This window comes from Ptychodera flava, chromosome 18 (assembly GCF_041260155.1).
Source record: "Ptychodera flava strain L36383 chromosome 18, AS_Pfla_20210202, whole genome shotgun sequence".
Taxonomy (NCBI): Eukaryota; Metazoa; Hemichordata; class Enteropneusta; family Ptychoderidae; genus Ptychodera; species Ptychodera flava.
Window position 1 is genome coordinate 24352878 of NC_091945.1, and position 144179 is coordinate 24497056.

Consider the following 144179-nt stretch of genomic DNA (forward strand, 5'->3'; position numbering starts at 1 on the left):
TACCAAAGGATTAGTGATCGCAGTTCAATTTTAAGCGCACTCTGCATCAGCCCATGAGCACTAACGAACTCCCCTCTTGGCAACGCGTCGTCGACGGCATCCAAGCAGTTTTCCATTTTTGCAGAATCTGCCTGAAGAACGAGACGAAAACTCATACTGTACTTTCGACCAATGAGCGTCGTGTAATCAGAGAATGTAAAACCAGCAATGACCAATCAGTGATCGTCGATACAATGCGGAACGTCATCACAAAAGAACACATGAAAACAATACATTAGTGTCTATGATTTCATGTACAGGCACTCTCTGTTTTGTTCACAACTGTTCTTTATGGTATATTTTATAATCTGTTGAGCAATTTCTGAATATTCGAAATGTTGGGTCTTTTGACTATCTCTGTGATCTGCAGCTTTTTCTTGCCAAGTATATTAAAAGTGGATAAGTATGGTGCTGACGAGGTATGTAAATTTTAGCCAATCTTATCTTCCCTGAGACTCCTATGCGCGGCATGCAGTGCTATCGTTATCTTGGTTACTATTAACATTCAACTTGGAATTCTCGAAGCCTTTTAAAGTTATCCCTTAATTATTCATGTCAATTGAAAACAAATTGCCATATCAAAATCTGTAAAAGTGAAATACGTTGTAGGAATTTGAATCTATGTAGAAAACAATTCTATTGACTATTATCGCTGATAAATCCTTAGTTTGTGTCAGCTAATGAACTCTGAATATTTACTTTATCTGCAGAATGAGGCGATACCCGAGGAGTAGCACAGAGTCGAAATAATTTTGTAGGAATTGCCGATATAACGAGCCTTCTCACAGGAATCATGTTCACAAAGAGATTCAAACACAGGCTGAGTGGCTGCAACAGATGCAGCGTGTAATCTCATTGTAATGATAATGATAACCTGTCCCGTTTGCAATGTTTTTATGTACTTTTAAGGGTTTTTTCCGATGAAATTATGTTTCTCCTATTTTTTCTTAGCAGGAAGATGTTCTTTTCCTAATGATAACCACTAATGGTCTGATGTGCCGAACCCGTTGCTGACACATATAAAACATATACTCAACGTAAGTCGCGCTCAGGGATTGAACCGTATGCATCGATCTACAAACATCTCGGCATCATTCGTTTTCATTCATGATGTTGGTGTCAACTTAAACATATTTTATCAGTTTGCTTTCCCTGATTTTTTGATATTTTAACCGACTGTTGTCAGTTTCCAAAATTAATATAAATTTGTTTCTTGTATCATTAAATAGAGAATTCTAAAGTCGAAAGTTTGTCTTTAGTGGACCGTAAAATGACATTGACGAATATCAAATTACATGGCAGTTTGTAGAGCCCCCCGCCCCCCTATCCGGGGGCCTTAAGTCAGTCAGTCATTCGTTCTCAGGAACCACTTTCGTTCGTTTTCTAGAAATTCTGCCAGTACTAAGTTAAACGTAAAACTCGACTCGGTAACAGGTTAAAAATACTTGGTTTGTTCTCCCTTTTATCGTTATATTGCTCTGTGATGACTCTATAGTCGGCCAAATACGGCCGTTACCTGTTCCGGAAGTTAGCGTTTGTTATTAGTAAATTTGTTGTAAATAGACCAGGCTCGTCGAACTCTTTAGACAATCCATTCAACACGTTCAGTGAAATGACGATGCTTTTTTCGATGACTATCCTCCGATGCGAAGTCGCAGTGTAAAATTCAAAGATCGGCAATTCTCTGTACTTCTTGATTTGTCTCTGTTGTTTTTGTTTTTGTTTTCTCGTTGGCCTCGGTGCATGTATATACATCAAAAGGCCTGCAAATTTGCATTACATACGTCTACTCCTGAATTCCATCTCAAAGTCATCTATGTGAAGTTCTGTGCCAGGGCGATATAAAGAATATAATGCAGGAAATATCCTTTCTAATGCACGAAAAATCGTAAAAAATTCAAGCTGCAAAGGTGGATGGATATTTGAGAGGGAAGTAATGGCGAACTCGGAAAACAATTGAAATACGAAAAAAATGTTGCCCCGTGCAAACGTCTCGAAATTCTGTCCCAGACTTGTAAAATAACACTTTTTTCAAGTCAGACATATTGACACTGTTGACGTAAAAATTGAAACATCAATTGGCAAAATTTTATCTCCATACTCTTAACTTGTGGGAACAAAATGGAATGAAGTCTCAAGGGACATCTTGGTCTTCAGTGGAATAAGAATCTTCTTACGTAAGTGACAACATCTTCACTATTCGAGTATTTCATTCGGTAAAACATTAAAACTTCGAATGGTTTTGCAAATTACTATAGTATCAAAATACCGGTCACAGCTGGGGAGTATGGTCCACCAGAAAACTTGCGATTTGTTTGATTGGATATTGTCATATTTGTGGTCAAGATGAAACCCATAGGCTACAAACCGTTCTTGAATGTAAACGAGAAAAAGTGCAGGAAAATGCATGTTTTGCTTTGTGACAATGTGAAAAAACAAAATCGCTCTGTAGCCTAATTTGTAAAGGCAACAACGCGCCGGCAGTTGACAATGATTATGGAAGACCGGTCACGACATGCGACATGCGAGCTTTTAAACTGCGATCTGCGGTTAGGGTTACCTGCGTCTTTAAACTGTGATCTGCGACCTAACCCTAACCCTAACCCTACCCTAACCCTAACCCTAACACTAACCCTAACCTAAACCTAACCTAACCCTAACCCTAACCGCAGATCGCAGTTTAAAACTCGTATGTCGCATGTCGTGACCGGTCTTCCATACCGATATGACACACGCAGTATAAGCTTACAGTAGCCTTGAATATCACAATATTTACAAAGTGACTTTTAAAAAATAGTGTGGTTTCATATGTCTATACATGAAATCTTCGACTAAATTAAGAATTCATCTCAAATGGAAATTAAAGAAAGCTGGAAAAGCGGGCAGCGTTACAATTTACTGGTATCGATATTGATCTGAACTGAAATGACCTTCGAGTGGTAAACACTCCCTGGTAAACACTGCATATGCTCCATACGAACGTCAAGTAACAGGACTTTCTTGTGTCATTTTAGCTGTAACGATTGATCAGTGTCTCAGAATGGAGTCGATGACACCTTTCCACTTTTGAATATGATAGGGTGACAGTAGCTACGAACAAACGGTGAAAATAGTATTTTCGTTTCTACGCCAATTTACTGAATATAAACCCAAGGCGAATTCCAGACACAAAAAGATCTCGCGAGAACTTGCAATCTCGCAGATAACGGTAGCACGTTCCACTCTTTGAAAATGGCGGCCGCTATGCCAGGTAAGGTCACTCCTTGATGTTATCTGGTTAATGGTAGCAACGCTCCGAGTTTGAAATTCTTGGTGTGTGTTGGTAATTTACTCGGCACTGTTAATTCAGTTTGGTGTATCTCCGCAAGTTATTTCCGTAGTCGCCTTTAATCTCCATAAAACTAACACCATTGCGAGAAACAGGTTTGTCACCACTCGCCAGTGCTAAACGGCATGTAGCAGCATAACATAACATTGACAAACGCTTCTGTTGTTACTGAGTGCGATGACAGTACACTGGCGTCAGTGTTTAATTTTGCGTTTCCTGGATATGTAAATATATGTCAATGCGGCAATTCAAATCCTACGATTAGATTTTCGTACACTTTAAAACTGGTCTTGACTCAATGTGTCTTCAAATATTTGCACTAGTTTACAAACAATCGGTCTGGTACATGTACAGTGGTGGCCCCATCTCGTATAAATCCATGTCGCGAGTCAGTGATATTTTAAACTGATCACAGTCCCTCTACAGAGGGACTGTGACTTGATAAACATTGTGTATGTGTGCCATTTTAGATGTACTATGTGTTTTCACCTCGCAAAACAGTCCGGACCGAAGTTATCAGAACGAACACGAAGATCGTTAGTTATTTGTGCCGTGAAATTGGGTAGTTTTGGGTCATCAGTTAGCAGTGACCTACTACACCTAGGTATTTTGAATGATAAAATTGTCAGTCTTTCAGTTTTATGTGATACTGCAGTTTAAAAAGTAAAATCTTTGAGGATACCGCTGTTACAATATTTTATGATTTTTAGCTTAGGCTACAATATGAGCTAATTCAGCACGGTAGACGGAGCTATTTGAAAACAGAGTCCCCCAGCTGGTGAAAATCACAGAGACATATATGTATACATGTATATCCCTGTGATTTTCACCAGCTGGGGGCTGCATATGTGTACTTTATGTCAGCGTTACTCGTAAAAGTGTTATTTCAGGTTTACCTGGGTAATGTCACCAGGGTTCCTTCATGATATATCAATGGAATCATACAGGTGACACAAAAGGTACATGTAGTACCCAGGCTCCCAAACTGCATACATATGTTTCAAAACCTCATGTTATAACAAGCGTTTCTGTTCTATCCATTGCAATCTGATAAGCATCCTTCAGCTCCCAGTACCACTCACTGTAGCATATTTTGTTGCTCATATCTTTGCTAAGGTAGTATGTACCTGGAAAGTGAATGACTTAAGCTTTTGCTCAAGGAATCTTACAACCATTCTCAGCTCTCAGTCAAGAATAATAATCAGGGGTCACCATGCAAATTTTGGTACATGTACTAGGGAAACAAAGTATCCAACATTTACCGATATTTCAAAGTCAAACCGTCACCATCCCAGTGAATGTTTATTCTATGGAGAAACATAGAATTTTTGACTCCAAGAAACTTGAACAGTGAATATTTTTCTTATACAAAGAGCTTTAAAATGAGCCCCAACAAGTGGTAGAGCAGAAAAGAACAGCTGAGAGTTTGAATATCTGTCCCCGAGGCGCATTCTAGCTTGCAGAAATTTAATCATACTGTATGATACATTAGTTTCAACTGTGAGACACAAGAGGATGCTTCAAAAGAAAACCTACACGGCTGCGACACAAAGCGACTCACAGTCCCTCCATTATTCATTATCTGTGATGGAGGGACTCAGCTTGCCCTTGTTCAGGTTACAGATAAATGATTACACACAGGAGACTCATGTGAACAATTGTAAGATAATTCAAAGCATTATATCCAAGCATTTTTCTATGGCACCAGAACTAAAACAAAAACGTCAGCCTAGCAGAACAATAAATGCAGTGTTTGTGCTAAGGTTTGGCAATATTGGTAAATGATTTGGGAACCCCGGTAGCATTTCTGCTGTTCCCTAATCTGATTGCATAGATATACCAAGGGGAGCCTCAATAAATGACTTGGGAAACCCGGTAACATTTACTGGGGTACTGGCCCTGACAAAAACACTGAAATGTGTATGTTTGTTGTGCAGGACGTAAAATAGACATGTATTTTATATATGTCAAAGGTTGCATCTATCTTTAAAAGAAGCCCTTTATTTGTCAAGGATTACGAAAGCTGTGATCTGTTGCTATGCAAATGACATATAACTTTTGGAGTGTTTATTGATAGTACACAAAAACATTGACTTAGGCTAACTTAGCATAATAGACATTATACTCAAAGCTAAACTTCTTCGCTACAGTAGCTAAGCAGTATTCACAACCTGAAATTCAGTTTCATATTGTTTTAAATTGTGTTGTTTGAGCTACACGGACACAGAATTCATGGGTGAAAGTGAAAATAGGGCAGCTGGTGAAGATGTTTATTGATATATATATGTTTTATTGCTTGGAGCTTCATGACTGTAGTAAAGTAATCTGTAGTGATTGTTTTCATCCATGTGTACTGTGCTGTGTGAACGATCACATTTTTATATTTTATTCATACTTTTTAAAAAGCATCCACCAATCAGTTTGTCAATCTAGCCATTCCTCATACAATACACTTGTGCAGGGTAGGAAGTAACTTTATGACCAGATGTAAAAAGTCAGGTGACACACTGACACTAATATCTTGCAGTCATTTGGAGAAAATTTTCATCCTTCACAGTTAACAGTACATGTATATCATCAAATCACTTTGATTCTATCACTATGGAAGTTAGGTATTTATTTTCCTTTGTGTTTCACAGGAGACGATGAAATTGAAGAAATGGATTTTCAAGAAGAAGATTTAGCAACTTCCAGGTACCTGTGTTAGCAGCTAATTTGTTTCTTTATTTTACACCAATTATTTCACCCAGTGATGGTATACCAAGAGATTTTGACCTGTTCGCGAGTGCATATATGGAGTGAACTGGAACAAAATCGAGTGGTATACCATCACTGGGTGTGATTTATTGCTATTATATCATAACACTATATTGAAATTCTGGCATGGAATATCAAAAACAAATTTTTGATCAAGCTGAAAGCTCGCGTGCATGCCAGCCGTGGTATATCGCCAATATACCACGGTTCTGACCAATCAGATCGCTGTATTTTGCGCCATCAATATACTGGTATGATATAATTTCTAATGACGTATAACCAAGTCCCAAGCTTCAACTCATGGAATGTGATGATGTAATATCAACGTGTGATCGGCTGTTTGGTTTATAACTGACTGCTTGACCTAAACGAAACACACACAGTTCAAAGACTGAGATGGGGATTAAAAATATCAGTAAAAATTTACTGTATCTCAGAGCAAGTTACACCTGTGGCCACTTTAGTGTTGATCAAGCCTACTTGACACAGACAGAAATTCTGCTTGTATAAAGACAAAACAGACCCTGCCAAGGGTTGTAAACGAGAACTAACGATTGGCACTCTGTGTTAAAAATTGAGACATGAGATAACACTTCCATTCATTAAAGCCTCTTCGCAGCACACTTTTATTAGCTCACTACTATAGCATCAAGTAAAATTGTATGTCCCATGCAGACAGTGTGTCTGGGGAAATTGAAATAAACAAGACTTGTACATGGACCAGTGCATGATAATGTTACATTGTATCTCAATCTTGAACACTGGGTGCCATCGGTAAACTCTCATTTACAACCCCAGACAGAGCTAGTTTTGCCTTAGCTCTGCATGGCAAGGCTGTGTGTTACCGGCGTTATACGGCCTCCCACCACAGCCCTGCAGACTGCTATTGATAAAACCGCTGGTGGCTCCTTGGAAATACTGCACGCAGTTTCTCCACCAAAAACAGCCAACTTTGAATCCAAAACTAGCATCGATCTTCGTTTTCGAGCACACCCACCTCGCCCAGGTACACGATGTGCTCAGCCCCGCTTGTAAACTTACGGTATGCAAAACCTACTTTTCTCTCACAGTGCGAGGGAAGCGTTCTTATCGGCGGCAATTATTGATCTCATTCAACCCATGAGTAATCGGGCGAAAACCGGCCTTGCAATAAAAAAGAGCATAATGCGATATCAAACTCTGAAAGTTGACGTTCTGAGTGGAGTGGAACAATAGAAAATTGTGAAATATGTAAAACTTCTGAAGAGAACAAAAGAAAATTACTTTGTAAACAGAAAATGATCATCGCAGATTGTACATAGCTGAATGGTGGTTAGAAATAATGTTAATTACAGAGTGCTACATCACGATGTTCTTTTGTTTGCAAGGCTGGTTTTCGCCTGAGTGCTCATGGGTTGAATAAGATTAACAATGGCGGCAGATACAAATGCTTCCCTCGCATAGAGAGAGAAAAGTAGGCTTTGCATGTACCTTGGCAGGTGGATGTGCTTGAAAACGAGGATCAATGTAAGTTTTGGATTCAAAACGGCTGTTTTGGCGGAGAAACTGCGCGCTGTATTTCCGAGGAGCTACCAAGGGTTTTATCTATAGCAGTCTGCAGGGCTGTGGTGGGAGGCCGTATAACACCGGTAACACACAGCCCTGCCATGCAGAGCTATCTGCAGGGCTGTGGTGGGAGGCCTTATAACGCCGGTAACACACAGCCCTGCCATGCAGAGCTAGTTTTGCCTCTGTACAAGTAGAATTTCTGTCTGTATCAAGTAGGCTTGATCAACAATAAAGTGGCCAAGGGTGTACATGTTCTGTATCCATATTCAACGCAAGAGGGTGTGTAAACTTCAGTGATTTTCTAAGAGTGCTGTGTTGAGCAACCATGCTATTGAATGTTTGCCTCTGCCATTGGAATTATCATCACGTATCATTGATACTTCCGGACAAACATCTTAATTTAGAGAGCAGTATCATTATGTATGTCAAATAAGTTTCAGAAAATCTAAAACATTGGAAGACAGTTACTGCCATTATATAATAAGAACATTGTCAATGGTTTTTGATTAGAAGTGCATTTCCTATACCATATAAGTGCTTGACTTTTCAGAATTCCGTTCATTTGTGGTGTTAGAAATTGGAGATGGTTGACAATGTTTTGTGTCAGTTCATCAAGCTGAGCTGATGACAAGTGGGGTTCTAAAATGTCAAACCAGTAAAAATGTATTACATACGTGTACTTGTACTTTAAGTTTAATTGGACCGTTGAAGACAAAGTTATGAATTGAATAATTTACACATGTGTTATCCCTTACATACTGTTGTGTTGAAAATCCTAGGTAACTTAAGATTATTAAAGTCCATCAATTAGTTTGATCCAGTCTGTATAGTCAGCAGTTGATTTGTCAAGTTGATGGACATAAGGTGTGATTGTGTTTATCACTGCACCTCTAAAACTGTATGTATGCTTGTATTTCAACAGTTCTAGTATATCAGACACCAAGTTTGACATAACAATAGGACATATAGAAGACATCATCATGGGTAAGTTATATATCTGTACATCTCTTTGCAACTGGTTATGTACAAGGGCACCTCTGACATGGTGAAGATCTGACTTTGTTGAATAGCCATTCCATAAATTGGTGAGCAAAGGGTCTGTGCTGGCTTTGAAAAATTATTGGACCTGTTCTCATGCATAATGGAAGACATCAAAACTGATTGTCATTGTTGCATTCTGTGAGCCTAGAATAGTAAGAAATACCGGGTATGGCATCATCTATATGTACAACTACTATTTTTCGTCTGTGTGGTTAAGTTTCCTCAAATATGCTTGGTGTTATCACAAAATTATCTGACTTGGCACACTGAGTCTTACACCAAGGTGTCACTCTTTTGCTTTACTCTCCATTTGGTTTGTTCTGATTTTTAAGGTAGAATAGACTTCAAAAGTGAAAGTTCTGAAGTTTCTTCTTTCAAATTTTCCACCGTTCTCTTTCAAAGTCGAGAATAAAAATCAGTGGTCACTGTGCAAATTTTTGCACATCAGAAACAAATTATATTTACTGATTTTTGAAAGTCAGAATGGCGGCCATCCCTTTGTTAACTTTACAGGAAAAAATTCAATATTTAATTTTCCTAAAAACTAAACTAAATTTTTGTTCTCTCCAAAAGCTTCAAAATTAGCTCACACAAGTGAATAAATCTGAAAAATATTGTAAAATTTACAGTTTGAATATCTGTGTCTGGGGCACATTCTATCTACATGCCAAAAAACTTACTCTGAAATGAAATTAATTTGAAAATTTGTTTGAACAGATATTCAAAGTAGTTCAGATAACAAATGTATGATAAAGGACTAATGCTGCATTCGACGAGTAGTCGCAGAACTTCTCAAATAATCTCTAGCTACATTCAAATTCAACAGTGTGTCCACTGGTTTTTGGACATTTGCTTCAGATTCAGTGAACACACTCAGATTCAGTTACGCCTGAACAATTTGGTTGACTCAACTGTAGGAGAATTTAAGTAGTAATAGACGGACGGTTGCAATTGCTATTCATACCAGGGGGCATGCATTGCCTGTTTTCTGCCCTACATGTAATTTCACTTCAATCACTTTGACTATGTTGTATCGAGCAGATGATGAATTCCAGGAGCTACAAGCTGACTTCATGGACAAACACTACGAGCACTTTGAAGACACAGAAGAAAATAAGTTCATATATACAGATATTTTTAAAGAATATGTAAGTTTATTTCTTGTAAGTGTATCATGTTGGGGAAACCTCAAGGGATAGATCATCAACACCCATGAACTTGCAATTGTGGTTAAGTGTATGTTGTCATGCGCCTCTCACAATATGTATGGCACTGCAACATTAAAACCTTGATATATTGTCCTAGAATTGCAATCGACAAATGTTATTGACATCAGCTGTTTCTTACTTGGCAAGTCATGTAGAAGAAGACACATACTTTGTTTTTGAAGAAATGTCATGGCTGTTGCTGAGAGAGCGCCACCAGTGTTCTGTTTGGAGTGTTATTTCTTTAAAACACAGGCAAAATTTCAAGTACTCTTTCTTGTGCATATTCTTCATGCACTGGATCTGAGGCATGTTTTCCACAGTTGATAACTATTAACAATCCAAAACAAAAGGATCTTGTAAGTCCTTGCCCCCTTTCATCCCCATTTCCCTATGTAGAGATCCAAATTTATCTTAGAAAACAATAGGACTGGATCAAACCATTGGGTGAAAGGGCAAAATGAAACATTCCTCCATTTTGAAGCCAATGGTGATAACTGTTTGCCTGTGGGATACCTGTTTAATTTCACTCTGTAATGACTCATGTAGAAATAATCTTTTCTATTCTGTCTAAATTTATGTGATTGGCACATGTCTTCAGCACAGGCATGACTTTAATATCAAATCCTAAATTGTTTCTGTCCTTGTATCTTCAAATATAGACAGATCTTATAGAAAAATATTTAGAAGATCAACTAATGGCAAGAATGCCAGGCTTTTCAATGGCAGAGTTTACCAACCAACTTGAGTAAGTACCAGGGTACATGTTGAAAGTGAACTTTCTCTGTTTAACAAGTGTGTAGTAGTATGTGTTTGTGTACATACATAATAAATACATACATACATGCACATGTACCGGTACGTACAACCATGAATTCATGTTTAAGAAGGAAACAGTTTTTCATCTCAGTCATGACTTTCCCCGATTGAACAACTTTGTCATCACATATAAATGTACTAGATTTTCTTACAGCCCCTTGACGGCTACACCTCAGACCTGCACCTGCAACAGGTGAGCCGAGCGCAGCTTGGCTTAGTAAGCTGGCAACCGCAATAACCCAGCTTGCTCAGTGAGCCTCGCTTGCTGGGATGACCATGAGGGCATGTCACTATGATAGATAGAGCTACATAGCAAAGGGGCTGTGAGATAATTTGCATATGTACTTGCCATTGTCTGCAGTAAGAAATTTAACTCCAATGTTCGTCTAAACAATGTCCCAATGGGAAGAGCACTCCTGATGCTTGTCAGTGATGCATGTTACATCTGTGTACAGTATACAGTTGTAAACATAACATGTTTGGACAACGGTTAAACTAGCATTTAGTATCCAAATTCATGGAAATGAATACCTATACAGGGTTTACAAGTCTGCCCATTTAAACTATATTATATTATATCATGCTATCATGCGCCATTCTGATTGGACGAGAGCTCATTCCACCGATGCTAAAATACTGTTTTAGCACTGGTAGCAGTGCTAAAACGGGCCCCTAAACCAGCATTTTCGAAACTTGCCCGGTCGGTGCATTTGAACGTACCTACCTAAACCACAGACCCTCGAGAAAGACGGTGACCGAAGACCGAATTTCGATACACAGATAAAGTGTGGGTCTGTAACTCACCCCTTGGTGTTAATAAGTTGGGATCGATGATGAAAGACATCTCTGAAGCAGCACGTTTGGGGTATGATGTACACAAATATTAGGGCGACAGCGCACCGTGCACTTTGCGGGAGTCGAGACGCGATATATCCTCGTACCGCTCTTTAAAATGTAGATAGTATTCGTTCATACACAAATAAATTGACACTTCCTCACAGTAACGGTATGTCAGATATTATTTACCAAAGTTTGGGCTATAACAGATCAGGATGTCCTAACGATGTAGACCAAGAAGTTCAAAATAACAATGGGATGACTCCTGGCGACTGCGACGATATTTGACATCAAATGCAACGAGCAGTGTCAGCGTCCAGCTCTCCCTGCATCGGGCAACACACTCAGAATCTGCACAACTGTTCATCACAGTTGCAGTCATCGCAAGTCTGGATTATTTTAAAACTGCTTGTTTTCTGGTACAATTAACGTCCAAATTATCCATCAAAAATAGATCCTGTAACTTCACTGTGCCACCACTGAATGTCGCGACGGTATGCGGTACAGAATGAGACAAATCTATTTTTAGTATGCCAAAAAAGCCAAGACTATTGTTCTTATGTAAATTTATGAAAAAAATTGTTACTTTTTTCTTTTGATTTGAACTCTTGACCCATTTTCTGTGTGAGTGCAGCAGGTATTTTTTGACAAGTATCGTTCGTGTTGCATGCGAATAAAATGCAATGCCGATGGACGTAATGCGTATTTATCGTAGGATACTGTGTGCCTGTACGGAATCCCAACTTATAAAAATGCTCGGTCTCGGGCGCAGACTTTCCGACGTTCGATCTCTCAGACGTCCGTTTTCTGCATTTCGCGCTTAGAGTGATGAAAATACCCAAGTAAGACAACAAATACACGCAAGTTGATATAATATAATAGCAATAACCCCCTTCGCAGTCGGGTATACACTCGATTTTGGTACAATTCGCTCCATATAGCACTCGCCTATCGGCTCGTGCTATATGTCGCGCATTGTACCAAAATCTCGTGTATACCCTCCTGCGGCGGGGGTTATTGCTTAAATGTACTCGTGTCTTTTGTGGAAGGGTACCATGTAATGTGCACTTTTTGAAAATGTCTGCTTCCTTTCACCGGAGAAAAAAGGATAAAAAAGATCATGTACACAATATTTTGATTTTCTTATGCAGCAGGACCTTTGCCAATTAATAACCAATGTGAAACATCACAAGTCTTCACATTTGCCGTGTGTGATGCTGGTGACTTGGTTGCTTGGCAGCAGCTGATGAGTAATTTGTCTTTTTCTGATCAAACCCCAGTCTTACTCCATCCTCATTCTTTCCAACAACGAGTCTCGTCCTTTTTTCTTTCCAGACGGAGGAAAAATGAATTAAACGGTGAAATATTTGAAATGTTACTTACCTTTAGTGATTTCCTAGCTTTCAAAGAAATGTTCCTAGATTACAAAGCGGTAAGTGTGAGCCTGCATCCTTGTAGTCTCAGGTAGAGAGTGCAGATGCATTCTAAACCTTAAAGCCCCATTGGCTGTATCTTATGCATGTTTTGATAAGATGATTTGAAATCAAATCCAACTTATGTGCAAATGCTTACTCGGCATTGAAACTCTGACATTGTCAAAGATGACTTGGTTAATAATTGGATTCTAAAACATCTTTCTGAAAATTGGATTGTATTTTTTTGTGAGAAAAATTCAAAAATATACAGCTATTAACAGGGGCTTTTAACATACGGTGTGTCACAATGTAGTGGTGATATGGCTGCGGGCTTGTTGTAGACTCCCAGAATAGTGTTCATCAAAGAGAAAACATGCTTTCAAAGTGTGTTCACTATGATGAAATGTCACCCTGAAACCATCCTTTTTGTCTCATTGCCATAAGATCTACCCGCAATTTTAGAGTGAATTATTGGCTGTGGACATGTAAAGAAGACCATGTCACTTTAATCTTTTGAGAACTGTAATTTTGCCGGCCAAAATTTTAGTGCAACATTTTACCAATTTTTATGATTTTTTCTTAATTTTAAAAAAATAACTTTTGACTAATTGAACATCACATTTCATCAGCTACAGTTTGTTATCACTTTTTTGGCAAAAATCCAAAAAAAATTGACCAAGCTACATTTTATAAGGGCAGCAAAAATTGACCTGCTGTTCAAGGGGTTAAATTGTCAGATGAAACCATGATTGCATCACTCTCAAATTTGGGCCAATCACATTTATTTTACATAATAGCTTGATCTTTGAAAATCAAGTTCAGAACAATGATATGCATCATGAAGGTAAACTTCTGCCACCATTTCTTTCGCTCATTTCACAGGACAAAGAAGGTAGAACAGTGGATTTCAGTGCAGGATTCGTCATAACGCCATGTGTACAACAGCTGGACCTATCAGTGCAACCAATGCAGCCGCCATCTCCGTCAAGCTAGTAACAGCACCCTCAGTAGTTTCTTAAAGCTAGGGTTTTTTTGTACATGTATATATATATTTGATATTTACCAGTTACATAACCCTTTCTCACCTGGTTCCCTGAGCCCAGATTCAATCACACTATCCAGGACAATTGAGGTAGACTTTGTCAGCAGAAGGGTTCATTTTCAGTTTTTTTATTGAATAATTTCCCTATATCAGGGCATGGCTTGCTCTAAAATGATATTGTCATTATCATTGTCTTGCATCCTTGGCAAAATTGTAGGTTGTAATCAGTTAATCACTCAAAGTTGAACTAAAATCTTAATTTGACTCTGTAAATTTCAGCATGCACAGATGATTATCAAGTGAAGTTATATCTCGAGTCTAGGTCGTGTACATAACATGTTTGCTCAGTTCAAAATATATCAAAGATGCTTCATTTATTGCAAGATTGCAGATTCTCAAAGAAAGACTCTAAAATCTTTCGTCAAAATGTCTTCATAAAGTAACTTGCGTGAATCTCTGTAAATGCCTGCAAGGGTGCCTTGTCATCAGCACAGATTGCAAGTACTTTTATCTTATCCAGGGCAACTGTCGAGATGGCAGGCACAGAAAATGTACATACAATTGAGCTGTCTAACTCGGAAACTCTGTGACTCAATGCATGAATGTCTGAAACAAATCTTTGCAGCAGTACCTATACTGCACCTGAACGTGTAATATTAAACATTTCTTGTGCCAAGTAGAACATCAGTTCGTATTCCATCAACTAAACCACAAGGGCAGATTGGTACCTACCAGAGGGGAGATTTTATGCTACTCATGTCTTTGAGGACCTGGTAGGGGACAGGCAGTAACTGAAGCAACTTCAAAATGCCTAATGTAAATCAGTGATATCGTAAAGCATGTATGAGATACTGCTGAAAGATAGGTCACCGTGCATTTTGTAAGAAGTAGTCTGTACACATTTCAATTGTACTTTGCTCATCTTCATGACAGGATTTTCCAAAAAGACCCAGCAGAAAATGTAGTCAAATAATACTTTTAATTTCATTAATCATATTTGTGTTTACCTTCAATGTGAAAAGAAGGCACACCAAAATGATCAGGTCACATGACCAACAAATCTCTTAAAATAGCTTAGATGCTCAGAAAGGTAAAGTGCCTAACATGTTTTTATACATGTATATACAAACTCTCAAAGTCATGGCAGATGTAAGTGTCACACTTTTCATTAAGCCTTTGAACCCGGATCGGACATAAGTGTCCGATGACGTCATAGAGTACCAGGGGGTCAGGGTGCAAAGGGTTAAACTGTATCTATTGATGACTGTCACAGTTTCTTTCCGTCCCGTTTTTCGAGCATTATTTCACTTCCCACAGTACTGGAATATGGAAGCCCAAGGTATCTATCATTTCAATGAGGGATACATAGATTGATATAGATGTCAAGTCTATAGGCCTAAACACAGTGTTCAAAATGTACCGGTAGTCAGTACCCTCATAAACACAATTCTGTACATCTGTCAGCAGCCTGAGTAGGGTATCACGTGTTAGCCGATATGAATCACCGTCAATCATTTTTCACTTCATATTCCTTAAATTCAGAGGGATGTAATATTGAGAGGATCAACACGCAGTATAAAAAAAGAAAAACCAGTATCCGAACTGGAAGGATCTCATCCTGTTACACAATGCATGTTTTTATAACCTGGCAAAATGATTGTTTACAAATAAATGTTTGAGCACTTTCTCCATAGCTTTGAACCCAAGGCTAATTTAGATGTATGAGAAATAAGTTTATAACTTGTCACAAAATCTTGAAAGATACAGGTTTTTTAATGGATCTTTATTACACTGAAGTTTGGTTGTAGAGAAACAAATCAACCAAAATTTACTGATATTTGAAAACCAAATGGAGCCCAGATGATAGTTTAGTCTGACAGGAAAAATCCTTTTCTCAATCTTCACAGGAACATGACCTTGAAAACTTCATGTACTTCTAATGGTTCAAAATGAGTCTTCACAGTCAGCTGACTAAACAAGTGCAAACTTTTGGCTCTGAAAATCTGTCCTCTAGTTGCATACTCTCTGGAAAAGTAGTCAAGAGTTCTGTTATTTGTGACTTTAATCCATTCACCTTCATGTCGCATTCCAAATTCTAACCTAATGTAAATATGAAAAAACAGGTCTAGACCACTTGTAGAGAAGAATACTCGGTAAACATAGACCACTTGTAGAGAAGAATACTCGGTAAACATATCGCAGGCTAACACAACTCACATTTGGTCATATAAATCAAGGTTCTATCAGTCAAGGTTTTGCCAATATTGCCAAAGTATTGTCCAAGATTTGTTTTCGTGATTTGAATCGGTTGATGTAATTGTAGGTAGTACAATAATGACAAATACAATATGGCTGTTCACAGTTTACGTCACTGTTCTCTCATTAATATTAAAAAATAAATATTTGTCTGCTTTTTTAGATTACGCTTTTAAAAATTACGCATGCAAGAACGACGAAAACATCTTGTAGGCGACTACTAATGTAACAATGAATACTAAAAAACATATTCACGACTCCAACTACAAGCTGCAAAAACAGCCACGCGTGCAACATTGATAAGATTTGTCTGTATTTCAAGCTGGGTGTCCAAAGTCGGGCATGTACAACTATATTTAATAGCAAAGCTGTAACCGTGAACAGCTCTATTGTATATGCCACTGCTTTGTTGAAATGGAAGCATGTTTTTAGATATTACCACATTGCAGGGAGTATGCAAATCTATTTCATGTTTTGTGGTTTCTAAGACCAGTATATTGTGAAGTACAATAATCCTTGTGCCCATTCAGACTCTCTTGTCTACTTAACCAGTGGAATAGCAAATACCAAGCCCAAGGTAAAAATACCAACACTCTCAGACCACAGTGCCCACCATAGACTATTGACTTGCTTACTCCTGCCAGATAATCTATACAATGTAACTATTAGGTTATTTTGTAAGCATGTGAATGTAAGAAATTTGGATAGGAGAATTTTGTTTTTTAAGTATTTTAGTCTACTCTTGAATAAAAGTATCTAGAAAATTTGTATCATGTCAAAACCATTTCAATTCATTACATACCAATGGATTATACGTTTCTGGGAATGCAAGGTAATCATGGGTTCATATAGGTATGATTGTGTATGTGTATGTGACCAGACCCGTTTCTATAACATGTGGAGACCAAATTCTTTTAAAAGCGGCATAAGGATTGTGCACTATGATGTAGATATGCATGCCTCTTTGAATTGTGATGGAATCCAATATGGCCACATGGCAGCCATTTTGTTACAATTTTTCCACATCTACAGCCGTTACACAGACATGCCTGCATGGATCTCATTCAAAGTTGGTAAAGGACATGTTGTGTATAAGTATGTCAATTTTGGTTGTTCCAGCCTCTTTGAATCGCGATGAAACCCTATATGACCACCCAGCAGCCGTTTTGTTACAATTTTTTCACACCCAAAGCCATTACACAGACATGCCTGAGTGGATCTCATTCAAAGTTTGTACATAAGCATGTCAATTTTAGTTGAGATACCATAAAATATGGCCACAAGCGGAACATTTTATTAATAAATTTTCATATCCAGTAACTGAGACATGTCTGCATCAGTTACATTCAAAGTCACTGAGAGGTCAATGTGCCATGATGTACACATGCACTTCAATTTGGAATACAAAACTGTCCAATGTGTCACTGTTTTTTAGTCTTTTGGACCAATGGTCTGAAGTACTAATGTGATGATGGCTTGGCATATGCCATGGACAGAGATATCTCAGAAACCCTTCAGTAACTTTTTTGTTAAAATTTAGATGGATGCTCACTTTGACAAAATATCACAAACAATGTGCTTTTTGTGATTAAATCATTTTGAAGTAACTTTTTAGCTTTTTTTGTGAAAATCAGTATTTACCATTTGTCCTCAAAACCACTGATTTGATCGTTTTGATGAAGTTTGGCATGGGTGCTCGTTTAGTTGAAATGTCATCAGAAATGTTTGTTTTGTGGTGATGCCTGCCTTCTATTATTTTTTAATAATACGTTTATCCATTTTAGTTGATTTTTCGTTAATTCTGAAGGAATACTTGACAGCCTTCAGATCTTCCACAAAATTGAGTTTTCCTCGGGTAAATTGTGAAGTTCTCGTGCATATTAATATGCATTTTTACACAATCAAAAATCTCAAGGTTTCAGGTTTTTCTGTCAAAAATACAGTTACCATTATATTTTTAACGTTTTCTAGATGTTTACCACAACCCAACAATGCTAATATCTTTTATATAACCAGGGGAAGGGAAATTATCAAAGGGTTATTATGTTTGACTTTAAACATTTCCAAAAATATCCTGCATCTAACTAAAGAAGTCAAATGAGTGGCCTTGAGAAAGCCTTGTAAGGGTATTAGCCTCTCAGACCAGTTTTTCTGCTGACAGCGGAGCTAAAATTGGCGACTTTAACGATCCTGCACGTCCTTGTGAAATACACAATCCAATCAGAAATTAAATACAAATGTATCTCCCATTATATTTAAATCTCAATAGATTCGTAATCACCTACTTCTTGAAGTACCCTCCTTAATGTCAGATTCTATCGTTAGTTGATGTGAAGATGATCTTTAACTGTAAAGTATGTAAATGTTATGTAGCATTCAGTAACACCTTGGGGGTGGGAGATTGAAATATCCTACACAATTCCAAAAAGTTACTTGAGAATATACTGTGATCTTGGGGGGGGGGGGGGGGGGGGGGGGGGGGGGGACTTGAAAGTAAATGTTCAAAAACCGAGTGCTTTGTTGTTCAACGTATGCAAATCAAAAAACAATAATATATTCAAATATTCACTACTAGTTAATGTACATATACCAAATGGGGCAAAAAACAACACTCATGGCCACAAATTCATCCAATCAACATCTACATGAAATTTATTCAAATTGAACATTCACAGGAGAAAAAATCTAGGTCAAAAGATACAAGCTAAACCAAGTTTTAAGAAGTCATTACATTGTAATGATTCATAAAAGAATGTCTGTATAAAGGTATCATGTCATAGAATATGCCATCATTAAAGGCATAGGCCTACTGTCACCTGTTTGAATTTTGCCACAGTTACCATGGAAAGAGAAAATCTAACCAATCACAGGTTTTAAGCGGGTGGCCGCTTTTTAAAAACAGCGCCCTCACATGGGCATTTTGAATACCAAGGAACGTCCCTTTGACCATATATGGGCATATTTAGATTACAGGTGACTGTATACCTTTAAGCTACCTTTGTAATGGGTAGGTTTATATTGTCTCCACATCACACTGCCATCCATTAATTAATGAAATGAACATGTATACTGAAGGCTGTGTTCAGATTGCAAGCACCGACTTGGAGGCATGCTATATTTTCTAGGGTCATTGTGAAACTTGAACTTCTGACTATTTGTGATTTTTATTCAGATAATTTTATCACTACTCTTTACTGCGAAAAGATCTAAGAAAGTTAGCCATGCTTTTCATGTTTCTGAGAATTCAACTAAAACAACATGGTAAATAGAACAATATACTGATAAGTTTTTCTCTTGCTCACCCCTCTCTCAATGACAAACATAGGGCCAAAGTCCTGAAGCTACTATAGACATGGATACAAAATTAAGTATTTCCTTACTGTATGAAATTATCTCACTAAGGTCATCCTACGGACAAGTAAACTAAATATTAAAGCTGTCAGACCAGCGGTTTTGAAGAACAAGCAACTCAACAGTTGACAGAGCTCTGTTGAGTTATGTAGAGAATAACCTTTTGTGACACATGTATTGATGAAGAAGGTGGATATCTTTGATTAACATTGTGAGTTCTGTTTAATAAGTTGAGACTGTACATACTCAGAGAAAGCACACTGAAGAGACAAAGGTTTGAAACTTAAGAAGTTCAAGGTCATCAAAAGCATTATAAGGAATCATGTTACACTTTCATTGCACTGTTTACACAGATTGCATAATTGCTATAAATAGCACATGAGGAATCTTTATACAGCCCAGCTTTACCATAAAAACCCTATCACTTTGACCACTCTTTTAACTGACCACTCTATTTTTTTCCTCAAAAAGTAATTTTATTTTATCCTTACCAAGTCAACCATAAATGGAAATTAGAACTTTCTCTATCTCTATCTCTATCTCTACTGACTATTTTGAGCAATTTCTTTTAGATAACATACAGGGCACAATAAATGACAGTTCAGAATATGTCAAAGTTGGGATTCAGGAAAGTTGCCTTTACATGTTTTAATCCTCCAAGATGGTAAGCATTTCACTATGAACTGTCAAAAAAAGTTGAACTTTCTGATAATTCTACACTAAAATTATTTTGGCTTTGATGATTTCCTAATTAATTCAATTATTTAAAATCATATTAATTATTTTTTTTTGGGTGAATTGATAGGGTTTATACAGTACAAGAATTACATACAATGTAAGTCAAATTTTGACCAAAAATGACAAAAAAATTCCTTAAAAATACAGATTTGCATATTTCATCACAATTTGAACAAGTCTAAGTTGGGTTACCCCTAGGGACCTGTATACCAAATAACAAAGCTGTCTGGCCAGCGGTTATGAAGAAGAAGATTTTTTTACCAAAAACACCTTTTTGGCATTAATTTGCCTATTTTCAACAATATCAAAAAATTAAAAAAAATAGTTTCTCAAAATCGTATTTTTCATCTACACAACAAATATCAAATCAGTAAGTACTGCGGTTCTCAAGATATTTGAGTGGACGGACGCCTCACAAACGGACATACATACATACATACATACATACATACATACATACAGACTGACAACGGACGCCGGACGGATACCCATCCCAATAGCTTCTATAGACTATAGTCTATAGTAGCTAAAAATCACAGACAGTACCTGACATTTTAATCAATTACACTTATCCTACAGAAACTGAAAATGAAAAAAAAACATAGTTTTTTTTTTTTAATAATATTTTTATTTTATTTATCAATAACAAAGACAAAGACTGGCAAAGACTGTTACAAAAGTCTAAACCAAAGGCAAAAAAGAAATACTACAGATACTGCAAGGACAATATTGAAACTGGATACATTCATTGTACAGAGCTGGTTTCATTTTCAGAGAGATAGGAGGAACTATGCGGCAAATTCCTTCCATTTGTCTTTATAAATAGACACTGTGTTCTTTCTTTTTGAAATAAAAAATTCTAGTCTTTGAATATGTCTGACTTTAATTCTCGAAAAAAAAAAAAACAAAAAAAAAACAAAAAAAAAAACATAGTTACATATTGTCTGCTGCAAAGTTGTTAAGGTATAATGTGCGTCAGGAATAGATTCTGACCTCGCATTTACACAATTCTTTTCTTGTCTATCACTTGTACATGTAGGGGCTCAGTTTAACGCTCTTTGAGTAAAATACTCACAATATTTGTTTCTCGAAAATCAGAACTTTCATTCCCTGTTAACACAGGGATGGTGACCACTTTCAATTCCAAATATCTGTAAATGCAATGCACTTTGTTTCTCTGGAACCAAATTTTGCACGGTGACCCATCATTGCTATTCTTGATTCGAGTCTCAATATCGTTTGAGCAAAGTGTAAGTCTTTCAATTTCATGGCGCATATTACCCTAATGGTACAATCTATCAACTAAAATCTATCAACTTAACAAGAGAAAATACAGTGTTCGGATTTACTGAAGTGCTACTGCATTGTGAATTTGCCACAACTTTAAGCTATCTTTACAACTGTCATAGGGCTATTGGTCTATGCAATGTCCTCTGAATTAAGTAAAGCAATGTCCTGATATAAAGTTTCAGATTTCTATTTTGTGTGAAAGCTTTGCCACACACTTTGCAGACAAAAGGTTTCTCATCTGTATGTGTTCTACTATGAACTTTCAGGTGTCTATTTTGTGTGAAAGCTTTGCCACACACTTTGCAGACAAAAGGTTTCTCATCTGTATGAGTCCACATATGAACTTCCAGATATCCATTGGTGTCAAACCCTTGCAACACACTTTGCAGACAAGCGGCTTCTCGTCTGTATGTGTCCATATATGAATCTTCAGATTTCTATTATCTGTGTAACCCTGCTTTGAAGACATAAGGCTTCTCACCTGTATGTCTCTTTATATGAACTTTCATATGTTTATTCCATGTGAATACCTTGCCACACATTTCACAGATGAAAGGTCTTTCATTTTTATGTATCCTATAATGATCTTTGAGTTTTCTGTTACGTGTGAAACCTTTGCCACACACTTTGCAGACGAAAAGCTTCTCATCTGTATGTGTCCGCATACGAAGTTTCGGATTTCAATTCTGTGTTAAACCCTTGCCACACACTTTGAAGACAAAAGGCTTCTCATCTGTATGTGTCCTCATATGACGTTTCAGATCTCCATTTTGTGTGAAACCCTTGCCACACACTTTGCAGACAAAAGGCTTCTCATCTGTATGTGTTCTACTATGAAGTTTCAGGTGTCCATTTTGTGTGAAACACTTGCCACACACTTTGCAGACAAAAGGCTTCTCACCTGTATGTGTTCTACTATGAACTTTCAGGTGTTCATTACGTGTGAAACCCTTGCCACACACTTTGCAGACAAAAGGCTTCTCATCTGTATGTGTCCTCATATGACGTTTCAGATCTCCATTTTGTGTGAAACCCTTGCCACACACTTTGCAGACAAAAGGCTTCTCATCTGTATGTGTCCTACTATGAACTTTCAGATGTTCATTTTGTGTGAAACACTTGCCACACACTTTGCAGACAAAAGGCTTCTCACCTGTATGTGTTCTACTATGAACTTTCAGGTGTTCATTATGTGTGAAACCCTTGCCACACACTTTGCAGACAAAAGGCTTCTCACCTGTATGTGTCCTCATATGACGTTTCAGATCTCCATTTTGTATGAAACCCTTGCCACACACTTTGCACACAAAAGGCGTCTCACCTGTATGTGTCCTCATATGAACTTTCAGGTGTTCATTTTGTGTGAAACACTTGCCACACACTTTGCAGACAAAAGGCTTCTCACCTGTATGTGTCCTCATATGACGTTTCAGATCTCCATTTTGTGTGAAACCCTTGCCACACACTTTGCAGACAAACGGCTTCTCATCTGTATGTGTCCTCATATGACGTTTCAGATCTCCATTTTGTGTGACACCCTTGCCACACACTTTGCAGACAGAAGGCTTCTCATCTGTATGTGTTCTACTATGAACTTTAAGGTATCCATTATGTGTGAAACACTTGCCACACACTTTGCAGACAAAAGGCTTCTCACCTGTATGTGTTCTACTATGAACTTTCAGGTGTCCATTACGTGTGAAACCCTTGCCACATACTTTGCAGACAAAAGGCTTCTCATCTGTATGTGTCCTGATATGACCTTTCAGATCTCCATTTTGTGTGAAACCCTTGCCACACACTTTGCAGACAAAAGGCTTCTCATCTGTATGTGTCCACATATGAACTTTCAGATATCTTTTACATGTTAAACCAATGCCACAAGGCTCCACATTTTTATGAGTGTTGATGTGGCATTGCAGACTTTCATCTTCTGTAAAACTCTTACTGCACACTTTACAAGAAAATGATGTTTCCTCTTTGTGAAGCCCTAGATGCCTTTGTAGACAAGTACTCCTTATGAACGTCTTTCCACACACTTTGCAAGTGAATGGCATCATCTTTATACGTTGTTGCAACACATACAATGCATAGTCTCTCTCAGTTTCTTCGCCAAAATTACATTAACTTCTTAGACCTGAAAGGAAACAAACAAAGTTTCAGAGAAGTTTGTCTAAAGAAAAATAGTGACAACATCACTGTTCGCTCCCATATAGTTATCAAAACAAGTCAACAATTGTATGAAACATGGACATACATATACAGACAGACTGACATACACAGACTGGCACAGAGTGATGACATTGACCCCAAGTGCGCCTTGGCCCATGGAGAGTGATAAAGATATAACAAACAGCTGAATGTAATGATAAAATAGTTAAGTACCGGTATAGGCCTATACAGGAACTGAGAGTGAATAAGTTACAGCAATTTGATTAGTTTCTTTTCCTTATCTACTTCTGTGACAATCTTTAAGACAATCAGTCTGCAAGGCAGTTTATGTATTGACAAATATGTTATCTTTTACAAGCACACAGCAAACTGTTCTTGATTTTTCATTTACAATATTTGACATAGACTGAAATACATAACATGCAACCAATGTTTACACTTTGCCCATACACCAGATAAATGGAGAAATTTCAACATACAATCATCAACTCAGAAACCCTACACGGAAAAGTAAACATTGTTTTCTTCCAGAACAGCTGGTGCATCCACATCTGGAACAACTTACAAACTTAACCAATTAAACAAGGATGATGACACAAGAGATGAAGTTAAACTGTGGTGAACTTGACTATTCCTTTCAAATCCTTACCTCACTTGACATCTTAAACTAAAATACACTGCATGGTTAATTGCGTGCAAAAATACATCAGGGTGGACCATTTGATAAGGGATGGTGTCTGGAAGATCGATGAGGTACATTATCTTTTTTATTCAATCCATTGTACATTCTTTTTTCCCCATTTTCCCACCTTTTTTTTGTCAAACCTTCTCTGGCTGAATTTTTTATTGGCATTTGTTTGGAAATTTTCAAAATCTGCCAGGATTTTTTTGCCGTATTTCAACACCAAATACAGTTTAACACATCAAATGCTTACTAAATCACCACATTATATTCTCATAGTTCCAGTAGGTATAAAATTACCAAAAAAATCTTAAAAATACAGAATGAAAGATATCCCAGTAAAACTGAGAGTTTCACAAAGTTGCCCCAAAAATTCAAAATTCCGGATTTCAACTTAATTTCAATATATCTTATTAACAAAAACCCTAAGAACCAGTTTACTAAATATCAAAGCAATCAGACTGGTAAATTTTGAGAAACAAAGTTTTTGACCAAAAATGAGAAAAATTGCCCCCAAATTACAAAATTGCAGATTTCATCCTAATTTTAAATATATCTAATTAACATAAACCCTAGGAACCTGTACACTAGATATCAAAGCTACCAGAGCAGAAGTTTTAGGAGAAAAAAATTTTGACCAAAAAAGGCAAAAATTGCCCCAAAATAAAAAAAAAATTGCCAGTTTCAACATACCTTCAATAAATTATATTGAGATTAATCTTAAATACCTGTATACCAAATATCAAAGCTATCAAATCAGTAGTTTTTGGATAAAAATTTTTTTATCAAAAATTGGGAAAATTGCCCTAAAATTACAAATATGACAATATCAATACAATTTGTACAAGCATGACTGAGTTCATGCTGAGGAACATGAATATCAAGTTTCATAGCAATCAGACAAGTGATTTCAGAGAACAGGAGTTGTTGACTAAAAAAACGGAAAAAATACCCTAAAAATACAAACATGCAAATTTCATCCCAATTTTTGCACACATAATATAGAATACCTAAAGAAATCTGCATACCAAGTTTCAACCAAATCTGATCAATGCTTACTGAGTTTTAGCCATTTGCAGGATTATTCCTTTTTTCCCCTCATTTGCATATTTTTGGCACTGACATCTTCATTTGAACAAATCCATATCTCCACCCCTAGGTGCACCTGTACACCAAATACTAAGACAGCAGGTGCTACGGTTTAAGAGTTTTTGACGTGGACGGACATACATACATACATACATGTACATACGTACATACATACAGACGACATTTTTCCACCTTATAAGAATACCTCCCATTTGCATATATACATATGCATATATGGGAGCTAAAATTTGGAAATATTGCCCCCAAAACACAAATATACAACTTCACACAAGTTGAATAAATCACCTTATAATTACAATGCTTGATGCGGAGAGCAGAGCGTTATAAATAATATATACCACAAATTATTTCAAGTACAGGGGTGATAGGAGTAATAGTATATGTTACCGGATTTTTCTGAGAGTACGCCCAGGGCCGTTAAACAGAAAATGGCTACATTGTCTGCTTCACACCTGTAGCTAAATAACGGCCCAGGGCCGTAATTCGGTAAAAATTTACCGCCAATTTACTAAAAATACGGGATTTATTCTCTGGTCGTTCTACGTCACGACAACCCGCGTCTATGTCATCAATTTTGGTACGTCGGACCTTTTTTTGTCGATCTTCGGTGTGCTCGTAAATATGTAAACAAACAACATGGCGGCCGATGTTTCTCCCACGATCAAAAGTCATGTAATGAAATCGATATTTTCACAGACTACGACATTACTCATTCGAACAATGTAAACACAAGAGTGTACCGCCTGTATATTCCGAAGGAATTACGTGAATAATTTGCGGAAACAACGAACTCGAAGCTGGTCGCGTATACCATGGGTTCCGTACACATTGCAAACAGGGTCAGGCGCGACGTTTACAGTGTTCGCGCCGTCGAGATTCAGTCGATATTTGTTCCCGAAAAATAGCGTATCTTCGTCTGTGATAAATTTCTAGGACTATACTACATTTGAAATAGAGTATAACTTTGCCGAAGGTAGCCTACGTGTATACCGAGAGCTGTCATTTGCTCCACACACGAACGAACGTGAGCACTAACGCACACGACGGATGACTGGAAATGATTGACAACTTGTGCACGGCGTACTGATATTTATTCCTAAAGTAGTTCAAAAGTTTAAACGCGGAATCGTCATGGAAAACTTATTTTATTTTGCAAAAAATAACGAATTCTTGGCTTGTGCATGTGATAAGTATATTATTCCCTAATATTTTTCTTCGTTTAGCGAAGGAAAATACGAGTGACGTAATGACCGTGTCACCACGAGTCGAAGACGAGTGGTGACACGGTCATTACGTCACGAGTATTTTCCTTCGCTGAACGAAGAAAAATATTAGGGAATAATATCTAATTATCACATGCCTCCATGGTTTGTCGAACGCATTCAAATACGGCTAGTTTTCAATCGGATTCGAACCCACAACATACGGCATCAGTCGCCTAGCTGAGAGGCCATAGACAGAACTGCTCGGCGAAAAAGCGAAGAAAATCATCGATCAGATTTTGACGTGTGCACGTGTTCTGAGGTTGACCTAGTTTGTAAGTGTGACAAGTTAATCAAAGTAGTCGAACGTGTGAAAATAGATACAGTGTTTCACATTCGTTGCACGCAAAGAGGTCAATAATCGTAAACAATTGTGGATCATACCATTTCTACTAGGGATTACTACTACTGTTACGTTTGTCAATGCAACAAATTTACGCGAAGAAAATCATCAGATTTTTGTATCAAAGCGAAAAAAACCTGAAAAGTAATGATGTACATTAAATAAAAAAATAATGAAACAGAGTTATTTTTTATGATAGTCATTTTATTTATTTCATGATCCCCATCGTGCAGAATGGAAAATTCCTGGCTCCTGCTTCATCTGTCAATCATTGTCGGCATTGTGTGGCAAACTCTAACGTTGACTTTTCGTTCTTCTGGATCATTCCACCTGCATTTTAGTAGCATAAATAGGGGGATCCGGACATATATCGCCGAAGTAATTATCTTAGAAGTGTAACTTACTTTATTTTGTACGCTATATAAAACTTTTTGACCTTTGCGTAGGTAATTTTTTTCAAGGGGAGTCAAGTTGAAATGCCGTAGACAAAGGTTGAGATGAAATTTAAAATTCTAAATAACGGCCCACCCCCCAAATAACCGCCCATGGGCGGTTTTTCGAGTGGGCGTACTCTCAGAAAAATCCGGTATTTAAGTTTCATGCATCCTGCAATCTTCAGATAGCAGTGAAAAGGATTCTTAGCTCTACACTCTCATTTATATGTTTTGAACATACAAAGCTAAGAAATCGAAAAAAGTTCATGATCAGAGTAGCAAAGTCAACCTGGAAAGGAAAGTAGTGGCATTGTCAAAAGCATCTGCATGACTTTTTAGAACATAGTCAGAGCAAGGAACGTAATCCTGGACAGTTAAAATGTTTGTGGTGCACTGCTGCCAACAAGAAAGATATATAACTGATGGTAAGGGTTAGAAACTTGTGCGAATTGGCCTCCTGAAATTTAAATTTGCAAGAATTTTCAGTGTATTGTGACGTGACATCATCAACAGACACAAAAAAGGTGCTTGTTCGATCAAGTCCGCATACTTTTATATTGTGCAAATACACAACCCTTGTCGCCATATCTCGAACTATGAGCATTTAAAGCCCCAATAGCAGCGAATTTCATGCATTATTTTCTTGATTTTCTTATCAAACCAAAGTTTGTTTGTGTAAATGTGCTAACTGAAGGACATATATAGAAGTATAACAGCTTGCTGATTTGGACCATGCCTATACTTTTAACAAGTTAAAAAATAAACGGGTGCTGCACTCACAAAATGGCACCTTCATGGAAAAGTACAAAAATGCAGCATTTCCTCCACATACACATCATGATCATTAGAGTAAATGGCATGCTCCAGTATTTCTAGACAAATAACCCTAATTACAAAAATTCATCAAATAAGCAAATTGGCAAATAATAGACAACAATACTGACACATGCAATCAGAGCTCTGTGTCACCAACATCTGTACAAAGTTTTATCAAATGTGGCGTAGTCACTTCAGAAACAGTGCTTTTTCAAAAATATCTAATATACGCTAACTATGCACGCCACTACCAAATAAATGGATGTGCATATGTAATCGACAGTGTATTATCATTGTACTAAGTTTGAAAGAAATTGGTTCAGGCATGTCTCAAATATCTGTTAGCTGAATACTGTTACAGAACCATCTTCCATCGTTGAGAATTTTAACGACTTCTTTTTGTAATATTGGTAAAACACTAGCAGAAAACATAGACTCAGGAATTAGTCACAAGAAGTACATTACTTTCTCTCAGCCAACAAATATTTTTCTTCATCCTGTTGCAGAGCAAGATGTTGTTAAAGAATTATTGTCACTTAACCCATCTAAATCAACTGGTTATGATAATATCCCAGCTCGTTTGCTACTTGATGGGGCTCACATTATTGCCAAACCATTGTGTAATATCATTAATTTATCTTTTCAACATGGTGTTTTTCCTGATCCTCTTAAAATTGCTAAGATTGCTCCAATATTCAAAAAAGGCTCCCCCTACTACCTCAGTAACTACCGCCCAATTTCCATCCTACCCCAACTCAGTAAAGTTTTTGAATGCATAATTTGTAAACAGCTTGTTGCCTTCTTGATAAACATTCTCTGATCTACCCTCAACAGTATGGTTTCAGAAAAACCTATAGTACAAAATTGGTTCTTATAAATCTTATTGATGATGTTTTACACAAGGTTGACAAGGGAAATATTCTCCGGGTTCTGTCTTGATTTGACTAAAACGGAGCTGTTTTGATTCGACAAAAGCCTTTGATACCGTCGACCATAGTATTTTCTTGGACAAATTGCCATGTTATGGAGTTAGAGGTATCCCTCTGAAGTGGTTTGAAAGCTATCTGACTTCAAGGAAACAATATGTTCGCACAGGAAATTATACTTCAAACACTAAAATCCATAACACACGGAGTACCTCAAGGTTCAATGCTAGGTCCCATTCTTTTTCTTATTTACATAACGACTTACCTGAATGCTCTCATTACTTTTCATCAAAACTTTTTGCTGACGACTCTAACTTTCTTCATGCTTTCCCTGACAATATAGTAGATATAACTGAAGCAAATGACGAGTTCTCACATGTTGTAAAATGGTGTGAAGCCGACAAACTTACAGTAAATCAGGATAAAACAAACTATGTTCTCATTGCCCCTCATCAACGTCACTTTAGTAAAGCTGGTTTTATTAGATCAGAGAGGAAGATTATGTACCTTACCTTGGAGTTCATATAGACCATCACCTTTCCTGGAAATCACACATTAAGAAAGTTTGCAACCAGATTTGTCCTAAAATTGGTCTCTTTTCCAACTCAGGTATTTTGTCCCAAAACATATTCTTACCTCTTGTACAACTCCCTTATTCTATCACATACCGTTTCTTACTGTCTCGAGGTTTGGGGTAGTAAAGACCCTTCCAAACGAGCTATTAAAAAACCTGGTTAGAATTATCACGTTCAATCCCCTGCAAGCCTCAAGTGCACCCCTTTTCAGCGAATTAAATATGAACAATTTTGTTTCCAGACAGGAATTTTTATTCATGATCTTTTGTATGGCAGACTCCCCCGCAATATCTCAGACTATGTTTCCCACATCAGTCATCAGTATTATACCAGATCTCTAGCCAGTTCCGAATTAATTGTTCCCAAATAACTCTGCGTCTGGGTCAATTTTCATTTAGTTACCACAGAGCCAAATTTTGGAACAGTTTACCAGCTACTATAAAAACATAAATAATAGACATCAGTTTAAACAGGCTCTTAAATCTTGGATTTTAAACCACGACTAGTTGTCTAGTTGTCTTTTTCTCATTTTCCCCTCCGTCCTCACAAATTCATAAAATATTTGTGTTTCAAAACTTGTATTTCATATCATGCTGACCAGTATGAAGGTCTCTGTACCATGTTTAACTTACCAACTTTGGAGCAACGTCCCTCTTATCTTGATGTGATGTTCAGTTTTTACACGAGTGTGCAACTGGGTTTTTTAATTTACTGGATGTTTTATCAAAGCTATGCTTTAATGCACCTGGCAAACTTTTGCGCACCTGTCCTACATTCAGACCACCTCGTAGCCGTATCAATGTTTTTAAATTTTCTCCACTCAACAGATGTACGAGCAATTTTAATCAATTGGTTCGTAATAATCATAATACTGATATTTTTAGTGATTCATTTAAGTCTGACATTAGACATGTTATATTTTAATGGCTGTTCTTGTTGATTTGTTTGCTTTGTTTGTATTGTGTGTGTGTGTCCTACACTTGATTTTAGTTTTGTAAATACTTTTTGTTTGGTGCTAGCTTGTTCAGTATTTTTTTAACCGCTTTCTTTTGAGCTTTTGAGGAACCTGTAAATGGGACTTGATCCCGTAGGATTTCCGCATAAATAAATACATAAATAAATGAATAAATACATAAATAAATAAATAAATAAATAAATTTAAACTTTTTGTTCATTAAATTCTCAGTTACAACCCACCAGGAGCTAGACACTCATTAGCTTTGCATTAGCTATTTTCTAGCTCCTATTCACATTCATTCCTCTTTCAAAAAGAGAACATATTCCTCATAATAATTGTTTGGTTTTTCATGTAACAGCATTTCTTTATTGACTTATTTAATTATATGTGAGTTTTTGTTTCTATTTATTTATACACTGAGATATTTTCTGTTGTATGTACTTTAGTAATACTCAGTGAGAGTTTATAACGTGAGGTCTTCATACCTCATAAGAATAGCAGCCTTTGTACCGTATCTTGCAACCATAGATTGTGATGCAATTACAGTTCTTGTAATTATGGAAATGAATGAATGAATAAATAAATCAATCAAATCTGTGTGAATGGAAAAACACATACATGCGTGGACATGACCAAACCTATGGGTCCCTGGACATTGTCCATGGGCACTAAAAAGCTTGGGCACTAAAACGCTTATGTATTTGAAGACAAAATGCGAGCCAAGAAGTTAAACCCCTTCAAGATGGCAGCAACTATGCTTTCACTGAACCCTCTGGTTAAAGTCCATATTTTGGTCGATTCTAGTGTTGTGAAGCATTACACAAAAAACAAGTCATCGTTGATGACACAGTCCCCACTTGTTAACCCTTTGCACCCTGATCCCCTGGTACTCTATGACGTCATCGGACATTTCTGTCCGAGCCGGGTTCAAAGGGTTAATGGGGTACTTTAATTAGAAGTCCTCTGAGAGGATAGAGTCCTCTTCATTAATTAGGTCTGTGATTAAAAATAATGTGATACAGATGGGGCTTAATGGCTGAGAATGAGTTCCATGGTGATGAAATCATAAAACCAATGTAGGCCACCATTCTCATTGCAAAAGGTCATTAAATGAGTCAATTAGTAACTAATTCACAGGATGTTGCCAAACATTTTTGTATCCTGTCATAACACTGACAGATTATCACTGGTGCCATATTTCATAAAGTTTGATACAGTGCTTCTGGACATTCACCCTAAACAACAAAAATTCATCATGTAAATGCAAATTAGCAATTAATTTAAACAATAACGCTATGTGTCATTGAATTGTACTTACAACACTATGAGATCAACATCTGTACCAAGTTTCATCAAATTTGATGCGGTATTTAAGGACATATCACTCTAATTAGGAAAGTTCATTACATATGCAATTAAAAATTCATTGACATGACACTGATAAATGTCTTCATTCACTGTTAAAGCAATATGAGCTTAACATCTGTACCAAGTTTCATGAAATTTGATGCAGCATTTTTTTGACATATCACCTTAATTATGAAAATTCAATAACTGACATGATACTGCTACATGACGTGAAACAAATTGATGAATGATGTGCATGTGTATGACATAGGTCAACGAACTTGTAACAACTTTGAATAATATTGGTGCAAATATGTCTGAGTTCAGGGTCTGTACATGAAAAAATCACATCAAAATGGCCACCAGGCAGCTATTTTGCATTGGATTGTGAAACTAATTGTCATACATATATGATATAGGTCAATGTCCTTGTACCAACTTTGAATAAAATCGGTTGTTGCCTACAAGAAAGATCACGAAAAAATCATAACAAAATGGCCACCAGGCAGCCATATTGTATCAGATTGTGAAACCAATTGACATGCATATATATTACATAAGTCAATGACCTTTTACCAACCTTGAATAAAATCGGTTGCTGCGGACATGAAAAATCATAACATGATAACAGCCAATATATTTGATCTTACCGTAATAAAATCAAAGTGCATATGTATCACATTAAGTCCATGTCCTTGTACCAACTTTGAATAAAATCGGTGGAGACGTGCCTGAGTTATGGCTCTGGATATGAAATAAAAAAATGAAACAAAATGGTCACCACACGGCCGTATTGAATCATCTCGTGAAACAAAACCACATGCATATGTATGACATAGGTCAATGTCCTTTTACAAACTTTGAATAAAATCGGTTTAGACATGCCAGAGTTATGGCTCTGGACATGAAAAAATTGTAACAAAACGGCCACCATGCGGCCATATTGGATCATATCATGAAACAAATCATCATTCATATGTATGACATAGGTCAATGTCCTTGCACAAACACTGAATAAAATCAGTTGATGTATGCCTAAGTTATGGCTCCGGACATGAAAAAATTGAAACAAAGTGGCCACCAAGCAGCCATATTGGATCATATCATGACACAAATCATCATTCATATGTATGACATAGGTCAATGTCCTTGTACCAACTTTGAATAAAATCTGCCGAAACATGCCTGAGTTATGGCTCAGGACATGAAAAAATTGTAACAAAATGGCTGCCATGTGGTCATATTGATCATATTGCAAAACACTTTGACGTGCACATGTATGACATAGGTTGATGTCCTTGTACCAACTTTCAATAAAATCGGTTGAGATGTACCTGAGTTATGGCTCTGTACAAGAAAAAATCGTAACAACAGTGGCCATATTGGATCGTATCACCATACAAATCAACGTGCATATGTACTGGCATAAGGGGTAATCCTTGTACCAAGTTTGAATGAAATCACTCCAGGCATCTCTGAGATATCAACGTGAATGGATGGATGGATGCACCCCACAGACATGACCAAACCTATAAGTCCCCCCCCCCCTTGGACAGAATAATGAGAAGAATAACCCCTTTTCCGCAGAGATAGCAATTTTGTAATTTTGTCATCATAGATTTTCGACAGCCATACTCAATATTTTCAAGGGAACTAAGGGAATAAGTTGCATCTGTTTGGCAAAAGAAAGGAAGGAAATTTGAATGCCTGACAGGTGGTATGAGATCATCTTAGTTGCTGATAACTTTACCTTGACAAGTGTACAATTTTTAGCACCTAGTACCTCCAAACATCGACTTCTTATTCAATTTACTCTTGTATTTTAATAAACATAATCAATAATTTGAACATAGTTCTAACAAATAATCTTTAAATTAAATTCTAAGTTCCAAATTGTTCAGAAACTGATAAAGTTGAAGAAGCCTTTAGCAAAAATATTGTCCGAGTGCACAAATCAAGTTCCAATGGCAATGCCTGTCACACTCCCCACCCCCCGGTTTGAGCAGCTTCTGTCACAATCTCTAAAGCTTCAACTAGTTGCACATTGGCACTCTGTTGTACAACATGAACAGTTGCATGCACAGGTGCCTGGAGTTGCCAGTGTGGTATGCACCTTCTCTCTATGCACACTTTAACTCCAGGCACATGTGGTCCCATGTGGTTCGATTCACGGTACTGTGACCAAGTAATGTAACTAGGCTTGCGTACGATTCTGTGTGCCGCTACAGCAAATCGCCCCGCTCACCACAGCCCTGCAAAGACCCGTACGTAGGGTCGGTGACTTCAAATCCATTTTGGGACTTGACGTAAAAAGCCAATTACTGCCGAAATTCAGCGTTCTTGGCCCCAAGTCGTATCCCTGCCTACCTCAGCTACTCGATCGCTTCCAAAAATGCCAGTCGTTGCAGGGCTGTGGTGGGGCAGTATTACGCCGGAACACACAGACCTGTACGCAGGGCTATGGCCGCTACAGCTAACAGTAACACACAGCATCGTACGCAGGGCTAGCGAGAGAGTTGCCGACATCGACGGTTATTTGCCATAAGTATTCGATTCAATGCAAGCACACCGTCACTGATGCAACAGTTGCATAAGTGACGGTTTACCAGTTCGCTTGCATCAGACAGTAGAGGGGACCTTCTACTGTCTATGCTTGCATATCTGTGGTTGTCATGTTCTCACCTCCTCGATCACATTCATGATCACATCGACTACTGCTGCTACGACTACGCTCGGTTAGACTGTCGACAGTCCCTCTCTTGGGCCTTTTCTTCCCTATTTTTGGTGCAGCCCCTCGCATATACGGGGTGAGAGTTAGAGGGCGGAGCATGCACCAGTCCGAAAGCGAAGCGGCGAAGGCGGCCACTTGGAATGCTCGATTTCATGGTCACCCATAATGCAATGCGCGTTGGCGTAGTTCCGGTTTCGTCACTCTTCAAGCAGACGACTGAATAAACAATAACAAAAGTAATGGAGAACGAATCGCCGCACACGCCAAAAAATTTTTAGAAAAAGGGGCAGGGGCGGTGATTTTTGCTGTATACCTGGCTGTTTTAACACGAGAAAATCTGACAAGGTCAAGAGATCGTACTTCAGATTTCCTCCCGAGAAAACTGGACAGTTTTCGCTGTGGACGAAGTCCATAAGGTTAAGACGTGCCGGCTGGTATCCGCGACATTGGGATCGCGTTTGTTCCGATCACTTTATAAATGGTGAGATTTACTTTAATTGGTTCAAGATTTCATACGAATTTTGATAAGTCTTGGTTGATATTTTCTAAGTTCATGAAAAATTCAGTCTCGGGAAGAATGTTTACCTTCCCTAGCAGTGCTGTGATCCGCGTGAAACTGAAAGTATGGGTTGCACTCACAGTCGCATGAGGGCTGTTACACAGCCGGTGACATAGGCTCAGTCACCGGCCGTGTAATAGCCCTCAACCGACTGTGAGTGCACTGATACTATGATGTATTCGGTCGAGAGGGATACTAAAGTCCCCCTTACCCCATGACTTTGTACATTTCATCAACCCATGGGAAAATTTTAGCACAAACTGAGCGCTGGAAAGTATTGAAGACCTAGTCTTCTATTTGTTCATGATATGTTTGTGTGGGCACATAAAAAAATTGGCGATTGTTAAAAAATCAGAGATAATGTTAAGGCACAGTACTGTGGTTAAGGGCTTCTTATGAAAAAAAAGCACAGAAAAAATGCTGAGTCAGCACTTTTTCTCCAATGGCTATTTATGGTAGGAAAACTTGAAGATTTCTGCAAAAAACAAGCATGGTGACCAAGTGTTTATCGTACATATTTTGAATTAGTTCCCCATTCTGAATAATTTCTGAAAATTTCAATAAATTGACAATATTCTATAAATGGTTTCTAGCTTTATGACATACAATACTGTGGTAAATGACAATAGTGTATTGATAATGGGTAGTCCCCTACCTTAAGTGACTTTAATTTTATCAGTTAGTGTAATTTTTGATTATTTTATGTAGGAGTCAAAAGCAGAAACCCAGACCATCCAGGGTATGTTCCAAGGATATTTAAAAGAAATGAGGTGACACCAAGGAAAACTTTGACATCAAGTAAATTATTAAAATCACCATTAAAGGAAAAACACGCTATAGGTCAACATCAAGCTTCTAGACGAGTAAGGAGGTCATTGTTTAGGACTAAAGATGCAACAAAAGGAAGACCAATCAATAACATAGCGCAAGTAGTAACAACAGCACAACCATTAAACCATGACTACCTCCAGACAGAAGTTGATTTGAGATGTGAGGAAGAGTTAGGAAAGTATATGCCAGAAATTAAAACTAAAATTGAAGAGTTAGAAGAACAGGTGAAACTTAATAGTACCAGGGAATTACAGCTTTTAAGTCTTGAGAATATTAAGGACAATCCAAAAGAAATGCAGTTCTATACTGGTTTTCCAAATTTTCACACATTCCATGCAGTATTCATTTTTCTTCAACCCAGAGCTAAAAATATGCAATATTGGAGAGGTCAAGCAACTATTGACACTCAACATTTCCTAGATACAGGTAGATACATAAATAAGCCAGGGCCAGAAAGAAAACTTTCGCTCTTAGAGGAATTTTTTTTAACAATAGTTAGATTAAAAGTTGGATTACTAACAGAAGATATTGCCCGTAGATTTAACATTTCAGTTGGTACTGTGTCTTCTGTTGTCACATCTTGGATAAACCTTATGTATTCTGATTTGAAGATGTTATGTGAGCTACCATCTAAATCAGTGATTGATCAAAATCAGTCTTCTGTCATGAGCACATTTTCTGATGTTAGAGTCATTCTAGATTGCACAGAGCTTTTCGTTCAAAATCCCAGCAAATTAGATGCAAAGAAGCAGCTCTTTTCAAACTTATAAACATCATAATACCTACAAGTTCCTGGTTGGAATCAGCCCACAAATGGGGGTGACATATGTAAGTAGAATGTATGGTGGACGGGCCTCAGATCAATTTATCACAGAATCATCATCAAATTTACTTGAAAATCTAGACATGATTAAAGGTTCTGTTATGACGGATAGGGGGTTTCTCATCCAGGGTATAATGAATGACATGGGAGTACATATCTACATGCCAGCATTCAAAGGTTCTGAAAGATGTCAGTTCAGTGCAGATGAAGCTGCCTATTCAGAAAAAAATTTCAAAAGTGAGGATACATATTGAGCGGGCAATACAGCGAATAAAAACATATCACATTCTTGATGGAGATCAGAAATTATCCATGAAAGATATTGAAGAGCAAGTTTTCACTGTTTGCGCATATCTTGTAAATTTCCAAAATCCAATAGTAAGGTGAGAAGTGAATATTTTTGTCCCTTCTGGTCAACTAGGTAGCTTTTGAGAGTTAAGATTGCCATCAGTCTCAGATGCCATCAGTCTCAGATGAAGAACAGTATTTTATCTGGAAGAATTAGTACTACTGACAAACTATTATGATTTCATGTACAGGCTGTGATATGAAATATACAATCAATGAAAAAAAAACTCATATTAATATAATTCTATTAAACAGCCAGATGCCTTCTGAAGTTGAGTCTGCAGGTTGGAAATTTTTTTCTTTTTTTTGTAGGCTCAAAAATCAGTGTGTGCCCATATTCCAGGCTGTGTGAGTCAAAGTTCTGGTCAAGCTACAGCTCAGATAACCAAATAACATACAGATTGTTGGGATAGATCATATTGTACTTTGCTGTGTATCCTTGAAGTACTTCAGTATAAAACCAAAGCTTGTCATATTTCAACTATTTATGGTAGATTCACATGTAACGGACACAATGTCAATCATTATACTTATTTATTTACTTTATATACTAGCTCTGAAGAATATGTACACAACAAGGACAAGTAGTCTATGCGCATTGCATGCATAGACTAATTAACTGTGCTACAATGTACAGCAATAATATATATCCAGCTTGCCACAAGCACATTTTGTGGGTTCTTATTTCAAAGTGATGCATGTATTCACAGATGAAAGTTGACTGGATGATCTATAATAAAATATCTTTGAAGATCTTATAGTTTGTGTTATTGTGAATAAATTGATATATTTCAATCTAGAAATACATCTTGGATGTATGTTGACATGAGTACAGCATTATTCGCACATTTAAGACTCAGTCTAAAAAGAGCGATGATGTGATAGTTGCACAGACTTGCACAGTGAAGACTCTATTAAAGGGACACAAGCTGTAACTTTTGACTATTCTGTCAGTATTCTGGTTCTGTGTATCAATTACAGTTTCTTGTTTGAATCCCTAAAGCTTGATGAAATCTAAAATACTAACCTCTTTGAGTGCCAAAGTCTATTTTTGTCACCTTTACAAAATATACCCTGGTCAATTTTGTCAAATTTTTTGCCTAAATTTTGATAAAATACTGTAGCCAATGAAATGTGATGTACACTTGGTCCCAAAATTATCAAACAATTCCAGAAAAATTAATAAAAATTAGTAAAATGCTGCATTAAAATTTTGGCGGGAAAAATTACAGCACTTAAAACCTTAAGCTTATCAGCACGGCCTATATGTGTACAGTCGGTGTTGTTATCATCAAAAGTTGAATTCAAGTCCGGACTAGAATTCATTTGTCAATAATAACATTGGTCATTACACATATACAGGCTGTGTTGACAATCAGAATACTGGGCATTCTAGCATCCTATAAAGAGTAGATTAAGAAACTGCAGTTGATACAAAGAACCTGAATACTGACAAATAGTTAAAAGTTACAGTTTATGTCCCTTTAATTTAGATACAATAATTTCATTTTAAAATGCTATACTATGAAAAGAAATATGATGACTGCAAGTGGTTTCACACAAAATTACTGATTTAGTGAAAAAAAATCAGTGTATCCCACACAAAATTTGGATTCTGGAAGGAACAGTTGTGGTTTCTTTGAACAGTTACACTGTTCAAAGTACATGTGTACTATTATTAAACAATGCTTTTCACTATGTTTCAACCTTTCAAGATCAGAATTTAAGCGCCATAGAAAGGAAAAATCACATCAAAGATTACAGGAATAAAATTGGAAATATACAGAGTCAGTCAATCAAGTCCATATCTTTATCTTTACATATCTTTATGCATTATTTTCATATAAATATATTATTTACATGTCTCATATATCATTTCAATATACACTATATAGCCATGCTTCTTGGTGACAGAGTTGACATGCTTTGTCTTATTTCATTCAAAAACAAAACTGAATTTTGATCATGTTCAGTCTACTGTATCATACTTCTTGTTACATAATTATTCAGAATATACAATTTAATCAAATTAATGTAAATCAAGATTTGCCTTGAATGGGAAACTGAGGGATACATGATGCTAAGCAATGGTATATTTAGCTGCAATTTAACTTCATGTATAACAGTACAGAAGTCTTAGAATTCATATGAAAAAAAACAAACAAGGATATACCTCTCAGTTGAACAAGTACACTTGTTAAGTCATAGACAATGAAAATTGACACAGCAAAGATTATACTAGTTCAGCTTTGCTTGCATTACTCTCTGGAAAATCTTAGTAGTGATTTTATTTATTCATAGAATCCATCATTTGCATCCAACATTATTTTCTCAGGATGTTGTTCCCTGCACTTTGTACATATATATTTCATTTTACGACTCTTTGGTAAATGTCTGAAGCCTTCACAAAAAAAATGATACCTAGTATATGGATCACAAACGAGATTAGAATTACAAGCTATAAGCTGATCTCTCACACGGGAAAATCTAGGTGCTCTGTCATTCCTGCAATTATTCTGACAACCAAGTTTCCAATCCTCCCTCTCTCTATCTTTGTTCTCTTCTAATACAGAAAGACTGGTACTAGAATAGTTTTTCTCATGAGATTCACTTTGATTGATATCATTATTACTAATACTACTAGTGTTTTCATGTGTGAATTCCTTGTTATTACCAATGTCAACTTCATTTGGGAACCATGCTCATGTTTTAATTCTAATGGACAGTCAGAAAAAAGGTGTAAACCACGATGAATTCTGCCAGTTAAAATTTCAGATGACACATATTTGGTGTAGAAATCAATAAGAGATGGCAAGACTTTCTGTTCCCAGAATTCTTTCACTAACTTTAGATGAATAGTTATGTGACCAACTTTTGTCCATACAACTAGATCAGCTGTAAATGTTGCACTTAATACCATTTGCATTGTAACTTGTTCATAGTAACCCCGTGAATGATTTTGTTTTAATATCAATTCTCCATCACAGTTTAAAATGAAATCTAATTGTTTTTGTGCCACCCCAGTTGCTGGATGTATGTTTCGACAAGAATATGGGCATTTCACTTCAACAACTCTCTTACCATGACATGAGCAAGATACTAATGCATCTGGGCTTACTCGTAGAAATGGATAATTGTTATGCACAAGAAGTCCAGGCCTATGAATGTCAACATTTAAATGTGTTCTTTTTAGCTCAGTTATATAGCTATCAACTGCTTTCTGTTCATGTTTTCTGCCCCATTGAATAGCAGTGGTGTTCAATTCCTGAAAGTTGTATTGCATAATGTCCTTCACTATATTTTCTGGTTTCGCCTTACCATGTTCATAGAAAGACAGTATTCTATGAATTTTTGTCCCAGTTATGGTAGCCTTTCTTTGATCCATCCATGTATCATTGGAATGACTTGCAGACTGACCTCGAGTTATTCTTTCAATATTTTCAATATCACCTGATGAATAAACAATTGACTGGAGTAACTTTTCTCTAGCTTTCTCAAACCCATCATCATATACTGAGTTAAAGGTAGGATGTGGTATTCTATACACTGTATTGGATAGGTTGTTGTTGTGATTTCAGTACTTACTGGAATATCAAAATCAAAACATTTATCTGGTAATTTAGATGGTAATGTTAAAGATGGCAATGGTACTGTACGGAATGTTGAAATATCAACTATGTTAACAATGGCTGGCATACAGCTATTTGAATTGGCATTTCGTACATCAGAAAGAAGCTGGAGGATACGTTGATAGTATCGTCAGGAGAGAGTTCTGGTGCAACTTGAGAAGTATAGTTGTCAACAGTTGGACCTTGTTTGTCTGTACTGCGGACAATTACATCTTCAGCTTTCACAGGATGAACTTTGGCACCTGTAATTAATAAAATTACACAGTTGTCTTATTTCAGCACAAACCTAGTCCATTCAGACTCTGTTACATCCTCTTACTGGCAACACAATGTTTTTCAGTATTGCTGTAGAATTAGCATGAATAATAGATGCAGGTACAGTGAGATACAACATACTGATCTTAAGCGGTAGTTTTCTGAAACTTCAAATAGCATTACCTTTTCAGATTCCTCTCATATTTATGATATTTTTTAAACTTGCACTCTCAGTGAGGGATGACAGAAAGCCAAACCATCCTATTAAAATATTCACTTTCTCTTACAAAATTCTGAAATTTTGCAAACCACTTGATCCAGCTAACTTTTCTGGTACATGTATTTGATGTTTATATGTACTGTACATTCACCTAGATATACAGGTGCATGTACCAGATCAACAACAGTTACAGCAGGTAATAAATTTGAGTAAAGGCCTATCTCATCATTGCGACATTAAAAGAAAAACATATTTTGTTGATCAAACTGAAAAACAACATTGAACTTCGGCTACACTGTCTGTAGTCATGCTTTTGCACAGTGATTAGTGAAGAGAAAACAAAGTACGGTACTGCGATGAATTAAAGTGACTAAATTGAAGTAAACCTCTTCTATCATACACAAAGTTTGTATTCCTGTGAAAAATCCTGATCAAGCAATATAATTTGAGTCCATTATAAACTTTCAAAGTTTTGAGATTTTACACCGAAATTTCCTTGGTAACATTCAATACGAAGTAAAAAATCATGAATCAGAATAGGTTTTATGAAACACATTGTGTGATGATTTTCTTGAATTATAGAAAATGCAAAGTTTGATAAGAGTATTAGAATCATATTCAGGACAGCATGTACTGTATTCATTCCAGTATGAACTCCTACTTTTCCAATAAAAGAGAGAATAAATCATAGGGGAGGGGTTTCATACTTGAATGACGAGTGAATATTTGATAGCAGTAATATGTAATGTTCAATGTATGCAAATTTATCACATTCTTGCATGCGTAAGTCTAATGCTTGGTTTTCATATTGTTCTCACTAAATAGCAAAAGGAAAGCATTATTTTCTGTGCAAAACATCAATTGTTTCTATTACCTTTATGAAACAGGAATGTAGATTAGATTCTTCAGCTTAGATATTACATGTCAAGTTACTGTTCATTGCATTGTATTTTTAAGCATTAATAAAATATGCAACTAATCATATATTGTTTGTCAAAGTAATCATGTCACAACTAAGGCGACTAATAAGCTGGGATGTAAGCTTTTTTAAACGCAACAAAAAATTGGGGAGGGGCTTATGAATACAGTAATATTTGAATGTGTTAAAGAGATCTTGAAATTATGTTTTGACAGATGTTTTCCTTGAGAAATGTTGGATTTAATCCTCCTGTCGCTCTAGGAAAAACAATGCTAGTTCTTTTAGTGATACATACATAATAATTCTTTGTACCTTTGGGTAAACTCCAAGGACACAGAACATCAGTGACTGATTCATCATCAGGAAGATTCTCAGCCCCACTGGCAACAATCTCACACAGGAGGAACAAAAGTGCACCAACATGGGAGCAAGCTTGTCCTTTGCTAGGGGAAAAAAGAAAACAAGAGCAAATAGCAATATATTATCCTAACAAAACATGCAAGTTACAACTTTAGCAGGTACTTTTCTAACAAATAATACTTCTGTCCAAGGATCACAAACATTATGACCTGAATTGTTTAATGGCACAAATGTACCAGCTGTATGTGTATGATGACACACTTAAATTTCAAGACTTTTGAAAGTGGTACACTATAAAAATGTGTTCTGTTGAATGGTAAACAAATTTCAACAACTGGAACACTTGATCAGTGTACAGTATTCAAAGTCATGTTATGTGTTTTTTCTGCTTTGTTAATAAACTTTAATTTAATGATGAAAATTCAACTTCCCATCATTTCACTGACTCTTTTCAAACCCATTTTGTTTTAAAATGTTTTTGAAACATAAATCACTTCTAAATTTTCAAGACTAAAGAAGTATGGATACAAACTACATGCACAAGGAACAGTCCAGGTTTTTCTTCGACGTCAAGGTATTTTATTTTCACAATTTAAGCAGTAAATCTTGCAGGTACTTGTCAGAGATCATTGACCTGTATGTTCAGTTTTATTAATTGAGACTTAATTGTAATTGTGGATGCACTGCAGAATACTATATGTGTAGTCAGTAGAAGGATTAACAAGTATTAGTAAGCAAACAGCTGGACAGGTTTGTATGGATTTTTTATTGTATATTATATTGTAAAGATCCTGATGTTCCAACTCTTCTCTGTACTAAATGTTTGATAAATCATGAAGACAGTGTGACAGAGATATCCTAGTGTCTGTCACGTGGTAGAATACAAATCCTTATCACTATTGATACATCACCTTTATGTTAATAATTGTATTAAGGGATGAAATCTTATCAGATGGGAGTTTTACCTTTTCATTTCTCTGCCATATTAATTAAAATTCAAAATGTTTGGCGAGTGATCAGAGAATCCAATACAAGAGGCAACATATCATCTTTTTCCTGTCTTCAGATTTCTTTCTGTCATTGCATTGTGTACAGTAAAGACAAAAACCTTGTGAGACACCCAAACTTACTAGACAATTATCTAGAGAGGAATATCTGTGACCTGACTATCAAAGTTCTATCAGAGTCTGGAGTGTTCAGTATCTACCAGTTTTGTTAGACTGAACCACAATAGAGTAAAATTTACACATTCCCTTACAATTCAACCTGATTGCCTGATTGAGATTACAAAATACTGTAAGCATAATACTTACCCAACTGCACAAACACAGAATGCACCGTAAGGCTCTCCGGTCATCTTGTCAAGGACAACATGTAACCATTTTACACGAGCACTGTCACCACTCTGGGATGGGTTGCACTGGGCTTTCACAAGACAGAAAGTTTTGCTCTCTGTTAGAGAATTATACATCACACTATGTATATTTTTGGCAGAAATGTGTTCATACGATCTGCTCAGCTTGTATCTCTTCAGACTGGCCTTTGTGAAATCTGGATCTTGTGACGGAGATGCTAACAAATATTTTTCACTGTTCCAACATCAATTTCAGGAATACTTGAAATGTTCTTTGTCCAACCTTGTAGTGATTGTACGTAAGTTGGGGTAAAGCGTTCGAACTCTTTCGTTTCGGTTGCATCCAAACAGTGATCTTCCAGTTTTGGCCCAAACACAACATCGTTTCCGCCCGTAGTTGACAAGTGAAGCTTGTGACACAGCAACACTTCGAGGGCATGTCGACTGATACCTTTTGTGATTATATTAGCTGCTCTACAGTGACTGAGTAAATTGCTATATGAAAGGCTGCGCACATCTTTAAATGAGCGTGGGCGCTTTACAGGACGATCTGCTACTTTGAACGAAATCTCCTTATCGATATCGATATCACCAGCAGTACGACACCGGAACTACGCCGGTGCGTGTTGCATTATGGGAGACCATGAAAGAGAGCATCACGAATGTCGAAGCTGGCGATTGCTGCGTTAGACTCAGTTTCTGAATCCGTTTCGGGTTCGATTTCGGATTTAGTGTTGGTTTGAGTGGCTGAAAAAAGGTCTACATTTTCAGCCGATTTTATTATACTTTTGTTTGCGAAGATAAATATTTCTCGTCAAGAACATGTTTATATTGGATAACCTGTCGGCCCATGTAGTAAGCTGACATATTTCACAGCATAAACGTTGTGCATATATTTACAGTGTTTACTCCAGAGGGTGGTATACATACAAATCGTAAGAGGGCGTAAGTTTGGTAAGTTCGTAAACAGGCTGGCTGCATCAAAATTATGGTACCTGGCATCATTCAATCACGTACCTAAGGAAATTATTAATGAAGCAAATAGTAAATTATGGAATTTTATTTGGAGAGGCAAACGAGAAGTTATAAAAAGGGGCATTTTCATTCAAAGATATGATGACTGTGGCAAAAAAGTTGTCGACATTGTAGAAAAAATTAATGCACTCCAATTAAAGTGGCTTATGAAATTATTTGAGAAAAATCCAGATAAAGGGACCCCTAAATGGGCCAGCTTGTCAAAATATTTCATAGCGATTATGACAATAAACTGAATAGTGATTATCACTACCTCCATCTCAATTTCAAAGTCAACAACAAACGAACCCCAATGGTGTATGGGGATATGTTAAATACCTGGAAGTCACTTAGACTTACAAGAGTGAATCTACCAACATCAAAACAGAATCTTCTTAGAGAAGTTCTGTGGTATAATGACAATATTAAGAATGAAGGAAGTGTCCTCTTTATGAAAAATGGTCAAAGAGTGGAATTTTAAGGCTTAGGGACATCTGGAATGATGACAGAAATGACTGGCTTCAACATGGGAAATCATTGCAAAAATTAGAGGAGGTACAAATAGACATGTGCAAGAGGAAATCAAGACAGAGTATGAAACACTCCTCAATGCTATTCCAGATTCCTGGAAACAAATCATCTCTTCAAACATCCAAAATGAAGAGAACTATGATATTTTAGACTTAGAGAATTATGGTCTGACAAAAAGTGATGTCAAAACCAAGTCACTTTATTGGAAATTAGTTGATAAGAAATGGCATGCAGTCAGAGGTCAAATTGGTCAAAAATGGGCTGAGAATCTAAGTCTCACTGATAGTTACAAAGCTACTCTATTCAGCCGTCTTAATTCAACAGGAATTGTCAGCAATTCAGTAAATGATTTAAATTGGAAGATTTTCCATCGAGGCCTAGTCACAGGAAGCTTGGCCAAAACTTTCAATTTAAGTGATGGAAATGCCATATTTGTGGCCAAGAAGAAACACTGGAACACATCTTATTTGAGTGTAAATATGTTAAAGAAATCTGGCAGAAATGTATTTCTTTCTTTGTCAGAGAACACAACTTTGATAATAATATCAATATCAAAAGATTAGCAATTGCAGGAATCGAAAATGATAATAATGCAACATCTGACATTATTTACTGTATTACTTCCTTTGTAAAATATACAGTTTGGAATATTCGAAATTCGGTGACTCTTGATGGGATTAAAGTTTCCCTTCAATCCTATGTCATGCAATTGAAATGTTATCTCTCCTCAGGATGAATACATTGTATTTCACTTATAAGATGATGAACAAAACTGAGGATTTTATCACAAAGTTTTCAAGCCTTGTAAGACTTGAAGGAGAAGAATGCATCCTGAATGCATTCATATGATGATCTTTGCAATTAAACAGCTAATTATTTGTTTTTTCAGACAATCACAGTTATGTAGATTTGTTCTATTTGTTACTATGTTGAAATAAATTTATCTTTTTCAAAAAAAAAAAAAAAAAAAAAAAAAGGCTTTTGAAAATAGGCCACTAAAATTACATGAATGATATGGAACATTGTACCTTCAAGATGCAAGACTACTTTAAATTTAAAGTGTCGGACAGTGCGATCAACCCGATTGAAAACACTTGAGGGATTCTGATACAAAAAATAAAAAAGGCTTTGAAAATACATATAAAGATTGAATTGATTGCATTTCTATGTCTTGTGTATAATAATGTTAGCTGTGGGTCCATAGCTGTGGTGTTTTCGGTCGGGATTTCTGCCTTTTACGTGCTGGTTTAGACTTTTACAGCTTGTGGCGACGGGGGTTAACAACGTAAAAGTCAAAATCAGGACGTAAAAGGCAGAAATCCCGTCCGAAAACACCACAGCTATATGGACCCACACCTATAATAATGTTAGCTTGAATCGTCCTAACTGCATAATGTCCATAATGAGGACGAGCAGCTCATAAGTTGTAAATTTTGACTAATTTTCAGAAGTTTTGTTTTGTGTAGTCATGCACTACGGTTTCTCGTTCTACTGCTTGTAGTGTTTCAAACGCAACTTGTAGCAATAGTGACAGCTCCTGTTTCACCAACTTTCCAGTGTCCCCGGCGGTGCAGTCTCTGGATGGGTGGGTACCCACGCTCGTTAGCAGAGTTTGAAATGTACTCCTTTTCCCAGAATTTTTCTCTGAAAAATAAACCCTTTTTTGGAAAATCTGGGAGAAAATCACTGCGAAAAACACCCCCTTTTTTCCGATATCTGGGAGATTTTACCTAAATGTTTACCATCACAGGGATTTTTAAACAGCCAGAACATACTAAATTTTAATCGAACTGATTTTAGGGGTGGGCACGTAGTAACAAACACCTTCACGATGTGATGTACGGTTCTCCCGGGACGATTCTGGATCATGGCTTGCTTGGGGGACCGCTGCTGGGTTTTACTCTCTCGAGTGAGAAAGCGTCTTGGGAGAAGAACCAGACCTATTCTCGGAGGGTGATCTGAAAAAGTACCCCTTTTTCTCGATTTCACGGACCTAGATGTCTCCGTGATGTCCGACGAAAATCACCCCCTTTTCCGCGAAATTTCTAACGAGCGTGCGTACCCGGCTGCTCCGAGACTGCCACCACCGGGCACTGTCCTCTTTTCACATGCTTTACTCAGGAAAATGAGGAGAAAGTTTTAGCTTGTTTTTTATTGCTGCCCCCGGGACGGTCTAGAATTTTGTCAAAACTGTCACCGCCAGAATAATCATGTCTTGGTATACAGGTATAGGAATGAGGTGGATGTGTTAATACCATTTATGTTTATACTCCAGTATCACACTTCCATTTCTTCAAGCCAATTTGTTGTGCTATATATTTAACAATTATAAGTTTCTCAAAGACACGTAAAAGCAGGCTTATGGCATCAGCATACCCTATCATTGCCGAAGTCAATTTTTATCGACCGTGTATAGTATGACGAATTCGAAGTCCAGACGATTTTTCTCAGAGCTAGACAATATTTTTCATTTTTCCAAACTTTTGTTCTAAACCTGTGACCTATAAATGAAAAGTAACGTCAATTAGGTCGAAAATCATAGAACAAAATAACAAAATGTTCATAAAAATTGGTAAAATGTTGCACTAGAATGTTTGTGAGAAAATTAAAATTACAACACTCAAGGGTTAACCAGCTAGCATTGAGCCAGTGTATGCAACAAATATACGTTGATTTGTACCGAACTGTTGATCGTGTAGAAAAGCTTACAGCTTCGTAACTGTGAAACTCATTTCAACTTCTTATTACCGAAAAATTTAAACGAAGTTTTGTTGAAATTGTGCCACTGCAAGGTGGAAGTTGTTGCTGGCATGCATGTCACTTAATGACTCATATCTTTATGTCATAATCTAATCGCTTAAAGGATCTCAACCAACAAAACCCGCATTGTTTCTATTTAGGCCTTTCTCTGACACAACGCTTCAGGATCATTTTATTAGAGAGATAGCAATGACCAGTATAGAAGATTCGTTGAGCACGGTTATTTAACATTAAGATGTTGGAACAATAAACTCCGCTCGACAAGTACAGGAACTCCATTCAAATGGACAGATAAAATGAGTCTGAATGAAACCTGGAATCTAACATAACTGAAAAATAATAAGTATCTGTTAATGTAGTAGGTAAGTCTACATGACATAATACTGATAACGAAATAGACGAAACGTCAAAATAAATCATCTGCCAACTTCAGTGTAAAATATCAAAGAAATGTAGGATGGGATAAAGTTTAAAGATTTAGTGGAACATCGTAAAAAATAAGTGTGAAACGATTACTGGATACTGCGGGAGCAGTCAAGAGAGCTTGCGCGTAACGAGGAGTTCGCGAGTGGTTCTGTAGTTGTATCGGCAGGGGAGAAAGGGTACGCTTGTGGGTCAATTACCCCCATGAGAGAGTTTAGAAATTTCTACGGTGCGTTTTACTGTAAAAAACTTGCTATCAGCCTTGAAGTATGGTTGAGGCGTTTTTTTCTATTTCATCGATGCAGGGCAAAATTCTGTCGCGGGAAGTTTGAAGCTGGGTCCCGAGCTTTGTAATTGTGAGAGAGGCATCGAGGGACGCCCAGGAACTAAGCGGGAAAATTCTTACACAGGAGAGTAATGGCGAACGGCTTTCTCTCTCCCCTTAAAGTCAAAACTTCATTCACAGTGTATGAATAGCATTTATGTCTCGCCAAAGAACTATTTACAACAACATGACATCAGATAATGGGCTTTCCTGAACCAACATGAATGTAAATACAAATGCACACTGATAACACTGTTGAGTGGTCATGACGTGTGAAAAATATGACAAAAAATATTAATCATAAAGAAGTATTGAATTACGAAATATTGTATGTTCCGCTTTACAACATTCAATTTTAGATGTTCCACCTTATGACTTGTTTAATATCTTAACACCATCCTCTAATTCACCTAAAGTATCATACTACATAATGAGTGAAAATACATCGGCTGCCAGGTTCAGAAACATTTCGGAAACTCATACAAACTTGGTAGTATTTTTGTAAGGAGATAAACCGTGCAATCACTAAAGACGTATACATTGTAAGGCTTTGACATGTGCGAATTTTGGAATACATATACTTACAACAGAATTTAGAAAGAAGTTAGGGCACTAAATACAGAAAATGTTATAGAAATAACGGACGACGCGCTGACCATTAACATTTATTTATGGGCAAGGGCGAGAGGAAAGCCAAAAATTAATGGGCGAGGCTTGCCGAGCCCGTTAATTTGGCTTTCCTCTCGCCCGCGCCCCCCCCCCCCCAAAAAAAAACGTTAATGGTCAGCGCGGAGTCTGCTATTTCCATTATATTATCATCGAACACAGAAAAGCCGTCAAAATTTACGAAAATTTCCCGTGCGAACGACAACGGGGCCCCAGAACCTGACAGTGAGTAGTGCGCGCTGCCAAAATTTTGCAAATCCGGAATTTGTTTTTCAAAAAGCGTCTAAACTTGTCCCACAAATGCTCCAGTTTATTTTGTGGTTGATTATGAATTTTGTACAAATCACAATTTTCGTTTCAGCTGTAAAGTTACTATGTTTACGACATTATTCATATTCACGGGCATGAAAACAAACCATTAATGTGTATTTGTGGGCAGTCACGTGGTTCTGCTCGACCAATCACAACGCGATGGACAGGGCATGCTAATATAATATCTTATAACAAATATTAATGGTAACTAAACTACTGATAATATCTTCTCATCAAACATATTTACCGACATATTCATCTTTCAAGCACATTATAGGATAATATCTTATTGACGTTTTGATCCGTTTAATCTAAAAGCCAGTAAATTGCAATGGTCATGTACATACCAGAAAACCGTGTATCAGAATTCACTCATTAAATGAAACATATAGAGCGAACATTTCTACTTACAATTTGGCCACCCTATTTACTCTACTCTCTGATCTCAGTGCGACTTTCAACTTTTCCCAGAACAACCTTCTGCCCGTTTCATTTTCAGGCCACTCAAGACAGCTCTTGATCAAGAGAATATTTCTTAAAATACGAGGCATATCATCATCAGGAATTGTTTTCAGTGATATCATTAAAATAATATCTCGTTTCTCTTCAAATAGACAACTCTGTGCCATCCTCTTTTTAAAGTAACACCATTCACTCGCAGCGAAATCTGGAGACAGTATCAGCATAGTTTTCTTGTTCTTCTCAATACTGTCAAGAATATTCTCAAAAATATCATTACCGGGCAGAAAGTCCCGTTCGTGTATGCAGAGTTTGAAATTAGGCGGATCAATATTCTCCGGATGGGGGATTAATTCCTGTATGACCCAGTCACTGTCATGTTGATTGTAAACAACAAATGTGTCACATTGTTTATTTATAGGTTATTCCGCATTATCCCTTTGGAACTGATATCCATCCAGTCTCAGTATGCAAAACGCATGTGCCAATGAAACTTAACCAATGTAACAATAATTATGACAATAACGATGAAACATGTCAGTGGCACTGTAATTACCAATGCAAAATTGCACTAAGAACCGAGTTCAATCGCGTCAATAAGGACACCATATTTCGCCCTCGTTAAAGAACAATCGCTGCGCTCTAAATATTGGTAATTTGAATAAACAAGAGATTTCTTATCTTCTCTCAGCCAATCATTGAACTGTTTCACTTTACAAGAGCAGTCAAACTGATTACCATGTACTTTTAACAAACTCAACGATGGAAGAAGAGTAAGAATTTCGGAAGACAAATTTGTTAATGAATTTCCTGATATATCCAAAATTTGTAATTTTCTCAACTTTTTAACTGAAACGCCATAAATGACTGACAATTTGTTATTCGCAACCGACAATTCTTCAAGGTTCGAAACTTATTCAAACTCATGAAGTTGAGTCTATTGAAGTTTTTTTGGACTTAAAACATTCCCCAAAATATCCTGCATCTAACTGCGAGTCAAAATGTGTGGCCTTGAGAAAGCCTTGTAAGGGTATTAGCCCCTCAGACCATTTTTTGCTGACAGCAGAGCTAAAATTGGCGACTTTAATGATCCTGCAAGTCCTTGTGAAATACACAGTCCAAACAGAAATTAAATACAAATGTGTCTCCAATCATATTTAAAATCTATAAAGGTATGCAATTGCCTGCCCCTGGAAGTACCCTTGTACAGACAGATTCTATCCTCAGTTGATGTGAAGATGATCTGTAAAGTGTGTCTCTTAAAATGTTAGGTAGCATTCACTAACACCTTTTTGAGGGAGGGGGGTTGAAATATCCAACACAATTCCAAAAGCTTACTTGAAAATATATTGATAGGGGGGGGGGGGCTTGAAAGTATAGTTAATGTTCAAAAACCGAGTGCTTTGTTGTTCAGCGTATATTAAGATTGTATGAAAATCAAAAATCAAATACTCACCGCTAGTAAATGTACATATACCAAATGGGGCATAAAGCAACACACAGAGGCACACATTCGTTCAATAAACATCTGCATGAAATTTATTCAAATTGAACATTCACAGGAGAAAAAATCTAAGTAAAAAGACACAAGCTATACCAAGTTTTAAGAAGTCATTACATTTAACTTATTTGTAAAAGAATATCTGTATAAAGGTATCATGTCATAGAATATGCCATCATTAAGCAACCCGTTTATGTGCAGATTCATATTGTCTCCGTATCAGATCTAACATTCCGTCTATGAAATCAACATGTAAACATTCTAGTGTATGCTGACGGCTGTGTAAAGATTGCAAGCACTGTCTAGGAGGCATGCTATTTTTTTATAGTGACATTGTGAAACTTGAACTTCTCACTTTTTGTGATTTCTATTCAGACAATTTAATCGCAACTGTTTACTACGAAAAGATCTAAGAAAAGTTACCCACGCTTGTTTGTTTCTAACATTTCACAAAAGCAACTTTGAACAATACTGTATAGTTTTTTTTCTTGTTCATTCCCTCTCTCAATGACAACAATCACAGGCAGTAGCTGACATTTTAATCAATTACACTTATCCTACAGGAATTGGAAATAAAAAAATAGCTGCATGTTGTCTGCTGGAATGCTGTTAAGGTATAATGTGCCTGTCAAACATATTCTCACCTCACATTTACACAATTCTTTTCTGATCTACCACTTGTACATGTAGGAGCTCGTTTTAAAACTCTTGGAGTAAAATACTCACAGTGATGTTGTGGTGGTTTCTCGAAAATCAGAACTTCTATTCCCTATTAATACAGTGATGGGAACCATTTTCAATTTCAAATACCCCAATCAGTAAATGTTATGCAACTTGTTTCTCTAGAACCAAATTTTGCATGGGGACCCCTCATTGCTATTGCTTGATTTGAGTCTCAAAACCGTTGAAGCAAAGTTTGAGCAAAAGTGTAAGTCTTTCACTTTCGGGGAGCATACTACCTTAATGGTATCTATATTCTATCAACTCAACAAGAGAAAATACAGTGTTCAGATTTACTGAAGTGCTACTGCATTGTGAATATGCCATAACTTCAAACTATCTTTACAACTCTCATTGAGCTATTGGTCTATGCAATGTCCTCTGAATTAAGTAAAGCAATGATAGTGCAATGCAGTCAAGAGCGATGCATTCATGATGCATCAGTATTTCATCTAGAGAGGGGGATAGGAGGATTCCCCCTCTGTTGACATGTTGGCACCCCCTAGTAATTTGTCAAGGGGTGGGTGGGGGGACAAGCCCCCATAAAATGGTGTCAATCACACCTTAGAGATACAATTAGAACACATAAACTGGTGAAATCCCCCCTAAATTTTCTGCAAAAGGGGGCTAATCCCCCTATTTATGCCATCCTGGATGAAACTCTGATGCATTATTGTTTTGACCCAGCTTCAGCTTCAGGGTTACATAGAAGTGGCTTTCTAAGTCCCCCCTGGGGGCCGTGGATAATTAAAACATGCACACGGCAAACGAAACTAAATGCGTTTGGCCTCAACCCCCCTCCCCCTCCTCTAAACGAAAGTTTGGAAGTGCCAAAATTCAACCAAGCCTCATTCTGTATCTGCATCCAACAATCGGTAATTACGTCGCTATGAAATCACACATACTCTACCGACCGTCCCCCATCCCTGCATACCCCCTCTAAAATCAACCTCTGTTCAGCGCCAACTGAACAATGATGCAACGAATAGAATAAAATGAAACTATGTATCCAAAATAATTGTTACATTATTTTACTCGTGCACTGATCATCACAAGTATGTCAGAAGAATGATGGTGCAGCACCGGTGCCGTACTGGCCTGGTACACCCCAAACAATGTAGCCATATTTTGCGATACAGAAAAACGTGTAGCGAGATGCTGCGATAGGAAAACTTGTGCGATTTTTGCACACGGTAATCGAAATACAGCAAAACCCCTCCCCCCTAAACACAGAAGTTGTGTTTACTGTGCGCATGTTTTAATTATCCACGGCCCCTAATGAGTGTGAAGTATGACTTTTATGTCTTGAATCAGTATTTGGATTTAAGACTACTCTAGGATGCTTTGCCATCATAAACATTCATTGCTTAGGTGAAACTTATACAGTAACTTCTACTGACCTTCAACATGTTGCAGCTAAATTTTCTATTTCTTTATCTTGAAACAAAAAAAATTACATTCACAGTTCAGGTACTCCCAGGATACACCGCTCTTGTCAGTGTTACACCATCTCAGATGGATAATTTGGAATAGCATTTCCGGACTTTAAACAGCACTCCCTACATCACAGTATTGTTCTCAGCCGTGTTTATTTCCACAAACTCCTAAATTTTCAGTGTTTCTGTCAGAACCAGCAGGTAATTATGTCAGAACCCATCAGGCAGTTCTAACTTGTTCTGACTCTACTATATTTTGCAGTTACCGGTATTATAAAGTATTTTTCACGTTTGAGTGGTATCAAACATTTTCTCTCTATTTTTCAACGGCTATGATACTTCCCCTCCACTCAGTCTCTGATCTCTACCTGCCTACGACTTCTTTTTTCAACTCAGCCACACCTGGAAAGCCCACACTAACACCATCAACAAGGCCCTCAACAATGCAAGCCTTGACCAGAATTTGAATCGACAAACTTTCACTGGAGAGCCCTACATTCTAATCACTAAAAAATAGGGCCAAAGTCCCTGAAGCTACTATAGACATGGATACAAAATTAAGTATTTCCTGACTGTATGAAATTATCTCACTATAGGTCATCCTAGGGACCTGTAAACCAAATGAAGCTGTCTGACCAGCGGTTTTGAAAAAACAAGTGACTCAACGGTTGACAGAGCTCTGCTGTGTTATGTAGAGAATAACCTTTTGTATTGATGAAGAAGGTGGATATCTTGGATAGCTCATTTCAGGATGGCCTGACCAAAAATGGAAAAAAAAATTCTGTAAAAATACAGATTTGCATATTTCATCACAATTTTAACAAATCTAAGTTGGGTTATCCCTAGGGACCTGTATACCAAATAACAAAGCTGTTGAATAAGTTGAGACTGTACTTACTCAGAGAAAGCACACTGAGAGACAAATGTTTGAAACTTAAGAAGTTCAAGGTCATCAAAAGCATGGTGTAAAGCTTTCATTGCACTGTTTACACAGATTGCATAATTGCTATAAATAGCACATGAGGAATCTTACAGCCAAGCTTTACCATAAAAACCCTATCACTTTGACCACTCTTTTAATTGACCACTCTATTTTTTTCCTCAAAAAGTAATTTTATTTTATCCTTACCAAGTCAACCATAAATGGAAATTAGAACTTTCTCTATCTCTATTTATTTGACCACCCTATCATGACAAACTATTTTGAGCAATTTCTTTTAGATAACATACAGGGCACAACAAATGACGGTTCAGAATATGTCAAAGTTGGGATTCAGGAAAGTTGCCTTTACATGTTTTAATCCTCCAAGATGGTAAGCATTTCACTGTGAACTGTCAAAAACAGTTGAACTTTCTGATAATCCTACACTAAAATTGTTTTGGCTTTGATGATTTCCTAATTAATTCAATTATTTAAAATCATATTATTTTTTTCTGGGTGAATTGATAGGGTTTATACAGTACAAGAATTACATACAACATAAGTCAAATTTTGATCAAAAATGACAAAAAAAATTCCTTAAAAATATAGATTTGCATATTTCATCACGATTTGAACAAATCTAAGTTGGGTTGTCCCTAGGGACCTGTATACCAAATAACAAAGCTGTCTGACCAGCGGTTATGAAGAAGAAGATTTTTTACCAAAAACACCTTTTTTGGCATTAATTTGCCTATTTTCAACAATATCAAAAAATTAAAAAAAATAGTTTCTCAAAATCATATTTTTCATCTACGCAACAAATATCAAATCAGTAAGTACTGCGGTTCTCAAGATATTTGAGTGGACGGACGCCTCACAAACGGACATACATACATACATACATACATACATACATACATACAGACTGACGACGGACGCCGGACGGATACCCATCCCAATAGCTTCTATAGACTATAGTCTATAGTAGCTAAAAATAGTGACAATGTCACTGTTTGCTCCCATATAGTTATCAAAACAAGTCAACAATTGTATGAAACATGGACATACATATACAGACAGACTGACATACACAGACTGGCACAGAGAGATGACATTGACCCCAAGTGTGCCTTGGCCCATGGAGAGTGATAAAGATATAACGACAGCTGAATGTAATGATAAAATAGTTAAGTATAGGCCTATACAGGCACTGAGAGTGAATATGTTTCAGCAATTTGATTAGTTTCTTTTCCTTTTCTACTTTAAGACAATCAATCTGCAAGGCAGTATATGTATTGACAAATATGTTATCTTTTACAAGCACACAGTAAACTGTTCTTGATTTTTCATTTACAATATTTGACATAGACTGAAATACATAACATGCAACACAATGTTTACACTTTGCCCATACACCAGATACATGGAGAAATTTCAACATACAATCATCAACTCAGAAACCCTACAGGGAAAAGTAAACATTGTTTTCTTCCAGAACAGCTGGTGCATCCACATCTGGAACAACTTACAAACTTAACCAATTACACAAGGATGATGACACAAGAGATAACGTTAAACTGTGGTGAACTTGACTATTCCTTTCAAATCCTTACCTAACTTGACATCTTAACCTAAATACACTGCATGGTTAATTGCGCACAAAAATACATCAGGGTGGACCATTTGATAAGGGACGGTGTCTGGAAAAATAATCGCAATCATACCAATCCATAATCCAATAACACTAGGTCAAATTTGTAAGACAATAGTTGTAAACATAGACACAAAACAGCACAGAACAGACAGTAAATAGACGGTACAAACAAAGTCAAATTCATGAAAAAAGATATATGGATATATTGATCTGGAAGATCAATGAGGTACATTATCTTTTTTATCCGATCCATTGTACATTCTCTTTTCCCCAATCTCCCACCTTTTCTTTTTGTCAAACCTTCTCTGGCTGAATTTTTTATTGGCATTTGTTTGGAATTTTTTCAAAATCTGCCAAGATTTTTTTACCGCATTTCAACACCAAATACAGTTTACCATATCAAATGCTTACTAAATCACCACATTATATACTCTTAGTTCCAGTAGGTATAAAATTACAAAAAAAAATCTTAAAAATACAAAATGAAAGATATCCCAGTAAAACTGACAGTTTCGCAAAGTTGCCCCAAAAATTCAAAATTCCGGATTTCAACTTAATTTCAATATATCTTATTAACAAAAACCCTAAGAACCGGTTTACTAAATATCAAAGCAATCAGATTGGTAAATTTTGAGAAACAAATTTTTTGACCAAAAATGAGAAAAATTGCCCCCTAAAATACAAAATTGTAGATTTCATCCTAATTTTGAATATATCTAATTAACATAAACCCTAGGAACCTGTATACTAGATATCAAAGCTACGAGATCAGAAGTTTTAGGAGAAAAATTTTTTGACCAAAAATGGCAACAATTGCCCCCAAAATAAAAATAAATTGCCAGTTTCAACATACTTCAATACATTATATTGAGATTAATCTTAGATACCTGTATACCAAATATCAAAGCTATCAAATCAGTAGTTTTTGGATAAAAAATTTTATCAAAAATTGGGAAAATTGCCCCAAAATTACAAATATGACAATATCAATACAATTTGTACAAGCATGACTGAGGTCATCCTTAGGAACATGAATATTAAGTTTCATAGCAATCAGACGAGCGATTTCAGAGAACAAGATTTTTTTACTAAAAACGGAAAAAATACCCTAAAAATACAAAAATGCAAATTTCATCCCAAATTTTTGCACACATAATTTAGAATACCGAAAGAAATCTGCATACCAAGTTTCAACCAAATCTGACCAATGCTTACCGAGTTTTAGCCATTTGCAGGATTTTTTTTCCCCTTATTTGCATATTTTTGGCACTGACATGTTCATTTGAACAAATTCACATCTCCACCCCTAGGTGCACCTGTACACCAATTACTAAGACAGTAGGTGCAACACTTTAGGAGTTTTTAATGTGGACGGACATACATACATACATACATACATACATACATACAGACGACATTTTTCCACCTTATACGAATACCTCCCATTTGCATATATACATATGCATATATGGGAGCTAAAAATGTAGTGATATCTGGCGGAATGGTTATTGGAAATCAAAGATGAATATTAGACATGCAAAACATGACCTTGCTCATGGTGACCAGGTGACACCTTCAGAATATGCAATCATTATTGATCACTCAGGCAGCTGTATTTGACTGATTCACGCCAAATTCATGCAAAAATTCACTGTTGGGCAATTCTAAGCATCTTACATTGCCAGTCCACCGTAGCACTGCATTATATATTATACAAGTACAAAAGATTATGGGAGTGAAAGTATACATCTGACCTTGGCACTTTTTAGTCCCCGCGGACGAAGTCCGGCGGGGACTTATAGATTGGGTCCCGTCTGTGCGTCTGTCCATCCGTCCGTCCGTCATCAACAGTTTCTCAGACACTGCTGAACCAATTTCGTTCAAACTTGGCACAAAGGCATAGCACTATGACCTACAGATGCACGTCGATTTATTTTGTGATACGATCGAATTTGGCCGCGAGGCGGCCATTTTGTTGCGATTTTTCATGTCTTTGGACCACAACTCAGACATCCTTGAGCAGATTATGTTCAAACTTGGCACAAAGGCATAACACTATGGATGTCAAATAATTTTGCGATATAATCCAATATGGACGCGCAGGGTTCTGCCCAGAGTTCCAAGAGTGCTGGACGGCTCATTAATATTCATGAGCATTAATATTCATGAAAAACTGTAACATTTATATGCTTGTATTTTTACATTCTTAGGGCTTGATATACAAATAATAGCCAATTCCACTGTACCTTCAAAGTATTTTTTCAGTTTTAACTGAACAAAACAGAAAGAAAACAATCTTTAGTAGTTGTAAAGGAATCTTTTGAAGCTTCTGAAAAATAATGTACCACTTTTTTGTCATCATTTTCCTGTGCTTATATCATCCCTCACCACTATGAAGTTTGGATTACCATTGCACTGTACCAGCATCCAGTGTTTTTTCAAATGACCTAGGTGGTCTTGTTACTGCTCATGCGCAGACTATAGCGTTAAACCAAGAACTTAGGGGTTGGCTAATCGGCCATAGTTTTGAAAGTTGAATTTCTCGATGTCAAATTCACTGCAATTGCTTCTTGATAGTCATTGTAGAATGGGAAAATTCACAAACAAAGAGGCTTGTTGCCACGGACAAGTAACTTTTGGCTTATTGACCTGAAAAATAAGTGAGTGTTCATTGATAATTCAAAGACTGGATTCGTTGATACCAAACTTGCTCGTGACTTTCATTGCATGCAGTCTTTCCACAATGACACTCATTGAGTTTGAACTGAACGTTTTAGTAGAAGTGCAAGTCCTGTTTTTTGTGCTCATTTTCGCTTCCGTACTTCATTTTTGTGGTGTTATAAACCTTGATACAAAGCAAAAAAACTTCAGTTTTTCTCCTTCTTTCGATCGTACAGAGATACTGTGTGACTGGAAAACCGTGTCTAGTTCATTTATAGGGCGATGATCTTGTGAACGTAAATGTTCAACAGCTGAACAGCTTTTCATATGCAAAATCAGCGTACGGTAATCAACCAGTGGTATTGTTTTAAATAGCATTTTATTGAAAGGCATTCTATAGTACCATTGTTTTCATCAACTCTTCATGCAATTTTATGAACTGCTTGACCTGAAAAGTGTCACTCATAGACATTCATGTTGATTGTTCAAAGCATTGAACTGCAGGTGCCGGTCGGTCACTTGTCAATGCTGGTCGGAAATTCTGAGTGCCGGACGGGCCCGTCCAGTGCCGTCCGGCGTGGGCAGAACCCTGGACGCGAGGCGGCCATTTTGTTGCGATTTTTCGTGTCTTTGGACCATAACTCAGACATCCTTGAACAGATTCTGTTCAAACTTGGCACAAAGGCATAACACTATGGCCTACATGTGCATGTCAAATAAGTTTGCGATACGATCCAATATGGCCGCGAGGTGGCCATTTTGTTTGCGATTTTTCGTGTCTTTGAACCATAACTCAAACATCCTCAAACTGATTCTGTTCAAACTTGGCACAAAGGCATAACACTATGGCCTACACATGCATGTCAAATTATATTGCGATACGATCCAATATGGGCGTGAGGCGGCCATTTTGTTGCGATTTTTCATGTCTATGGACCATAACTCAGACATTCTTGAACCAATTCTGTTCAAATTTGGCACAAAAGCAAAATAGTACAACTGTATGCCCTTCATATGAACACCAATTTATTTGTGAAATGATCCAATATGGCTGACAGGTGGCCATTTTGTTTGCGATTTTTTCATGTCTTTGAACCGTAACTCAAACATCCTTGAACCGATTTTGTTCAAACTTGGCACAAAGGCAAAGCACGTACTATGGCATGCATATGCATGTATCAATTAACCTTGCGATAGGATCCAATATGGCTGCTGAACTGCCATTTTGTTGGAATTTTGCATGTCTTTGAAGCATAATTCAAAGGTCATTACACCCATTTTGTCCAAACTTGGCACAAAGATCAAGCACTATGGCATACATGTCAATTTACTTCGTGACATGTTCCAATATGGCTGCCAGATTGTAAATTTTTTTCCAATATCTCTGCCCGATGGTCATTTTTGGATTTTTTCATGTCTTTGAGGCTTAATCATATGCAAATATCCTTAACCAATGTTGTTGAGACTTGGTACAAAGATAAAGTACCATGCACACATATGCATGTCTACTAATTTTGTGCTATGATCCATATGGTCAAGAGACTGCCATTTGATTTCAATTTTGGTGTGATTTTTTTATGTCTTTGAAACATAAACATAGGTCACTGTCCCTCTATGGACTGATTTTGTTCAAACGTGATACGAAGATAAAATACCGGTACTATGGCTGCATTCTTGTGCACATTAAATTGTTTCATTATATGATCCGAAATGGCTGATGGCTGATTACAACAACATACCCAATCCCATAGCATTTCGAAAATTCCACCAAACCATGTGTATAGTATGTGCCGTCATGACACTAGAGGCAGTGAGGGCATCGTTATGTGTGATGTAATCAAAAGTTCCTTCAGTGGTCATTACCGGCAGAGATGAGTCATTTATTGAACGTTCCTCAGATTACTTCATTATGCAAGTCACAGGCCTGATGCACTCGTTGCATCAATGTCATTCCACAGCGACCTAGACCACAGCTACCTAGACACCAAAGATTATAACAAAATGGACAAGCGGGGACTGTGTCATCAACGATGACTTGTTAAATTCAAGATTGGCTTTCCACATGTACGAACCCTCATGTGAACTTCACTTTTTATGGAGCACAATATGATGTTTGAGACTTCTATTACGTGTGAAACCCTTGCCACACACGTTGCAGACAAAAGGCTTCTCATCTGTATGTGTCCTGATATGACGTTTCAGATTTCCATTATGTGTGAAACCCTTGCTACACACTTTGCAGACAAAAGGCTTCTCATCTGTATGTGTCCGCATATGAACTTTCAGGTTTCCATTTTGTCTGAAACCCTTGCCACACACTTTGCAGACAAAAGGCTTCTCATCTGTATGTGTCGACATATGACGTTTCAGATCTCCATTTCGTGTGAAACCCTTGCCACACACTTTGCAGACAAAAGGCTTCTCATCTGTATGTGTCAACATATGTTGTTTCAGATATCCATTTTGTGTGAAACCCTTGCCACACACTTTGCAGACAAAAGGCTTCTCATTTGTACATGTATGTATCCTAATATGACATTTTAGATTTTCGTTATGTGTGAAACCCTTGCCACACACTTTGCAGACAAAAGGCTTCTCATCAGAGTGTGTCCACATATGATGTTTCAGATGTTCTTTTCGCATGAAACTATTTCCACACACTTTGCAGACAAAAGGCTTCTCATCTGTATGTGTCCTAGTATGAACTTTCAGATGTCCATTTTGTGTGAAACCCTTGCCACACACTTTGCAGACAAAAGGCTTCTCACCTGTATGTATCCCACTATGAACTTTCAGATGTCCATTTTGTGTGAAACCCTTGCCACACACTTTGCAGACAAAAGGCTTCTCATCTGTATGTGTCCTCATATGACGTTTCAGATCACCATTTTGTGTGCAACCCTTGCCACACACTTCGCAGACAAAAGGCTTCTCATCTGTACCGGTATGCGTCCTCATATGACGTTTCAGATCTCCATTTTGTGTGCAACCCTTGCCATACACTTTGCAGACAAAAGGCTCCACATCTGTATGTGTCTTACTATGAACTTTCAGGTTTCCATTTTGTGTGAAACCCTTGCCACACACTTTGCAGACAAAAGGCTTCTCACCTGTATGTGTTCTACTATGAACTTTAAGGTATCCATTTTGTGTGAAACCCTTGCCACACACTTTGCAGACAAAAGGCTTCTCACCTGTATGTGTTCTACTATGAACTTTCAGACTTCCATTTAGTGTGAAACCCTTGCCACATACTTTGCAGACAAAAGGCTTCTCATCTGTATGTGTCCTCATATGACGTTTCAGATCTCCATTTTGTGTGAAACCCTTGCCACACACTTTGCAGACAAAAGGCTTCTCATCTGTATGTGTCCACATATGAAGTTTCAGATGTTCATTTCGAATGAAACCCTTACCACACACTTTGCAGACAACAGGCTTCTCATCGGTATGTGTCCACATATGCTGTTTCAGATGTTCATTTCGAGTGAAACCCTTACCACACACGTTGCAGACAACAGGCTTCTCATCGGTATGTGTCCACATATGCTGTTTCAGACGTTCATTTCGAGTGAAACCCTTGCCACACACGTTGCAGACAAAAGGCTTCTCATCTGTATGTGTCCTCATATGACGTTTCAGATATCTATTTTGTGTGAAACTATTTCCACACACTTTGCAGACAAAAGGCTCCTCATTTATATGTGTCCGCATATGATGTTTTGGATGTTCATTTCCCGTGAAACACTTGCCACACACTTTGCAGACAAAAGGCTTCTCATCTGTATGTGTCCTACTATGAGTTTTCAGACGTTGAGCTTGTGTGAAACCTTTGCCACACACTTTGCAGACAAAAGGCTTCTCATCTGTATGTGTCCACAAATGAACTTTCAGATATCTTTTACATGTTAAACCCTTGCCACTCACTTTGCAGACAAAAGGTTTCTCATCTGTATGTGTTCTTACATGAACTTTCAGATCTCCATTTTGTGTAAAACCCTTGCCACACACTTTGCAGACAAACGGATTTTCATCGTTATGCATGTTCATATGGCGTTGCAGACTTTCACCTTCTGTAAAACTCTTACTGCACACTTTACAAAAAAATGATGTTTCCTCTTTGTGAAGCCCCAGATGCCTTTGTAGATAAGTACTCCTTGTGAAAGTTTTTCCACACAGTTTGCAAGTGAATGGCCTCATCTTTATACATTGTTGCCACACATACAATGCATGGTCCTTTTAAGCTTCTGCGACAAAATTACATTAAATTCTGCGACCTGAAATGAAACAAACAAATTTTCAGAGAAGATAGTGTAAAGATACCTTGTAAGAACTGAAAATGCTCACGTGTTTCATTATATATTACAGTTATGTGTAAATTTGAAGCTTTGCCACATGTTTGCAACTTAATTGAAAGTGATATGATCAACATAATGAATAATTTTCACACAGATTAATTCTAAATCCAAGTATAAATCCCCAATCAGGAAAGTTCATTAAAATATGCAAATTAGGAATTGGCTGAAGTAAAAATGTTAAATGACTTTCAATAACGTCCTATATCATAGGATCTTTCATGTAGAAAGCAATTCGTCAACTTTGGTCTTGTCAATATCCTTATGGGTCAGTCACAATCAGGGTGCGCTAGAGTGTGTCACTTAGGTCAAAATTTCAAGTTCATGATAACTGTCCATTTAAATAATATGTTGAAAGGTTATGGTATGGGGCATATCTTCCTAAACTTTTGTGAAGCAAACGTCATTAGTATTACCACAGTGCACATTGTTTTACATGGTCGACGCAGTGTCACGGACGCTACAGAAATGTTGTACATGAAACACAAATGTCATAATAAAATTTTAAACAATGATTGGTTAATGCTTTCTTATGTTATTACAATATAAAAGATGCATATTGGCATTAAAATAAGCTATACTTGGTATGATTTACTTAATTTTTCCATGAATAAACACAACCTCAAGTTTAGTGAGAAATACAACAATATTGATCATATTTTTTAATAGGACTTTCAACTTCTCTATGTCCTTCCGCTGGTATGCTGTACTTAAAAGTTTTATTGTCATGAATTAACCATGCTATAGCAACAATATTAATACCATTCAGTGTAATCAAAATGAACTTCTTTCTAAAATATTTTCTGTTTAGTATGACATGTAATTTTGTCACGGACGCTACCAAAATCAAACTTGAAAGTTAGGTCAATTTGAATTATAAAAAGCAATTAACAATCTGGTTTTTTCTTTCTCTTTTCTCCAAAACCTTCTGTATCAAACATTTAAATTGTGAAAATGTGTCAAAACAGTGACAATTTCTTTATTAATTGAACAAGAAAGCTATAGCAACTACTGCAAAAATCAGTTGGAGTAAAAAATCACTGCAGCTGAACTTACTTCTGAGATCAACCCTCGAGTCGTTTGCTGACGACACTCCTCATGGTCTATAAAACAAGCATCTAAAACAAATCCTTCTTACAAAATCATAGCTCGTTATGTACCGGTAACTTTGACCAAGATGTGAAGGAGTAGGCAGTCCGTCAATATTCGGCACGACAACCGAATAGTCCAGTGAGTTAATTCAAACTTACTTTGCCCATATCGCTCAAACAGTTAAAAGGTTTCACTATAGCGGTTTTAACAACGGGGAAACTGAATTTTTTTTTTGAATTTGTCTCCATTTTATGCCACAACTTATCGTATAAAACCAAGATGCAATCTGTCATCGAATTGGTACTACAATCAACCAAACTGAAAAAATTGCTGAGCAGTACAGAAAACATCATCTGGCAAAGAAAATCAAAAACTGAGAGAGCTTCCATATAAGTAATCAAAGTTGGAGGCATGAATTAAATAAACCAATACTCTCCTCAGACCAAACCAAAGTGATTTAAAGGCCATTTACAGCAAATATTGTTACGAACCATGAAACCTGGGAATGGCTCAACACAGAGAAATAAGATTTATTTCTCAAAACAGCCTTTCACAACATGCTTTTCAAACACCGGAAAGCAGGCACCAATATCGACCCGAAATCTATTACAAAGTCCATGAAAAATTGACACAAAACCAAAGGTTCGGTTAATCGATTTAAATGCCTAAAACAAGTAATCGTTGTCAGATTAGTACAACATTTACTGTTAACATAACGAGCACTAGTAACGCTCAAAATATGCCCTAAAACAAAAATCCTTATAAGCGTCCAGAAACTCCGGTCGATGCTGGGTCATGTTAATTATAATATGACACCACACACCGGATCGTTCACTATAGAGTCAGTCAATAGTGGCTAACTCTCTCAATAATGAATCTGGCTTCTCCTCCTCGAGGACAAAGATGACTTCATCACACAACCAAGCGGAGGGGATACAAAACAAGAGAGCGACTGATGAAGGAACCCCATTTTTGGTTCTGAAATGTCGTTAAGACAAATCACTCAATCAACAAACCGGTTTACCGGGGACCCAGATCACATGACTAGGGTCAAAGCACTATCGATTCACCGGTGTCTCGCAATGTATTCCACACAAAATAAAAGCAATGATCCTTTTATTCACCATAGCGTAATACTAAAAAATCTTGGTAGAGCCGATGTGTGGAGTTGCCCTCATTTTCCTTTATATAAAATGTGGTGGTTATTTCACATTTAGATTGGCTTATAATCTGAAAAACAACGTTTGCATTTTATTGTAGCATCCGTGACATAATGAATTGAAATGGAATACACAATAATAAATGCATATACAGCACAGAATTCATTGTTCTTTTCACTAGAATTCTAATAACATATTCAATACAATTACTGCATTCTTAAAAAACACCAATCTAAGTGTTACAGTTGAGGCTGAACATAACTTTTTGAGTGTTTTATTACTTTTTAAAAAAATCAATTTCGTGCAAATTTACAATTTTATGCCTTGAAGACATTTTATAACCCAACTCCATGTATGTACACACAATACACACTTCATGTTTCAGTGGATTAACTGCTTTAAAATGTTTTAAATAGTTATTAATTATGATTATGTAGTAAACACCGTCACGGACGCTACACCGTCACGGATGCTACATTTCCATATTTTAGGTATATTAATAGTGAACGCAAGGGACAGTAATTATATAATTTGTTTATTTAAGGTAGGCACCTATTGACACTTAGGCCTGTGACATCAGATCTTTTATAACTCCTGTTGTCCTTAAGATATGAGTGTGTCACGGATGCTACAAGAAATTCCGACCACAACAGTTTCCATATTCTTTATTCACAAAACAATACAATATGCAATTTTACTTAAATTTTGGTGTATAAATGCTTGCCATGGATGTTGAGGTTGGAATTAAATTCAATATTACAATATTTTATCCATTTTTCTACATATAAACTAAAGGTATATGTACTTATGGTCATAAAACACAAAAAACATAACGATGTTACAGTTTTGGTAAAAATACCACAGTTTCTGTTCCGATGCACATAGTCACACGAAATAACTTGTGAAAGAAAGGTTAGGTATTCTGCAATAACATATGTAAGCTAAAAATTCCACAATTTTAACACTGTGTTCCAAAAAACATTTTGAAATTAAGTATATTTTGAAGTGAAACAGCATAACGCTACTTTTTACAGTTTTAAAGGCATTTTTGTGGATGTACAAGCAAACCTGCACAATATATGCAATATTTCTTTATGTGACCAAGTTAGTTACAACTATTACTATTTATTAGAAACAAATAAGCAATATAATATCAGTCTGAATAGCAGATATATGTCCATAACAAATGAAAATCATCTAGCGCACCCTGATTGTGACTGACCCGTTAATTAGGAAAGTTCATTAAATTTGCAAATAAGGAATTGGCTAAAGTAAAAATGCTTAATGACTGTCAATGTTGTATCATAGTATCTTTAATAACACGATTGGAAGTAATTTGGGATAATGGGATGGTGAAGTAATGTCTATTGATCTGCACATGTAAGCTCATCGGCTATTATTTTTAAGTTACAAACTTGTTTTTATGAGTAATTTGTAATATCGCAACATTCAGCTATAGGGCACCTAACAATTTTGAGAAATTTGAAAAATATGAAAATCAAATTATCCCAAATTAGTTTTAATCATGTTTAATGTACATAGCAAGTTTTGTCAAATTTGGTCTTGTCAATACAGATAAATATCCCTAATTAGGAAAATTCATTAAATATGTAAATTGAGAATTGGCTGAAGTAAGTTTAATGACTTTCAATAATGTTGTTTTATAGAATCTTCAATATATGCTGCAAGATTCATCAACTTAAATAAAGAATTGGCTGAAGTAAAACTGCTTAATGATTTTCAGTAATATTATATCATAGTATCTTCAATGTACATAGCAAGTTTCATCAACTTTGGTCAAGTCAATCCAGATATATATATCTAATTAGGAAAGTTTATTAAATATGCAAATAAGTATTTTGCTGAAGTATAAATACTTAATGACTTTCATCAATGTTATATCATAGTATCTTTAATGTACATAGCAAGTTTCATCAATTTTGGTCGTCATTCAAATAAATATCCCTTATTTCAAAAGTTCATTAAATATGCAAATTAAGAGTTTGATGAAGTAAAAATGCTTAATGACTTTCAATAATATTAAATCATAGTATCTTCAATAAACACAAAGTTTTGTCAATTTTGATCAAGTCAAATCAGATATATAGCCCTTATGAGGAAAGTTCATTAAATATGCAAATTATCCATTATCTATATGTCACCCCTTAATATCTTTCACAGCTGATATATCTTGGTGTGATTAACATTTGTAGCAAATTTCATCAAATTGTGTGCAGTCGTTGTCAATATATATCCGTTTTTTCTAAAATCATTAATTATGCAAATGAGCAAAAAAGTAAGCTGGCCACACCAACCAAAAACTAATCATGTCTTGCCATTTGCAAACTGAATCTATGTACCAGATTTGATTCTGATCTGATGAGCTGTTTTTGAGATATCGAGCACACAGACAGACAGACAGACAGACAGACAGACATCGCTGCAACATATGCTCACATGTGTGAACACATGAGCACAAAATAGGAAAAAATTGCCCCAAAATAAAAATATGCAACTTTTCATAAATTACCCTCAAATGCCTGCATGGCAGATGTCAAAGTAATTGGGCCAGTTATTTTGGAGAAGGAGTTTGAAATTTGTAAAGTGGAGGGATCGATCGATCAATCTATCTATCTATCTATCTATCCATCTATCTATCTACCGATCTACGGTATCTATCTATTGATCTATCTAAAAGTTTACAGATGTCTACATGGAAAATTACAATGCTTGATGTGGAGAGCAGAGCGTTATAAATAATACCACAAATCAAGGAAAAGGGTTACATGGAAATAATGCCTCCTCCCATAGAAAGGCCATGGTCTATTTATAGCCCTGCTACATGTCTCAGTGCTGAGGTTGTGTCATTGTCATGACGACTATCAAAATTTGCATACAACTCTGAGAGTGAAACGGGTTGTCAATAGGTCACCAAATTTTTGAGTATCGCTATTGTCCATTATACTTGTTTCCTTGAGTATTAAAGGTGTGCAATATTTACATCGAATGACTAGGCAGAATCTTGAAAAACAGCTTTTTCTTGTCTGGTTAACAAAACAAGATATCCCTGAACTAAAATGTGCATGGGCAACCAGCCACTGCCACTGGGCTATCAACTTCAGAAAATGGTAGCCAAAGTGGACTACCAGAGAAAAAAGTTAATTTTGAGCCCTGTTATTTTGTTTACTCTCTGTATTAATCTCAGTAGCCTCTGTGAAGCTTGTCAGCACAGCTTGTGTTGTGTCATGATCCTTGTTAATTGTTGATGAATGAATTTTGGTAAAGACTAAAATTTGAAAGTCAACAATATCGGTGCACTTTTACACAGGCAAACTCAGTTCAAAGCTGGACAACAGGCATTTTAACATGTTTAGGGAGTTGAACAAGAAACTTGAATAAATAAACAGAACAAAAACACTGTAAAGATCATTTGATTGGTTTAAGCTGGCAGCAACTGTAAGAGTTACGTGTACATCGTTTGCCTAGCACTTGAACATTGCTGACAATTAATGAATGGCATTGTTGTGCTTTTCTGAAAGTCTGTCTAACGTACTCAATATTGCTGACAACATTGTGTTTAAACCTCCTATTAACCACTCTCTCATTCTTTCCTTTAAAGTTCATAGGCATGCACAGATAATGTATGACAAATACAGTTACCATCTCGTCTGTAGAGAAGCACACTATTTTCAAGTCTGTTTTTTAATATAGTTATCTAGAGTGAAAAGCAAAGTATTTCTAAGGAAACAACACAACTGTGCATGGTAGCGTTTTGTATTTACATGCAGTAGCTTTTTACCTTGGTGAGGGTTAAGTTTTCATATGTAAAGGGCATTTACATTCTCGGCTCAGTTTGCTATGAAAGTCCTGCCTATTGGTGGATCACGCTCGTACATGCGTAGCCTATACCGTTCCAATAGCAATGCCTCCCCCCCCGGTTTGAGCAGCTTCCAGGTGCCGCCAACTAAGCTGTTTGTGCAAAAAGGTGTTCATGCGTAGTGTTTCAGCGGGCGGTCAAATTTCAAAACTAATCAGCGGTGGGGGAGAAACAAATTGATATTAACTATGGGCGGGGAAGAAATTTCATTATTTTCAGTGAGCGGGGAGAAAATTTTTGACAGTGGGTACCGGAAAATACACAGAGGGAGGGGAAAGCCGAGGTTGATGATAGAACTTGACGGAAGATTAAGCACCAAACGTAAAGGGAATCAATGTCCCAAGGTATATTGCAAGCTGCTGGTACGGTTCTTTGTTGATCTTGGTTGCCTAGTGGGCATCTAGTGGGCAATGGGAAATTTCAGTGGTGGGGAGAGGGCAGTGGGGAGCTTGAATTGTTGTGGGGAGCGGGCAGACCATACACACTGGAGGGCAGTGGGCATCAAAATTTAGTGGGAGGGCACATTTTCCTTGTATGCCAGTGGGAGGGCAGTTTTGAATAGCTCTACTTTCCCCTCCAAATTTAAAGTCACGGTCAAAAATAAGTAAAATTGGTATATCAGCCTTCAAAACACGTTTTGAGATGATTTTGCAAAATTGATGAAATTTACCAGTTGGCGGCACCTGAGCTTCTCTTACCATCTCCATCACTACTACTAGTTGCACATTGATACTCTGTTGTACAACATGAACAGTCGCATGCACAGGTGCCTGGAGTTGCCAGTGAAGTATGCACCCTTCTCTCTATGCATTCTACACTAGACAACTCAAGCCACCTGCTGTGGCATGCCGTTCGATTCACACAATCACAGTCCCTACGAGTATGGCCAAAGTGTCGAGCTTTGGTTACGCCGCCTCTGCCAGGTGGCATAGCCAAAGCCAGACACTCTCGGCATACTCATAGGGGTACGGAATGATCACTTTGGCTGTCCGCTACGCATTTAATAGAAATACAGGTCATCCACATGTATTATGTGGACTGGGTAGTTTGTAAAGTGTAGTTTATGCTGTGAGTTTATGCAACGTTCCGACGTACTGATATTAGGGTGACTGGACGATTTTTAAAACTGAAATCTCTTGCCAAAATCTTGATGGTACCTGTTGAAAGTGTTGGTTTAAAGTCTTTTCCTGCCAAGTCCATATTTCACCCCCAGGTCAAGATGGTTAAAATTAATGAAACACGACGTATTCCATAGGATGTATTTTAATATAATACTGTACATTTGAAGGCTGTTGAAAACATAATACTGTAAAGTTGATTTTTTTGGGACAAAAGATGCTATAACATACCAAGCCAAGTGGGTGAAAATGCGTCATGTTTATACCGTTTTTTACTGACTTGGCTGATGGGGAAGTGATACAGTTATTACTGTCTGGCAGGAAAAGGGTTAAAGTCCAAACCTGAAAATAATAATTTGGCTAATTAGCATAATCACAATTTGGCAGCCTCTGGAAAATCAAAGTTTCCAAATTCTTTCCCTGAGAATATTGTAATGAGGAATAATGAGACAGTGTGACCAAAAATCAGTCCCAATATGGTTAAAATGGCTCATATATAACTAACTGTACAATGGTGAGTCCGATGAAAGGTGCATTGATAGTTTCTAAATTATTTCTGTGAGAATATTGTATACCGGGTAGGTTGATAAGTCCAGTGAAAGAAAATGGAAGATTGTCCTCACGCTGACCTTTGTGTTTCAAGTATCATACAGGCCATTGTTTCCGGTCAATGACAGGTACGTGCGCACGGGTGAAAAAGCACCTTGTTCAGGTACGGCACTATTGCGAACGTTACTTCCTGCTTTGGGAAAACCGTGGGCGCTAATTTGCGCTGCGTAGCTGAGCCTTTGTAGACGTTTCAAAGTAAAAAATTCGTCAGCAGTTTCTCGGAAGAAAAAAGACATTTTTGGGAAATTTTTGCACTCATCTTGACTTCCTAGTCTTCACATCATTCACTGTGAAATGCAACTATTTCTGTCATAGTGGCCGTTTGCGTGCAAGTAGACAATTTCCAAGATGGCGTCCCCTCCGACGTTTGTTGACAAAGTGTGTTCGTAAACTTCAAGATTTTGTCGCCATTACCTTGTTCACAGACATAAATGTGCACAACTGTTCCACAATTAAGGTGAATTTGTACAAGTTATCAAAACTGCGCCCCAGTTTAAGCCTTCGATTTCGAGCATTCACTCTCAGAAAACTCGTGTCAGCCCCATTGTAGGGAATAGGAGGGCCTCTCGTCCGGTCACCCTATCACTGATACATGTACATGTAGCCTTAGCATTAGACTTGGTTCAAGTCTGTGATAATGTTTGAGTGGAGTGAACACAACGATTTCTGTTTTATTTTCATGTGAAACACGTGAGTGGAGTGGAAGCAATGAGTTGAATGGTTGCAATGAGTGGGTGAACGCTATACAGGAGAGTTTCACCCGGAATCACAGACTTGGCTTTCTTGCAGGATCTGCGTAGCTGTTTACTTATATATTATTCATAAGATGACATCTCTGTATTGGAAGGAGTTACCTCTTGACCCCATGCGAGACATGCCGGGGACATGCACAAAACTCACATGACATTGTTGACAAATGTCGAGTACGATCACTCCCACAAAAGTCAGAACGACCTCTGTTGTATCACCAAAAACGTGGAAATTTCTGTGTTATTTGTGGGACCATGTTGCAAAACGCGATAATCGTCAGAAGTTTATTAGCATGAATTCTCCTTATTGACCAGAATAATGCCAGGACCTGTCAATAATTTTGTATTTGCTTGACGTTACACAGTCCGTGTCGCCGCCGATACTGTCCAAGTCGGTGAATCCGGCAGAAACTAACTCACCACTGCGCAGACTCAAAGGTAACGTACTATATCGCTGGGAAAACATGGTCAGGGCACAGGTGCAAAACGTCTTTTAAAATCGCTTGTCTGTAATTTTAATGTTGAAACATGCATTTTATTGAAATCTGAGCAAACGGAATTGGTGCGGGCAGCTATTGAGACATACCAGTACAGTGAAGAGTGCCCCGTGAACGGCTGTGGCCACTCAGCTCTACTGTTAACGTTACTAATTTTATACAAATGTGTACAAGACAGCCGAGCGGCCACAGCCGTGTTCTGGGCGCTGCTCACAGCATGTCTCAAAAGCTGTCCGCATGATTTCTGTTTGCACAGTTATTAATAAAATGCATGTTTCACCATTCAATTACAGACAAGTGGTTTTAAAATTCGCCGAGTATGTAAGTAACAGCATAGCTAAACGGCCACAGCCGTGCACTGCACTGTAGTGTAGTGATGGGCACTGTTCACTGTATGCCTCAAAATCTGGCAGCACGATTTCCGTTTGCACATTTGTTAATAAAATGCATATGTTTCAACATTATAAAAATTCAGATAATTGATTTTAAAATTCGTTGTGCGCCTATGGTCAGGGCTGCCAAATTCGGAATAGGTTTAATTTGTACGAAATAGGAGAGAAAAGAGAAACTGTTATATAAATGATTTTATTTTTAAAAATTCACCGACTCGAACCAAGTCTATACCTTAGCATAAACTGCACTTTACAAACTACCCGGACCTCACAGGCGTTTAACTTTAACGCCTGTGAGGTCATCGCCATGTATCGAACCAGAAGTGGCCGTCTTTCTTTCATACCTTCATGGTTGTCAGCACAGGCATTTGATTCAATGCAAGCAAACCGTCACTGATGCACCCAGTTGCATAAATGACGATTTACCAGTTAGCTTGCATTGAGTCGAATGCCCATGCTTATCAGGCCCACCACGCGCCAGCAACTTCATGTTCTCACCTCCTCAAGACTCAATCACATCGACTAGACTGGGCGCCGTTCAACGCTCGGTTAGACTGTCGTCAGTCCCTTGGGTCTTTTCTTCCCTATTTTGGTGTAGCCTCTCGCATCTACGGGGTGAGTTGGGGTGGGAGCATACAGCAGCTCGCAAGCGAAGCGGCAAAAACGATCACTTTAACGACTTACGAATTACGAATGTCGAAGCTGGCGATTGCCGTAGACATGGCACTCTCTTGATGCTAAAGTTAGACTCAGTTTCGGAATCGGATTCGGGTTCGATTTCGGATTTAGTGTTCGGCGCGGCCTCAAACTTCGATCCATGGCCTTCGATCGACTATCCAGCTTGAATCAACGCTGCACCCTTGCTGTGGGTCCATAGCTGTGGTGTTTTCAGACGGGATTCCTGCCTTTTACGGACTGGTTTTGACTTTTACGATTTTAACCCCGCCACCGCTGCACCCATGCGTACCCGGTTGTGGTTCTACGGTGGCCCATATGTGACAGGTATAAACTTATTTACACAGACAAAACTTTAGTTTTGATGGACAAAACTTTAATTTGGGGGGACATAACTCAAATTTTTGCGGACACATCTGTGATTTCTCCGGACACAATTCTAATTTGGGCAGACAAAACTTTGATTTGGAAGGACACAAATCTAATTTGGGCCACCCGATCTCAATTTCCTACGGACACAATTCTTTTTTCAGCGGACAAAACTTTCATTTTGACGAACACATATTTAATTCTTATGGACACAAGTCTTATTTTGTACAGACACGACTCTCATTTTCTTGGACACAATTTTAATTTCTTGAGATAGAGCTTCCGTTACTCCCGAACAAGTCTCATTCAATGTAAGCAACTTCTATTTCAATGGCCTGCAATTAAAGTTGTATCTCAAGAAATTAAAATTGTGTCCAAGAAAATTAGAGTTTTGTCTGTACAAAATAAGACTTGTGTCCATAAGAATTAAATATGTGTTCGTCCAAATAAAAGTTTTGTCCACTGAAAAAAGAATTGTGTCCGTAGAAAATAGAGATCGGGTGGCCCAAAGTAGAATTGTGTCCGTCCAAATTAAAGTTTTGTCTGCCCAAATTAGAATTGTGTCCGTAGAAATCAGAGATGTGTCCTCCCAAATTAGAGTTTTGTCAGCAAAAATTAGAGTTATGTCCCCCAAAATTAAAGTTTTGTCCATCAAAACTAAATTTTTGTCTGTGTAAATAAGTTTATACCTGTCACATATGGGCCACCGTATGGTTCCGATAACATTTGATGGACATATTTCGTTGTCAATAAAATTAGTCCTGAGAATGGTCGGCCGGTATCTTTTTTATAGCTTTGATACGATCCATCAAACTTGCTTCCTGATTTAGTTCACACACACAAGATTGAATGGGGGAAAGTTACGACACAAATCCACGAAATCCAGGATAAATCTTTGTACTAATATGGTGTGTTTTATGTAGAATTTCAAGCAAAACATATAAAATGAATGAAAGTTTCATTCTTGGGTTCGGAAAATTGGTAGGTTGGATTACCTACTGAGTATAAGCTTACATGTAAGCTTACATTTGTTACCATCAGTTTTTATGACAGGACATGCCAGCAAAAATATATGACAGAAAGTCATTGTCATAAAATTAGGTTTTAATGAATTGATCAGTTTTCAACTGATCAAGTATTAGGCCTTATAAGCCTTACATGTATAAATATATCTCACAAAACGAAAAAAACATAAGCTTAACGATGATGAAGCAAATATTGAATGAGGGAAAGTTCTGACACATTTCCACGAAGCTATCCAGGATAGACCTTTGAATTGGCGTTTGTTGACAGTTATAATTTTCAACACTTCTGTACAGTTATAATTTTCAACACTTCTGTGTCATTTCAGGTCATAAATTCAACACTTGACTCGTTCCTTTATCAATGACTCGCATCATCCTCTGCATAATTTATTCTTCAACACAATTTCGCTGTGGCACCTCCACTCTCTCAAAACAATTTATGGCACCTTCAAGAACCAGAAAACGGTGTAGCAAAGAGCGTTGTTTGTTATGTAAAATTTCAAATACTACATTCGTGAATGAATACTATACTGAATGAAGGCAAAAATAAGTAGATATCAATAATCACTGATACCAGAAATAAACCAGTGTATCCAGAAATACCAAGTGTACGTATAGTTTGAAATAAGTTTGGCATCTACTTGAATTTTTAGGGGTGTCTAGAAATAAATATTGAATAAACATCGATCATTTATTGCTTGGTATGCTTTTAACAATACAGAGTGAATGAATTGAAGTAAGGTGACATTTTAGTATGATTTAGTGTAGCTGTAAATATCATGATGCTGTTTCGGGCCATAGTTTGAAATGGATAACCCAGGTGAAAATCGACAAGTACTCAGATCTATAAATGACCCGATTTCAAACGTCCCTCAGCTACAACATCATGTATTTATCTTGAGATTCAAGATTCTCGCCCAACTAAATCTAAACCTTCTAGTCACGAGTTACCTGGGCCCCTCCGATGGCAGAGACACATTAGACACAATATGCCGGGGAACAAGAATTTGATTTATTTGATCATTTTTTCCTACCTCCCCTGTTTTATATTTTCGGACAATTAAATAATTAAAGAATACCGTGGATGGGATTGAGAGATCAATTCGAAATTCCCAAACTCTTGCTGTATATCAAACACAAAATAACTGTAAAAAAAGAGTCTATCATGTCATTGTCTCCAATCAAATTCTGTAAAACATTTTACCCTATATGATTTTTTTGGAATATGCGACTTTGTAGTCAACTTGCCGTATGCTTCAGGCGAGGCAACCACTTGCAATGTGTCAATGTGGGTCAAAGATCAAGCCGACAAAAACTGGAAAACGTGAACAGTTTTCTTAAGTCATGTCAAAATTGCAGAATCTGATGTGAATACCTCAATAGAAGTGCCCTGGGGTGGGGGTGTGCTCTAGCATATCCACTTCTCAATCATTTTGGTAGCGCATAAAGCTCATACACAACGTATTCGGGAACTATTTCATTCAGCAGGGTTCTGCGAAGCATCTTGTTAAATAATATGTTTTTTAAACAAATTTGTGCTAACTCAAGAGGGCGTTATACAAATTGCTGGAGGGTGTAAGTTTGATAAGTTCGTAACGTTCGAGTTTTTCTGTTGAAGAATCAGTGTTTGAGAAAATAATAAAGATTGAATTGAATGCATTTATATGTCTTGTGTATAATATTATTAGCTTCAATCATCCTAACTGCATAATGTCCATAATGAGGACGTGCAGCTCATAAGCTGTAACTTTTGACTAATTTTTTACGCAAGTTTTGTCTTGTGTAGTCATGCACTAGAGTTTCTCGTTCTACTGCTTGAAGTGTGACGAGATGTCCAAGTTTTAATTTCAACGCAACTTGTGACAATAGAGACAGCTCCTGTTTCACCAACTTTGCACTGTCCTCATTTCACATGCTTCACTCAGGAAAATGTGGAGAAAGTTTTAACACGTTTTTATTGCTGCACTCGGTACGGTCTAGAATTTTGTCAAAACTATCACCCCAGAATAATCATGTCTTGGAAAACAGGGTATGGAATGAGGTGGATCGGTGTTCTCCAGATGAAAGGTTAATTTGTACATGAACTAGTGCGAAGTACGTAGTTTTCTTCAAAACTACAATGTAAGTGGTGTTGATACCATTTGTATTATACTCCAGCATCACACTTCTTAAAGACACGTAAAAGCAGGCTTATGGCATCAGCATTCATTAACCCTATCATTGCCGAAGTAATTTTTGTGTACCGCGTATAATAATAAAAATACAAATAAAAATAAAAATAATAATAATAATAATAATTTATTTGTAAAGCGTCAGTATCCACAAAAATGTGATCAAGGACGCTGAAAATAAAAAATTATTACAAAAGATAGTTAAAAAGCAAAGATACACCACAAAAGTTATTAAAAATAGTTAAAAAGCAGTTTTAAAAAGTAAACTTTTCGCAGTTGATTTAAAAGCAGATAGGTTTGGTGACTGACAGATGCTGAAAGGGAGATTATTCAAGAGAATGGGAGCTGCAACACTAAAAGCACGATCAACATAGTTCTTAGTAAGTGATAGAACAGGACATAGTTTAAACTGATCAGCTGACCTCAAGTTGCGATTTGGAACATATAATATGGTCATATCTGAAAGATAAATTGGTCCAAGCCTATGAATGGATTTGAAAATAAGAACTAAAATCTTAAAAACAATACGTTCTGATTCAGGTAACCAATGCAACTGATACAAAATGGAGTGATGTGAGAGGTGGTTTTGGAACGAGTTACAATTCTAACAGCAATATTTTAGACCCGTTGAATACGGCTGATTTGGTACTTAGGGAGCCCCAGTAAAAGTGAATTACACGAATCTATTCGAGATGAAATAAATGCATGAACTAATTGCTCTGTAGCGGGTTGAGATAAATATTTACGGACAAGTTAGTGCAATACGACGCAAATGATCGCAAACACGAATTTCTGCAATCCCTCTTGCAGACAGATCACCCGAAGTAGCTGAAAAAATAACAAATTCAGTTTTATCATCATTTAAACACAAGAAATGTGTAGACATAAAAGACCTGACATCAGAAATACAAAGTTCAAGATTTGAAGAGTCGTCTGCGTAAAAACTATACAGACATCCATGGCTAGAAACTAATTCGCCTAATGGAGAGGTGTACATATTAAAAAGTATCGGTCTAAGAACCGATCCCTGTGGTACCCCAGTGTCAAGCGGATAAAATGTTGACTTGGTGGAATTCACAAGTACACGCTGGGTGCGATTGCAAAGATATGACTGAAACCACATGAGGACAGTATCCGAAAGACCAAACAACCGGTTTCTTAAACGACTAAGTAGAATAGTATTATTCACAGTGTCAAATGCTGCAGAAAGATCAAGCAATACAAGGAAAACATCCTTTTTCTCATCAAGAGCAAGCAAAATGTCATTCGGGAGAGCAGTCTCTGTGCTATGTCCTTGCTTGTATGCAGATTGCAATTAATGGCTCATCCGGTGAATGGTTAACAATGTGGAAAGTAAGCCTCTTGGCAACAATGCGTTCTAGCATCTTCGACAAAAATGGCAAGTTAGATACAGGACGGAAATTTTCAAGAACATCATGATCAAGAGACGGCTTCTTAATGAGAGGTTTAACGACGGCTTCCTCGGGGTACAACACGATACCGTAGAGAATTATTGAATATTTCAGTGATTTGAGGTAACAATACTTGTGTAATATCAGTGTGTTTGAAGATCTTGGGTAGAATCGGGTCAAGGCAGCAGGTTGATGAAGGTGATGAACGAATCACCTTGTCAATTCCATCAACAGTTGTAGGTTTAAAGGCGTCTTGGAGACATATTGGTTTCAATACAGTCACAGGCTGTGAATGATGGTAATTAGAATTTCCGGAAAAAAGTACCAAGGTTCAAAGTTAGTGACTTGACGCGATTTAAGAAGAATTTAGCAAAACGATTTGCTAATTCCGAAGAGTCATCATGTTTTGGTAGAACAGCGGAAGTGTTATTATGACCAAATAGGCCCTTTATGACCTGAGATAACTGTTTTTGGTTACCTGCATAATCGTCAACAAGTCCGACGTACTGACTCTTTTTGGCAGCTTCAACAAGACGAACGACGTCAGTCCGACACGCTCTGTAAATCTGGCGATGTACTTCCAATCTTGTTTTTCTCCATACTCTTTCTGCCTTCATTCTTTTCAACCGTGCATCAATTGTTGACTGATTAATCCATGGAACTGGTCGCCTATTTGGGACCAGTCTCTCTCGCGTTGGTGCATGGCGATCAAAAGTATCGCGGACTGTGTTATTGAGCAGACCCCAATTAGCAGTTATGTCGGCGTCTGATTGGAGGTGGATGGATGCAGATAAATCTGCAGCGAAATTTTTAGCCGAGAATGGTTTCATGTTTCTTGAAATAACGGATTTTCGAGTGGTTCTGACAAGAGAGAAATTGTTTATGGAGAATAGCACTGGGAAATGGTCAGAGATTGCATGAATCGCTTCGACTCGAACATCAGCGATGGTACTGTCATCGGCGCGAGTGATGATATGGTCAATAGTATGACCAGCACGATGTGTAGCACAAGTTACCAATTGACGCATAGAAAATAGTTCCAGGATGTCATAATATTTCCGGACATTCGAGCACGAATATGACAAATTACAACACTCAAAGGGTTAGTCAGCTACAATGGAGCAAGTGTGTGCAACAAATATTTGTTGATTTGTACCGAACTGTTGATCGTGTAGAAAAGATTGTAGCTTCGTAACTGTGAAATTCGTTATTGCCGAAAAATTTCAACGGAGTTTTATTGAAATTGTGCCACTGCAAGGTGGAAGTTGTTGCCGGCATGCACGTCACTTAATGACTCATATCTTTAAAATGTCATTATCTCATTGCTTAAAGGATCCAAACCGACAAAACCCGCGTTGTTTCTATTCAGGCTTTTCTCTAACGCAACACTTTATTGCTTCGGGATCATTTTGTTAGAGATAGCAACGATCAGTATCAGAAGATTCATCGAGCACAGTTACTTGGCATGAGGATGTTGGAACAATTTATATATATTCCGCTCGACAGGTACAGGAACTCCTTTACATTAATTAACAAGCTGTTCTCGAGTGTTTCTGTAGTTGTATCAGCAAGGGAGAAAGAGCACGCTTTTGGGTTATTTCTCGTCATTAGAGAATTTAGAAATTCATACGGTGCTATCTACTCTAAAAAAACTAGCTATCAGGCGTTCTTATATTACATAGATGTAGGGCAAATTTCTGTCGCGGGAAGTTTGAATACGGGTCCGGAGCTTTTGTTATTGTGAGAGAGGCATCGAGGGACGCCCAGGAAGTAAGCGGGAAAATTCATGGACAGAAGGGTAGAGGCGAACGGCTCTCACTCCCCTCAAAATCAAAACTTCCTTTACAGTGGATGAATAAAGTATTGCCAAACAACTATTTACAACAAAATGACATCAGATAATTGGCTATCCTGAAACAACATGAATGTAATACAAATACAAGCTGATTACATTGTTGAGCTGTTATGAAATATGAAAAATATGACGAAAAGTATTAATCCTAAAGAAAATTGAATTGTGCAATATTGAATGTTCCACTTTACAACATTCAATTTTAGTTTCCAATGTTCCACCCTATAACTTGTTCTAATGTGTTAACGCCGTCCTCTAATTGATCGAAACTACGCGGTTCATTATGTTAAAGATACATTCGTATATAATGCGACTGAAATACAGAGTCCTAAACTGTCTGTTTCAATTATGGCCTCGCTTGTTTACTTGACTGTCAACTTTTCCAGAAACAAACTCCGAGTAGTCATTTTTATTCCAGAGCATTCCAGATGACTTTCTGTCAGCAGATTTACGTTAAATATTAGGCAGATCGGCCATCTTGCACTAGGAATATACTTCTGTGATGTTCTCGAGATGAAAATTCATTTGTTGAAATGATTCGTTGGTCTTGTTTCATGATATTTGTTTTGGCGTTATTAAGAAACCATTAATGACATTCAACTATGCTTTTGTACAAAAAAAGCATGCCACACGAATATCGGAAGGTATATTCGGTGCTTGTGAACAGGACATCGGCCCTCATCCCTATGAAACGTTTTCCAGAAGTGTAAACTTCTTAAAGGGATAACAGGTGTGCATTTTAAACGTAGGACTTACGCCAAGTTTTATCAGAGAGTTAAGACCGTTTGCGAACTTGACCATAAGAGCGTTTGGTCTTGATTGTCAATAAACTCAGGCAAGTGTCGGCTTATGAGCAAACGACATTAGCATGCGACGCTAGAACTCTCTCTCTCTCTCTCTCTCTCTCTCTCTCTCTCTCTCTCTCTCTCTCTCTCTCTCTCTCTCTCTCACTGAGTTCAGGTGTCTTGCTGTTAAATCCCTTCATGCAGCCCCCTGATGATGCGCAGTCTTGTATATAGATTAACAGTCTCCTTTCTGTGGACAGGCGGACTTATTCCGGCGATTATATGTGACTCGAGATCAATATGAAAAAGCAGTGCCACTTCCAACTTTATTATTACATGCTTGTATCGTTTATTTCTATGTTAGCTGTCCAGTCTGATGGCAAATCCTCGAACAAATGCCGTTAAAAATAATTCGGCAATGAAAAACAAAAGAAATTGAAACATAAGTATTAGATTCTCCACCAGAATCACACATAACCTCAAGCTTCATATGGTACATACTACACAATGAAGGAAAACACATCGCCTCCAAGCTTCAGAAACACTTCGGAAACTCGTACAAACTCGGTAGAATTCTTTGTAAGGAGATAAAACGTGCAATCACTACTTTTAAGAGGAATACATGGTGAGGCCTTGACAAGTTTGAATTTCAGAATATATATACTGACAATAGAATGTGGAGAGTAGGGCAATAAATAAAGAAAATGTCATCTCATAACAAATATCAATGGTAACTAAACTACTGATAATATCTGCCCATCAAACATATTTGCCGAGATATTCACCTTTCCGGCACATTATGGGTTAACTTATCGACAATGATATTGACGTTTTGATCCGTTTAATCTAAAAAAACAGTATATTGTAATGTCATGTATATCAGACAATCATGTATATAAGAGTGCAATTATTACAGTGAATTTGAAAATAGCTTGGAATAATGACGTGCTAGGGTGATTAAATAAACGTTTCTGGCAATCGAAAATAACACCAACTGCATCTATTGCAAAGGTTCTCCTTTCAAATTGTTGATTTTGCAACAGTATACAGAACATGTACGTTGAGTGTAGGAAACACCTATCGTTGTACCGACCCGTATACACTGTACCAAAAAACCTATCGTTAGCGTTATGTGCAGTTTCATTGAGGGAAATGTGATGACGGCATTTAAGAATATTCAAGCATTCAGTGTACAGGTGACTGTGGCACAGTGAACGTCGTATCGGGTTAAATTGTTGCAAACTTTATCGAAGTAGAACGTTTGTAATGATTGCAGGTTGTGTCATTTTCTATCATCGGGAACGTTTTCCTTATCACCCAAGCACGTTGTAATTCCAAGCTATTTTGAAATTCGCTGTAAATGATACATGAACATTTCTACTTATAAATTGGCCACCCTATTTGATATACTCTCCGATATCAGTGCGACTTTCAACTTTTCCGAGAAAACCTTCTGCCCGGTTCATTTTCAGGTCACTTAAGACAGCTCTTGGTCAAGAAAATATTTCTTAAAATACGAGGCATATCACCATCAGGGATTCTTTTCAGTGATATAATTACAATAATATCTTGTTTCTCTTCAAAAAGACAACTCTGTGCCATCCTCATTTCAAAGTAACACCATTCACTCGCAGCAAAACCGGGAGACAGTATCAGCATGGTTTTATTGCTCTTTTCAATTCTATCAAGAATATTCTCAAAACTATCATTACCGGGCAGAAAGTCCCTTACGTGTATGCAGAGTTTGTAACTCATGAAGTTGAGTTGATTGAAATTGTTGTTGAGCAATTTTTCTGAACGTGGAGCGACTTCAGTGATCCTGCAAGTCACTTGTGAAATACGCAATCCAAACAGAAATTTAATACAAATGTATCGTCTATTATATTTAAAATCTCAGCAGCAGATAGACAATTGCCTACTACTCGAAGTACCCTTGTACAGAGAGATTCTATCCTTAGTTGATGTAAGGTGATCTTGAGCTGTAAAGTGTGTATCTTAAAATATTAGGCAGCATTCACTAGCACCTTTTTCGGGATGGGGCGATTGAAATATCCCACACAAATCCTAACCGTTACTTTAAAATATATTGTGATTTTTGGATGGAGGAGACTTGAAAGTACAGTTAATGTTCAAAAACCAAGTGCTTTGTTGTTTAACGTACATTAAGATTGTATGAAAATCAAATACTCAAATACTCAAAAATCAAATACTCACCGCTAGTAAATGTACATATACCAAATTGGGGCAATAAAAAAAACAACACACGGGGGCACACATTCGTCCAATCAACATCTGCATGAAATTTATTTAAAATTGAACATTCACAAGACAAAATTCGGCGTTACAAGATTCAAGCTATACCCAGAATTAAGAAGTCAATACATTGCCATAATTCATAAAAGAATATCTGCATAAAGGTACTATGCCACAGAATGTGAAAGGGGTTCATATGGTTGCCATATCAGACCTGCCATTCCATCAATGAAATCAACATGCAAATATTCTAGTGTATGCTGAAGGCTGTGTTAAGATTGCAAGCAATGTCTGGGTGTGCTACATTTTCTAGTGACAATGTGAAACTTGAACTTCTCACTTTTTGCGATTTCTATTCAGACAATTTTATCGCTACTCTTTACTACGAAATTATCTGAGAAAGTTACAATTCAAAGAAAAACAACAACTTGGTAAATAGAACAATACACTGTACAGTTTTTCTCTTGCTCACTCCCTCTCTCAATGACAACAATCACAGTAATTAGATAGTAGCTGACATTAAACTTATCCTACAGGAATCGAAAATGAAAAAACATAATTACATGTCGTCTGCTGCAAGGTTGTTAAGGTATAATGTGCCCTTGGAACATATTCTGTACTCACATTCACACAATTCTTTTCTGGGCCACCACTTGTACATGTACGGGCTCTTTTTAAAACTCTTGGAGTAAAATACAGTATTGGTTTCTCTAAAATCAGAACGTTTATTCCCTGTTAACATAGGGATGGTGATCATTTTCAATTTCGAATATGTGTAAATGTATGCAATTCGTTTCTCTAGAAGCAAATTTTGCAAAGGGACCCTTCATTGCTATTCTTGGTTTGAGTCTTAGAATCGTTGAAGCAAAGTTTGAACAAAAGAGTTCACTACCTTAATGGTACAATCTATCAACTTAACAAGAGAAAATACAGTGTTCAGATTTACTTTTGTGCTACTGCATTGAGACTATGCCATAACTTCAAACCATATTTACAACTCTCATTGAACTATTGGTCTATGCAATGTTCTCTGAATTAAGTAAAGCAACAATAAAAATAAATTCTGAGACAGGAACAAAACTAAAACAAAACCTGAATATACCATAACTTCAAGCTATCTTTACAACTCTCACTGAGCTATTGGTCTATGCAATGTCCTCTAAATTCAGTAAAGCAATGATAAAACTACATTTTGAGACAGAAACAAAACTAAAATCCTGAAATCTATTGTTATGTGTATTATCTACCGTATGTAACTGCACGGCCGACTTACAAGAATCTAGTCTCAGCTGCTCAGACTTTGGAGCTGAGCACCAAAAATTTCTGGGGCATGATGGTGTGATGCGGTCAAGAGCAATGCATTCATGATGCATTATTGTTTTGAAACAGAATCACAGAAAATATAGCTTCAAGGTTACGTAGCAGTGGCTTTCTAAGTCCCTCCTTAGTAAGGAGTGTGAAGTATGAGTGTTATGTCTTGAATCAGTTTGTGGATTTATATACGCTACAACTGATCCGGGATGGTTTGCCATCATAGCTGTGTTAGCGCTGGGTTTGGAAAGCTGTTAGCCACTGTGGCGAATAGTTTCAAATTTTATTAGCCACAGACAAATTTTATTAGCCACACATTTTTACGAAAACAAAGCTTTCTATAATGCTATAATCTCCAATGTCGGTTGCATGCACAAGAATAAACTATCAACACATCAACCTTGTATCCAATTGTCTTCATTTTAACACTGGAAATTGCTTGATTCCGGACCCCAATGTAGCCCTGCGTACGATGCTGTGTGTTCCGCTACAGCTAATCGCCCCGCTCACCACAAAGCGAGTGAGCGGGGCGGGGCGATTAGCTGTAGCGGATCGTACGCAGGGCTAGACCCCGATGCAAATCGACAGCAGCACACAACGTTGAGACCACGATTAAAATGAACTGCAACACAGAAGGTTGGGACCGACCGCGATGCAAATCAACAGCATGACAGCAACACTGAACGTTCGGACTGCGATTAAAATAGAAGTTGGTTACACGTAATTACGTTCCATCAGTACACGTAGCGTCTTTGTCACGTCATACAAGACGTCGCGTAAATGTGGCACAGACGTTCGGAACGTCATCAAACAACACTTCCACATGTAGTCTTACTTACGTGTCGTAATTTTTAGATTTTCTTGGTGATCTGCGATAATATTTAGACAGGAAATCTCGTTAAGTACTAGTGTGAGTATCATTGTAAATTAGCAAACATCTTTGATATCAGAAAATTCCGTAGAGTTCACCTGCACAAGACGTACGTGCTATGATTTCCTGACATAAATGAAATGTTGTCCAATTCAACTTTTTACCTGAAGCTGTCACAAAAATTTCCGTAAACCACATAAATAACTGTATTACAGAAAATCGGTAAATTTAATGCGAGGATACAACGAGCTTGAATAGTCCTCGCGTAGAGAAATTAATTGTTTCTTAAAACTTAGACGAATTTCGTATGTTTCTGAAAAAACAATACGGCAAAATCAACCAAAAATCACAACTGAACATGGATACGCGTACGCCACTGTGTGCCTTCAGACGTACACGTAATTAGATTATAACCTCTCTAATGAACAACAACACGGAACGTCGAGACCGCGATGCAAATCGACAACAACACGGAATGCGTCGCTGGGATGGCGATTTTAATGAACATCAATAGGGGACCATGAGGACCGCGATGCAAATCGACCACCATTAAAATAAGACCTCGATTAAAATGCGCTACACTTAACGTCTAGACCACGATGCAAATAATTTCAATACCGAACTTTGTGACCACGATTAAAATGCGTGTGTCTGCTGTAGCAAAAGTTTCAATTCTCGCGAGTGTTCGCTTTGCTTGCTGTACACTGGACAAAATGACGTCAAATTTATCGCGAGACTAGGGCTCGATTGCGTCTGCCTGCATTTCAATTCTCGCAATAGTCATTTATGTGCATGCTGTACACTATACAAATTGACGTCAAATCTCTCGCGAGACTTGGCTCGATTGCAATTGCGTATGTCGGAGAGAACAATACGGAAGTAGATATAGTTTTTTCGCGAATCGCCGAAAGAGAAGCGCAGATCAACAAAAGACTAAAAAACCCACGTTTTTGCTTATTTTGCGGAATTTTTTCAACAAAAATCACTTTCGCCACTGTGGCGAATTAGGATCGATTTTTCTTCGCCACTGCTGATTTCAATTCGCATTTGCGAACGTGGCGAATGGGCAGCGCGAACACAGAATAAACATTCATTACTTAGGTGAAACTTCTAACGTAACTTCTACTAACTTTCAAGACTACAGTACCAGAATCACATAACTTGTAGCTTTTGCCGCGCAGTTGCCCTAACTGCTGGTGCGGTAACTTCGCGGTAACACCTCTTTTGTTAGCTGTTGATTTTCTTTGTCCTCGATTGCGGTAAATGCGGTAAGTGAACAATAGTTCCCGTAGCAGTTGCGATATTGCGGTATTGCGGTAATTGACGAGGTGTTAATGACCCCAAGTTGGTTGCCGCACAGACCGTTTGTGAAGGTTTGCTTTTGCCCCGCCCTCTGAGTCTACGATCATGGTAACAAGTTTTCACCATAGCGATCTTGGCAAAGTTGGGTACCTGAAAGCATTTCTTGCATTTTTTTCTTTGCACTCTTTATAAGGGTACAGAAATGTACAGTATACAGCAAAACTTGCATTCAGACTTGGCTGGTTTTTGATGGCATTTAGACGCGTTCAAGACGCATTTGAGACGCGTCGAAAACACGACCCTTGCAGCTCATCTCACAATGGAAAGAATGTCAAAAGTGCCCTTCGTAATGTACCGGTACATACAATACTCCTATTACCTCGCGTTTTTGTCACGTTCTTGAGGCTCTAATTCCTTTCGTCTACTATCATAAAATGTAGCAACTTTTTGCCCAGTCAATATTTTACAGTGCAAACATTTGGAGAAAAGAGCGATTGATTATATGTTGTTGCTCCAAAACTGCCCAGCTAAACTCATTGTATTATCGATATCGAGTTGACCATGCGTTGTTCACTGTGCATGTCCATCAGAAAATTATTATCGAATGGTCTGGCCCGATGCCATGAAGTAATTGTTAAAACCAGAAGTAGCATGTACAGTCGTGGTATTGTTGACAAAATGAGCAGAAACACTGTTCATTCATGTGTCTGCGAGCTTTCAGTTTGGCAACAATCTGTTTTATTACACTGCATGCATATATAGTAATGCCCGATTACTTTATTCCTGTTTAACCCTTGCGTCCTTTTTACACAGGCATAGGATTAAAAAACACCAAGAAAGGACAGCTCGCATAGGAAATAAAATTTATTACGAAAACCCAGATCTTGTATTTTTCATCTTTTCCTTTTTTTATGATGTTCTGAGGTTGCGTCATGCGTTAGATGAACGCTACACAATAAAACAGAGTGATTAGTTGATGAGTACGTTGTTACGAAAAACTCATGTCCACGCAGTTGTAAGTTGTTTCTCATTCGTGGCATAGATGTCAAGCAGATGATGGTCAAAGGGCCAAATCAATACTAAATACGGTCTCACATTTATCATGCACCGCTCGGAGAGGTTACACGTATCAGCTATTGTTAAAAACGTAACGTGTTAATTCCTATTTGAATACAATAAATCAACAGTTGTCAATGGAATTAATGTTTGAATCCAATCGAAATTTACCTCTGCTCTGGCGGAAATCAACCATGGGAAGGCTTTACCCAGCTTTCCTGCAATGTCGTGCAGCGGTTTGTGTTTTTGATGTTGACGGACAATACTGTACATACATACATATATACACACAAACATACATACAGACACCTCTGACTTCAGCTTATATGATAACCTCACACTGGTACACGAAATGTGAGCTAAAAAATAACTGTCGGGCAATTCTTAGCATCTCACGGTGCCAGTCTGCCACTGCACTGCATTATATATTATACAAGTACAAAGGATTGTGGTAGTGAAAGTATACACATGACCTTGACATTTTTTTAAATTCAAGATTGTCAAGGGACTGTAAATATGATGAGAATAAACTCAAGTGTGAAATGGAAAGTTTAAATGTTATGTGGCAACCAGGAGTACATGTACACAGGAAGAACACTGAGCAGTTTTGCAAATCAACATACCGGTAATCTTAAGGAGTCTAGAGTCTTTATAAAGCACTAAGTAGACATGTGGCTTCACTTCCACTGTGACACATGATGTGACATTAAAGAGAATTGTTCCATTAAAAACTCAGTCAAAACACTTTCAAAGTAAAATCTTTCCACACACTTAGCAGACAAATGCCATGCTTTCCACATGTATGAATCCTCATGTGAATGTCATTTTTTATGGATCACAATATGCTTGAGAGTCCTTTTACATGTGAAACTTTTTCCATACTTAGCAGACGAAAGGTTTTTGGCCTTTATGTGTTCACATATGACCTTTCAGATATCAATTACGGGTAAAACCCTTGCAACACACTTTGCAGACAAGAGGCTTCTGATCTGTATGTGTTCTCATATGAAGTTTCAGATTTCTATTATCTGTGTACCCTGCTTTGAAGACATAATGCTTCTTACCTGCATGTGTTCTTATATGTACTTTTACATATTTATTACACATGAAACCTTTGCAATACAATTAACAGACAAACGGTCTTTCATTTGTACGTATCCTATAATGATCTTTGAGTTTTCCGTATTATGTGAAGCCAGTGCCATACACTTTGCCAACAAAAGGTTTCTCATCTGTACATGTATGTATCCTACTATGAGCTTTCAGATTTCGATTATTTGTGAAACCCTTGCCACACACTTTGCAGAGAAAAAGCTTCTCATCTGCATGTGTCCATATATGACGTTTGAGATTTCTATTATTTGTGAAAGCCTTGCCACACACTTTGCAAAAATAGGGCTTCTCACCTGTATGTATCCTATTATGAACTTTGAGATTTTCAATAGATGTACAACCCTTGCCACACACTTTGCAGACAAAAGGCTTCTCACCTGTATGTATCCTATAATGAATTTTCAGAGTTTCAGCTTGTGTGAAACCCTTGCCACACACTTTGCAGACAAAAGGTTTCTCATCTGCATGTGTCCACATATGACGTTTCAGATGTCTATTTTGTGTAAAACCATTGCCACACACTTTGCAGACGAAAGGCCTCTCACCAGCATGTGTCCAACTATGAGCGTTAAGATTTTCAGCTCTTGTGAAACCCTTGCAACACACTTTGCAGACAAAAGGTTTCTCATCTGTATGTATCCACATATGACATTTCAGATTTCTATTTTGTGTGAAACCCTTGTCACACACTTCGCAGACAAAAGGCTTTTCATCTGTATGTGTCCACATATGAACTTTCAGATTTCCATTTAGTGTGAAACCCTTGCCACACACTTTGCAGACAAAAGGCTTCTCATCTGTATGTGTCCACGTATGATGTTTCAGACAGACTTTTCGTGTAAAACCTTTGCCACACACTTTGCAGACAAATGGTTTCTCCTCTGTATGTGTCCGAATATGACATTTCAGATCTCTATTATTTATGAAACCCTTGCCACACACTTTGCAGATACAAGGCTTCTCATCTGTATGTGTCCACATATGCTGTTTCAGATTTCCATTTAGTGTGAAACCCTTGCCACACACTTTGCAGACAAAAGGCTTCTCATCTGTACATGTATGTGTCCTACTATGAACTTTCAGATTTCCGCTGTTTGTGAAACCATTGCCACACACTTTACAGACAAAAGGCTTCTCACCTGTATGTATCCTACTATGAACTTTAAAATCTTCATTTTGTCTGAAACCCTTGCCACAAAATTTGCAGACAAAAGGCTTCTCACCTGTATGTATCGACATATGACGTTTCAGAACGCCTTTTAGTTGGAAACTCTTGCCACACACTTTGCAGACAAAAGGCCTCTCATCTGTATGTGTCCTCATATGACGCTTCAGATCTCCATTTTGTGTGACACCCTTGCCACACTCTTTGCAGACAAAAGGCTTCTCATCTATATGTGTCCACATATGACGTTTCAGATGTCTATTTTGTGTGAAACCCTTCCTGCACACTTTGCAGACAAATAGCTTTCCATTTTTATGCATGTTGATGTGACGTTGCAGACTTTCTTCCTCTGTAAAGCTCTTACTGCATACTTTAGAAAAACGATGTTTCTTCTTTGTAAATCCCTAGATGCCTTTGTAGCCAATTACTCATTGTGAAAGTCTTTCCATACACTTTGCAAGTGAATGGCCTCATCTTTATATATTGTTGCCACACATACAATGCATGGTCTCTCTCAGTTTCTGCTGCAAAATTACATTAACTTCTTAGACCTGAAAGCAAACAAACAAAGTTTCAGAGAAGATGGTTTGACAGAAACAGACGAAAACTTGCCCAAATACACAAATATGCAACTTCACACAAGTCGAATAAATCACCCTAAAGAGCCTGTATGCCAAATTTCAAAGTCAGTGGACCAGCTGTTTTGGAAAAGGAGTTAGAAAATGTAAATTTTAGAGACACTGACACTAACAGTGAACAACCACCAAACAGTTAATTTATATGGTACTGACACGGAGTGTGTGTGTGTGTGTGTGTGTGTGTGTGTATATATATATATATATATATATATATATATATATATATATATATATATATATATATATATATATATATATATATAGAAGAAACTTGGGTTGAAACACACTACCACACCTGGTTGTTAGGAACCTAACAACCAGGTGTGGTAGTGTGTTTCAACCCAAGTTTCTTTTATCTTCACCCCATTCCACGCTCCACTGGGGATCACCTGAATTCCTACAGTTTCTTATATATATATATATATATATATATATATATATATATATATATATATATATATATATATATATATATATATATATATATATATATATATATATATATATAAAAATATATATATATATCAGTATACATATGCAGTGTTTTAGCCAGCTTTTGCCAGCATTTGGACAGAGTGACCCATAGTAGGCCTGAATGGGGGACAAATTAAATTTTTGGGGGACATGTAATGTATTTCAATAAAACAACACAGTACAGTGACATTATGTGTCATTATGACCTGGTACTAAATTTGGTGTTCAATAGGCAAGTCAGGTGAGAGCATTAACGGTAAGTATATATAGTAGGCCAATGGTGTTGTGCAAAATTGTGCCAACATGAAACTTGCAGTATCATTAAGTTTACTGCTACCATGTGGTATGCACATAAACTGTAGGGCTTCCCCTAAGTCACCAAGATGATTAGCCAACTCGTTAGCCAAATCAAAAATCTTGTAGCCACTTTGAACAAATTTTAGGCAGTTTATGATCTCAATTGTGGCAACAACTTTCTGGGTATTCAGGAGTTCTTAATTTTTCAAATCAAGATGTTTTGTATTTTACATTAAAGAAATATTTGTTCAGTTTTTATTGCATTAATTATCTGTGTTATTATGACATTAAAGTGATAGAAATATTTTTTCATTCTGGTTGTAAACTTTTACCACCAGAAATAAAATTAGGTGGCAATTCTAAAATCAGGTAGCAATGTGAAGTGTATATTACCAAAGATACAGAATATTTCTGTAGCATTCAGTCAGTGTTCACAGAATGACAACTTAATACATTTGAGCTGCAAGCTCCTAATGTGGCAAATTTATGCAGTTTTTAAGTCATGACGAAAATTTTGTGAGCCACACAGACAAAAATTTTCCATGCAGAAGAAAGCATTGGGTAGCATAGTGGCAATGTAGATACAATTATTGTGGTGTTTAAGGCCCTGGTGTGTTGTCATACATGTAGTTGTGATCAAGCTGGCTCAATAGCATCCTAAGCATAAGTATTTTTCTTGAGACAAAAAGGATTTGGCCAAATCCAAATCCTGTAAAACAATACACAATGATACTGTTCATTTAATTTCCCCATGTTTTAGAGTAATCATTGTTTCAAAGATTATGATAACATTTTAGCCCAGAAATATTTTCATTTATATTTTGATATCATCAAGAAATGTATAGTGATGTTCTCTATTATATCATTAAACTGGTGGAATCTGCAGAAATATTAAAGGTATACAGTCACCTGTAATCGAAATACAGTATGCCAATATATTGTCAAAGGGGTGTTCCTTGGTATTCAAAATACCCATGTGAGGGTGCTGTTTTTAAAAAGCGGCCACCCGCTTAAAATCTGTGATTGGTTAGATTTTCTCTTTCCATGGTAACTGTGGCAAAATTTGAACAGGTGACAGTATACCTTTAAAATCATTCAGAATCACACTATTTCTTGTATAAGTTATAGCAGTTTGAAATATGTTCAATGGACAATTTTAATAGCTCTACTTTTGAATTGTTGCTTTGATGCAAAATTGCAGCTCTAAAATGTGAAGATTTGAAAATGAATATGCTTACTGCAAGTACTGTTGACAATTTCCCTTTGCCATGACTCTTAATAAAGTATTATTTAAAACTGGCAGTCAAGCTAAATGCCATTTAAATTGGAAGGCACCAAGAAATTTCTTTTTAACATAAGATTGTACCTATTGGCTCTCTCTAGCGTGGTTTCTTTTATTCCATAATTTTGTACTTAAGGGGTCTTCATTCATGACATCACGTGATATGACCCAGATTTGACCTTTCAGAAAACCCCCGTTTTTTTTCTCCTTTTGACTTGTACAATTACTCTGTTTGTGGAAGTTTCCTTAGAAACTATGGTTTTTACTATCAAACTGAGTAGCTGCAAGCCAAATTTAGATGCAAGCAATGTAGGTAAAACTTGAACTCAAGGACGACCGGTACGCGGCACTCACCTGGGCAAAACCAAGCCTCAGTGTATTCATGGACGTTGTACATCCGTGATGTATTGTGGTACATGGTATCGAATGTTTGTTTTACGTACCAGGGAATTTGTAACTTTGTAGAAAGGAGAGTAAACTGTTTCAATACATTGCAACTTTGTAGGAAGGAGGGTAAACTGTTTCAACATCTTACAACATTTTTTTGTTAGCTGTAGTTTTCTGTCCAAGAGGCACTGTCTAAAAATTCAATAGCCACTAAAATATGGCCAACTCAGATTGCGTCATGGTGACCCACAACGGTTATTTTATCGGGACAAAACAAAAAAATTGCGTCAAATGTCGCAATGCCGCACGCTGGCTTAAACACTGCAGATGTCCTCTCGGAAGTTACAGTGCTCGATGCGGAAAGCAGAGCACTATAAATAATACCAAAAATCACTTCAAATACAGAGTAATCTTGCAATCTTCAGACAGAATTAAGTGAAAAGGACTCTTAGCTCTACTCTCTCATTTATTATTTGTTGGACATACAAAACTAAGAAATGGAAAAAAAAATAATGATCAGAGTAGTAAACTCAACCTGGAAAGGAAAGTAGCGGCATAGTCAAAAGCATCCACATGACTTTTTTTAGAACATACTATAGTCAGAGCAATGAACGTACTCCTATACAGCTAAAATGTTCGTGGTGCATTGCTGCCAACAAAAAAACATATTTACTGATGGTTAATAGGGTTAGAAACTTGTTTGAATTGGCCTATTGAAAGTTAAATTTGCAAGAATTTTCAGTGACCTGATATCATCAACAGACTCAACAGAAAAGGCGCTTGTCCTATCAAGTCGGCATACTACCGGTATTGTATCGTGCAAATACACAACCCTTATTGCAATATATCAAAGTATGAGCATAATTAGATTGTCAGTGGCATAGTTGTTTCACCATATCAAAATGGTGTACCGCATATTTGATTATATGGTTCTGTTTACATAATAGAAATGAACATTTGGATTCCGGATCCGGATCCCCATGGTCTGATTCAAGTTCGCTGTGAATACGCACTTGGGTTAGTGGTGATGACCCCTGACCTGAGCATGATTGGAACACTACCTGAGCAGCACTTGAGTATTCATATGGCTAGATTCAAGCATAAATCAAATGTATGCGTTTGGAAAAAATCAACTGTACTGAACTACAAAATCAAAACTTTAAAATGCCAAGATTTTCCATGTCTGAGAGTATTTTGCTTATGAACTGCTAAGAGATTGGATTTCTGATTTGTTTGAAGAATATGCTGAACCAGGTTTCTTCATTTCAATCACCCAACTGCAGTGGTCTGTTCCGCATTGGCTAATTGAATATCTGGTTTAGCGAATAATTTTTTTAGAGATTCAAGCCAAATTTGCTGGAAGATTTTGGAACCCAGGAGAAACACTGAAATACAAATCCTACAAAGTCCAATGATCACACAGTGGTAGAATATACCAGCAGGACTGTTAAAGTTCGAAATAATCGAGTGACAGTGTAAGCTATCTCAATTGCATTATACTGTATGTCATAATAAAATGTAAACAAATCAAGTGAAATTTCTCTACAGTTCTCAGATGGCCAGTCACCCCGTCAAATAACACACAATACAAAGGTCATACAATGTGGGAAGATTTTGATTCATTTCAATCATCCCAAAAGAACATATTTTAATTCAATATGAACAATCAACATTCATTTTAGATGTATCTATGCATTTAACAATCATGCCATCTGCCATGAATTTGATTCTATGAATCAACGGTAATAATTGTCAACAGCACCAAAATCAGCAGCAATCGCTGCCAATCTTGTACCCGAGAAACCTACAGGATTGTCTTTGCATGCCAATCTACTTATGAAAATAGCATCAAGGACACAGAAGCTCCTCAAGTGTGAGGTCAGTTGAAGTAGTTGGTTGTTGGTAAGCAGTAATTGACTTGGAGGCATGGGGTTGGGATCTGGGATACATGAGATTTGTGTTAGATACATTTAATTGTATATATGGCATGATTCGGCTCATTAATATAAGTTGCATACATTAACACCAATCTGTCCTGATGGAGTACATGGTGGTTTATTATCAGGCGACTAGTAAAGTGAGCAAGCGCCATTTACTGCATTGGAGTGCAGGTAAGCCATCGTAATTTCTGTCAGCACTCTAGTGAAAATTGCTTCATTGTGTTTTTCAACGTTTATATTTGTAGTATACAAGTGAATTGCATTTTCACATTGATCTGCTTGACTAGAAAATTTGTCAGCCTTTTGCTGAAGTAGGTTTATATCTTCTTGTGTATATTGGCCAACTCTGAGACGATTAAGTAATTCTGCAAAATGTTTATCATCTTTCTGTCGCATAATATCTGTCAGTTCATGCACTGTAAAGTACTCATTACAGACGTTAAAAAAAAACAATGTAGGCCACTATCCTAAAGGTCATTCAATGAGTCAACTGGGAATTAGTTGACAGGATGTTGCAAAACATTTTTTCATACTATCCTATCACTAAAAGATTATCACCGGTACCATATTTCATAAAGTTTAATGCAGTATTTACAACACTATGACATCAACATCTGTATCAAGTTTCATCAAATCTGACGTTGTATTTGTAGGTAGATATATCACTCTAATTAGGAAAGTTCATCACGTATGCAATTACAAATTAATTAAAATACCGTCAATGACGCTGTACCTTCTCTAATGTGTGGCCAGTCAGGTAATTGGTTGTTGGCATGGAGTTATTGGTAAATAGTTGATGATGTAGGGGCATGAGGTGGGATATGGACCCAAAGAACCCAAAAGATGATTAAATACATCAATCAAAAAAAATTCTAAGCTACAGTATAAACTGCCTAAAGATAGTTCAGTGTGGAAAAAAGGTTAAATAATTCAGAAATAAGAATTAACAGTCCAAAATAGTAATGACGCACTTCCCTACTGACCTGAGTGCATGTGAAATACACAACCTGGCATCTGTAAATTAAATGTATACCAAGTGATCATTTTAAGTCACTTTTAACTGTTTTTAAGGATATTCCAAAGAGTCCTGTGGAAATGATGAAAAACGCTTATCTGGTTTTGTGTTTGTAAACCTCATGGTTGATAATTGTCATAGTATTGAAAAGAAATTGAAAGTGAAGAAATTACTGTTTTTAATAGGCATATTTTCCTTGAAATACATGATCGTGTAAAGAATATATGCTAAAAGTGTAAGAGTAAATTTCTTTTCAAAAAATAATTTAATCTGTGACCAAAGGATTTTTATTCTTTGAGTTTACAAATTCAAACATTGCAATTTGTTCAATCATCTTGTGCAGTGCAAAATTTATAAAATGACTGAAAAATAAAAAAATTGGCAGAATTACAGTCTTTGTGATGTAAAATTATGGGTTGGACATCACGATAACTGTTAATCTGTTCGAACTACTTCTATAATTTAAAAAAGAAAAGTTCATGCAGAAACAGTAACATATATTGTCAGCAATGTAGTGTTAATTTTGACTTTACATCAAAATATGCCTTTGCTGGATACCAAATATGTAGGGCGAAATATTAAAATCAGCCGTGTTCAGCAAAATCCACACAACAGCATTGATCCTTTTCTAATTTGATTTGATTTGCTTATGTTATCCTTGTATGACAGTCAGTACAATATGGAACTTGAACACAACACAGTGAATAAGTATGCTGTAAATGAAATGGTGTGGCTGCATCCACATGCAGCAATAGGAGTGCCTTTGTCTCTCACCCCTCATTTCCAACCTGTCCCATCCCTGAAAAAATAGTTTGGTCTTATATTTATAATGTTAATAATTTCTGTAATTGTTAAAATGTGCGCATCTCAAAAACTTTTGATCATAAACATTTTCATTGTTTTTTATAGCTGACCAGTCAGTTAACCTGTTTATTTTGAATATTTGCGCATTTTTTCTCAGTATTTGACATTTTCAGAATAGCTTCTTATTCAATTTGTCATTTTCTAAAAGTTAAAATGCTCCTTTGTGTGGTCAAGCTTTCCACAAGCATCAAATGTTGTACTTCATATCGGAAGGTCTGCCTCTAGAGGGCGGGCATCATGAATAGTGTTTGTTAGTTATTTCCTCCACAAAACTTCTGATTGTACTGTAAACATTGAACATGGCCGACGTCCGATTTTCCTGTCTAAAACTTTCACTCATTTTCGTTCATATGACTCTGAAACTCAAGGAAACGATTGGGAAGAAAGAGTTATCTTGAAATATTGAGGTACTCGCCGATTTTTGCAAAATTAAATGAGAAAAAATGCAAGGAAAATGCCGACAGGCTTACGCAATGACCGTTTTCAGACTCAGAGGCTTATGATCATCTGCAGATTATGCAACAGGCCCATATCACGTGAGGCCATAAGGGGATATCCACGCAACTCAGTACCAAACACTAGCGCACACAGCAGGGTGAGCAAACACAAAGTGAGTACCCCTAAGTCAGCTCAGTAGTCTGTAATAGATCGTAGTCAACTAAGAACCTTGGAGAAAGGCTTACATGAACACTGTGGCTTATGCCGCTAAGTCCCTTTTGATTTTTGTCACAGCTCAAAATCGTTCTCCACACCTCAACCTGAGCCATGAACACCCCCACCAGTTTATGATATGACCCATCACAATGGCATGACGTCAACGGATCTTGACAGACGGAAGTATTGACAGACGGAAGTAGTTGACACCAGCATACTGGTTTTCAACTCTAATACCTTCTCTGTCTATAAATAGACACGAGAAGGTAAAAATGACCCTGATATAATGTCTTTTTCACTGTTAAAGCAATGTGAGCTTAACATCTGTACAAAGTTTCATGAAATTTGATGCAGTATTTCTTGACATATCAGCCTAAATATGAAACTTCAATACTTGACAAGATACTGCCACATTACATGAAACAAATTGACGAGCATGTGTGAAGTAGGTCAATATCCTTGTACCAACTTTGAATGATACTGGTGGAAATATGTCTGAGTTATGGCTCAGTATATGAGAAAATCGTAACAAAATCGCCGCCACGCAGCAATATTTGATCTTACTGTTTAAAAAATATCGCAATTATACGGTGTCGCTCAAATTTGATCAGAATTGGTATACCGGTATACCAGTATGGGTTACCAATGATCAACAATAAATGTTGTTTCTATCTGTTCAGTGGAGGAAAATTCTACGTTGATGTTATGACAACGATTTCTGCACAGTACAACCAGAAAAACAACCAGAAAAAAAACAAGAAATATTTAATCCAGAAAAACAAGAATGACAAAAGTAATTAGGGTCTGAAACTTTAGGTACTGGAGGTCAACTTTACCAACATGCATAGCAGAAACAAGCCCCTCTTAGTTTGACTATAGACGGTCTTCCCCCCTCTACTGTCTATGGTTTCAGCAGGTCTATTAATATGTAACAGTTCATAAACAACGACAGGAAATGACTCAAGATTGGTAGAGTTGGCCTCTGTCTTACTGGCAGGCCATCACTCCTGCACATTTGCAGGATTTAACTTTTTCTTACCTCATTTGCACATTTTTGACACTGATGTGTTCATTTGAACAAATTCACATCTCAACCCCTGCATCTACATGTACCTGTACACCAAATACTGAGACGGTTCCTCTGGCGGTATGGGAGCCTTTGTGTGTGACAGACGTACATCTGCACATACATACCCACAAATATACAGACATACAGATGCTACCGACTCATCATATAAGCTCTTTTTGGTATTTATACAAAACCAACTATGAGCTAAAAATCAATACGTATATGTATGACATAAGTCAATGCTGCCTGGAAGCCATATTGGATCGTATCACAAAACAAATCGACATGCATATATATGACATAGGTCAATGTCCTTGTACCAACTTAGAATAAAATCGTTTGAAACATGCCTGAGTTATGGCTCGAGCGTACATGAAAAAATTGTAATAAAATGGCCGCCTGGCGGCCATATTGAATCGTATTAGAAAACAAATCGACATGAATATGTATGACATAAGTCAAATTACTCAATATCCTTGTACAAAGTTTGAATAAAATCTGTCGAGATATGCCTGAGTTATGGCTCTGTACATGAAGAAATCGTAACAAAATGGCTGCCTGGTGGCCATATTGGATTGTATCACAAAACAAATTGACGTGCATATCTATGACATTGGTCAATGTCCTTGTACCGGCTTTGAATAAAATCAGTTGAAACATGTCTGAGTTATGGCTCTGTACATGAACAAAATCATAATAAAATGGCCGCCTGGCGGCCACATTTGATCGTCTCAGAAAACAAATTGACGTGCATCTGTATGAATAAAGTAATCCTTATTTCAAGTTTGAATGAAATCGCTCCAGGTATCTCTGAGATATCTGCGTGAACACACGGACTCACGGACATGACCAAACCTATAAGTTCCCCCCGACGGTGTCCGTGGGGACTAAAAATCCATCAATCCATGTCAGGTTTTAGTTGCAACATATCACCTACAGACACTTAATTGACACACCATCAAATATTTTTATTCCCTTTGATTTCTTGAAGACGGAGATTAATAAAATTGAATAATCTGTTACCAACCATGCTAGGTTCATCGATGATGACAACTGATAAATTCATATTTATTTTCTTTGTAGAGTGTTTCATTTGTCAGTGTGCAATGGTTTATAATGAAAACCTTGACTTGCTGGTATTTTAAAAGCAGAATGAAATATAGCTGCAAAGCAGTGATGACCGGGTTTCGAGACATCTTGGTGCACAGGCACAATAAAGAAATAAATATGCAAAAGAAATGAAAGGCTACAGTAGTATTTGTGAAATCAAGCTTAAAGGTCATCGAGGTCATGTAACATTTTGTCAAAAAAATTGTATCCCATAGTTATCCCCATATACCAAAAATTAGACCTCGAGCTCTATTTGGTTGCCCATAATTAGATACCGGTATGTGCATAATTAATGAGGAACCGGATGTGTCATCATAAGGTCTCCCATCATACCAAATGTGAAGGGTGTAGCACTTGTGGTTATTGAGTTCTGGCCATACATGTATATGTATACTTAGGGTCAAAGGTCATCCAGGTCACATAATATTTTGTCAAAGAAATTGTATCTCATAGTTATCCCTATACCGGGTATAAAAAATTAGACCTCCAGCTCTATTGGTTTGCCTAGAATTAGAAATGTGCATAATTAATGAGGTACAGGATGTATCATCATTAGATGTCCCATCATACTAAATATGAAGGATGTAGCCCTTGTGGCTACTGAGTAATGGAGAAATATGTATATTTGTGGTCAAAGGTCATCGAGGTCACATGACATAGTGTCGAAAAATTGTATCCCATAGTTATCCCTACATACCATAATTCAGACCTCCAGCTCTATTATTAAGCCCAGAATTAGGTATGTGCATAATTAACACAGGAAGTGGCTGTTCATGTGACATTTTGTCAAAAAACTTTGCTCCCATAATTATCCCCACGTACCAAAAACACATTGAAGTTGACAGTCAGTTAAAGTGAAATTCGAGCAAGCTGCAAAACTTCATTAGCCAAGGTGTTGTTTTAATCATGTGATTTTTACTACATGAACACAGCAGGGCTTGATGTGGTCTTGTTTCCATCTTTAATCAGCTACACCTCTCAGTTAAACATCACACTAGGGCCACTCAACTGTACTCAGACAGAGAAACATTAACAAATCACCACACTTTGCAATTTCATGTATCATCCTTTTTTATTTATGATGAACAAAGTGAGCGTAAAAGTTCAGGAGGGTTTTGAAATTTTCGCTTGTCCAGTCTCAGTGAATCTACATGTTAAACAATTTTGGGAATTCCTGATTGGACAATCATAAGTTTTCTGTTGCTAAAAACGATCTAATCATTGCAATCCTAGTTCTTACAAATGAATGAAATACTGTGAGGGAACTTTCTCATCATGGTATAACTGAAAAACAATGACAAAGAAAGTACTAGTGCTGTTACAACTTTGAAAATACCTTAGAGCTAAAAATAGAAATAATAGTGAAACAATTTGTCTAAATGGTAAAAGGAAATGAGCTACAAGTAATAGAACACATCATAATCATGTTTGCAAGTGTTTCAGTGAAAAGGATGCATTGTAACAAACTGTATTTCTATTTTTACATTTATGTAATTAGAATCGCTATGTTTATAAGGTTCTTGCACCATTTAGTCCAATCAGAAACTCCACAAGTACATTTACAAATGTATTTTGAACATATAAGTTTTATATGATGCTGGTCCAGCTGGTCAATTCCAAAAGCTACCTGAACTTTCACGCTCACTTGTTCATCACGAATAAAAAAGGATGATACATGATTGCAAAGTGTGGTGATTTGTTTATGTTTCTCTGTCTGAAATGCATGGAGTGGCCCTGGTGTGTTGTGTAACTGAGATCATGTACCTGATTAAAAATGTAAACAAGACCACATCAAGCCCTGCTGTGTTAATGTTGTAAAAATCGCTGATACACATTGATTAGAACAACACCTTGGTTAATGAAGTTCTGCAGCTTGATCAAATTTCACTGTAATTGGCCCCCATCAGTTTATCACATGACACATGGACACACAGACGGAAGTTAATTGGCCAAATCTTGACAGAAGGAAGTAAAAGTTGACACCGCCATACTGGTTTTCAATTCTCATAGCTCCTCAGTATATAAAACTGAGGAGCTAAAAACTACAGGCTCGCCAAGATACAAGTCATCATTGATGACAGTCCCAACTTGATAAAAGGGACAAAGTCTGCCATTTTCAGCAATTCAGTCACACTTCTGAGTGCGATATTTCCAAGTTTAACAAGATCATTTTGCCTGTGAGAAAAACCAATGGAATGGCGGGAAAATGCTGACAAAGATTTAGGTAAACTAAGATTTGCTCATGATAAAATGCAAAGAACATGTATGACTCCGTTCCTGTTTCACTATCACTGCAGCAATCTTACATGGTTTTAGGTTTATCATAGCGCCATTGGGTCTACAGTTTTGTTTCACAGTCTGGGTCAATAGATAGTTTAATCAAACTTAAAAGCAAATGCTGTTTAGTTTCACTATTTTACAGCAGTTTGCTGAGTTTCCTCTGGGTCAGCAGTTTATGTTCTCAAAAATGAGAATGGTGTGCTAAAAAAATTCTCATTTTGAGAAAAATTTTCCATAATCAGTGTTCTCCCCAGGCCATTTAACAGTATTGGCCCTAATCCTTTATTTTTTTTCGACCGATCCTTTATTTTTTCGCCCGATCCTTTATTTTTCATGCTGATCCTGTGTCACGTCCGCTGATACTCTTTAACTGTGGCTGAAGACCTATTGTTTCTCCGCGGCGATTTTGTCACTTTTATTTCAGTGAGCGTATCAAGTGTGAAATGGTTCTAATGTGGCGATAACACGAAGTGTCAGATGATTAAAAGATTTATTCCATCGCCAAAATGTGTGAAATGGTTAGACTGTTCCAGGGGTTTCATTAACTTTTGAAGTAGGGGGCTAGAATGGAAATTTAGGTGGCTTGCAGATGCCATGACCACAAAGTGGTTGTCGTCAGGGGAGGGTCCGGGAAGGGTGTTCCCCCTCCCGGCCGAAGGCCGGAAACCCTGAAAAATGAGCTAAAATTTACTTTTTAAAGCTTACAGTCACTTCAATTTCTAGTATTTTCAGGAGAATTGTCAGCAGTGTTCCAGGGCAATTTGTGTTCATATCATAAAAGCCATTTTCCTGGGAGATTAGGCCTAAATATGATAATTCATCATTAAAATGATAAAATGTTGTAATGTTGACAATAATTTGAACAAAGAAAACAAGTCTTTAGAGCCTTTATGCTTTTTGGAGGTTAACTATGATGATTCACTATTATTAATGATATAAATTTGATATGCAGATGATATTATACAGTGTTACGTCTAGACAGGGGGATAGGGGATTCCCCCTCTGTTGAAATGTTGGCACCCCAAATTAATTTGTTAAGGACCACTCCCCCCCTTCCATGAAATGGTGCCAGTCACACCTTAGAGGTACAAGTAGAACACATGAACTGGTGAAATGCCCCCGAAATTTTCTTCTTGAACAGGGGGAAAATCCCCTTGTTGATGCCATCCTGGATGAAACACTCATAATGTTATGCTTAAAATTAAGAACCCTGATGTTTGGTATGGAAATCTGTAGATGAAGAACTTTGATACCACTAGAGAGGTAAAAAGGATAATTTATATAACGAATAATGATAAAAAATGACAGTCATTACCATATTTCGCAAATAGAATCAAAGATCCTCAAGGTTGTTTGACTATATGGGTATGCAAAGTAAGAACCTTGATAGGATATGAAAATTTGTACGTTCAGAAGCGCACATTTGGATTTAACCTGACGATCGCTTTTGAAGTGAATTTAGAGGTCTGATCGTATCGTAACCACTCTGGGCGACGTTCTTATTGGCGTCGATAGACCGAAGAGCAGTACATATCATACGTCCAGCTGGTTAAACTCCTTCATAATTACGCCTACCGCAGTGCAACGCACATCGGCTTACTAAAATTCCAACTGTAATCAGAAAGTTTTTCGTGAGAAAAAAATCAGGTCATTGCCTTCGAAAACAGTTTAAATCCACGTAATTATCCTTCTCTTGTTTCTTGGTCCACTTCAAAACCGAGGATCGTACAGGGAAGCTTGACCTTGCGATCGCTTCCGTCTTCATTTGTTCATCGACCATTTTGAGTTGAGCTAACGACGGCCGACAGGTGTAGTATGCACGTTTTCATTAGCATATATAAAGGTCACCAAATAAGAATCAGCAATTCAGGTAGCTAATAGAATCGTCAAATGCAATTCCGATTTTTATTGAGGCAGTACACGCAAGACCGTGCTGCATCGTAGTACAAGGTGATCGTAGTAGTCGCTCGTCTTCTAAGTTTTGTTTCACATAAAAGCCGTTGAAAAGTTTAATTACACAGCTTGTGAAACTTGACGTATCATTTCAGAATGTAAAAATATTTTAGCTATGAAAGAGTTCAATTTTCTAAAAAAGTAGCCGGCGAAATCGTGATAGTAACCGGTCAATTTCGCCGGCTGCCGGCTCTTAATGAAACCCCTGCTGTTCTCCTTTCCTGTCGATGCTTTAGGTGTTTTACACGCAATGAGGCAGGGTTATCAGGTGCAAAGCACCCAAAGTCACGCTTGTCTGTGAGGAGAATAGTGCAAATGAACATCGGCTTAGACAGATGAAACTTAAATTCAAAAAGCAGCATTAAATGTGTCGTGCTACCGATCATACAGACAACGGCCATTTTATAGAACGGACATGGAGTATACACAACGAAAGGCTCGGTGTTGTATCTTTGCCAGCAGGCACTCAGTCAAACTTCAAAGCATCTTCAGACAATACTATAAGCAACTTGTTAAACTGCCGTTGCCACCAATGTCTCGCACTGGTATGGATCCAAAGGTCAGGAAAATGATTTCGATCAGAAGTGGCTGAAATCATATGATTTGTTGAGACAAACATCAGATGCAAAAATGTATGGTACTGCCGCGTGTTCAGATTGTTGCGTGTCCGTGTTAGCCATTTCAAGATCTGTGCACACTTGTACACGTCAACATGACATTGAAGCCATGTGTGTCACCTTGTGTCACGCATTCGTATATTGCATGGATTCGTTCGATTGACTTTGAGAAACAATTGCACTTGATCCAGTTTCAAAACCCATGGACCCGTTTTACAATATTCAAGGCACCATGAAATGAAATAAAAAGGAACTGCATAAGCTAAAATAATCATTCGTATGATCCTCTGAATACAGCAGCTTTGTACGTACGGTTAGGGTATACAGAATAGGTTCAAAGGTCGCGCAAGTTCAAGTGTGCCAGCTCCACAGCATGCATGGCGGCCGACGCTGCGCAGTTGTCAAAGTTTCGTACGTTTGTCGAAGTAGAAGTCCATGCAGTTTCAAATCTTGTTCTTGAAAATACCCGGTACCGGCGGTATCAATATTTTCGGGCTTCTCTTTATTATGCATTGAGTTTTAACGCCAACATATTTCTCAGCCGCATGCTCTGCTAACACCGAATTGTAAGTGCAATATTCAGTCCCGTATGAACTTGTCTGTGTAACTGTTTTGCCATGGACGTTTAAAAAAGATGTCCATGGTTTTAGCAATCTGGCTATAGATATACAAGTACTAACACAGATCACATAAAACGTCTGATTTTGAATGTTATTCTAGAGAGAACTGAAAACCTTTGAATGAAAATATGGATGTAATATATGAAGTGCTTAAAGTGCATAAAAGATTTTACTTTATCCTTTTATTGTGGGATTTTTTCTGATGCTAAGAAGTGATGTGTGTATTGCACAATTGTTAAGCAAATTAGCGGACCTTGTTCCAGAAATTTCTGGGGAGAACACTGTTATGCAATAATTACTGTAGACTGTTTTCCTTAATGATTAGGCCCTCCCAGTACACCTTAAATTTCACTGTATTTCTTGAATTGATCATAATTGATACAGTCAGTTCAAGCAAATAATACTACCGTGTAGTACGTTCATAAATTTGGACTTGTGAAGTCAGATATCTTAATTCCAGTGAAAATACTGAAATATAAGACAGTGAAAGTAACAATGTAGACCTGCATTTTTCAATATTTTCTGTCAAGCAATGTTGTCCAGTTATATTCCCTAAATGACATGGAGGCAAAAAATTAAGTTTGTTTCTCATCCTCGGTTGCTTACAAAAATGATGCGGGTTTTTGGTGAGCTTTGATATTTATGTAAATTGAGTTGTACGCATTGACCTTTGTTGCACCATAACATGGGGACGTACAAAGTGCGTTGCTGGGTGGACGGACCATGGACAGTAGAAGTGAGGCTGTCAATGACTGATTGTACAAGAGATGCATTAAAAAGATGATAATTCATATAAACTGAAAAGACTCAAATGTAAACCAATCAATAATAATGGTTTGATTCGCTGAACAAAATGAATGGTGATGTCAAAATAGACAAGTCAGAAGAATAGAAAGTAAATGTACTCTACATTACCAACATTCGATCCCAAAACAAATTAAATTATTTTCAAAGTTAAATTAGACGCCAAATATATCTAAAACCGTGCGCCGTCAATCTTCGAATCGTGTCACTTAATGAGGTTTGAGTTACGGAACTGGTTTGACCATCTTTAAAATAATTTTCCAACTTTGATTTCAAACGTAGGTAGCTCTCTATGACGTTCATATCTGCTGCACAGGGACAACTTCATCTTGCCGAGCTTACGTAGTTCAAAACGGTAATCATGCTCTTTTTTGCGAAGTCTCCAGCAGTTTCACAGTTTGTGGCTCTCAGCAGCCAAAGCTACTCGATCTCTTTCTTTGTCTGATAAAGCTTACCACCGGGTAATGCCTTATTAAAGTTTTGGAGATCGGACCTCTTATTGTTTAGTCATCGTTGATTGCAAGCAGTATTGTCCGCTGTGTATCTGAATAACTGCCGTGCGCCGTCTGCTGTGTAACCGCGTTTCAAATGCATTGTCCAATTAAAAAACGGCTTTCATGCTGGAAGTGGTCCCAACATCAAAACTGTGCATTATGAGCTCAGAGACTTAATTATGGTTGATACAGAGTAATTAATTGTTTGATGATTTTGGACAATGCCATTTTAGTAGAGGGACTTCGTTGTATTCTATTGCGTGTAAAACCATGAGGTATCCGGGCAAGGTTTGCATTACAAACTCAGCAAAATGAAAGGTTTGGCGTAAAAATAATGTTTACATTTCCCTTCGAATGTTTTTTCAGAGTGGTTAGTGATCAAATATCTTCGCAAAATGTGCAAATAGTAATACTAATAGAATATTTTCGTAAACATCGGATTTTCTTCTCAAAATGTGAAAAAAAGAGCGGCAGAGGAAACACAGGTTTTTAAGATGTGCATTTGTTTATGCATGTACTCCTCATTATCAATTGTGCTGAAGTTAGTATGCAGGTCACACATGTAGGCCACTCAAGCGCTAGACGTTGAAGTAAAGTAGTAACAGTATGCGTAGTTATGTGCTGGAGTTCAAACATGACGGCTGGGTCAAATCGCGCGGACGCCAAGCCAAATATTGTACCGTAAAGAGTCAGAAGGTGGTTTTATATATCCTTGAAGCCATCTGTGTTACCATTTGGGTCGCCTATTGATTCTACTTGAGATTTTGGTTGTTGAAAAGTTGCAGAAAATAACCTAAAAGATCTGTACCAAGTTTCTTCAAATTTGCTGTAGTATTTCTTGAAAATCACCCCAATTACAAAATCATCATAAATGCAAATTATAAATTAATTGACACAAAACCGACATATGACAAACATCTGTACAAAGTTTTATCAAATTTGGCATAGTCACTCCAGAAACAGCGCTTTTTCAAAAATCACTAATTATGCAAATTGGCACTGACTATGCATGCCCCTTGACCAAATAAATCCATGTGCATTTGTATACGACAGTGTATTATCATTGTACTAATTTTGAAAGAAATTGGCTCAGGCATTTTTATGTTTACTCTCTGTATTAATCTCAGTACCCTCTGCTACAATGTCAAGATTATCAGCACAGCCTGTCGTGTTATGTGTCATCATCCCTGTTAATTGTTGACAAATGAATTTGGTAAAGACTAAAATTTGAAAGTCAACAATATGAGTGCACTTTTAAACTTGTTAACTCAGTTCAAAAGCTGGACAACAGGCATTTTAACATGTTTAGGGAACTGGAGTAAATACACAGAGCAAAAAAACTAAGTGGTTGAAGCTGGCTAGAGCAATGGCCAGAGTTGCATCATTTGCCTGGTACTTAAACGGCAGAGTTGACTTTAAGATCTTCAGATTCAGATCCTCAGATCTTCAGATCAGATTCAAATTTACAAGCCTTTTACAATACCCGTATTAACAGTATGATTACAATATTTAAAAATAATAATTTGAATATGTGTACAAGGCAGGTATGAAAAAAAAAAAATGGTGTACGTGAATGTCTTTGCTCAGCAAGCTTCAACGAACACCGGTCTATAATTACAGATTACCTAACTTGCTTCTTCCGACCCCTGAATTCCTGATCCAGCCCAGGGTCACTGGCCTCAAACATTGATTAGTTATATTCCCTCGCTATCAATATTACGAGCGATGGTAAAATATGGACAGTCGATAGCAGGCATTTTAATACATGATCGTTGCGTTCTTGATTGCTCGATCGCTGATGTGTTTATCTCTATGTATTGACTATAGAGGGCGGATATCGGCACCAACTTGACGTTCCTTCTGCCATGATTGCTTGATTGCCTACACACGTGATCACATAACAAGTGGAATCATTGCGCACCCTGTCTTCGACTGATGACGTTCTGATTATGAGATCCAAGTTTTTAAGTTCAAGATTCAAGATAGAAATAAAATAATTTCTGAAACCTTTATCAGTATTACATCAAACTTTGAAAGTTGTGAAATTTTTATTCCAAATCTGAGTCTGAAGTTATAGGATCTGAATCTGAAGTGACCTGAAATTCTGAGGATCTGAATCTGAGAATCTGAAAAGTCAACTCTACCGTACTTGAACATTGCTGACAATAATGAATGGCATTGTTGTGCCTTTCTGAATGCCTATGTAATAAATATTGCTGACAATAATAAATTACACTGTGGTTAAACCTATCAATCACTGTCATTCTCTCCTTTGAAGTTCACACAGGTGTATAACTTGAACCTATTGGCCTAGTGGTAAAATTGGCGAAATTTGACATACTATTTCCTCACGGGTCAGTCACAATCAGGGTGCGCTAGATGATTTTCATTTGTTATGGACATATATCTGCTATTCAGACTGATATTATATTGCTTATTTGTTTCTAATAAATAGTAATAGTTGTAACTAACTTGGTCACATAAAGAAATATTGCATATATTGTGCAGGTTTGGTTGTACATCCACAAAAATGCCTTTAAAAACTGTAAAAAGTAGCGTTATGCTGTTTCACTTCAAAATGTACTTAATTTCAAAATGTTTTTTGGAACACAGTGTTAAATTGTGGAATTTTTAGCTTACATATGTTATTGCAGAATACCTAACCTTTCTTTCACAAGTTATTTCATGTGATTATGTGCATCGGAACAGAAACTGTGGTATTTTTACCAAAACTGTAACATCGTTATGTTTTTTGTGTTTTATGACCATAAGTACATATGCCTTTAGTTTATATGTAGAAAAATGGATAAAATATTGTAATATTGAATTTAATTCCAACCTCAACATCCATGGCAAGCATTTTATACACCAAAATTTAAATAAAATTCATATTGTATTGTTTTGTGAATAAATGAAAATGGAGATCGTTGTGGTCGGAATTTCTTGTAGCGTCCGTGACACACTCATATCTTAAGGACAACAGGAGTTATAAAAGATCTGATGTCACAGGCCTAAGTGTCAATAGTTGCCTACCTTAAATAAACAAATTATATAATTACTCTCCCTTGCGTTCACTATTAATATTCCTAAAATATGGAAATGTAGCATCCGTGACGGTGTAGCGTCCGTGACGGTGTTTACTACATAGTCATAATTAATAACTATTTAAAACATTTTAAAGCAGTTAATCCACTGAAACATATAAATACTAGTGTGTATTGTGTGTACATACATGGAGTTGGGTTACAAAATGTTTTCAAGGCATAAAATTGTAAATTTGCACAAAATTTATTTTTTAAAAAGTAATAAAACACTCAAAAAGTTATGTTGAGCCTCAACTGTAACACTTAGATTGGTGTTTTTTAAGAATGCAGTAATTATATTGAATATGTTATTAGAATTCTAGTGAAAAGAACAATGAATTCTGTGCTATATATGCATTTATTATTGTGTATTCCATTTCAATTCATTATGTCACGGATGCTACAATAAAATGCAAACATTGTTTTTCAGATTATAAGCCAATCTAAATGTGAAATAACCACCACATTTTATATAAAGGAAAATGAGGGCAACTCCACACATCGGCTCTACCGAGATTGTTTTGTATTTCGATATGGTGAATAAGAGGATCATTCCATTTATTTTGTGTGGAATACATGGCGAGACACCGGTGAATCAATAGTGCTTTGACCCTAGTCATGTGATCTGGGTCCCCAATAAATCGGTTTGTTGATTGAGTGATTTGTCTTAACGGTGTTTCGGAACCAAAAATGGGGTTCCTTCATCAGTCGCTCTCTTGTTTTGTATCCCCTCCACTTGGTTATGTGATGAAGTCATCTTCGTCCTCAAGGAGGAGAAGCCAGATTCGTTATTGAGAGAGTTAGCCTATTGACTGACTCTATAGTGAGCGATCCAGTGTGTGGTGTCATTATAATTAACATGACCCAGCATCGACCGGAGTTTCTGGGCGCTTATAAGGATTTTTGTTTTACGGCATATTTTGAGCGTTGCTAGTGCTCGTTATGTTAACATTGAATGTTGTACTAATCTGACAACGATTGCTTGTTTTAGGCATTTAAATTGATTAACAGAACTTTTGGTTTTGTGTCAATTATTCATGGACTTTGTAATAGATTTCGGGTCGATATTGGTGCCTGCTTTACAATGTTTGAAAAGCATGTTGTGAAAGGCTGTTTCAAGAAATAAATCTTATTTCTCTGTATTTAGCCATTCTCAGGTCTCATGGTTTCGTTAACAATATTTGCTGTAAACGGCCTTTGAAATCGGTTTGGTCTGAGGAGAGTATTGGTTTATTTAATTCATGCCGCCAACTTTGATTACTTATATGGCAGCTCTTTCAGTTTTTTATTTTCTTTGCCAAATGATGTTTTCTGTATTGCTCAGCAATCTTTTCAGTTTGGTTGATTGTAGTACCAATTCGATGACAGATTGCATCTTGGTTTTATACGATAAGTTGTGGCATAAAATGGAGACAAATTAATTAAAAAAAAATCATTTTCCCCATTGTTGAAACCGCTATCGTGAAACCTTTTAACTGTTTCAGCGATATGGGCAAAGTGTGTTTGAATTAACTCACCGGACTTTTCGGTTGTCGTTTCGGATATCGACAGACTGCTCACTCCTTCACATGTTGGTAAAAGTTACATATAACGAGCTATGATTTTGTAAGAAGGATTTGTTTTGATGCTCGTTTTATAGACCATGAGGAGTGTCGTTAGAAAACGACTCGAGGGTTGATCCCAGAAGTAAGCTCAGCTGCAGTGATTTTTTACTCCCACTGATTTTTGCAGTAGTTGCTATAATCGCTTTCTTGTTCAATTTAAAGAAATTGTCAATGTTTTGACAGAATTTTCACAATTTAAATGTTTGATAGAGAAAGGTTTTGGAGAAAAGAGAAAGAAAAAACCAGATTGTTAATTGCTTTTTATATTTCAAATTGACCTAACGTTCAAGTTTGATTTTGGTAGCGTCCGTGACAAAATTACATGTCATACTAAACAGAAAATATTTCAGAAAGAAGTTCATTTTGATTAGACTGAATGGTATTAATATTGTTGCTATAGCATGGTTAATTCATGACAATAAAACTTTTAAATACGGTATACCAGCGGAAGGACATAGAGAAGTTGAAAGTCCTATTAAAAAATATGATCAATATTGTTGTATTTCTCACTAAACTTGAGGTTGTGTTTATTCATGGGAAAATTAAGTACATCATACCAAGTAAAGCTTATTTTAATGCCAATATGCATCTTTTATATTGTAATAACATAAGAAAGCATTAACAAATCATTGTTTAAAATTTTATTATGACATTTGTGTTTCATGTACAACATTTCTGTAGCGTCCGTGACACTGCGTCGACCATATAAAACAATGTGCACTGTGGTAAAACTAATGACGTTTGCTTCACCAAATTTTAGGAAGATATGCCCCATACCATAACCTTTCAACATATTATTTAACTGGACAGTTATCATGAACTTGAAATTTTGACCTAAGTGACACACTCTAGCGCACCCTGATTGTGACTGACCCGTCAGGCAGTCCTCAGGCAGCTACGGGCTGTAATAGTATAGTATCTTCAATATATGTCGCAAGATTCATCAACTTCGGATGAGACAATTAAGATATATATATTACTAATTAGTGAAGTTCATTAAATATGTAAACAAGGAATTGGCTGAAGTAAAACTGCTTAATGATTTTAAATAATGTTATATCATAGTATCTTCAATGTACATAGCAAGTTTCATCAACTTTGGTCGTCAATTCAGATACATATATCTAATTAGAAAAGTTTATTAAATATGCAAATAAGTATTTGGCTGAAGTAAAAATACTGAATGACTTTCAACAATGTTACATCATAGTATCTTTAATGTACACACATATAGCAAGTTTCATCAATTTTGGCCAAGTCAATTCAAATAAATATCCCTTATTTCAAAAGTTCATTAAATATTGAGAGTTTGATGGATACAAACAAAGGTCGCCAGAGTCATTAGAGAACCTTGAGAAGTCCACCCTTGTTTTTATAATTGAAAATGGGATTTTATCTGTCCCGTATGTATCGCAGCATCATTTCGAATACGTTTGTGACTTTCATTAATGTTAAATCATAGTATCTTCAATATACATACCAAGTTTTGTCAATTTTGATCAAGTCAAATCAGATATATATCCCTAATTAGGAAGTTCATTAAATATGCAAATTATCCATTATCTTTTCCCTTAATATCATTCACAGCTGATTATCTTGGTGTGATCAATATTTGTAGCAAATCTCAGCAAATTGTGTGCCGTCGTTGTCAATATGTTTTTTTCTAAAATCATTAATTATGCAAATGAGCAAAAACTAACTAAGCTGTACCAACCAAAAACTAATCAATTTTTGCCTTTTGCAAACTAAATCCATGTACCAGATTTGATTCTGATCTGATGAGCCGTTTCTGAGATATCGAGCACACAAAGAGACAGAGACAGACAGATAGACAGACATATGCTCACGTGTATGAACACGAGAGCAAAAAATAGCGTCACTGACACTTAGCTCCCATCCTGGACTATTTAGTGTTTGTTCTCTGGTCAGATATTTGAACATGTGTGAAAGGGATAAAGTGCATGAAGTGAAAATACTTAAATGAAATGTACTGGAGACAGTGAAATATGTTTAATGTAATTATTCAGAATATAAAATGGAAAAAATACAGAATTAGATATATCAAATACTGTGATACAACCATTAACTCAACAAGTCATTTACAATGACATAGTCCCCACTTGTAATGGGAGTATTAGTCTTGATGGGGCAGGAAATTGTGGTCATTAAGAAGTATCACTGGAGTGTATATGTTGAGATCTATGGGCACATAGGTCTATGTCGTTGTTCCCAATTGAAACACATGAGGCCTGTCTAAGTTATGGTTCTAAATCGGGAAAAAAGATCAGACCTCTAGCAGTATTGGCCAGCCAAGAAATACATATGCGCATTATAAATGAGGTACAAGATGTGACATCTTAAGGTCTAATATCCTATCAAAATTGGAGGGTATAGAACTTGTGGTTACTGAAATATGCATATATATGTATAATCAAGGTCAAAGGTCATCGAGGTCACATGACATTTTGAAAAAAAAAATTATATTGCTAATTAATCCCTATATGCCAAAAAATCAGATCTCTAGCTCTATTCGCTTGCCCAGAATTAGATGTGTACATAATTAATGAGGTAAAGCGTGTGTTGTCATAAGGTCTCCCATCCTACTAAATACAAAGGACATAGCACTTGTGGTTACTTATTTATTGACATAAACATATATTTTAGGTCAAAGGTCATCGAGGTCACATGACATTTGGTCAAAAAAATTTCTCTCCAATAGTTATCCCTATATACCAAAAATCAGACATCCAGCTCTATTGGCTCGCTCAGAATGAGATATGCGCATAATTATTGAGGTACAGTATGTGGCATAATAGGTGTCCAATCATACCATACATGAAGGATGTAGCACTTGTGGTTACCGAGTTATGGACAAATATGTATATTTGAGGTCAAAGGTCACCGAGGTCACATGTCATTTGTCAAAAAAAAATTGTTTTGCTAAGTTATCCCTATATACCAAAAATCAGACCTCTAGCTCTATTGGCTCGCTCAAAATTAGATATGCGCATAATTAATGAGGTACAATATGTGGCGTCATAAGCTGTCCCATCATACCATAAATGAAGGCTGTAGCACTTGTGGTTACTGAGTTATGGACAAATATGTATATTTGAGGTCAAAGGTCACCGAGGTCACGTGACATTTTGTCAAAAAAATTGTATTGCTAAGTTATCCCTATATACCAAAAATCAGACCTCTAGCTCTATTGGCTCGCTCAAAATTAGATATGTGCATAATTAATGAGGCACAATATGTGGCGTCATAAGGTGTCCCATCATACCATACATGAAGGCTGTTGCACTTGTGGTTACTGAGTTATGAACAAATATGTATATTTGAGGTCAAAGGTCACCGAGGTCACGTGACATTTTGTCAAAAAAATTGTTTTGCTAAGTTATCCCTATATACCAAAAATCAGACCTCTAGCTCTATTGGCTCGCTCAAAATTAGATATGCGCATAATTAATGAGGTACAATATGTGGCGTCATAAGGTGTCCCATCATACCATACATGAAGGCTGTAGCACTTGTGGTTACTGAGTTATGGACAAATATGTATATTTGAGATCAAAGGTCATCAAGGTCACATGACATTTTGTCAAAATATCGGAGATATCTGCGTGAACGGATGGACTCACGGATGGACGAACAGACGGACATGACCCAATCTATAAGCTCACTGGACTTCATCCGTGGGGACTAAAAATTGTGTCACTGCATCCTTTTTGCAATATGAATACGATGAGAAACTAAATTTTTATTTTTCGTGGCCTTATACATTGGAGTCTATGGAGATCTGCCTTATACATGGGAGTCTATGGACATGTAAACTAAAAATATGCAAATTTCACCACGATTTGCCCAAATTTGGGAAAGGTCACTCCTATGCACTTCCATACCAAGTTTCAAATCAATCGGACTTGTGGTTTCAGAGCAGGAGATTTTTTGACCAAAATGGGAGAAAATTACAAAAAAATTCATGAAAAATAGCAAGTCCAAGATACTGACCCAAGATGTGCACAATCATTTCATGTCAGCCCAAAGTACTTACATGCTAATTTTTCATGTAATCTGCTCAATGGTTATTGAGTTTTTTCAATTTTGGCTGTTTTTACATTTTTTCACTTAATTTGCATATTTTTGGCCATGACAACTTCATTTGAACAAAATCTCATCTACAGCCCATCATCCATGTACACACCAAATATCAAGATGAAATGTACAGCGGTTTGGAGTTTTTGATGTTGACGGACAGACATACATACAGACATTTCCCTAGCCTATAAGAATAGCTTCCATTGCCATATATACATATGGCTATGGGAGCTAAAAATTGGCGAAATTGGCTTACTTTTTCCTCGGGCAGTCCTCAGGCAGCTACGGGCAGTAATTAGTAGGACCGGCATGCACAGATGCCTGTAAAAAAAAAGACATCCATGACTGTATGCACCCATCTCTCTATCATCTACGCATACAACACCTGGCAACTTCAGGCACCTGCGAGCTGCCTGGTCGCACGTGGTTCGATTCACAGCAATTACTGTACTGTAGCCCTACGAGTATGGCGAGTGTGTCCGGCTTTGGCTACGCCGCCTCTATGAGGCGGCGGCGTAGTAGCCAAAGCCGGACACACTCGCCATGCTGGTAGGGCAAGCTCTCCGGATAGCTCTGCGTACAGGTCTGTGTGTTCCCAGCGTTGTGGAGGCCGTATAACGCACAGTTGCGAGTGGAATGATACGTACCGGCCGCCGCGTACTATGCATACAAATTTTATTCTATGCATAGTACGCGGCGGCCGGTACGTATCACTCCACTCGCAACTGTGGTATAACGCCGGGAACACACAGACCAGTGTAGGCAGGGCTAGCTCTCCGGAATGCATTTGAAATACAGGTCATCGCCATGCATCCGAAACTGAAGTGGCTGTCTTTCTTTCATAACTCCACGGTTGTCAGCACATGCATTCGATTCAATGCAAGTAAACCGTCACTGATGCACCCAGTTGCATGATAAAGATTAAAGTGACGGTTTACCAGTGCGCTTGCATTGAGTTGAATGCCTATGGACGCGCGCCTTTCACATTCTCACCTCCTCAATCACATCGACTATACTGGGCGCCGTTCAACGCTCGGTTAGGCTGTCGACAGTCCCTTGGACCGTTTCTTCCCTACCTTTGTGTAGCCTCTCGCATAGAGTTTGGGGTGGGAGTCGGCAGCAGTTCGCAAACGAAGCGGCGGCGGAAGCGGCCATCAGTTCAAGTTGGTTTGACGTGCATCGTCCTGTTGGCCTTTTTTTTCTTCCCCGAATGAGACCTCAGATTTACACTGGTTATTCTCTCGAAAGAGTTGTTTTAAGGAACCGTAAATATGTAACTAGAAACGTGATAATGAAATAGGACAGGTTCCCCAGTGTTGTGTAGCGTGGAAATTTAATATAGAAACTAATTGAAAAGCACACAACTACATCTGAGTGTCTCTGATCCGTTAGCTCAGTTGGTATAGCATCCGAACTGAATTCGGGGGACGTGGGTTCAAGTCCTACATGGGTCATTTTTTCAAGCCCCAAAAATTTGCTGTGCAGAGACACTCAGATGTAGTTGTGTGCTTTTCAATTAGTTTCTATATTAAATTTCCACGCTACACAACAGTGGGGAACCTGTCCTATATATATATATATATATATATATATATATATATATATATATATATATATATATATATATATATATATATATATATATATATATATATATGTATAGGATAAAGCCCGAGTACTCGGGCTCTTCTGGTATATAAAGTCCAACCCAACGATAAAATGTCGAGGCCGCAGGCCGAGACATTTTATCGTAGGGTGGACTTTATATACCAGAAGAGCCCGAGTACGAGGGTTTTGTCCGACTTAAAAACTATCGCCCCTAACTGATATATTTTCGTTTTCAATGTGTTTACGTCAACCGTCCCCTTTGTCAATGTAACATGTTTAGGATATGAATTAAAACTTTTATTTGTGAAATAGCCTTCCAATGTAATAGAACATCCTATAAATGCCCAAGGGCACATTATATAAATGCCCTAGGGCACAGCAGATTTTGTGTTGCAGCTGGTTTCCGCTGTGATACCAAATTTGAATATTAAAACGTAACAGATGTCTACAGAATATGACATGTTCACTTTTGATTGGACAGTACGTCGCTGTCACTCATTTCTGGAATTTGGTGACCAAGGCTTTACGAGTAGATAAAACACCCTGAATTGAGCTCTCTGATTGGTCAATCAACAGTAGATAGTTTTTAAATATATATATATATATATATATATATATATATATATATATATATATATATATATATATATATATATATATATATACACACACAACTGAGTTGATCAGGATAATCTAAAATATTACATTTCCACTACAAATTTGTTTCGTATAGGCTGCAGAGCCGCCTACACTCATCGGGTGGCTGTGATCGACTGAAACTTTAGGCGGGAAACGATTTCTTTTGTTTTGTTTTTGTTGGCACCTGTTTGTTGCAAAAGGTTGAATAATTAGTGACTGCACAAGAGAAATTTTCTCCTGTGTCTGCAGGTCGATACTAATTCGTTTCTATTGTTGAGGGAGCACATTTCTGGATATCTGAGGAGTATGAATTTCTCGTGGAGGCACAGATTGCATTTTTTTGTGACGTTGGAGTATGGATTGCATTGCTTTATTATTTTCCAGTCAATCCTGTATTCTGTCTTTGCATCTTTCAGTGACCAGATGTGCTTGCTCAGTTCGGTGCTGTTTCTGTATTTTGTGTTGCGGAATGATAGCATGTGGTTATTATATCTTGTTTTGAATGGAGTCTCTGTCAGGCCGATGTATGTTGCGTGTGTATTGTTGTCTTCTCTGGTGACCGTTGCTTGGTAAACCACGCCCTCGGTGAGGCATTTTCCTGGCAATGGGCATTTGCTCTTTTGTCTGCAGTTGCATTCTTTATTGGCGATGGTGGCGGTTGTGTTCTTGTTTTCCATTTCCTTGGCAAGTACTGATTTGTTGTGTGAAGTGATAATACTTTGCATGTTCGGCATACAGCTGTAGCTTAGTTTGAGTGTATTCCTGTTGAATATCTTCCTGAGTGGATGATCGTGGCGGAAACATTTGTCGATTAGGTGTAGAAATTTGCGCCCGATGTTGGTGTTGACGCTATTGTCAAACGGTGGTTGAACCATATGATGTTTCGTGTTCTTGTGCGTTTTTCCTGTAGTTGTACGGGTTTGAAAGTGAGTTGGTGGTCGTAGCCGCTCTTTTGAGTGCATCTTGGTATGGTGTGATGGCTGAATCGAATGTTTGTTTATCTGATGATATGCTGGTCAATCGTTTGTTGATGGATTCTGGTATGTTGCGGATGATGGAGGGTGGGTGGTTGCTTCTGTGGTTGACGTATAGTGGGATGTTGTTTGGTTTGGTGAAAGGCTTGAAAGTTTCAGTGCGTAGGTCGAAGGTCACGTCCAGGTAGTTGACAGATTTCTTGTTGGTTTCTATGGTGATTCTAAAGCCGTGGTCTTTGAAAACTGCGCATATTTGTTTCTTTATGTTCTCCATTTTCCTGGGTGGTTCGTTAAGTGCAGCCAGGCCGTCGTCTCTGTAGAGGCCTGCCTTGTCTCCGCATATTGGTTTAAGCAGTGACAGCAAGTAGGCCCCTACAAGCTCGCAAGTTTCTGCGCCGTCGAAACTTCGATATATATATATATATATATATATATATATATATATATATATATATATATATATATATATATATATATATATATATATATATATATATATATATTATACAAGGTAGTAATGCATTCCTATATAATGCAACTGAAATAGAGAGTCCTAAACTGTCTGTTTCAATTATGGCCTCCTTGTTTACTTGAGTGTCAACTTTTCCAGAAACAAACTCCTAGTAGTCAGTTTCATTCCAGAGCATTCCAGATGACTTTCGGTCAGCAGATTTACGGCCATCTTGCACTAGGAATATACTTCTGTGATGTTCTCCAGATGAAAATTCATTTAACACGATTGGAACTAAATTGAGATAATTGGATGAGAGTAATTTTGATGAGAGTTTGATGAAATCGAAAATTTTACAGCTTAAATTTTACAAAATGGTAGAATACTGTAAAAAGTAAAATATTGTTTTCATCGAACAAAATAACAAAAACACGTCAATTATTGTATATCCATTAAACCGTATTCATTTCTAACACGATTGGAACTAAATTGGGATAATTGGATTGGCACAATTTCTCAAAAATTTAAGGAATTTGTTAAATATTACACCATATTTACTAACCATCTTTAAAATTTTATTCAAAATTTGCGATGTTGTGCTCATGTTATGAATAAGAATCATTGCATGACTGCATATTATGCAATATTGTTCAATACTTATGAACAATATTTATATTTGAATGAAAATATGCGAACTTGTCTATACTTTCTTTGGTACTGAAATACTAGTTTTAATCTCGATTTGTTACTTTTCCCCAACCAAAATGAAGTTTTTCGATCGATTTACGGTTTAGTTAGTCAGGGTCATTTCAAAAGTGCCCTGACTACATTTAGTGTTTATTAAGCCCAAATTGACGAAAAAGTAAGGGACATTTTAAAAGTGCCCCGACTCAAAGTCATTAATTAGACACATTTTATGCATTTTGTCTCGTTTTTTCATGACATTTACACAAAAATACCACCTTTTGATAGAAATGATACGACTTAAGGATATACATTAATTGACATGTTTTTGTTGTTTTGTTCGATGAAAACAATATTTTAATTTGTACAGTATTCTATCATTTTGTAAAATGTAAGCTGTAAAAATTTCGATTTCATCACACTTTCGTTATAATTACTCTCATCCAATTATCCCACTTTAGTTCCAATCGTGTTTTCTATGAAAAGTTGGTATTTTTGTGTAAATGTCATAAAAAAAACGAGACAAAATGCATAAAATTTGTCTATTGATGACTTTGAGCCGGGGCATTTTTAAACTGTCCCTAACTTTTTCGTCAATTTGGGTCTTAATAAACACTAAATGTCGTCGGGGCACTTTTAAAATGACCCCGTAAACCGTAAATCGATGGTAAAACTTCATTTTGGTTGGGGAAAAGTAACAAATCGAGATTAAAACTAGTATTTCAGTACCAAAGAAAGTATAGACAAGTTCACATATTTTCATTCAAATATAAATATTGTTCATAAGTATTGAACAATATTGCATTAGATGGAGTCATGCAATGATTCTTACTCATAACATGAGCACAACATCGCAAATCTTGAATAAAATTTTAAAGATGGTTAGTAAATATGGTGTAATATTTAACAAATTCCTTAAATTTTTGAGAAATCGTGCAAATCCAATTATCCCAATTTAGTTCCAATCGTGTTATTTGTTGAAATGATTCGTTGGTCTTGTTTCATGATATTTGTTTTGGCGTTATTAAGAAACCATGAATGACATGCAATTATACTTTTGTACAAAAAAACCAAAGCATGCTACACGAATATCGGAAGGTATATTCGGTGCTTGTGAACAGGACATCGGCCCTCATCCCTATGAAACGTTTTCCAGAAGTGTAAACTTGTTAAAGGGATAACAGGTGTGCATTTTAAACATAGGACTTACGCCAAGTTTTATCAGAGAGTTAAGACCGTTTGTGAACTTGACCATAAGAGCGTTTGGTCTTGATTGTCGATAAACTCAGGCAAGTGTCGGCTTATGAGCAAACGCCATTAGCATGCGACGCTAAAATAGAATCAGTTTAACAGTTTAGTGCTGAAACCATGAACTTGTATTAGACGTATCAAAAGGGCTAAACAAAGGCTGATCTCTCTCTCTCTCTCTCTCTCTCTCTCTCTCTCTCTCTCTCTCTCTCTCTCTCTCTCTCTCTCTCTCTCTCTCTCTCTCTCTCTCTCTCTCTCATTTAGCGCTGATGTCTTGCTGTTAAATCCCTTCATGCAGCCTCCTGATGAAGCGTAGTCTTGTATACGACACCTCTTCATTGACAGTCTCCCTTTAGTGGACATACAGACGGACTTATTCCGGCGATTACATTTGACTCGAGATCAATATGAAAAAGCGGAGTCACTACCAACTTTATTATTACATGCTTGTTTCGTTTATTTCTATGTTACATGTCAAGTCTGACGGCAAATCCTCGAACAAATGCCGTTACAAAATAATTCCGCAATTAAAAACAAAAGAAATCGAAACATAACTTTTGGATTCTCCGCCAGAATCACACATAACCTCAAGCTTCTATCGTATCATACGGTACATACAACATAATGAATGAAATACATCGGCTGCAACCTTTAGAAGCCAGTGCGGAAACTCATAAAAAACTCGGTAGAATTCTTTGTAAGGAGATAAAACGTGCAATCACCACTTTTAGAAGTATACATTGTAAGACCTTGACGTGTTTGAATTTCAGAATACATTTAATGACAGTGGAAAGTAGAAAGTAGTTAGGGCACTAAATACAGAAAATGTTATTGGTAACTAAACTACTGATATATCTGCCCATCAAACATATCTGCCGACCTAGTCACCTTTCGGACACATTATAGGTTAACTAAATCTAATTTAACTAAATAACTAAATTTAATCTAAAAACCAGTAGATTGTAATGGTCATATACATATCAGAAAACCCTGTATCAGAATGCATCCATTGAATGAACCGTACAGAGCGAGTATTTCTATTTACAAATTTGCCACCCTATTTACTCTACATTCTGATCTCAGTGCCACTTTCAACTTTTCCCAGAACAACCTTCTGCCCATTTCATTTTCAGGCCACTCAAGACAACTCTTGGTCAAGAGAATATTTCGTAAAATACGAGGCATATCATCATCAGGGATTCCTTTCAGTGATATCATTACAATAATATCTCGTTTTTCCTCAAATAGACAATTCTGCGCCATCCTCATTTCAAAGTAACACCATTCACTCGCAGCAAAACCGGGAGACAGTATCAGCATGGTTTTCTTGCTCTTCTCAATGCTGTCAAGAATATTCTCAAAAATATCATTACCTGGCAGAAAGTCCCGCTCGTGTATGCAGAGTTTGAAATTAGGCGGATCAATGTTTTCCAGATGGGGGATTAATTCATGTACAACCCAGTCGCTGTCATGTTGATTGTAAACAACAAATGCGTCATATTGTTTATTAATTAATTGTTCCGCATTATTCCGTTGGAGCTGATATCCACCCAGTCTCAGTTTAATAAGGAAGTACGCAAAACGCATGTGCCAATGAAACTTCTTAACCAATGCAACAATAATTATGACGACAACGATGAAACATGTCAGTGGCACTGAAATTACCAACGCCAAATTGCACTCAGAGCCAAGTTCAATCGCATCAATAAGGACACCATATTTCGCCCTCGGTAAAGAACACTCGTTGCGCTCTAAATATTGGTAATTTGAATAAACAAGAGATTTCTTATCTTCTCTCAGCCAATCAATGAACTGTTTCACTTTACAAGAGCAGTCAAACTGATTACCATGTACTTTTAACAGTCTCAACGATGGAAGAAGAGTAAGAATTTCGGAAGACAAATCAGTTAATAAATTCCCTGACAAATCCAAAATTTGCAATTTTCTCAACTGATCGGGTACGCCATGAATGACTGACAATTTGTTATTCGCAACCGACAATTCTTCAAGGTTTCGAAACTCATTCAAACTTGTGAAGTTGAGTTGATTGAAATTGTTGTTTGGCAGTCGAAGAATTCTGAGAATTTGACGGGGTCGTAAATTTATTACTTCTGTATTGATTACTGATCCTACGTCGAGGCTGAATTCGACGTTTGCTACAAATAAAACCACCAAATGTTCAAGTAGGAGGTTTTCTGGGAATAACGTTTGATAGTTCTGGTCCTGACTTCCATCTATGTGTAGACTATCAAGAAGCGGCGTGTCTGCTAAATCGATACTGTTAAATTCCAAACAGCTCATCGTTAGCGAGGTTAGGCTGCCGAGGTTCTGAAATGGGTGGTGACTCTGCTCAGTGTCTCCTTGATGTACCAAAAAGTTACCTTCCAAATGAAGTCTCTTTAAAGCATTTAAAGGAAGGAATGCTTCATAGGGCAACATGTCTAGTTTGTTATCGGATAAATCTAAATCTTCTAAGCGAGAGAGGAAATTAAAGCTATATGGGTGTATAGAGTTAAAATTGTTCCCGCTGAGATTGATAGAAACAAGGGCTCGATGCTTCCGGAAAGCTTGCTCAGAGATTTGTCCAATAAACATATTCTGGCTGATATCAATAACCCTAAGATTTTTCTGTTCTAAGAGGGAATACATGATATTTTTGAAATTTTTAAACTTGTTGTGACTCAATGTTAATGTTGTCAAAGATGCTAAACCATGAAGTGACGAGAAAGCGCCATCTTCAAGGTCACAGTACTTCATATGCAAGGTCTTTAGTTCTAACAGCCTATGAAAGGAATCTGCAGCGATTTTATGCAGATGGTTTTCAGAGATGGATATGTCTTGTACGTTGCTGTCAGCTAGGCCTGTGAAAGTAGCCTCCGTGAGATTGTGTTTGTATTTTGTATCTAGTAAATTTCTGAGCACAAGAGATTCGATTGTTACGTTCTGAAGACTATTGAGAACGTACAGAAACGTTTGCAGAGTCATCTTTTCTGTTGTTAATATTTCTAGCTGAGTAACCCTGCCAGCCTTTAAAAGTGGAAGCGCTTTCACCAGCAGACCCTCCACCGGTGTCACGACGCACGACAACGAGCGCAATCTATTCTTCGACACGTCAAATACTGGAAATGCACCGGCATCCATAGATATGCTGTCGAATGAGACGTCTTGGAGTCTTTGAAAGTGCGAGAAGCTGATATCACAACCTTCTTTCGCATCCAACTTTACAAATCGGATGCTTTCTAATTTTTTTAAAGGCTTCAGTTTGTCGATGTCCAAACAGTTCAAACGGAATAAGTCAAGGTATATTATTTTAAGTTTTACCAGATCTTTGAAGGATTCATTTGAAAAAGCTGCCAATGAGGAGCCCACCGAACCTCTGACGGATAATTCTTCCAAATTTCCCAGTCCGAGAAACAATGACGATGGTAGGAAGACAGAGTGTGCATAGAAGAGTTCGGGTCTACGTATCGTAAGCTTGGTTAAACTGACCAGATTCGAGAAGAGGTCATGAGGCATGTCCAAATTCTTGACGGGAATTTCAAGTGTTTGCAGATTTCGTAGATGGTTAAATATTTCCTTACCAAACGTGAGGAAGCCGTTACCGGTAAATCTGAGCGACCTCAGCTTGCGTAGTCCAACAAAGACATCAGACTCAATGTTGAGATCGCGGGCAATCCACATCTTCAGCTCTTCCAGAGACTGGAGATTTTCAAAGCACCTAGAAGCCAGGTTGTAGATAAAGTTGTAGGAGAGGTCCAGGTGGGTTGCTGATGATGGCAAATCCGTAGGCACTTCAGTCAATTCTCGATAGCTGCAGTCGATATGGGTGGACAAATAAACTTTGCACCGTGCTTCCGATGCAGCAAAAGAAGAACACGTTGCCACTATTAAAATAAAGGCCTGAAAATTGATATATCTGTTTGATACGAATAGACTTGCCATAATTATTCCTGCAGTCACCATTCCAACATACAACGTTGCTAATATGGTACTGTGAGAATGTTCGACCGGTTATATCAAGAGTGTACACATTCGCCTTGGAATTTCATTACCAATGCGTCGGACTCCATCCAAACGTATGTGCATTGGATAATTTCAATTTTAATAAACAAATGTCATGACAAATGTTCTGAAATGTGAATCTTATCAGTACAACTTTATCTACACGTCAGTATGTTAGAGTTTCTGTTCCGCAAAATCACAACCTGCTTTTAGCTGAGCCATGGATGCATGACCGAACTATTTTCCATTTCTGATACGGCAGACATAGTTTATGGAAATCTGGACACTTTTTGTCATTCAGTGTCAATGTTATCGAAACCGCCAAGCCATCACGTGATACGAAGGCATCATGATCACGGTCACAGTAGTTCATACGTAAGGTTTTAAATCGCATCAGCCAATGAAACGAACTTTTACGATTTCGTCCAGAGAATTCAAAGATACATTATTTCGCCTATGTCTGTATTTTTAACGTTTCACGCAAGAATTTCAATTTAATAAAAGCTTATTATGATATTCTGATAGTGAACCACCTCAGCAACGGGTTTACCAATCGATTTTGACCAGTTCCCTCCATATTACTATCGCTCGTGCACACATGTCGTGAACTGGTCAATATATCACGGTATACAGTAGATGGGTGTGGTTTATAGCTTAAACATCTTTAACAACAACTTTACATCAGTTCATCTGCTGCTTTGAAACGACTTTATTAAAGTGCAAATAAACAACCATGTTGTCAATACCCTGCAAAGTCCATTGGCAAGTTTTCTCTGTGAAGTAATTGTGACTTTCTAAAATATTGAATATTACACCTAACAACTTGTTCTTTTTAAGTTCTAACGCAGTCATCTCTTTGATCTCAACTATCACATGTTTTCAATATGACAGTTTTCCATGATATATTTTACTGATAAGCAAATGTTTCACAATATGGTACTGCTCTTTTAGGAACTGAAATAAACTTTGCTTAAATTCTTAAATTCGTTCGCTTGTGTAATGTAGCCGATATATGAAAGTTAAAGCTAAACTATCCGTTTGCACGTTACTTTCCTTGTTTACGTGGCTGTCAACTCTTTTCGAAACTCACTGTCAACTTTTCCCGAAACTACCTCCTACCGACTTTTCATTTCAGAGCATTTGCACATGGCTTTCGATGAGCACGATGTTAGATGTAATATATGGAGGATATCGGCCAACTTGCATCCTTATTTCACGTGTTTCACTCAGGAAAAGGTGTAGACAATTTTATCATAGTTGCTGTCCTCAGTACTGTTTAGAATGTTTTCAAAACTATCACTGACGTAAATGATCTTGTCTTTGCATACAGAGACTGGAGTAAGGTGAATCGTTTTAGGGATGAAAGCTCTCTATGCATGAATTAATCGTTTGATTGGATCCCTCTCCGTGAACAAAACTATTCGTTCAAGATATTGGTTCATGACATTCAATGTTTTTTGTCAATGAAATGTACAATGAAACGCTTATTGTACCTTTTGTGCAAAACACGAGGAATAGATGCTGCAAGAGCATCTAACATCTGAAGGCAAATTCACAGTTGCTGGTGAATCTATTCAAAGGGATGCAGGCGACAAATCTATTTTGTATAAACTTTTGCATAAACTTTGAGAGTTTTAAAACCAACAGAGTTCACTAAGCACCGCCGCATTAAGTAACAAATACATGAGTTTTCTTCACAATTATAATCTCATTGATTTAATACCATTTGTATTTATACTCTAGCTTCATACTTATATTTCTTCAAGCCAATCTGATCTGTTGATTGTGTGCGTAATATTTAACAATTATGAATTCCATGAAGAGACGTCAAAGTAGGTTCATGGCATCAGTATTCATCAACCCTTTCAGTGCAAAAGTCAACTTTTGTCCACTGTGTAAAATATGACCAAAAATTCTTTTTTTCAGATCAAAACAGCATTTTTCATTTTTTCCAAACTTTTGTTCTTAAACTCTAACCCATGAAAAGTAATTCGATTTTGTCCAAATTATAAAAACAACAGAAACATTCATAAAAATTGTTCAAATGTTGCCCTAAAACTTTTGATCGGAAAAAATTACATCACTCAAGAAGACAATCAACTAGACATGTTTGCGTGGAGCCTGTGTGTACCAAATATTCGTTGTATTGTTCTCAACTGCTGATACGCTTACAGCTTCATACCTTGGAAATTCATTTTCTACTTCTTATTGCCCAAAAAGTTTGAAGGGAGTTTTTGTTGAAATTACGCCACTACACAGTGAAAGTTGTTGCTGGTATGCATATCACTTAATGACTTATATTTTTATGTCATAATTTCATCGTTTAAACGATTCCAACCGACAACACCCACGTTGTTTCGATTTAAGCTTGTCTCTGACATAATATATTGCTTTATAATCATTTCGTTGAAGATAGCAACAATCAGTACCGGAGGATTCGTGAAGCATGGTAATTTTACATGAGGATGATGAAACACGTTTGTGAAGACCTCAAAGTGGTCCCCGACTTCAAAGTGGTCCCCATCCTAAATGTCCGGTAAGATAGGGGGTTAAACTCAAGTCTGACGACACTTACCGCATAATGGACGCTTTTGTTGTCACATGGACGTTTCTGATGTAATATCAGCTGCTATTTGATACCTAAAGTTGGGAAAAATGTACAAAATAAGGGCTGAGCACAGAATTAACAATGGGAATGGGGAGGGCTAGTGTCTATATCAATCATGACTTATCTATAAAAATGACTATTTGAAGTCATATCGACATTTGGAAGTCATTCTAATCGCTGCTCTTAAATACATAAATGGATATGAAATGCAATTTGCAGCATTGCTGTTGCGTATCAATCGCGCTTGCGGGTCAAAAATTCATCGCCACAAGCCAGCCCATAGACATTTTTGCTAGTTTACTTCAACCGGGACTATAACACTGGTAGGTTAACGACCCATTGTCTACTTCTGCTAGCTACCTCGATAATATAAACATGTATTTTCAACCATTTTCCCGTGAGCCGACGTCCACGAACTCTACAACGTTTGCCCTCTTGCGTAAAAATATTGAATACGTTGGATCTGTCAAAAGTTCAGAACCGAGCAGAAACAGTCGACGGCTCTTAAAAACGGTTGAAATTAGATGTTACCACATACATAATTAACGGAAGTAGGAGATGAGTCATAGATAGTCAGAGATAAAGTAGCTACATGTTCATTTATTCAAAGACTAAGCTATTTCATTATTTTACGAGGTAAAAAAAATGATTAGTGTAGTTGTAAACTACGAAAAAGGTCTATGGACAGATTAGCAGCGATTCTGAAGCGATATCCCTTGACACGAATGCGATCTACACGCCTCTGCATTGTGCTACGAATGCACAGATATGAAATACACATGAATAGAGCTCGAGGCCAATTTTTTAAGGGGGCTGGCTATTTTCTTTATATATATTTTTTTAAATATATCCAATACCTACCATACAAAGTGACAAGATTGAAGTAATATATTACCTAAGAGAAGTTGAATACAGCAGACGGAGCGTAAATGTATCCGAATTTTCAGGAGACACCTTTGAAGTCAAAAGGACACTTTTGGAGTCAAACTGATTTTCTTTATTCAATTCTAAAAGTTGGACAAAAAAGGAAGTGTACTCTTGTCTTATCAATCAATAATCAATACCTGATACTTCACAGGTCGCATATTCAATTTTAAAATCAACACATTCTTTCTTTAACATAAACGATATTGAATACAGCAGAGAGAGAGCGTAAAATCATCCCAAAGTTTTTGGGGAACACTTTAAGGTCAAAGGGACACTTTTGGAGTCAAAGTGATTTTCTTTATTCAATACTAAAAGTTGACAAAATCCAAGGAAGTGTACTGTAGTCCTAGTAGTACCCGATTCTTCACAGGTCGCATGTCACATTTTTCAGTTAGAACAGTCCTTCAATTACGCAAAAGAAGTTGAATAAAGTAGACAGACTGTATAATCATTGGAACTTCACGGGGACCCCTTTGAGGACAAAATGACACTTTTGGAGTCAAACTGATTTTCTTTATTCAATACTAAAAGTTGACAAAAATCCAAGGAAGTGTACTATAGTCTTATTATTATTACATATGTACAACAGTTTATTCGCATCGAAGCGCGCGTACTACCGGTATTTGCACTGCAGTGCAATACCAAAAACATGCCAATCCTTTATGTTAATGAGTATTTACCAATTTTGACCCGGAACTATTTTGTTTGTAAACACAAACAATGTCGTCTACAAGATTTCATTTCACTTTGGTTCGATGCTAGTTATAGTAAAATGCATGACATTACCGATTAAAATCTACGACAAAGAAAATTGCATGTACTGATTATAGTGTGAGGATGATTTTTATTATCTGGAAGAGCAGTTTGTTTGTCAGCGAAGCAAAAACATTGACAACTGGCGACGTCCGTTTCTAGTTCCATGGATACACGGTGGCCGCCGTACCACGGCAGCCATCATACATCGAAACACACGTAACTGCGGACGCAGCGGAGCCAATTAAACAGTTAACATTTTCAGAGACGTTTTTGCCAGTAATTTTCTCACCGGATATTCCCTGTTTACAATAGAAAGTCACTTTTGCATGCAGTTTACTCTGTGCTTGTGTGTCCTACACGCTAATGATAACAGTGATCGCTGTGCACGGTAAACACTGAAATTTGATCGTTCGACAAGTTACGTTTGCCGTATCTTACTCTTAAATTTCCCGTAAAAATCTTCGAACTGTTATTTGCATCGATCATTTAGAAGAATATCAAGCTCAAAATGTGAAAACATCAAAAGCGATCATTTAGAAGAATTTCAAGCTCAAAATGTGAAAAAATCAAAAGCGTTCCATGTTCAAAGTTCTCTTCGTTTGGCTATCTGTGGCTACGTATGTATGTGTGAGCGATCGCAAGCAGAGTTCGAGCCCTCCGACGTTCCTCTTACGTCATCCTTGATAAACAAGTAAACAATAGTTTAGCCAATCAAAATAGAGGGTGTGACGGCGCTGACCAATGAAAAGTGAAAGCTGATTCGATGCCTCATTACAGTATGTCAATGTTATATAACTCCGCAGGGTCGCCCTGAAGCTTTGACAGACAAGTAGTACGCACGACTAATCGTCGATTCTCTCGATAAATGATGCAAATAAAAGATAGAACATATGTAATAATAACAGAACCCCATGGCCTGTGAGTGAAAGCGCACCGTATTACCGGTATTTGCACTCGTGCTGCGGTGTATTCGGCTGTTCTTTCACTTGCGACTGCCACCGAACACACCGCAGCACTCGTGCAAATACCGCTAGTATGGCGCGCTTGCACTCACGGCCATGGGGTTCTGTCATAATACCTGATACTTCAAGGGTCGCTTGTTTACATTTTTCAAGTCAACACATTCTTTCTATAACATAAACGATGTTTGATACAGCAGAAAGAGCGTAAATCATCCCAAGTTTTCAGGGACTATTTTCAGGTCAAAAGGACACTTTTGGAGTCAAATTGATTTTCTTTGTTCAATACTAAAAGTTGACAAAAATCCAAGGACAAGTGTACTATAGTCCTATTAATACATGGTATTTCAAAGGTCGTATGTTACATTTTTCAAGTCAACACAATATTTTATTTACTTTAAAAGAAGCTGAACAAAGCAGGTGGAGCATAAAATCAAGCGGATTTCCTGTGGACACCTTTACGGACATCGAGTCGTATGTATTTTCTTCAATACAATACCAAATGTTTGATAAATCAGTAAAAATGTAGAATAATCCTACAAGTAACTCTGACTTATCAACTCAATCTTATACACAAATGCAAATAGATTTTAAGCATTATTTAGCCAAACAAATCTTTATTTGACTGTACATATATTTTAATAGCAGAGTAAAGCACTAGAACATCGCCAGGTCGCCAGGTCTTGACCGTGTGCAGCGCAAACTCCCATGATGCTAATATGAGACACCCTAACCAGGTGAAAAAATTGACGTGCAGTTTCGGCTGGTTGCGCATGGTAAAATGCAACGGAATTTTGAAAAAAGTAATAAAAGTGAGCGCATATATCAAAATGGACCAAAATAACAGATTAGTATTGGCAATGTTACAAAGTTCAACAACTTTATGCAAATATATGAATGAAAAAATCCCTGGACTGCGTACAAATTTAGTTCAATTACAACGACGGGGACCACTTTGAGGTCTTCACACACGTTATCTATACTCAGTTCGCCAAGTACAGGGGAACTCATTTAAAATGGATAGATAAAATTATTTTTATGAATTGGAAATCAAACATAAATCTAAAACAATCAGCATCTGTTAATTTTGGGTGAGAGTACATGTCATTATATTGGCAATGTTTATAGTAATGACATAAATGAAATGTCAAAATAAATCGTCTGTCAACTTCAGTGTAAAATATCAAAGAAATGTAGGGTGGGTTAAAGTTTAAAGATCTCGAGTGGAACATCATGGAAAAAACAGCTGTGAAAAATTTATAATGCGGGAGAAGTCAACAGAGCTTGCGCGAAACATGTTGTTTGGTAGCGGCTTCTTTCTCCTTATTTAGTCGGGAGAAAGGGCGGGCGTCCAGGTAATTCCTTAGCACCACAGATCTTAGAAATTTTACAACGCATTCGACTCTAAAAACCAGCTACCAGCCTAGGAATGTGGTGTAGTTGTCCTGGGGTGGCCATGATTCATGGCAAAATTTTGTCGCAGGGAGCTTTGAGGTTGGGCCCGAAGATTTGTATTTAGGGAGAGCCATCGGGTATTGTTCTGCAAGGAAGATGAAGATTTTAGGTGCAGAGAGTAATGGCGAACTGTTCTCACTTTGCACTAAAACTGAAATGTTCGTTTACAGTGGATCAATAAAATGTATGTATTGCCAAACTACAACTTATAATGATTTGACATCAGATATTGGGCTACCTTGAAGCAACATGAATAATATAAAGATGCAAACTGTTCACACTGTTAAAGTCGTGACGTGTGGAAAATATGACTGAAAATGTTAATCCTAAAGAAAAATTTAATAGTTCAACAATCAATGTTCCAATTTATAACTTATTTTAATGTCTTCACGTCGTCCTGTTGTTAATCTGAAATATTACAACTGTTATTGATGTTAAAGATTTCATGGGTATTACCGTGACGGCTAATTACCGATCGGCAAATGTGTTACGATGTAGTTCTGCTGATTTAGGAATAGGAACGTAATAATTTCTATGCATGTAACGGGGAAGCGAGATGTAACCGCAAACGAGACGTAAGCATGCAAGCGATATCTTAAAAACACAGAGCTAAACTTTCTGTTTGAATGGTGGTCTCCTTGTTTACTTAACTGTCAACATTTCATGAAACAAACTCAATAAAGCAACAGAAGTTACAGAAAAATCTAAAACCTCGTTTAATACTACCCCATGTAGTTGTTTTTCTGAAAATATGTATGTATGTATGTATGTATGTATGTATGTATGTATGTATGTATGTATGTATGTATGTATGTATGTATGTATGTATGTATGTATGTATGTATGTATGTATGTATGTATGTATGTATGTATGTATGTATGTATGTATGTGTGTATATATATGTGTATGTGTGTGTGTATGTGTGTATGTGTGCGCGTGCGTGCATGCATGCATGCATGTATGTATGTATGTATGTATGTATGTATGTATGTATGTATGTATGTATGTATGTATGTATGTATGTATGTATGTATGTATGTATGTATGTATGTATGTATGTATGTATGTATGTATGTATGTATGTATGTATGTATGTATGTATGTATGTGTATGTGTGCGCGTGCGTGCATGCATGCATGCATGCATGCATGCATGCATGTATGCGTGTATGTATGTATGTATGTATGTATGTATGTATGTATGTATGTATGTATGTATGTATGTATGTATGTATGTATGTATGTATGTATGTATGCATGCATGCATGCATGCATGCATGCATGCATGCATGCATGTATGTATGTATGTATGTATGTATGTATGTATGTATATATGATGTATGTATGTATGTATGTATGTAAGCAAGCGCAGGTGTCTTGATGTAAAATTACTTCATGCTGCCTTCTGATGAAACGAAGACAAGTATTTGACACCTCAGATTGACAGTCTTACCTGAGTGATTAGGCGGAATTATTCTGGCTATGTTTGACTCGAGATCAATTTAATATGAAAAAAATGTACCAATACCAACTTTATTATTGAGTACTTTTATCGTTTATTTCTATGTTAAATGTCAAGTGACAAGTTTGACAGGAAATCCTTAAAAGATAAGGTGCCGTTATATGATAAATCGGCTATGAAAAGCAAAAAGATGAAACATAATCATTGGATTCTTCACCAAAAACAAACATAATCCCTAACTTATATTCTAGCATGTGATATATACTACATAGTGAATTAAATTACATCGGCTGCCAGCTTCAAAAACACATCAGAAACTCATTCAAACTCGGTACAATACTGTGTAAGAAGATTAAACGTGCAAACACCACTTTCATGAAGTACGAATTTTAGGACCTTGACTTGTTTAAATTTCAGAATGCATTTACCGACAATTAGATATTATTCCCTAATATTTTTATTCGTTGAGCGAAGGAAAATACGAGTGACGTAATGACCGTGTCACCACAAGTCGAAGACGAGTGGTGACACGGTCATTACGTCACGAGTATTTTCCGAGCTGAACGAAGAAAAATATTAGGGAATAATATACTTATCACATGCACAAGCCAAGAATTCGTTATTTTTTGCAAGATAAAATTAGTTTTTCATGACGATTCAAACTTTTTACGATTTAAACTTTTGAACTACTTTAGGAATAAATATCAGTATGCCGTGCACAAGTTGTCAATCATTTTCAGTCGTCCGTCGTGTGCGTTAGCGCTCACGTTCGTTCATGTGTGCAGCAAATGACAGCTCTCGGTCTACACGTAGGCTACCTTCCGCAAAGTTATACTCTATTTCAAGGATAGCATAGTCCTAGAAATTTATCACAGACGAAGATACGCTATTTTGCGGGAACAAATATCGACTGAATCTCGACGGCGCGAACACTGTAAACGTCGCGCTGACCCTGTTTACAATGCGTACGGTATACGCGACCAGCTTCGAGTTCGTTGTTTCCGCAAATTATTCACGTAATTCCTTCGGAATGTAGGCCTACAGGCGGCACACTCTTGTGTTTACATTGTTCGGATTAGTAATGTCGTAGTCTGTGAAAATATCGATTTCATTACATGACTTTTGATCGTGGGAGAAATATCGGCTGCCATGTTGTTTGTCTACATATTTACGAGCACACGGAAGATCGACAAAAAAAGGTCCGACGCACCAAAATTGATGACATAGACGCGGGTTGTCGTGACTTAGAACGACCAGAGAATAAATCCCGTATTTTTTTGTTCGGAAACGACAAACTTGGCTTGTGCATGTGATAATAGGAAGTATTACGGTACTAAATACAGAAAATGTTATCCCACAAGAAATACTTTTGCTCATTCAACTACTGAATATTTTTGCATATAAAAGATTGACATAGGCACCTTTCAAGGCTATTATAGATTTATATATCGACAAGAATATTGACGTTTTGATCCTTTTTATCTAAAAACAAGTTAGAAATCGTAATCGTAACGTGTATCAGAAAACTGTGTATCAGAATGTACTCATCAAATGAAACAGATAGAGCAAATTTTTTCTATTTATAAATTAGCCACCCTATTTACTCTACTCTCTGATCTCAGTGCGACTTTTAACTTTTCCCAGAACAACCGTCTGCCCATTTCATTTTCAGGCCAGTCCAGATAGTTCTTGGTCAACAGAATATTTCGTAATATACGAGGCATAGCCTCATCAGGGATTCTTTTCAATGATATCATTACAATAATATCTCGTTTCTCTTCAAAAAGACAATTCTGCGCCATCCTCATTTCAAAGTAACACCATTCACTTGCAGCAAAATCTGGAGACAGTATCAGCATTGTTTTCTTGCTCTTCTCAATACTGTCAAGAATATTCTCAAAAATATCATTACCGGGCAAAAAATCCCGTTCATGTATGCAGAGTTTGAAATTAGGCGGATCAATGTTCTCCAGATTGGGGACCAATTCATGTATGACCCAGTCGCTGTCATGTTGATTGTAAACAACAAATGCGTCATATTGTTTATTAATTGGTTGTTCCGCATTATTTTGTTGGAGCTGATATCCACCCAGTCTCAGTTTAATAAGGAAGTACGCAAAGCGGATGTGCCAGTGAAACCGTCTAACGAATGCTACAACAATGACAACGATAACGATGAAACATATCAATGGCACTGCAATTATAAATGTCAAATTGCACTCAAGACCAAGTTCGACTGCATCAATAGGTAAATATTCGTTCGCTTTTGGTACAGAACACTCGTTGCGCTTGAAGTATTCGTAATTTGAATAAACGAGAGATTGTTTATCTTTTTCCAGCCAATTAATAAACTCTTTGATTTTACAAGAACAGTCAAACGGATTATCGTATACTTTGAACAATGTGAGGGATGAAAGAGGAGTGAGAATTTCGGGATATATAACTGTTAGTAAATTTCCTGACAAATCCAATGTTTCTAATTTCTTTAACTGATTGGGTATGCCATGAACGACTGATAATCTGTTATTAGCAACGGACAATTCTACGAGGCTTCTAAACTCGTTCAAACTTGTGAAGCTGAGTTCGTTAAAATTGTTAGACGGCAGTTGAAGAATTCTTAAAAATTGTCGGGGTCGAAAACGTATCACTTCAGTGTTGAGAATAACTCCAGCCCCATCCTTTTCCTCGAAGATGACATTTGTAATGACTAAACTTTTCAAATATTCAAGTCGGAGGTCTTTCGGGAAGAAATCATTACCTTTACCGGATTGACTTCCATCTATATAAAGACTTTCAAGATGTGGTGTTTCTTCCAAATTTATGTTAATTAAATGCAGATTTTGCAACGTTAATGACAGGGTCGTGAGATTCATGAGGTTTGCCAAAGGGTGATTGTTTTTTTCAGAATGCGCTTGACGCAATAATTTGTTACCCAACAATTGAAGGCTAATTAGATTTTCTAGTTCATGGAATGCCCCATTGGGTACTATATCTATGTAATTGTCTGATAAATCTAAATGCTGCAGCTTTGGAAGGGAACTGAAACTTTCTGGGTGTATAGAGTTGAATCTGTTAAGACTCAGATTAATTGAAGTAAGGAACCGGTGATTCTGAAACGCATATTGATCGATTGGTCCTGTGAACATATTTCCCCTTACATCAATATTCGTCAGATTTTTCATTCCTGATATGGCGGATAACAGATGGTTCAATCGCAGAAACTTGTTATAAATGAGGATCAAAGTCTTCAACATAGACAGGCCATGGAGTGATGTGAAAGACTCATCATTAAGGCTACAGTCGTGAATACTCAAAGTGTCAAGTTGTACCAGCCACTGAAAGGCATCTGCAGCGATTTTGTCTACTGTATTTCGATACATATAAAGCTCCTGCAGGTTACTATGGGCAAGGCTTTTGAAAGTTGTCTCTGTAATATTGTAGCTGTATTTCTCATCCAATACATAATACAGCGAAAGGACATCAATGCGAACATTCTGTAGACTAGTGAGAAAGTACTCAAATGAGTGAGGGTCAATCATGGCTGCGCCGTCTGTCTTCATGTACGAAACACTGGTTAGCGACAAACGAGGAAGTGTCCTGCCTTCATTCCACCTTGCTGATACCATGTCGATAACTAGTTTACTTAAATTATTCATCGAAAAGTCAAATATTGGGAGTGCGTTGTTATCCAAATTAATCGCATCAATTGAGACTTCTTTGAGTCTTGAAAAGTGTGCGAAGCTAACATTGCAAACGCCTTTTATTTTCATCTGCGGAAAATTAAGAACTTCAAGGTTTTTTAAAGGTTTCAATCTTTCAAAATCCCTGCACTCCGGATACAATAATTTAACTTCCACTTTTTTAAGGTTTTCAGATTCTGCAAATGATACTGTTGATAAGTTTGCCAACGACGATCCGTCAAAGGAGAATTCTTCTAAATTTCTCAGGCCTCGAAACAGGGACGGTGGTAAGAGGGCAGAATCTGCATTCTTCGTCATAGAAGGTAAACGTATTGTAAGCTTGGATAAATTGACCAAGTTGGAGAACATGTCAACTGGCAAGTGCATGAAGCTCTTTATGGGAATTTCAAGTGTATGCACGCTGGAGATGTGATGGAATGTTTCCTTACCAAATGTAAGGTAGCCGTTTCCAGGGAATCTCAGCGACCTCAGCCTCTGCAATCCAATGAATGCACCAGAATCAATATGGAGATCGAGAGAAATCCACATGGTCAACTCCTCCAGCGAACGAAGGTTTTCGAAGCTGTTTGGCGCCAAGTTTGTGATGTGGTTGTAGGAAAGGCGTAGGTGAGTTGTTGATGAAGGCAAGTCCCCGGGTACCGACGTCAAACCTCGGTATGTGCAGTCAACATGAGTGGATTGGAAAACTTTACAACCTGGTACCGTTGAAATGAAACAGCAGCACATCACCATGATGAAAAGACTGGCCAGAAAGTCAATGTTCTTGTTTCGAATGAGAAGATTCATCATGATTTAATTTTGAGCACCACCCAGCAGACACCGATGACGCTGTGTAATTTCTTTTCCGACGTGATCTCTTTCATAAACGTAACTGCCCACGCTCAATGGTGAATGAAAAATATGTCCATCTAAAAGGCCATGATCTACCCCTAAAAGACATCCTAATTTCGCTTTATTTGGAAAGAGGAGTGGATGCTGCCTCGACTTGACAGGATGACTGCCAACACAGGTTATATTACCATGCCCTGCCTGTCGCATTTTGATTGGTTGAGCCGAACCACGTGACTGACCACAAATACACAGTTAATGGTCTGTTTACATGCCCGTGAATATGAATAATAAGATTAACAACTCAAAGTATCGTAACTTTACAGCTGAAACGTAAATTATAATCAATCACAAAATAAAACGGAGCACTTATGGGCCAAATTGAGATACTTTTTTCTGAAAACATCTCCGGATTTGCCAAATTTTAAAGCGCGCGTGACAGTGCGTTGCGTATTGCTCTGTTCTGGGGCCCAGTTGTCGTTCGCTTGGGAAATGTTCGCAAATTTTGACGGTTTTCTTGGGTTCGTTGATAATATAATGGAAATAACAGACTCCGCCCTGGCCATTAACGTTTATTTATGGGCGCGAGCTCGAGGAAAGCCAAAATTAAAGGGCTCGGCAAGGCTCGCCCGTTAATTTTTGGCTTTCATCTCGCCCTTTAATTACCCATAAATAAACGTTAACGGTCAGCGCGTCGCCCGTTATTTCTATAATATACAATAAACAATTTCAAAATGAACTGACCCAATTACTATGATGTATTTCTATTCATTATCTCATGAAACTTGAGCAACTTTAAGACAACACAACAAAATGAGACAGGGAGAAGTCAAACTACATTATCGCCATTATTTTTGTCCATGTAGACGACTTTAGGTTATCCTTTGCAATACCTGATACTCCTAACCAATCACAGCTCACAATAGTCTACAGTTTTGGTTTTTATATTTTCTGTGGTGTTTTCGACTTCGGTAAAACAAAGATATTTGTCTCGCAGTCGACATCTTTAGGCATTCTTGTAGTTATGTGCAATATATGTAATATGTCCGTTGTGTCGATGGTCATGTTTAAACATACTGAAAGGCTTGACGACAAAGTACACCGTTGGCCTGCTTACAGGTAAGGAGAATATTTTTCGTGTCTGCTGATAACATAATAAAATGACTTAATAAATGGACAGCTTTTGCGTATTACCACGGAGAGCACACCCGAAACACCAACACTCATTTCATTGACTTCATCAACTTGAAGGTTGGTTTATAGTCTGCGGTCACCGTGTTTCATTTTATCCTGACAAACAAAAACCGACAGGCGCGCAACCAAGGTGGCATCAAAATAATCTCTTCCTGGGCACTAGATTTCGGTTTCATACCAATAACATATGGGCAGCATCGATGTATACTGGGTCTCACAAACATACAAATCATATAACTTTTCTATAAACGTTTACATGTAAATGTCTATCCATCATTGAAGTTTATTTAATGTCGACACTGGCTAATTTTGGGAAACTTCATCGGACCACGATCCACACTGGTTGCTTCCAGGAAATGCTTTCAAGAGAGGGTTGCGAGAAAGGGGCAGGGGAAATTAGCAAAATCGTTTTCTAAGGGTGGTTTTGTGAAACAACTTTGAAGATGCTGGATTTTCTTCATCCTGTAGTAATGCAACAATTAGGGCGAACGTAATATTAGTATATTTTCTCCCACGTATGGCCCGCTGAACCATCGATATTCATTATGACAGAAGAAGCAACAAAGAGCGGTGTTTTGAGACACTGTAAAGCAGAAACTGATAAATCTGTTAGTGAGCTCAGTGTTACCCTGACATAGTTTGCATCGGTGTCAAATGCATGTCAATATCAGATAAATGTATCCTCAGCGTTATAGTGGACAGCAAACGCACTGTCTTCGGAATTATATTTTAGAATCTCCATAGTTACTACGCAGGACCTGTCATTTTTTTCATACGGTATTTGAAATACTAAAGGAGCGTGACGATTATTAACCTTCAAATTGTGAGGGCTTTCCTGGCCTATAGGCCTGCAATTGTTACTTGTTAGGGAGCATTCTTTTTTTAAACAGGGAAGGGGTTGGTGAAAATCACATTTTAGAAATTCAGTTTGGAGGGGTCGCCTTTTGCATTTCGTTTTGTAGCTCAAGTGCCACCGACCCCCTCCCCGTAAAAGATGAATGCTCCCTTACTCTGTCAGACAAACGAAGAAGATATGACATAGCATCGAAACAATGTGGGCAGAACACACTGGCTTTCATTGGTATTCTCTCTCTCTCTCTCTCTCTCTCTCTCTCTCTCTCTCTCTCTCTCTCTCTCTCTCTCTCTCTCTCTCTGTCTCTGTCTCTCTCTCTCTCTCTCTCTCTCTCTCTCTCTCTCTCTCTCTTTCTCTGTGCATCCCAGTTTTTGCGTTGCTCTCAAGGCTTACAGAGTAATACAGCCGTTTGTGGTTAGGAATACGGCGGACGGCCCTTGACCCTTTTCTAAGTCAGAGGAGCCGTCCGCTATGTACCCGACCACAATTGACTGTCCTACATACAAGCTCATTGAACTGCGCTACATTAGACCGAGGCGCATGTCAGTAAAGATAGAAAGAAGGTGCACCCTGATAAATTATCCTGCCAGGTCCCTATGACGTAGTTGAGATACTTTTTATTTAGTGTTCGAGAAAAAAAGTGAGTTATAGATATGTATATAAGTTTTATTCAAATGTCTACATAATCTTAAAGTTGCTATATCAATACAATGGTTTATCTGTTTGGCATTATCTTCAATATGTGTTAAAAACTCTTAGATGTTGTCCGTTTTTAAGGACCATCTTTTCCTCCTTGCACAACTGGATAATTCATAATTTCAAACGCTTACTGATTAAGCTTGAATGACGATGAAGTTAAAAAGAAAGAAAATGAGCAGACATTCTCTTTAATGACCGTTAAGCAGAATTTCAATAAGAGGTTTTTTGTCATTTCATGCCAATTGAAAATAGACTAGAAACTACAAACCTTGCAATCGAGACTGACAATATACTATTTAATCACTCACTTTATCAAATGAGATATTTTTGTCACAAATTATGAAAGAAAAAGGTAAATGAGCATTTTCTTTTGATATTAACATGTCTGAAATGCAATCATCACCAGGAATTGAAACACATACAGCGACGATTACACCGGAAATCATTTTGCAACCACAAATGTGTATAAAATCGAAAATGAACGAAATACGAGAGAGAGAGAGAGAGAGAGAGAGAGAGAGAGAGAGAGAGAGAGAGAGAGAGAGAGAGGTGAACTTCAAACTGATACGTAGCATTCTAAGCTCATATTACCCAAAGTATATGATGACGATGCATGTTGTTTCTTGAGTCTCAATCGTGTACATGTTATCATAGACAGTAGAGAAACTCTACTGTCTATGATGTGATGTACGAAGACTTGTCTGTTATCCACAATAAGACACAGTTTGTTTGGGTAGGCGCGCCCTCAGCGTCCGAATATAATAATTGTTACGTTACGTTACGTTACGCATGTTGCCTAATGTTTTGATGTTAACTGGTGATATCGTCTCTCAAACTACAAGACTGATTTTTTTCATGTTTTCCGCTGACTAGTGAATTCAGTCAAAGAATATACTGAAGAAAGTATGTACTTTCATTGAAATTTTTAGTTTTCGACTTGCTATCAATTATATAAGCACATTTCATGTCAACGAAGTTTAACTTCGTTATACTTTGAACCAGAAGTTTATAGATACTTTTCAGAGTTAATTAGTGAAGTGCAAAATAAAAATTAGTTGCGGCGAGATTCTATAAGGGAAATATGAATAGCTCACACAAATCTTTAACGTGCTATTCCATTTGCAATCAACTGAATTCAAATTCTTTATATGACCCTTGACTTAGTTGAACGCTACTGTCCCCTTTGCTGTACACCATGTACACTCACACTATCAACTTTTGCTGCAGAAAATTTACTTGGTCTTTCATCAGAGCCACTAATGGAGACACAACCACGGCGACGGACTTTTGTTGCAGTGAAGTCTCCTTTGTAATTGCAGAACGGTGTGATCTGAAAGACAACGGACTTTCTGTATGTCTTTCCGAAGTAAAAAAAACAGCAATTGTGTCAACTACTTGTCTATCAGAAACTCTAGGGACAGTTTTTCTCTGCCACAATTGACTATTCAGCCACAGTCCCTCTGCGTAGAGGGACTGTGCTTCAGTTCTGCTGTCAGCTACATTTTTTTCAGTCGAACTAGCTGCAGTGCCTGTCGTGTTAGCATTCTATTGGTACTTCCGTAATTTGAGGGAATCCCTGAAAGTATTTACGTATGATCGATACGTCATTTGATTGGCTAAAGTCACACCGATGACGAGTTATTTTACGCTTTGATTTACATCTTGTTCTTTGTAGTTATTTTAAGAAGCTCCCCCTTCTATTGAATATGCACGAAGTTTCGCCTATTGTCTCAAATGTTGATGGAGCTATTTGATTGGTGGGTATAAATATCTTGGAATGCGGAAATCAGTGGTCTCCAGACCTCGTCGCTTCGCGACTCGATGCTTAGTCATCAGGTTTTACTCCCCAACGCTTGTGGAACAACACCGAAGCGGTCGAGGTCTGAAAGTCGAGACCACAACTAAACTTGTCAAATATTCAAGTAGGAGGTTTTCTCAGCCTCATCTTGCTAATCCCTCCTCAATTTAAGTAAAGACTTTCAAGATGTGTCAGCAAAATCAACGTGCATCATATTCAAATTGCTAACCGTTAATGATAGGATGGTGCTGAGGTTTTCGAATAGATGGTTGTTTCTGTCGGTTGTCTCTTGAAGCAACAAGTCGTTATTTAACAACAGAAGGCTGTTTAAAGCTTTCAGTGTGTTAAAAGCCCCGTTCGGTACCATCTCTATATTGTTATAGAAATAACGGACGACACGCTGACCATTAACGTTTATTTATGGGCAAGGGCGAGAGGAAAGCCAAAAATTAACGGGCGACGCTTGCCAAGCCCGTTAAGTTTGGCTTTCCTCTCGCCCATAAATAAACGTTAATGGTCAGCGCGGAGTCTGTTATTTCCATTATATTATCAACGAATCTCAAAAACCGTCAAAATTTACAAAAAATTAATTTGCGAATGACAACGGGGCCCAGGAAATGTCTGTGAGTAGTGCGCGTGCTTTAAAAATTTGCAAATCTGGAGATTTTTTGATAAACAGTGTCTAAACTTGGCACACAAGTGCTCCGCTTTATTTTGTGATTGATCATGATCTTTGTACAAATCACAATTTCCGTTTTAGCTGTAAAATGTATGTATGTATGTATGTATGTATGTATGTATGTATGTATGTATGTATGTACGCTACAGTATGAGGGTCAATTTTTACGATATTATTCCTATTCACGGGCATGTAACTAAACCATTACTGTGTATTTGTTAACAGTCATGTGGTGCAGCTCGACCAATTAAAATGCGATGGACAGGGCAGGGTAATATAATCTGAGATAAATCTAAATGTTTCAAATTTAACAGCAAACGAAAACTCTTCTGTTGCATTGAACTAAACCTGTCACCACTTAGATTGATTCACGTAAGGGCCCGATGTCTCCTAAACGAATGTTCATTGATAAAAACATCTCTGAATGCTATTTTATAAAAACTTGTAACTTCAAGACT

At 37.2% G+C, this 144179-nt stretch overlaps 4 protein-coding genes across 5 annotated transcripts; 1 reads left to right on the top strand and 3 right to left on the bottom strand.

The window, feature by feature from the left end:
• Nucleotides 1-2992: 2992 nt before the first annotated feature.
• On the top strand, nucleotides 2993-17055 carry LOC139117217 (ADP-ribosylation factor-like protein 2-binding protein). Its single transcript, XM_070680158.1, has 7 exons — nucleotides 2993-3289; nucleotides 6007-6061; nucleotides 8595-8656; nucleotides 9755-9861; nucleotides 10581-10666; nucleotides 12910-13006; nucleotides 13872-17055. Exons 1-7 carry the CDS (start codon nucleotides 3271-3273, stop codon nucleotides 13980-13982), a joined length of 537 nt encoding a protein of 178 aa, XP_070536259.1. The 5' UTR covers nucleotides 2993-3270; the 3' UTR covers nucleotides 13983-17055.
• Nucleotides 17056-22182: 5127 nt separating this feature from the next.
• On the bottom strand, nucleotides 22183-117350 carry LOC139117219 (oocyte zinc finger protein XlCOF6-like). Of its 2 annotated transcripts, none has more exons than XM_070680161.1 (3): nucleotides 117190-117350; nucleotides 116453-116517; nucleotides 22183-23803 (listed from the first exon to the last, which is right to left on the bottom strand). In XM_070680161.1, exon 3 carries the CDS (start codon nucleotides 23724-23726, stop codon nucleotides 22347-22349), a length of 1380 nt encoding a protein of 459 aa, XP_070536262.1. In that variant the 5' UTR covers nucleotides 23727-23803; nucleotides 116453-116517; nucleotides 117190-117350; the 3' UTR covers nucleotides 22183-22346. The 2 variants fall into 2 exon arrangements, with proteins under 2 accessions (XP_070536262.1, XP_070536261.1); XM_070680160.1 differs by lacking the exons at nucleotides 116453-116517; nucleotides 117190-117350 and adding exons at nucleotides 32942-33035; nucleotides 34974-35348.
• Nucleotides 38101-44922, bottom strand: LOC139117220 (uncharacterized). The gene is made up of 3 exons (XM_070680162.1): nucleotides 44280-44922; nucleotides 42919-43049; nucleotides 38101-41454 (listed from the first exon to the last, which is right to left on the bottom strand). The coding sequence occupies exons 1-3, from the start codon at nucleotides 44435-44437 to the stop codon at nucleotides 41258-41260; spliced, it is 486 nt and encodes a 161-aa protein (XP_070536263.1). The 5' UTR covers nucleotides 44438-44922; the 3' UTR covers nucleotides 38101-41257.
• Nucleotides 52327-74305, bottom strand: LOC139117218 (zinc finger protein 850-like). Its single transcript, XM_070680159.1, has 2 exons — nucleotides 74052-74305; nucleotides 52327-63981 (listed from the first exon to the last, which is right to left on the bottom strand). The coding sequence occupies exon 2, from the start codon at nucleotides 63902-63904 to the stop codon at nucleotides 61790-61792; it is 2115 nt and encodes a 704-aa protein (XP_070536260.1). The 5' UTR covers nucleotides 63905-63981; nucleotides 74052-74305; the 3' UTR covers nucleotides 52327-61789.
• Nucleotides 117351-144179: the final 26829 nt, after the last annotated feature.

Excerpts from the sequence above, each read along its gene's own strand:
- LOC139117217 (XM_070680158.1), top strand. Across the intron at positions 6,062-8,594 it reads GAAGATTTAGCAACTTCCAG|TTCTAGTATATCAGACACCA; the intron begins GTACCTGTGTTA and ends GTATTTCAACAG. Across the intron at positions 9,862-10,580 it reads CAGATATTTTTAAAGAATAT|ACAGATCTTATAGAAAAATA; the intron begins GTAAGTTTATTT and ends CTTCAAATATAG.
- LOC139117219 (XM_070680161.1), bottom strand. The coding sequence starts at position 23,726 with ATGATGCCATTCACTTGCAAAGTGTGTGGAAAGACGTTCATAAGGAGT.
- LOC139117220 (XM_070680162.1), bottom strand. The coding sequence starts at position 44,437 with ATGTATAATTCTCTAACAGAGAGCAAAACTTTCTGTCTTGTGAAAGCC. Across the intron at positions 43,050-44,279 it reads TTCTGTGTTTGTGCAGTTGG|CAAAGGACAAGCTTGCTCCC; the intron begins GTAAGTATTATG and ends TTTTTCCCCTAG. Across the intron at positions 41,455-42,918 it reads TCCTTGGAGTTTACCCAAAG|GTGCCAAAGTTCATCCTGTG; the intron begins GTACAAAGAATT and ends TATTAATTACAG.
- LOC139117218 (XM_070680159.1), bottom strand. The coding sequence starts at position 63,904 with ATGAGGCCATTCACTTGCAAACTGTGTGGAAAAACTTTCACAAGGAGT.